Genomic DNA, 129,634 nt, shown 5'->3' with positions numbered 1-129,634 from the left:
GGATGTCTGAACTTCTTCCTTTGAGGCTCCATTTCCCTTACAGTCTCCTAATTCCATTATAAAATATATCTTATCATTCCTTAGGCTGCTGATACCACTTGCAGCCAGGGATAATGTATCTGCATTATGTATCTAGGTATAACCTGCTGGGATACACGTGTCCGTCCATTAGCTGGTGTGTGTGATCATTGGCTCGGCGTTCCTGCCACATGGAGAAGACACAACTGTTTCCCATGCAGAGGGCTCAAGTACATGCTTCTGAGGAGGAGGAGGAGGATTTCATCCCCCAGTGAGAACTCCTGGAGGTTTTGTGCTGGATCTCAAGGCGTGAGAAATGATAAGACATTGATTAGGTCTCTGAGTCAGCGGCAGACGCACCCTCACCACGCTACCGACCGGCCTATTCGCTCTCCCACTTGTTTGTTCTCTAACTTATCTCCTTGACTCATCCCAGACCCAGCTGATACCAGAGACAGGCAAACTATGCACCACAGCCCCTTCGCCAGCCTGTGGCACACCTTCTGTAGCCATAATTCTCACATCGAGAACAATAACACTGCAATGAACTTTTCTTTGCTAAGTCAGAAGAAAAAAGAGCTGAAAATATTGGGAGTATGATAAGGAGAGGGGATCCGGGCAAGGAAAAGGGAATTATGAGAGCTCCTGGGAGAGGAGGAGCTTTTTAAAAGAGAGACGTTTCCCTTTCTTGCACTTCTCCTAAAAAAGTGTAACATTGGCACCAGTCCCATGTTTCAGTGAAGGTGATGTGCTTTCCTTTGTAGCAGCGAGGGCATAACATGTTACAGTCTTTCAGCTCTCCTTCTGGATATGACAGCGTTCTGTCAATGCTTGTGTTTTTTTTGTTTTGTTTTGTTTTAATGCCAGGTTGACATTTCACAGTGCCTGATTAGAGCAAAAGGACCAGCATGGAGCCCATGGGCACCCTGGTCCTGGAGATCCACGAGCATCACCGTTGCAGCCAGTTCCTGCTCCTCACTGCTTCTGAGCTCAGCCATTTGGACCCAAAATAGACTCCTAAGCTCCTCTGCAGCACTTACGTTTTAACTAATGTGCTGTGAGGTTGGTGCGGCTGTAGTGGACACAGAGATAAAAAGGAACTTGGGGAAGATGCAGAACACTTCCCTCTTCTTCCCTGGGATCAGGTAGCCTCTACAGTCACATTTGGAAAATCAAGTAATTTCCCTCTTTCCTTGAATTTGCAAGAGGAAAACGTGAGAGTCGAGAGTAACATCAGGAGCAGATCTCACCTCCCAGCACATGCTGCAGGAGCCCAGTGGGAACCTGATCAGATCCAGGGAGGCCATGAAAGGAGACAGCATGGGCTTGGGTGGGACTTGACAGCAGATGGAGGTGGGTATAGCGTTGATCCAGGTTTGATGGGCATGAGGGAGCTGGACCTGGGACAGAAGTGTCCAAGGTCAGATGAATAGTAGAACAGGAGTTGAGGAGCTGGGATCCTGCACTGGGAATCAGGATGTGGTGGGAAGGTGGGGGTAGGGGACTGAAATATTAGTGAGGGGATGGAAGGCAAAAACATAGTAAAGGAGGGTGAGGTGGGCAGTGTGGGTGTACCTCCTCCTATGTGCACACACACTGACTTGCAGAGAGATAGCCAGAACCTCTGCTTTTGCTCCAAGGGACTCCGAGCTTTCCTTCTTACCTTGACCCGAGGACGCCTGAGGTGCAGTGGCACCCTTCATGGACCCTGGAACCCCAGGACCATGGTCACCTGGAAAGCGTGTCTATGCTGTGGTGACCTAGCTGTAATGAAGCCAGGAGAGAACTGATGTGCTCCAGGACATTGTCTCTGAGGGGAAGAGCCAGGTCATTTGCAGGCAGTGGGGCGCCAGGTGGGACCTGCACCATGGTCACTTGCCCTGCCCCACACTCGCCTGCTGGTGTCACACACACATTCTCAGCAAAATGCCTGCTGCTAATAACACCTAATCCCAAATAACCCTAATCCCAAATAATGCCTTGCAGTCACTACTTTCTAAGCTAAATCCAGTGTCTCAGCCTTGTGCTACCTCCAGCCTTCACTTGGGGTAGCATCATGCACAACCACCCAGACTTCTTCCGTCTGATGGCCTTCAGTTAGGTATGAGGGGTGAGTCTCTTCTCCAGGAGGGTGACAGGCTCTGCTGGAGTGGGCTGTAGAGGTGCATCATCTCCTAAATGAAGAGGGATTACAGCTGTGGCCTGGAGATGTAGATTATATCCACTCTGCCTGTTCAATGTCCAGGTTAGTCTTGCTGCTTGTTGTAAATTCAGCAGCTCCAGGTTTTAATTCTCAGTGCAGTGCTCCCACCTGCTTTGTGAAGCCCAGTAACCTGCCTGAGAAAGGCATCCAGTGATATCCAAAATGGCATCCCAGTGCTTCCGAGGAGCTTTGCTGGTGACTGAGGTGTTCGTTCAGCAGCACTTGCTCTCAGAAGCAAGGAGGGCTGCTAGACCAGACCTCCCTCCTCTAATTCGCAACCCCCAGCATTTTACACTAGGTGTAGCGTGGATGTCAGTCTGTTCCTTCCAGTCTTCTTTTTTCTTGCCTGGGGAGAAATGCCCATGATTCTCCTTTCATGTTTGAATTTTGACAAGGACATCCTCAGCAACGTCTCTTTAAGGCAGCTCTCCTTTCCTGCTGCTCGGGCAATGGTGGTACAGGTATGACGTGCACATGAAAAGCCCAGCCTGAGAGTATGTGCTGCTGCTATTGAAGGTAGAAAGATACCCCCTTTCATTTTTGCCTCCCACTGCTGCTCTCAGAGGTGACATGTCTTGGAGAAACATTCATCTGAGTGGTGCTGGAAGCCCCATCCCTGGAAGTTTTTAAGGCCAGGCTGGATGGGGCTCTGAGCAACCTCGTCTAGTGGGAGGTGTCCCTGCCCATGGCAGGGGGTTGGAACTAGGTGATCTTTAAGGTCCCTTCCAACCCTAACAATTCTATGATTCTATGAATCAGCTGCAGGAGGCGTAGCTGGAAGGCTGTGGAATTTCCTGCTTACCAGTTCACAAACACGGGGACAGGCTTTCATGTCACAGGCTCTGCCTGGGCTGGCAGAACCTGGTGCTGGCTGGGCACAGGTGAAATTTCAACTTCACCTTCTGTTAAGGCACATGAGCTCTGCTTTATGTTTTGTGGCTTCAAAAGATGAAGGGAAATTTCTTGTTTCTCAATGTCATTCCTGGTGCAGTCAGCAGAAGTTGAAGACCCCTGATTAAAAACTCCTGGAAGGCTATTGTAGGTGTGTGATCCTGCACCCTTGACTTTACCACCCTGGATTTACAGACTTTACCTTTTTTTTTTTTTCACTTTCTTTATCTTTCCAGCCGTATTAGAAAGCCCTCATTTTTCCACTCCCTCTACAGCTGAAGGGACATAGGAATTCCTATGCATAAATATTCAGGACATTATTTAAATAGGCAGCTATATCTTGGAGATCATTTGCTTTGCTCTATTGCGGATGTTGCATTTTGTATTGTGTAGTGTGCGTAGTGGATATGTGTTGCATGGAGTCTGGGATAGGCCTCTACTTGTCATAGATGGCAAGATATAATCGCAGTGGACCAGATTAACTTCTCCCGATTTCTCAGATGGGCTGGAGTTGTTAGTGAAAGCAGTAAATTTGCACATTATTCCCAATTACAGGGATATCTGACCTAAAGACAGAAAAGAGTGAGTTGTCAGGATAATTGCTAAAATTCAAACTCAGTCTTTATTGATAATGAGGTTGAAAGAGAAGCACTTAGTAGCTGTAGCCTACCCTATTCCTCATCACCTGCTCAGCTGTGTTGGTAAGTTAACCAGCTGGATCCAAACTATCCTACAGCCTAATGTGAAGGAATGTGCAAAACTCCAAACCCAAACTCCAAATCCAAACTCCAATCTGTTTGCAAATTACAAGTTTATTTAGTAAAATGGCTAACTAAACCCTCGTATTCAAACAACCCTTCCACATGGACATTCAAATTCCAGGTCCAAACCGAAGCTGAGTGCTGGGGCACTGAGCAGCACTGCGGTATTTCCAGAAGTTGCTCAAGGAAGCTTCCTCCAGAGAGTGAACCCATTAGGTATTTCCAGAAGCTACTCAAGGAAGCTTCCTCCAGAGAAAGAACCCATTAGGTGCCAGGAGATGCTGGGAGCCACATCTGTTTGCCCAACTCTTGGTGTGAACCCCTGCTTGTCAGGATGAATTAGGCCCTTAATGGCTACAGAAAGGCCTTGGAAAGAAAAGTTTATATTTACACAGTACATTTCATCCCAAAGGACCTTAAATCACGCTGCACAAACTTTACATAAACAACAGAACTGAAATGAAGCTGCGTCAGGAATGGAGGGTGGCAGCCAGCTGGCATACGTTAGCAGGACAAAAATAAGAGAAGTGACTATTTTTGGCCAAGGACACCAGGGCAAACCCCTCTATTGCAGAAGTGCCTTCAAAACTACAAAGTGCAGTTTTACTCTAAATAGTGATTGTGGATAAATAGATCTTTTGTAGTCAATCGATTTGTTCCCAGGCACATCTGGGGAATTCACTCACTAAAATAAGGTTTTGCTACCTTCTGTGGCTGCTAAGGCTGCAGAACTTCCTCACCCAAGATAGCACATTTCTACTCCAACTCCAGCCCCGTTCACAGACTTGTAGGCCTTTCTTGCGCAGCTCTCACTGCTGAGGGTGGGAGACCCAGAAAAAGCTGCTCTGGCTTTCGCAACTGATCTTACCTTGAACTGGCAGGTCTGGAAATGGACATTTTCCATTGTCTGCTGGGCGAATCTGTGGGTTGATTAGAAAGACAAATTTCCACCAGGCCCCCATTGAGGAAACTTTTCGGAATACATCTGGCCTTTAAATATCAGCATGGGCCAGGACATTTGAAGGTCTTGCCCAAAAGCTCCTCACAGAACAGGCTGTGCAGCATCTCTTGTGTCTCGTTGGGCTACACAAACCCTTCACAACACTGAAAGGCATGGTTCCTTACAGTGACATCACTGATGAAATGCACAATATTTTTACAGATACATATTTACTTTGGGGCCAGGTGGGTAGCTATACTTACAGAGCGCATCACATCTCAGAGGACCCTGAATAACCCTTCAGGATAAGTGGCCCTGTGGCAGCCGGTGGCTCCATGTGGGCCTCCTCCCATATCTCCATGTTGTGTTGCAGCTTGTCCTTGGCAGCTGGATGCTTGCATGTGAACCATTCCCTGCTCTGGCATCCACACTCCCAAGCCATCCCACTGCACTGTCACGCCATTTAAGTGCTACTAGAGCACTCCTTGGCATGATTTTGTCTCCAGACTACAGTCCAGCCCAGTTTGGGGGCTATGAACAATACAGGGACCATTCCCCAAGAGGCAGGATGGATGAGGAGAGTTTAGCCATGCCACTTGCCCCCTTGGGGCCAAGGAAGAAGCCCCCAGCCATTTGATTATTAACATACCTGTGGCCTTTGAGAGCAGAGCACCCCTTTGGCAGCACACTGCACATTGGATGGACAAAGAAGGAAGAAGCCGGCCAAAATACAGATGTCTTTCAAGGAGCCTTCCAAGCTGGGACACAACTCTGCTGAACGTCAATTTGACGTAATCTGGTGCTGCAGCCATCCCCTCTGTGTCCCGCCCCTGGTACCAGCACTGGCACCAGTACAACCACACGGTGACTGGGTAAGGGAGCTGGTTTGTCTGAAGACTCATCATTTTTTTCCCCGTGGTGTTAGCTTTCAGCCAGCTCAGCTCCTGGCGCTGGCTCCCTGCCAGCCCTATGTGTGCGAGGCCACGACAGCCATGGCTGGAGAGGAGGATGAACCCCATGGCAGCCCCAATTTAGATTGGTTTATGCCACTGTAGAACAACGCCACATTACAGTCTCCCTCCCTGCAAATGTGGGATGCAAGAGGAAGCCTGCCTGCCTCAGAGCCAGCTCCCCATCCTCTTCCCTGCCTCCCTCTCCTGCCACCCCATCGCCGTGCTCAATCCTCGTACAGCCCGTTTGCCTGTCGGCCAGCCCACCTTTGCCAGTGCAAAACCATGTAAAACTCAGACGAGCATTCCCTATTGCTGACAGTTTTGAAGCAGCATTTCTCTATCAGAACAAGTGGAAGTCCGAGCAGGACATACACTGCACAGTGATATTATTAAGGCTTTGATATGGTTAATTCCCCCAGTCTTCAAATTCATCACAAAGCAGCGCTAAAGGCCCCATGGGCTCAAAGCATGGCTGCAAGGGGAGGCAGATGGCATTTCAGATGCCCAAAGTGTGGAGCTCCTGGCTGCCTCCCCTGGGATCCCAAATTCATGGCTATCTCCTGCCAGCTCAGCAGAACATCAGCCAAGCCTTTCTCATGATCTAACAGAAATACGGATCTCAGTTGGTTTCCCCCAGCCTTTGTAGAAACCCGCTTTCCTTGTTCTCTCGTGATTTGTTTGTCTCGCAGCGCAGTCTGTACTGCAGCCCCGCGCAGCTGCACCGCAGCCAGCACGTCCCCTGTGGCAGAGGCGGCTGCCCCTTCCCCATGACGGCGGTGGATCCCGCTCTGAGGTCCGAAATCATGTGGGAGGAGAGGTGGGAAGGGTTCACCATTTCATGAGCCTCCCAAAAGTGGGGCAAGGCTCCAAGGGTGGCACCTGAGAGTGGGGCAGCGAGTCCTTTCCCTTAACTTGGCTGCTGTGGGGAAGGGACAAAGTCTGCTCAGGACTTCTCTGACTCTACAAGATCTGTGCCTAAAGCATCCTGAGAGGACCTGAGCGGGAAGAAAGGGAAAAACCAAGAAGGAAATGTTTGGTGACCTCATTTGAGCTCTGAGAAATGCAGAAACGTGCAGGACAGGAGCGTGATGCTCTGGGAGGAGCAGAGGTTGGGGAATGCAAGACAGCTCTCTTCCTGATCAAAGAACTGGTGGAAAAATGGTTCATGGAGGTGGATCCACCTTTGATGTTGTGAGCAGATTACAAAGCCATGCCACATCAGTTCCCAAGATTCCTAGATAGGGAAAGCTGGTCACACACACTGGAAGACGCTCCACAATGTGCCAAGAGCTCCCAGCTCTCTATTCCGAAATCTCCCTTGTCCTTTAATTTAGCGCTCTTGCCTTTGCTCTGTTTGCATAGCATTAAAGCATTGCACTTTACAGTGGGAAAAAAAGTTTTGTCTCATATTTGTCTTCATTTTAAAGCTGATTTTTTTTTTAATGCACCAGCAACATCCAACATGTAGTCCAATATATAAAATCGATTCCAACCTAGAAAAGGCCTACAAAGCTTGTGGAACGATGCTGCAGGCAGGGAGGGAAGCCCCACAGGCCAGCACTTCGGTACTCAAACTGGTTATGCACAAGTTCCACAGTTTTATACATTCCTGAGCATACTCAGGCACTCAGAAAAACTCTCGCCGAGCAATAATACAGAGCCTCCTGCTCTTCTCCACCCCCTGCCTCCCAGCACGGGGCCCTGCAAGGAAATGCACTGTGCTACTGTTGACGTTCCCCCCGAGCAGACTCACATCCATGAGGGTATGAAAAACTAATAGAGGAGTACAGAGTGCATTAACGAACGCTAACATATCTCCCACGGTTAATTGACATCCACCATTCTATTTAAAATTAATAAAGGCTTGCCAAGCATGCAGAACTCGCACCTCATAGCAAAGGAAATGTCCCACACAGCTCAGCAGGTCATGTCACCGTATCAGTGATGCTATGTACCACAAATCATGACAAATATTCCTAGTATTATGTCAGGCCTGTATCCAAGGTGTTGCTCTCAGCATCAGTGTAGGAGGGCTGCCTGACGCGTGCTCTGGAAATTGCCACTCTAATGGGTGCATGACACAGGCTGCTACGACAGCCTAGAAGTGTCTGAGCCTCTGCTCTCCAGCCAAGGTGAGTCCCTCTTTCTTTCTGGTACAGCGAGGGGGCAGCTGTAGCTGTGGACTGATTGCACTTAGCTCATGCAGCCCGACTGATGTCTCCGTACGGCTTGTGACGATGGGGGGCTGCGCTGCACTGCTGTCCTGTCGCTGCTCCTGCAGTCGCTAAATGGACTTTTCTGTGATCCAGATGTCCCACCAACATCTTAGCCATGCAGAGAGGGTGCAGACAGGACCTTCGAGAAACTAAAGGAGAAACCCTGGCACCGCTAATGACACTCTTAAGAGGGATGGCAGTCCTCTTTTTTTTCAGCAGTGGGGGCAGGTAACGACCCGGTGAATTGCATACACTGCAAAGACCAAGACCTCTGTATGCTTTTCACAAGGCCTGAAGTAGAGTAGACAACCCCTAGAAGAAATTTTACTGGAAAGCCGCAGGGATTGAGGCACCACCGGTGGCGTAGCACAAGATGGGACTGGTCCAGGTGAGCAAGAGTGATCCTGCACTTGTGTGGTCTGTCCCATTGAGGCCAGGGCTGCCTCCAGTTACGGGTACCTCGCTGTGTTCATTGACTGCAAGCCTTGGCTCAGGGATAACAACAGCAAGGGCTGTGCTGCCAGCCAAGCCAGTGAAATTAGGAACCCTCACAGGTGACACTAACAACACCCTAGGACCTGGGGACTTTCACATGCTTCCCTGATGACACCTTTCTGGATGGTGATGGCTGCCTGCTTTTGAGTGGGCAATCTGAGGCGGTGGCTCTCAGGTGAACCACATGTGGAAAAGTGCCTCTTCTTACCTTGAGGCAGGTCCTGTGGGCCAGTGGTGGCCCTCAGCGTACTCCTCTCCCAGGGGATGGAACGCGCGTGATGAGGAGGGAAGACATTTGAGAGGCAGTTCTTCCAGGAGAGCACCTTGCTCAGCCATATGGAGCTCCTTCTGCTCCTCCTCTGCATCCTTGTTCTTCTGGCACTGCTGACAGCGAGGAAGAGGAAGCCAGAAAAATGGCAGCCAAAATTGCGTGGGAGAGTTGTGCCTGGTTGGAAAACTTGCATCTGACCAGCACTGACATGCCAAATATCCCCAAACCAATTGCCACCTCTGCCCAGTGTCCAGCCCAGTTACCTCGGGGAGAGCTGCTTTGTTTGTAGTGATTTGTTGTGAACTTGAACAATGATACCACCCAAAAGGTGATTCACAGGGGTTTTCACGGTGTGCACATCTAGGTGGAAATCAGTGACTTCTGGCTATGTCTGTCACCTGCCCCACCGGGTGCCACGGGAGCCATCCTGCAGCCCAGCAGCTCCAACGGGTACTGTGGGGGCCTGGTTCACCGTCCGGGCTGAAATATCCTCCCTTCCTTTCTCCAAAGGGCAACAGTGACTCGGGAAGTAAAAGCTGTGTCTTCATTTGGAGACTGCTCCTGCATACCAGTTTATATGAAGCAATTACATTGCAACACCACACTTCAAAGTAAACTCCTTTGTGTAGCCAGCTCTGAAAAGAGAAAAGAGCTTCTCCCCATATCTCAGCTGAGATTTGGGCCCGCACTTCTGAGGGAGCTACCAACTCTTTTCATTTAGGCCGTGGAGCTGCCTCCTTGAAAAAGGTACCAAGCTCCACTTTGATTTTCAGTTTCTAGTCTCTATACAGGGGCTGAATCAAAGTAACTTAAATCGTGTCTTTGATTCACGTTCCCAGAGCTGGCTTAAGATGTAGTTTCATGGGCTTCCTGCTATTTGTTATCATCTGCTTGTTGGAGATTCATACCTCCCTGGCAGAGCTGGTGGACCTGGATGTGTGTGTGTGCATCTCTGGGCTTTGATGTTCACAGCTTCCCAAGACAGTACCGAAATGCAAGCACTTGTGATCAGGAATAATGGCGAGAGCTGATGAATTAACATATGCCTTGAAATGCTCTCATTCTGTTCTCCAGGATAACGCACTCAGTATTCCGGTTTAGCAGTGTTTACACATACCCCTCTCCAGTTGTTTACATCATACTTGGTAATTACCTTCGCAGAGCTGTTTGGTTGTTTCTGGGGATGACGTAATCTTTGCTTGCACTGCTTTGCCCACACAGTTTGCTGTACTGAAGGGCTTTGGAATACTTCCTCTGGTGATTTTATTTCGCTAGCTCTTTAGAAAAAGCTATAGCTATTTTCTCATCTAGCAGTGCCCAGAACTTTTGTCTCAGGGAAGAACACGGGGACAGCCAACTTCCTGCCATTAAAGATGCCTCTCATTGTACAACTGGAGTTGAGACAGATTAATTCAATCTACACTTGCTACAAAATAGGTTGGAGCTTCAGCTGTGCTAATGCACTACTTAGTCTGAAAAAGCAAGGGGACAAAGGTTTAAACAAGCCTTTAGGCCCCCCTTCAGCTATCTTATTTCTCAGGGGTTGTGGGAGCTTCTGTTGTAGCCCATGTGTAATGTTACATCAGCTTAACAAAAGATGCCACGTTAGCCTGGGATGGATAAACTGGTGTGTCTTGAAGCTTGGCTATGTCCCATCACACTTCTCCGGGGTGGGTGTATGGGTGTAAGCGGGGTCATAGAAGGCTCCTTGTGCATGATCCGGGTGGTGGAAGGGGTCCTAGGCAGGGATAGGATAGGTCCGGTTTGAATCTGATGCCTGGCCAGGGGATGGGAGGAAGATGCAAGCATTTAACTATGGTCTGTCTCTGCCAGAGAGGTCCTTAGTTGCAGGCACCCTCATGAAGTGTGTGGGTCACTGGAAAGGGTCTAAGGTAACATTTTTCCCCAGTTCTGTCATTTGCTTGCTAGGTGACCTTTAGCAAACCAACCACCTATGCAATGCTATTGGTGCAGCATCTATGCAATGGGCAACTATCTACCTCCAAAACCATTTTGAGATCCACCAGTAGGATATGATATCTAGGCCTTCTCTTTGCTCCTTCTGCCTGAATCTTGTTTTCTTTCTTATCAGCAGATAATAAATCACGGGATGAGACAGAGAGCGTCCCCTTCTCCTCCAGCTATCCCACAGCTGTGTGGCTCGGGCATGCTGCTGGGGTGCGGGAGAGGAGGGTTTGAAACCCCTGGGGCTGTGGAAGCAGCTGTGCTGACTGCCAAAGGCTGACAACCCTCGCTGTTACGTTTGAGGAGTCCCCACCCCAGGTGTTTACTCAGCACTTGTTCTGCTCATCATCCCGCAGTGAGCTGGCAGAACCGAACCTCCCCATGCCCCAGCCCCTCTGGGGCAAAAGTCCAGCGTGCTCCCACAAGTGGCTGATGGAGGCAGGTGCGTGGGAAACTGCCCAGTTTTTGCACAAAAGCAGCCGAGATGGGCACCCACGGCGAGGGCCACCAGCTCCGCTGGGAGGGACAGACGTCTGGCAGAGAGAGCTAGGAACTTGTGAAACCACGCCTTGAACTGGCTCTGGCAACGCAAATCAAGGCCATGATATAAGCTAAATCGGTGCAGCTTCTGCGTTCAGATGAGCCCTCTAATCCTTGAGCTGCCAAAGGCCTCAAGGGACCATTATGTTAGGTAAAGGTTACCGAAGGGCAGGTTGCTCAATCCTCTTCTTGCCCTTGGTAGGCAGGGAGAGACTGCGTGGGGATGGCAGGGATGTCTCTGGCTCCCTTGTATGAGGAGCACCTTCGGATGAATCGTGGAGGCGGCTTTCTGACCCTTTTCTTCCATCAAAATGGCACAGAGCAGCTCCATTGGGACCAAAAGCTCACCCGGGCGTTTTTTAACTTTTAGAAGGATTAACACAGATATACATTTGAGAAATCACACTAATTCCAGTCTAAACTGCAGGACAATTCCCCCCTGGCTCCCAGGAGGGTAACATCATAACCCATTATTAGCTGTGCCAGTTACAGTTATTTCCTTACCACATTTCCTTTCAGGTGCCAGACTAGCATGCAATTGCTTTTCTTCCGGAGAGCCCTATTTTTAAAACTAAAGAATTGAATGTTATTAATACAGTAGGTGTTGTACTGTGCGGCCCATTCTGTAATGGGGTGTTTATAGCGCCGATGCTCTTACCCAGTCCATTCGTAATCAGAAGTAATAGTACCACTTCACCACTTGCTCTGCTTGAGGATGCTGCAATAAATCCCGATGAGGCATAGCTTGGCTGCAGCTGGCGGGTGATGTAGAAGCTTTGTGCATTTTTACTTCTTTAATGTTTATAGCTCTTTTACATTATATGAATACTGCCAGTCCCAAGGATTCAGCCATCATGAATCAAGCCTCAAAAAATAATGAGATTTTACAAAATGTGTACATTTGAAGCGTGTTTTATGGGCCTTCAAGTGCTTCAGCCTTTGTGTCACGCTGTCAGGCTTCCCTCGTTTTCCTGCCATGAGCTTACTTTAAGAAAGGAAAAAGAAAGCTGGGATTCACATATGATTATCTGATTCCAACAGCTGGCCCCTACCACCATCACCTGATATCACGGAACTGGAGATAATGTTGTAAGAGCAGTCAGCACAGTCAAACAGATCCTCATCTGTGTGATGGGCCAACGTAGCTCAGTTCCAACAATGTCACGCAGAGCTCAAACACCCCTGGTTTTCTGTGGGAATAAAAGCTTTCATGTCCAGCTGCCTGCTGCCTTGAACTCTTCATGTGGAAGGAGGAACAAAGGGTACCTTTCTGAGGTTTTAGCAACAGAAGCCACTGGACAGCGTGTCAGGGGCTGAGCAGGGCAGAGTACATGTTTGCCACCCCTGTCCTGTTGGCAAGGCAGGGCCAGCAGCACACACTCCCCAGCCACCAGCTCATTGTCATCGCCTGCTCCACTGATGCAAGTGTCTATGAGGTTGCGTATTGAAGTGGGTAAGGGAATCAATCCAGGTTAAACTCTCTCCCCTTCTCCTCCCAATTTTAAAGCATTACTTTAAACATGGGTTGTTTTCCTGCTCCTGCTCAGCGGTCGGCACTGCAGCAGTAGTGATGACATGGCTGAAGAGGCAGAGTGGTTGCAGAGCGTTGTGAGTGGGAGACATCACTCTCAGTATTAAAGAGCTTTCTTAGGACCACTTACTAAAGGAAAGACATTGAGATTCAGGAGCAAGACCAGAGAAGGGCAACGAAGCTGGTGAGGGGTCTGGAGCACAAGTCTTCTGAGGAGCGGCTGAGGGAGCTGGGGTTGTTCAGCCTGGAGAAAAGGAGGCTGAGGGGAGACCTTATTGCTATCCACAACTACCTCAAAGGAGATTGTAGAGAGGTGGGCGTTGGTCTCTTCTCACAAGTAACAGGCGATAGGACAAGAGGAAACGGCCTCAAGTTGTGCCAGGGGAGGTTTAGATTGGATATTATGAAAAATTTCTTCACCAGAAGGATTATCAAACATTGGAACAGGCTTCCCAGGGAAGTGGTGGAGTCACCATCCCTGGAGGTATTTAAAAGACGGGTAGATGTGGTGCTGAGGGATATGGTTTAGTGGTGGTTTTGTCAGTGTTAGGTTGATGGTTGGACTCGATGATCTGAAAAGTCCCTTCCAACCTAGATGGTTCTATGATTCTATGTGCATGGGAAATGGAAAGAAGGGAGAAAAAATCAGACAAGCAGTGATGTGTCATCTCTAGTGTAAGAAGTAAGGAAGAAGCTAAGAGTCAGGAGTGGTATTTGTTGGAAAGGCAGGCTTAGCTTTCTTGCAGTGCTCAAGGGGACATGACTTTGAAGAGCTTTTTTGTAAACGAGGAAGACTGCACCTAAGAAACGCCTGCCCTAGCATCAGTTCCCCTTAAAACCCAAACATAGCCTCAAATTTAGTTTTCAGTTCACTGAAATGAAGGACAACTGCAAATGGATTTGGCTCTGTATTTTGCACATTTCTGAGCACAATGTGTGTGGGACTGCTCGGACCAAGACTGGAAGCCTTAGGAGCAACCGCTGTAAGAGCAGACCTAACAAAAGGGTGCTGACAGGGAAGCAGTGTGGGAGGGGGCGGCAGCATCCTATTCTGTCCTTGCTCTGATAGTGTCCCTGCCTCGGTCCCAGTGGCCACCGATTCCTTTCTGATGCCTCTACAGCTCCTGAGACCAACATTTACATGCTATTTTTCACTCTTCTCCTAAACTACCAATGACAGTTGTCCCTGCTTTATGCTGCTCTTCTCATAACTCTGCATCCTGTCACCTCCACTGATACGTTTTTCCATTCCTATTGCACTCACCTTCTTTCTTTCTGTTCCTTCTTTATCCCCATCTCCCTTAGTTTTCTTATCCCCTTACTGATTAGCCCTTTCCCCCCTCTCTATCATTTCTGCTCTGATGAACCTTTCCCAACTCAAAAACTGGATTTCTAAACAAAACACAACCAAGCAGGAAAGCTAAGATTAACAGTTCTGCTACAAGTGTATTTCCCTGGGTGTGATCTATAAGCATCTGCAAGAGTTCTCATCATTACCTTGGTACATGTTTGTAAGACAGAGTATTACTTTCCCCCAGGCTCCATCTCCTTTATCTTTTAAAAGTGTCCCCTAGTGACAGAGACTATATTTCCCTATCAGTATGTACAATTTCTAGCATGTCTGATCGCTCCTGCAATATAAATTCCGCGTAATCATCAAAATAATACATAAAGCCCTCATTGCCTGCAATCTTAGGATGTCTGGAGTTGTGCACTTCATAAGCATCTCTTTCTAATGATCGCCCACTTACCTAGCACTAAGGAACATGGAGCATCCTCCAGAGGTGACAAGGTGCTCATATCCTCATACCACACATGAGCAACGGTGACAGCCAAAGGACACGTAACATGTTCCCACAGACAGGGTGAGGGGAGAACCAACAACCCTTGTGCTACACTTTGAACGTTTGGCCTCAATTCTCCTTCCCACAGAGCAGTGGGAAGCAGGACATGACTTCAGAGACGAGTGGAACCAGACCCTCCATGGGCCAGATGACTTTATGAGTCCCCTGAATGCAGCCACAGCACTCGGTGGATTGGAAAGGGGAAAACGAGAAGGGAATAACATAAAGTCCGCCTCTGTTTGCTGGCATCCTTTATTTCTTTTGTAAATAATGCTTTCAGCCAGTGTTTCCCAAGAGGGGATCTGGAGGGAATCACCATCTCCACATGGACTCATGTAAGAAAGGAAGCAGCTGATCCCTGACATTTATTACTGTACTTCAGCTTGGAAACTTTGGTTGAAACACCGGACAAAACCACGTTTCTCTGGGTTATTTTCATCCTCCCTCATTTTGTTCAACTAAGTAATTAATACTTCAAGAAAAAAAATAAAATCCTCTGGGAGTTCATTTCACCCAGGATGGGGAGTGCCGGAGCATAAGCAGAGGTAAGGTCGAGGTGCTGTCGGATGCAGGTTTATTCCTGTTCTTATTTTAGCTGAACCAGTTCACCCTCCCCGGTAAATAGGTGATAAGGCAGTGTGATTATAGCGAGTAGCCTGTGCGGCACAGCTGTACGATGGATTAGGTAACGTCACTGACTCACCGCAGAGTTATTGGGCCACCTCGTCCCTTCCCTTGCCAGGGCAACAGTCTTCACCGTGTACACTCTGATGGGCTTTGCATGCACTAATTAGGATTCACCGCTTTTCGGTGAGGTTAGATGTAATTATAAGCATTTTTCAGATGTAGGGACTGAGAAACAAATCTTCTTCATAGAGACATCAAGTTGTTTCCTCTGATTTTTAATAGGACTGCTCAAAGCTCCTTTCAAAGATCCAAATCCTCACAGGTTTGAGCAGGAATTATCATTTGGTATTGGCACACCTAGGGAGTTCCTGGCCAAAACTTTGATACTGACACTGGATATTGGGCACCTAGATCCAAACCAAGCCAAAAATACGTGAGGTTTTAGTAATCCTGCCGTAAGCATGAGCTACACGCCTCAAGGGCCTGTTGTGTTAATCCCCAGGTGTTAGACCTCCTTTGATGGTTTTGGAGAGTTGTTGTTCTCCATTCTGGTTTAATGCAAGTGGGGTTTTAATGGATGTACTGACCTACCCAGATGGGCAAGTCCATGATGGGAGCCAGCGTGGGACTTTCTCTGCACAGCTGCTGAAGGGACACAAGCACGGGGTACGTGACCAAGCACGGGGAAGAGGAGGGCTGGATGCTTGCTTTCAGTGGACATGTCCCAGGCATCCAGTGGTTTTTTCCCAGCCTGTGTTCTCAGCTGAGCCGGACGCACAGGAGCCTCTATCAGACACAGATATTTTTTTCCCTTTGGTTCAGATTGAAGGGACGTACTTTCGTATCATTTTACATCGTTGCTAGTCACAGCAGAGACCAATAGCTGCTCTTGTAGAATATCCATAAACACATAAAGCTGGTGAATAAGCCAGGAAATGGGAAAAAGTTTCTGGATTGCTACCCAAATGGCCTTTTAGTACCCGCTCCAAATGCCCTCAGATGGGAGCTTCACAAATAAGATCAAAACTCAGGTGAGTTTTTTACTCTAAACACAATTCCATTGAAATCATGGGAAAAAAATGCTCACTTATTTCACTCTCATTGAGATTTGGGGTTGCAATAGGGGGACTAATTATTTTCACGGAAGCCAATGGAAAGAACTGTAATAAATTGAGCCCGTGGTCTGGTTCTGGTGTCAGTACTGCTTTGGACTGGCTAAAGCAGTTGCTGTTTCCTCTGTCCCCGCCAGCTGATCACTCGTGCCTCCCTGCAGCCTCCTGAGCTGCACCAGCCCGACTGTTTGTGTAACCATGCAGTAAACCGCCCTAGGAAATAACCCAGCGAGACGGTAGATGTTGCCTGGCGCAGTTCAGCACCTGACTGCACAAACAGCTGGGACAGCCCAACAGAGAGGTGGCTCGTCCCCAGGATGGGCAGGGAGAAGCAGCTGCTCAACGCTGCTACCAAGAAGATGTCCTCCTTGGAAGATGCTCCCAGGCCGGTCACGCAAAGGGGCTGAGCTACATCAACAGGCCCTGGAGGCTTCACTGGAGTGACTGAGCTCACTAACCTGGCAGAAAACCAGGCTGGCTGAAAAAAAAAAGAGGCTAGTTTTCTACCAGGCTGTTAGATGGCTTAGCTGTCTTGTATGATCTCAGCCACAGTCATCAGATCCTCGATCCGTGTTACTTATACAAGGACACACAGTCGTATCCGCAGCTCCCCCCATGCTTGATGAAGGCAATCCACGTTTACAATGGAAATACCAGAGAGCAGAAGTCAAGAGCATGGTGACTAATTATATTCCTTCAGCATTACTATATTGGTATTTTGTTTATTGAGCTCTTCCATTCCAGTTCAACACACAGGCCCATTCCCTGGCCTTTTCCAGGACTGCTGCCTTGTGGAGGACTTCTGCTGAGACAGCTTTGTACGTCCTCCACTTGTTAATCCAAAGCTTTTATTGGGTTGAACATACCCGTCCCATGCAACACTCCCAGCAGTTTCACTTTTATATCATTCAAAAGCAGCATAGCCAGGGGTGGTTTTCTTTTTTTTTCTACTTTCTCCCTTGTGACTCTGAATGCCGAGTTTCAGCCTGAAAAAATATTTACAGCTGTGTTATATAAACTATATGAAAAACAGTGTTTAAAATGAAAGTGCTGGCACGACTTTATGGAGAACAGCAGTGGAAATAGCCATATGGTAATAAACAGGCTACCTGATATGGTTTATTGTTTAACTCCTTGCTTGCTTTTAGAAACTTAGGCTCATGTTTTCAAATGCCTGAGTCCTCTGAGACACGTGCATGTGTTGGGTTAGTAACACAAACCTGAATCTGGGTCCCCTGGGAATACATATAGCCTTGGAGCAGCTCAGCCAGAAAGGAGCCTTCTCGAGCAGGGACTGCCTGCGTTTCCATACGCTTCACAGCACAGAACACACCATAAACAAAGCCTCAGTTTCTAAGGTAAACAACAAGTGATTTTGCTTTTAAAAAAAGGGCAAGAAAATGTCTGGACATTAGCAGGTTTTCCTTCTTGCAGCTCTCCATCAGGAAAATAAAAGAGAGTGAGAGATTTTATATTACTGCAGTGTGGCCTTTCTCATGCGTAGCTGTGATAGTTTCCTAGCCTGTGATTGTAATGGCACGATATTTATCACATGCTAGGAAAAATGTTTCCTTTTTAAAGCCCATCACGGTAGCATAATAACAAACCTCGAAATCAGTCTTTCCTATATCCCAGAATCGCTCGATGGAAATGATTTTTATATGCCGGCTGTTGGTGTGCATATTAAAGCCATTTCTAAGGAAAAGCTGTAAAACACAGATCTGTACGCCGCGCTGTGCACACATGAATGCACAACCAGATTAGGCCACACGGCAGTAAAAATGCCCCTGCCTGGTTGAACAAGGGCTTCTGCAGTTGTTACCGCAACTGCAGCCGCTCGGGTACCGGAGCAAGGGTGGGAACACTGCGAGTGCAGATAAGCCTTTACGGTAAATCAGCTATAACATGGTTTGGCTCCAGGCCCAAGTAATAACTAACCAGTTTTATGTTAATTATTTGCTATCCTTTTACGCGTAGCAATAGTTACAAGCCAGTACTAAGCATAAATGACTGCAGCGCGTAGTTGGCTTTCATGAAGTCTCTACTTTTTTGATGTCCTGCATCACTTTCTAATTGACGCTTGCAATGGATTCTGTTTTTTCTTTTTGCTCTGGCTTCCTTCTTGCAGCCTCACATGAAGTAATATTTTAGAGTGTGTTTGTAAGGATAAACAGAGGTGCTCATACGTTTGGATATTCCATTCCATTGTTCCTGTACATGTTGTATGGCAATTCACCCTTATACATCGACTGCAAAACAGTCTTTCCCTCCTGAGTGCCCCAATAAATCTGCTCCAGTCAGAATATATTTCCACATCTGGAATGTAACCACCAAGAAAATGGGCAGCAAAACCACAGAGCCCGCCTCCATCCACCCTGACCACAAGTCCCCAGTCCCAAAATCACAATGCACTGCCCCATCAGTGAAGCCAACCCAGCTCTTTGTGGGAGTGATTAAGAAACTGGTCCAGCGTTGAAAAGTCAGCACATTTTTTCCCCCAGGGTTACTTTTTTAAGCTGACATACCAAAGGGGCAGCCTGCAGCAGCACTGGCAGGGGCAGAGACAAATGTCAGAGAGAGGAATACCTGTAATTAGTAGTGCCTTAATGCTTCCCTTGGTGGAGCCATGGTCTGAGACCCGTTTCCATCACAAAAAGATCACAGTAGGAACCCACTCCCTAGATAATTCCACCAAGGGACTCTTTGTCCCCTTCGAAGTCTCAACCTAAGAAGTCCTTTATGGAGACTTACATGTGTAAACTTTTCTGAAGTGCTTGTGGAAGTGTTGCTCTAGGTCTTACCACCTTGGTCTCCACTGGTAAGAACTTTGATTCTCCCTCGTGACTTCTCTAGTCCTTCAGGGCTGGTATACGCTTGGAAGGGTCTCCAGCATAGTTGTACACTACAGGCACCCCAGTGACCCCTGCAAGTGGGACCACACCAAAAGGCATCTTTGGCCAGAAGTATGGTATTGCTGACATGACTTTTGGGTCACTGTAGGTTTTTGCAGATTAAGGCAAAATGCTACCGAATCACAAATATACACTCCTCCTAATATTTGATGTACACCTTGCGTGAGTATAAATAGCTAACAAGAAACCAAGACAGAAGACAATTAGGCCCAAGAGAGCTAAGCTTTAATAAGTCTGCAGGCTTCCCTGGGAGGTAATTTGTGCAGCTGTTAAATAAAGCAAACACTCTTGGAATTTGACAAATAACATGGATTAATAATAGGAGGAACCATTCTCCATTATCTGGGTGGGACACACATTGTTTCATTCATATTGCTATACAGTGCAGGGAGATTGAAAAAAATAGTGTTTTAATTAAAATAAAATGTAAATAATGGAAGGCAAAGGAATCACTAAGGTTCTCCCAGACTACTCCAGAAAATGCTGCTCTTGCTAACGATGGGCAGAGCTCATCGGGGAAAAACGAAAGATGGACGAGCCAGAGGACATCAAGTGAAAAACTGAATGGAAAATGCTTTGAGTCAGGCTGACAGCTTGGTTAATAGAGTTCTGTGCTAATGGATATTAGCATGCATGTGGGCCCACCTAGGCGTTGAAGTGTTTGGGCTGTGGAGGGATGGTTGACAACTTCGCTGCTATGACAATGGTGCTGGCTCCCTGCAAGCCTGGGGTCCCCATTAGCAGCAGGCACTGCTGTAGTATCAGATTGCTTGCAAAGCAGGAACAGAACGGGACTTTGGAGAAATTATTCTACAAATCAAACCCTAATGTTGGAGAAACATAGGGGCAGTGCTGAATGCTCCAAGCTCTCACAAGTTTCAATGACAGAGCAGCTCTCGGGCTCTGAAAATGAGCCCCTCAGCTCACGAATGGCAGCAGCTGGCCACTGAGGCACCCCGAATACACTCGGAGAATTGCTGTGTCCTGACCTCACCAGCCAAACTCGTGGACTCTAAGAGGATTGTACCTGAGTCTTTCAGCAAACTACATCACAAGAAGGAATAGGACAGAAAATCGAGCATGTGTGGGGCTGTGGAAAGGGCAGCGCCAAGAGCTAGAACTTGCATTACCATACAAATGAAATGATGACTTTGTAAAAAAAAAAAAAAAAAAAAAGGAAGAGTTTTTGGAAAGAGCCCAGCTCTTGCAGCCCTCATTCTTTTGAATGCGTTTATTTGTTTTATTCTATTTACGGTCTCTGGTTTTTGAGTGTGTCCAATTACGTTTCACCTTGGAGCTCCCCAGCCGACGAATGCTGGAGCCAGGCGCTGGCTGCCGCCCAGCTGGCCTCTGCCCTCCTTACTCTCCGCAACGCAGCAAGGGCTGCGGTATCGCTCCTTTTCAGGCATAAACCACGCCACCGGCTTTTGATCATTAAAGGAAACGAACTTGAAATTGCGTTAAAATAAGTAAGTAAGGCTCGTGTACAAGGGCATTAAGATCACAAAGCAGGCGGTCTCAAAGGTTGGGAGAGGCAGCGAGCAGTGCCGCTGATTCAGTAGTGTTCTTTGGCAGGAGTATAAACGACGGCAAGAGGTGTGAGGCAGCAAGGAATAAAAAACCTGAGTATTCAGCTTTCAAGGAAATTTGCAAAAGCCACTGTCTCAACAGCCAAGATTTACATGCGTCTTCCGAGAAAGAATTACTTTTCTATGGGAAAGTAATCGTCCCCTGCATGGCTGAGCTAATGATGTATAAAATAACTCTGACAAGCCCAAGTCCCATGGTGGCAGTAGCCAACAGCAAAGAGAAAAGGGAATCCAAACAAACTGCTGGTGACCAGAAAACAACTCGAAGCAGATCGCTAGCGATAAATCTTACCGTGACATTGAAGCTGGGCTCATCTTACAAAGAGTGAAGAGGAGAGAGAGAATTGCTAAGGGCAGATGGCAGTGCCTTTCCTGGTGATACAAACATAGACGAGTGCGGATCGTTTCTGAGTACTGTATACGGCCCCGCCTATCTCAGTAGCATAAATAACTGGAAAGAACATCAGCACATTTCTAGGGACCGAGTTTTAATTGTCCTGTGGTTTACAACCGTAGGCTGTGCCTCATTCTATTTAACGTGGCTACAGCTTCAAATATTCCACATTATGGAAATGATGAAGTTCAACTGGAAGCCATTTACCTGCCAAGATCAGAATTTCATGTTAGCGGTTATCCTGCAGTAGCTGGTGGCAGAACAAACCTACTGCAGCGTAACAGGAGGTTACATCCTTTACACGGTTATATTCAATCTCTTCTGATGCTTATCTGAGTTGTAGCTGAGTACAAGGAAATACAGATTCTGAAATCAAATCCTTGCAAGTACAAATAGTAATGGCAACAGCCATAAGAACAATGCGTAATTCTTGCACCTGCCTGCCCAGGAACCCAGGAGGATTTTTATATTTTACATGGAGATCATCCTTTGTTCAAATATTTTCCACAAACATTGCTGTGTGGGAAATCCACAAAAATCAGGAAATCTGCCTCATTATAAGGAGTACTGGAAGAACTGTGAGCCTGATCATACTGAACATGTGATCACATGCATAAAATGAGCAAGCTAAAAACTACAGTATATATTCTTTCTTTTATATAACTTGCTTACCACTCCTTTTGGGTTATCTGTAGTATTGAAAAAAATTTCAGATTGTAGAGTAACTTGCCAAAAAAGTATGTCCATACTGTTACACATGAATAAAACTGTCATTTTTCTATACTATTTATGGGTACATTTGTTTGCAAACCTTTTAAAAATGTTCTTTTCCACTTCTTGAGATTTACTTACACCATTTCATAGTTCTTCTGTAGAACAAAGCTGACATCTCCAGATGGCAAATATAAACATCAAAAGATGGACTGCCACTCAAAGACACGTGGGAAACATTTGCCAAAGCTAAATACAGTCTTAGAAGAATTTCAGTACTAGAGCAAAAAAGTTCTTCTGAATATGGCATTAATAGTGGTGCAATAGATCTAGCTGACACGTTGGAGGTGGTGAGCTGCACTCAAATACTTTGCTACCCACCAAATGGCACTTATTTCAGGATTGTTATATACTCAGGCAATCATACAGTACATCAAAGTGACGAATTACACAAACCGTGATATAAAATGCAGCATACATTAAGGGACATACAAGAAACATGCACATGTGCATGGCTAGGGAAGTGTATCCGGGATTCAACCTTTTTGCTGAATAAATATTTGAGAGTTTTACAGTTCTTCAGCATCTCTTTTTATATAATCAGATAACTGCATCTGCAAATTCAGCTTGAGGACCGACATTTTTACATTACAATGGCTTCTTTGTTGCTCCAAGCAGCAATATATATACAACAAATCCGTTCGGAAAGAAAATGCTTTCCATCACACTTATGTTTGCCTTATTATCATAACGAGAAACTATGTGCGGGAAGTTCTTTATAATTTTCTTACCAGCAGTATTCATCTCCTTTATATATTGGCAGGGATGGGAGGGGATCTGCCAAAATCTATTACGCATTTTGTCTTGACTGTAGTAAGAGTTCATTGTGAGCTGGACAGTTCAAACATCTAAGGATGAGAGAAAGAGTTTGTTCAAAATAGTGGAATATTAGTTTGAACTTTGCCACACTCCAAAAGAAACAGTTTTATAATTAAAATATTTTATGACGTCATCTCAGCAGGAAAGGTCGAAAAAGCTCTTTCTTCCCTTACACCAGCCTCAACAGAGATAGCTCTTTGCGGTGACCTGTCCCTTGCCTCAGACACCAGTTCTACAAGTCGTGTTGCATCAGAATCACACCTCTTTTGAGGGCTTGTCTGCACACAAACTCCCAGTGAAACACTGAGATTGCCTGTGAAGACCACACCTTCAGGCACTTTGGCAGATGTCTAAATACAGGCACTCTTAAGGTTGGTTTGTTGTTGTTTTTTTTTCCCTCTACATAAACTACGGTTTCTTGTCATCATGGAAGAGATTGGTTTTTTGTTTATTCCTAAATTATGATTAAAGCAATGGATTTTGAAGGGCTGTACATGAACTAATGAGCCTATATTGAGCAGATCTGCATGGCTCCGTTCTGCAAAGGAGACCTGTGGCAGTAGCAAGCCCCAAGAACTCTACTGCAATTGTATTAAGGGCCTCTCTGCAACACCTGTCTATGCTGCCAGACTGAATGATGTACAAACAAGGTGCCACATACAAGCCCCAAATAGATATAACGATACTGTGCCGCGATAGCTATGTGTTCATTTGTTCCCCCAGCAGAATATTTTCTGTGGAGAAAACTGAATCCACTACTGTATCTGCCACACAGAGCATTTTCTTTAATTAATAAGACAGAGGAATTGGAGGCGCTGATAAGTTCAAGGAACGTGGTCCACTGAGAACCCTCCAGCTGCAGTTTCATGAGAGACTGGCTCCAGCAACCACGTTGGTTAATGAAGTTCCTGCCCTATGACCTCTGGCTCACTCCTGGTCTTATGCCACAGCTCATCACCCCTGATGTGGTGTGAGAAGTTCTGTACCCTGAGCCACAGCCCAATTTCTAGTCCAGCCCTATGGAGGATGATCATCCAGGCCCATCGGAGGAGGCTGTGAACTTCACCACAAGGGCAGGAGCAATCGGCTGGGGATGGAGCAGGGCAGGCACTTCTCAAAAGAGCTGCACTGCCAAAGTCAGTGTCTTGGGGAAGCTCCACCTGCAGGTTTATGTTTCAGTTAAGCCAAGCTTACAGCTGGGAGAAGAAGTCCCACTCCCCCTCCTGCCTGCCAGCCATGCTTTCTGCCAGCTCAAGCGTAAATAATCCAGTGCAGGAAGCCAAACGGCTACAAAACTCATTGCTTTTTTGCGGGCTTAGTTTTCTGCTGGCTGAGCCCTCTGATCTGACCGGCTGTGGCTCCAAAGAGCACCAGGGCCAACACAAGGGATGTGTTAGAAACACAGAGAGGGGTGCAGGTGGGGAAGGGCTTTCAAAGGCTATTAGGTTGGCTTAGCCAGGTTAGGGCCATTATCAAATGGCATCTCCACGGGGAGGTGCCGGCCAGACTACCCACAAGTTACACAAGTCACCTTATAACACCCCCGCGAAAGCTGGGGTACCTCAGCACAGGAAATATCCATGTGGTCACTCCCTTGTGCTCGTCATTGTCAAGGGGTTTCTTTTTGAGCAATGCAACCATCTTCCTTTTGTGGTATCTTAGAATAGCTTTTCTTTGGGGATTTTGGGACTGCACAGTTCTTCCAGAATGATTTTATGAAGGAAGAACAATTTAGATTCACATTCTCTTCAAGAAATTTCTTCAGTTTAATATCCTACCTACCTCAATTGCAGAGGCATCAATGAGCACAGCACGGAGAGTTCAGCAGCTAAATGATGGCAGCAGTGATAATAAGAGTGCGTGTGGGGATCCCAGGAAAACCTTAATCATCATCATTAACATTTTATTTTCTGCAGTGCAATCTGTGCTCCGACGTACTACGATTTGCTGTACCAGACTATGCAATGCCCAGCGCTGGTAAGAATCTGCATCAACATGAAGAGTAGGAAAGCCGGGTGGAAGAAAGTCATCACAAAGCCGGATCTGCCACAGGAGTTTTTAATTTTGATATTTTGAAATTATTTTTGTTCTGCTATGTGGGAATGTTTCAGGTCAGGTATGATTTGGAGGTAGAAGGAAGGTAGTCTCAAGCATACAGACAGGTCATTTGTAGCTTCCCTGGTTTCTAGCTTTGGTGCTCATTTATACGTTTACTTCCTCACAAAACATGTAGCAACTTCTGGGTTTAGCACTGTTTTGCCCAATTTACTATCTTATTCAATTGAACATTAAAATGAAAGTCGTAAAACCCACCAGGCTGCAACAACAACGAATCTGGGTAAACGCGGTGGAGAATTTTCCTCTTGCAGCTTGACATTCAGTAAGAAACACAAACTTAAAGTAGGGCCCACTTTAAAATGGATCGTGTAATTAAATTTGTGAAAAGAGCAAAGGAGGGAACTTTTGAAATATATGAACTCATAATACCAATGATACATAACTTGAGTGATGACTTCCTAGCTGAAGATGGTGACTTAATGTGTATTTTATAGGAAAGTTATAATGAAAGTTAATATTATTAAAGTGCTTTATAAAATGGTTCATTAACTGAAAAGGGGTGTTTCTTCCTTGGACAAATTGCCTCAGAAATGTTGGCCTTCGGGGTCCTGTCTTCATTGCTAAAATAGAATTGTGCCAGCAGATCTACTTTATACAGTTTTAAATCAATTTTGCAATCAAGGTTTCTGTTTATAAGCTCTTTGGGCTTAATTTCACTGCAAAGCTAACCTAAGTTGTAACTTATTCCAGTTATAACTGGGATCCTTTCTACATAAAATATACGAAGTCTTGGCCTGCGGTTGCTTTTCATTTGAGGCCGTGAGTTTAACAGGAAGATATAGGCTGATATTAAAGTGCCTGTCTTGTCAGCTTCTCGGTACTGTGAGCACACTTTTGCACCACTTGCATGCTGTTGGTCTTCCAATGCTTTCCCATTCCTCCTGCCTTATTGCCCGAGGGCTCCTGCTCCCGGCTGGGCCAGAATTAATAGCACGGCCAGCTCACGGTGCTGCCAGAAACCACCGAGGTTGGCAGAAATCTCAGTCCTTGGTTTTATGGTGTGAAGTTTTGATGGGTAAAACTGACTTTCGGTGCTCCTGTCCCACCATCCTTCCTCAGCCCTGCCCTCCTCTGCCCCACAAGCATCGCCCATTTCTGCCGATCCAGCGTTTTTAAAGAGCCTTGAAAAAGAGATAGTGTTAAGGAACAGCTCGCCAGCTCCCAGCGTGGCTTCACGCACAGCCCTGCTAGCACAGCGGTGAGGGCTGCAACACGGGCACGGCAGCAGGCAGAAAACCTTACAGCAATCGTTGCTAAACATTTTGTGCTGTGAAGCTGTGGCTGCTGCAGCAGGCATGAGCGAAGGTATAAAGACACGCTCCTGGGGGCCGAGGCTGCAAGTGTCCCTTCATACACTAGCAAGGGGCTCAAGCAGCTACCGCAAGAGCACATTGATCACTGGTAAATCCCAACAAAATGCAGTCAGTGCTCAGGGAGTATTGGGGAGGGCTAGTTGTAATTTTCTTGACAAAAAAGCACTTGAATGCCCATGACTCGCCTCTCTGAAACACAGTCATGTCTTTCAGCAAAAAGGATGTAACGCAGGAATCAAAATGTCCAGTAGCAATGATCGTTGGGTTGTAACAGTCACAGGAAAGTTATTGCTATTTGCCTTTAAAGTATTGGAAAAGTTTTTTCATAATCGGCAGGAATTGTAGTTTGCTGTTCTTAATTTAAATGATGTCATCGAGAGGGAAGAGGGGGGAATTATTCCAAAATGCTGAATGTCTTCCAAGAGAGGAGAGCGCATTTATCGATAGCGACAGTGAGAGTCCAATAAGAACAATTCAGGCCATGTGAAAAGCAGTGGCTCCTGTAGGACTTCGCCTGTGAAGCTTCCTTCTCCAGCTTTCCATTCAACACAAGCACAACGCTCTGACCCCCCGGGAAGGCAAATGCTCACACTGGGACGGCTGCAAGAGCTTCTCCCACCCACTTCCCCACTGCCTGCTCTTCCCGCTGCGGGGGCAGCTCGGCCCTGCAGCTACAGGACTGACACAAAGCCCAGCCTTGCTGTAAAGGAAAATTAAAATCGTGGCTGGTTTATGTGGGTGTCCTCAGCTGTGAACCAGGGCAGCTCAGCAGGACCCTGAAGAGAGGAAAAGTGAATGAGTCAGGAACCCCTCCATGTCTCTTGCTGTAAGCCAGAGCTTTATTTTTATTTTTTTTATCCAAAAGTCTTGAGAGCCCCACATCAGAAGGACGTAAGTGACACGACCTGCGATACTTACTCTAAATTATGCATGTATAATAGCACCCAAGGATCTCGTGAAATCTATTACATTGGACATCGTACGCTGAGAGGTTTGCAACCTAAAGGGCTGGTTTTCATTATCCACTGAGGGTGAATTTAGCTCTAAACAGAATATACAGGAACACACGGTTGCTAATGTGATGGAAATTATTACTCTGTCATAATTTATGGATCTTGTTTGTTGACTTTGCTATTGGGAAAATCATTGTCTAAATATATCGGCTCGATTTAATAAGGGAAAATCAGGCTGACCTAATAGGTGGCTGGAAGAAAAAATAAGCCGACACGGTAAAAAAAAAAAAAGCTTGAAATAAGCCACTTCTTCACAAACGCATGTGGATTTTTAAAAGTTAATGGGAAAAGAAACACAAAAAAGAGGATTGCAAGCAGATCAAAAGGACTATATTAGGTAAAAAGGGGGGTGTCGCAGTGGAATCAGGCTGTCGCATGCATAACTTTCTTAGAGAGCAGAAGGGAAGGTGTCTAAAGAAGCTAGACCTACCTGTCTTGTTCTGAGGAACTAATAAGACTTTAGAAAAATGGATATGAAGTTTGTTAATTTAAAAATTGTTTGCTAATCACAGAGTCTTGCAGAGAAAAATGGCAGGGATCAAACTTCAGACTTAACTAAGTACCACTAATGGACACCATGGTGTTGTGCAGGACTGGAATAAGCAGGAAAACTGAAGAATTCATGATGAGCAACACCACAAAGAAAATAAAAAAGGGAGCAGACAGGAGGAAGTGTAACTGTATCTATAACCGTAGAAGATGCCCCAAGATGTTTCTCATCTGAGGCTTGCTCCTGTGAGGAGCCGAGTCCAGGCCCTAAATTACGCAAACACCACAGTTACGATTCAAAACAGGACGGGTTATCAGATCTCAGCTGGTGCCTGGTTTTCTTTTTTCTTTTTCAGTAACAGTCATCTTTTTCTAAGGGCTGAATGTCAAAAGTATGCTTGAAGGAGGGATTTCAACGAAGAAAGCTGGCAGTCATGCCCAGGTTCCATTGATTCAGTGGAATTGGCTCTGGTCCTTGTGGGACAAGTGGTCCCTTAATTTTAGACAAGTCTACTTCAAACACAATTAGACAAGAGGGTTTTTTTCTTTTTTTTTCTTCTTTTTTGGCCTACATGCTGAGTGAGACACATTACTCGTAATCGTTATATACTAGTTTATTGATTGTGGCTTTTCAGTATTCACTGTAGATAGGCTTGTTTTAACAGAACTGTCAAGAGACGTGTCTGGTTAACAAACAATTACTGATTGAAGGTATAAGAGCAAGCACGGGGATTTTGTTGGGACATATATAAATGTGCAAGGAATTTTGACAAAACATAAATGGGTATTTCTTTCACATCTCCGGTATTTTTCAATAGATGTTGCAGAAGTCTGTTTTCATGGGATTTTGAGGGCGGTTCAATATTTTATTTTCATCTCTGCTTCCTACAATTTAATATTTGAAAAGATCAGACACATGGAAATTATTCACAGGAATTGTATATATGGAAAATCTATAAGAGCCCACGCGACAGATTATACCGCCCCATTGCTTATAATACAATGTTGACATCAAAATGTATTCCGGTTATTAGGAAAGCTGGAAGTGAGTCAATTATTTGAATAAACAAGGACCTGGTTGCCCCGTAGTTTAGTGCATCCCCGAGACGTCTGCAGGCTCCTTTCCCACGCCTGCTGTCTCATCCCTAAACTAGCAGAGGCTGTTGTGCAAGGCACCCTGACAACCCCTAATAAACAGGTAGCTTAATGCACCCTTCTGAGGCAATCCCTGCACACTGGGGCCTTTGCACATTTGGGGCAGGCGCCCAGGGAATCTGCAGCATCTCGTGTGTATCAGAGGAGGGAGAAGAGGTTTCGCGGCTTAGGGAAAGGGAAGGAACAGCTTATCAGACCACAGGAAGGTTCCTGTGGTCCCTCCAAAGGGGACACGTGTCCTGAGCACATGGGTGAGCTGGGATGCAGCAGTCTGGTGTGTCAGACACTACAAGAATGTGAGGAGGTATAAACAGGTGCCAGCTTTAGCTTTTCCCCTAAAGACCATATTTTGTGTCTAAAAGATGTATGAAACAGTGATAACTTCAGCAAAAATAAGTAACTCGGCCTCACAACTGAGGATGTACTTCCCAGCGTGGCCAGGAAGCAGTATCCCTACCTGCAAATTCCTAGGTAATGGACTGGGGATAAACAGAAACCATGCCTGAAAGGAACAAATTCCATCCATCTGAATTCAGGTTCTTGTGTGGGGGCAAAATATGCATATTTTAATTTCTTAAGGATGAAAGCCTACATTTCCAAAAGCAACTAATGTTTCCCGTCCCCATTAGGGTCTCAGACTGGGCACCCAAAACCACGTAAAACTGTTGGCCAACAGGTTCATATTTACCCTGGGAGTCAGGGTAAAGCTCATGACATTTCTGCTTATTAATTCCCCTGTTTTAATGTGTTTGGCTTTTGCAAGTTGTGACACAGTAAATACATTTGTGTCACTTAGCAACCTCAGCTGTTTCTAAAGGAATGTCTTTTGTTCTTGGAAATCTATTATAAATGCAGGTTACAAAACGATTATTGGGGAATGTAAACTCGTCTTATTTGGATGGTGTTCTGGCCTCTCCCCATTCTGCGTTTAAAGTGTCCATAGGAAATTAATTTACTTTGCACAAGCATCCTTCATTCACGCTATTGTTACAAAGAGAAGCTCTGCATATTTAATAGACATGACAGAAGTTTCTGTTGAAAATAAAAGACGTGATAAATGCCTGGAAAAAGAAAGGACTAGGAAGGACTTCCTAGTCACTGGGTTCACCCAGTTCAAAGTCCTCTTGCTGTTTTGTAAACAACACTATAAATACTTTACCATTGTGATGCAACACTACTTAGTCCCTGTCACAAATTTATCAAGCCCATTTATTTCAATATGCAATGCTGAAGTCTGAGATCACAGATGATGCAGCTCCAGGATAAGGAAATGTAAACACCTGTGCAAATTAAATATTATTTCTCATTTCAGGTCCATTGGGTTACTGGGTTTCCGTAGCAGGTTGGAACATGTACACGATCCCGAACACATACATGTAGTGGAAGGACTGAGATTACACTGGATTGCGGACTTCAAAGGATTTAAGGGTTTTCTTTCTTTGTCCTTAATAGGTTTAAAGCTCGGAAGTCACATTCAGTTGTCTGCCTTGTCAGGATCAATATAAAAAGTAAGATATATAAATTGGCCTTTATATTCTTTATATTCGCTATAAAATTATGTCAAAATTTTATGGATGGCCACATAATTAATACAATTAGTACTTGTTTATGAAACTCAGACTTTGTACTCTGCTAGGGATATCTGAAAGTCAAGTATTACTAAAAATACCTTAAAGAATGTTTTCTAAAAATGTGAACAGATAAAAGTGAGAGTGCAGATGAACAATGATAATATAAAGGAACCAATTATTGTTTGCAACTGTAACATCTTGCTAACAGAATGACTTAGTTCTAAGTCATTCTATTAGCCCTATTCCCACAATTTGCAGTGGGAATTTTGGCAATCCCAGAACAGAAGCAGACAACACAGAGAAATGTATCAGAACAACAAAAAAAAAAAGAATCGCGGCAACGCTCATTGTCAAACTACTACACAGAAAAATGTTGTCGGTGGTCAGAAAAATCTTGTCAACGGTTTTGCAACTCTCTTCATCCTTTTATTTTTAAAAGAATCTGCCCCTATCCTTAATGGTTTGGGTTTGGGTTGGTTTTTTTTTAATGGAAATTATTGTGGTAAGCTGCTGAAGTAAACGCAGTGTTGCAGAACTCATCACCCGCAGTAGAAGACAAAGTATGACAACTGGGCTGCGATTCTCCCAATCCAAGTGGGAATACCTTGCTCCAGCTAACTCAGGACTCAGCCAGATGACCTGATGGCTACAACTGTAGCAGCCCCAGAATCTTCCTGGCAGCCAACCCGGCTGCTGACACTCACAAACTCCGCGTGTACGACAGCCACTTTACTGCTAAAGCCACTCTTGAAGTTGTTCTCATTTCTCCAGAGAGGCACTAGCAAACAACTGGCAGTTCATAAACCACTGCAGCGATTTCTGCTGGGAACATCTGGTGGTGGCTGTGGACAGTTTACGGGAACCAACCAATTGGCGTTTAAGGCCAGAAAGGCCTCTGGGTGCTGACATGCTGAGATCCTCTCCTTGGATGTGAGCACAATGTAAATTCACACTGAGAACACTGCTTTGGCGTAGTTTTTCCCACATAAACAAACCTTTGAGGGAGAACTTCAGATCTGACACAGGATATACCGTCTTCTCCAGCATGTAAGCTTTTCTCTTGTCTTTCACTCGTACTGTGAAGAAAGCAGTCAGAATACCAAAGTAATGGCTGAGGTTCCCAGTTCCTCTAGGAGAACATAATGCGAAACACCCTTCTTCTGATAACTCCTTAAGATGCGCAAATTTACAACATTCATTTTGTTCAGGTGGTAAAAAACTATTAACCCTGATTAGTAGCATTCAATGTAAATATTTTCAGTAGGTTTAGTCCTGAAATCTTCAGCAGACACTTACTCAGTTGATTGTCAATCAGTCATCACTGAAGTTTTGCATTAAAAAAGATCTGAGGACATCAGGATTCTGCTAATGACTTTGCTCTGAGCTCCCTATCTGTGGCACTGATCTGCTCTATCCTGCAAACTTTTCCCAGCGCTGCTGCTGGTTAGGGATGCAATGAAGCACGAGTTGTGATTATCATTGCTGGGCTCATGAAAGCCCCAGGTGTAGATGTAATCACAGGCAGCACTGAGCTTTTGCTGGTATAGCTTATTTTGCTTTTGTGGGAGGAGAAGAAAAGGCTGGAATAAGCTGTACTGGTTTATTGCAGTTTTGCTTGTACAGAATACCAGATTACCTACTCAGAAGTGCTCTGAATATAGATCTCCCTTGGAGTTGAAGTAGATCCATCCACTGCATCTATGTAGGCCTGCCTTTATTCCACTTGAAAAGATACTGCATAATTAGGCAACGAGGGTAGAAGTGTTTTCTTAGAAATATTTTGGCGTGGGGAAACAAGAACTCACTTTTTCATTACCTGTAGAACAATTGATCCGAGTTTTAATGGCCAGTTAACAAGAAGGTGCTGCAAATAGGAAAGTATCAGTATGTTAAATATATATATGAATAAATAATACGCAGTAAGGTAGGAAATGTTCAGTGATGGACTTGGATACCTAGGCTGGAGCGAGCACCTAACACGTTCAGGTGACAGGCACATTCACAAACACGTGCACATACACACAGGATTTTGTACAGCAAGTGAAAGTAAATCATGGACAAACCGACCAAAGGACATGCCCTCTCCTTTGCCAGCCGCTCACTGATCAATCAAGGGCACGGAGCTGATCGCAGTTACGTATGCGTGCAACTTCCATTTCATGAGCAGTTCCCCGGCAGTGGCCACCACATGCCCAGTTGTGCAAATGAGCATCTTCTGGACTATTCCCCCAGTGTTTTGACATCCAGAAAATGCCATTTACAGCTCATTGTAGAAACTTCAACACTCGCTTAAAAGGATGTGGTGGTGGATTCAAGGGAAGGAATGGGACTGGGACAGAAGGAGGCAGGACAGAGCCTTGGTCTGGGTGATGAAGTAAACCACAGGCAGGTAGAAAACCCGAGAGAGCACCCGCACAGGCTCACTTGATGTCTGCTAATTCTAGTGATGGAAAATAAGACCCCAAAGGCATTTCTATGCCAGGGAATCAAATCCCAAAATCAGCACACTGCTGGGTGCAAGGACACCAGCATACCGAGAAGAACCACGGCTGGTGGGTGCGAACAGCCATGGGATGGGATCCCGGGACTGGGCGCTGCCGTAGGAACCTGTTGCCATCCCAAAACCCAATCTCGGCGGGAGGCTGCTGCAAAGGGAATGGCAATGTGGTGGTCCGCTCTTGGAAGGCACTGGTCCGTAACGTGAGAGCTATCTGAGGAAAACGCAAGCACTGCTTCCACGGTGTTACTGGGAAAGCAGAAGCCCGTACAGGCGCCGTCGGGCCGGTACACGGAGCCCTTCGGACTGTTAACGGTTTCTCGGGGCAGTATCCGTCAGGACAGACACGCTACCGGCCGAGGGGAGGCCGGCCGGGCGCCTGGGGGAAGCCCCTTGGGGGGCGGCAGGCAGGCGGCCACCCTTCCCTCTGCGCCCGGCCGTCCTCCTCAGGGCCCCCCGCCTCGTCTCTCCTCTGGCCACTTGCCCTAAGGCGACACGACGGCAACCGGCCCTCCCCACCGCCAGCAGCCCCTTCCCGCCACCGCCCCCTTTCCTCACGGCCGGGCCGCCCGCCCCGCCCCCTCACGCCCCTCCTGCCAATCACCCGGGCCCCGCCCCGCCGGCCCGAGGTGCGGGGTTTGAAAGCGGGCCGGTCCACGCGGCGCGCCGGCGGAGGGGGGGGGGGAGCGGGAGCGGCGTGGCCGGCTCTTGCGGGGCGGCCTCGGCCGCTCGCCGGTTTCCCGCCGCCGGAGCCGCCCTCGCCCCCACCGAGAGGGTCGCTCCCATCCGCTGCGGGGGGGTGCCGGCGCCGGGAGCGGCCGCGGGCTGGTCGGTGACGGGGGCTTCCCCCCCCCATTCCCCCCCCGCCCAGCGCAGTGGGAGGCGCCCGGTCTGCCGCGTCACCCATTGTTTACAAACCAACCCCAGCGGGCCGAGCTCCAGCTTCAACCGCAGCCGCCGGAGCCGCGTGTGCTCGGGGCGGCGGGCGGCGGCCCCGGGTCCCGCTGCGGCACGGCAGGGCGCCGGCCGAGATGCCGTGCCGCCCGGGCGAGCGTTTCCTGCTGTTGGAGCGCTCGGTCGCCGTGGGGCAAGCGGGCTCCAAGGAGGTGGACGCGCTGGTGGCCAAGCTGGGCGAGGTGCTGCAGCTCAGCGCCCAGCGGGCGCCGCCGCCGTCCCGCGGACCCAAGCACCTGGGGCCGGGCAGCGCCCGCGACCGCGCCGCCCCCTACTCGCCCCGCTGCAGCGGAGGGGGCCTCCTGGTGCCGCGGGGACCGGCCCCGCCGCAAGCCCACCCGCAGCACGCCGAGCCGCCGCGGCCGGATAGGAGCGGACAGCAGCGGGTGACCAAGCAGCTGTGCGGCCGGGGCTGGCTGCGGAGCGCCGCCCGCCGGAGGAAGCAACCGCCGCCGGGTCCGGGTGACGGGCCGGCGGAGGAGGAGGACCCCCACCGGCTTCTGCAGCAGCTCATCCTCTCCGGAAACCTCATCAAAGAAGCCGTCCGGCGGCTGCAGCTAGCGGCGGCAGCGGCGGCGGCGGCAGCCTCCACGGCCTCCAGCGGCAGCGCCTCGGCGGGGAGCAGCGGCGCGGACGGCGAGGCGGCGGCGGTGCAGCCCCTGCAGTAGCCGGCGGGGACGAGCGGCGGCCGGGGCGTTGGAGCGCGGCTGGGGCGGCGGCGGCGGCGGCGCGGAGCCCCCCGCCGAGCGGACTGCGGGAGCGCGGTGCTGGCTCCGCCGCGATGTAAGTCTCCCCCCCCCCCCCGCCCGCGGCGGGGCGGCAGCGGCGGCGGGGTGTCGCCCCGTCCCCCCCCCTCCCGGTGCCGGGCGGGGTCGGTGCCGTGTCCCGTCCCCCCCCCGCACTCCCACCGCCGGCCCAAGGTCACCCCCGGCGCGGCGCCGAAGACCGGCGGGGACCGCGCACGCCGAGCCGTCGTTGTTTCCCCCCACCCCCATCTCCTCTGCCTTCCCCGGGAGCTCCTCCTCCTCCGCGGGCCCCGGGGCAGCCCGGCCGGGGCCACCGACCCCCCCCGCCGCCGGTCCCTCCGCCGCCGGGCTCTGTCTCCCAGGAGCCATTTGCAATAATTCTCGCTGACCCCGGCGGGAGGTGTTTCCCGTACCCTCCCGGGCTGGTTTGGGGTTTGTTTGGGGTTTTTTTTTTTGTTTGTTTGTTTTTTATTATTATTTTAACGTTTTTTTTTCCCCGTTGTGACTGTATGAAGCAGTTTAAAAAAAAAAAAAAAAACAGCAACAAAAAACCAACAAAATGTGAATATCAAAGCTGAAAGGCAGCTGGTCTTATAATTGTAAAAGCCTGATGAGTGAATGGAGCCTGAGACGCATTGTTCGCATAAGGTAGCCGAAACAAGTTTTTTCTACCAAAAAGAAAAAAACAAAACACAAACCCTGAATCCACCCTTCCCCGACAAACTCAATGGCTCGACTACGAGATGCAGCTGTTGATTTTAAATATATGCACTTCGTACCGGAGTGTTTGAAATGTGTTCCTGATTTACAGGACTTACTGTCTTAATTAACCTGTCTGTATTGAATAAACGTGGTCTTGTTTTTATTTTTGGTTCTGTGTCTCATTGTTAAGGGGAAGTGAATTTTTGGTTCATGAGAACAAAACTATGTGGATGATGCTCCAGTAGGCACGTTCCCCTTGATCTTCTTTCGGTTGTGAGATCTCCATTTTGCAGACACACGCACACAAGAGGAAAAAAAAAAAAATCCCCACAACAATCCGCATAGTCTGATGCAGTGGGACACCGGTTATTAATGCACGGAGATGCAACTGAGCCCCTTTGTTTGCCAGCAGTGTTCATTGGTAAGCCGTGAGACGCCCCTTCGAGCAGCCGAGAATGTGGCTGTTGGAATTTACACATCAAATCATATTGAAAGCAAAATTGGGTATCTTGTATTGGGGAAGCAACAGAGCTTGTGTTGGTTACTTGTTTGGTTTGGTTTTTTTTTTCTTTCTCCAGGGAGAGGGGGGAAAATAAAGACTCCAGAAAGGAGGGGAGAGAGGTCCAGGCAGCAATTTTTATTAAAAAAAATATATGTAAAACAGAATTTGATGCTGGTGATGATTGAGTTCTGATACCTATTCTGAATAGCTTCCTTGGTAAAATCCTATGTTAGGTTTTTAGGAGTCAAAGAATGAGCTTCAAGATCAGAACTGAACACATCAGACAGACTGGAGCATAACAATCTCCCAGCCCCCACTCAATTTGAGGTAAAAGCTGCTCCTTTGAAGAAGGTAGCAATCCCACATGAAAGAAAATGGAAGATGTTTGCCTTTGTCCAAGAGAGCAATTTGAGCAGCTACGTTTACTTGTGCGATTAGTTCTTTCAAGAATACATTAAATCCACAAAATGTTTCAGATTTCTTTCTCTGCTACCAGCTACTGATAGAAACTGATGCTGAAGGTTTTTGTAATGTCTCACTGAATTCCTCATGCGCTAGGAACAGTATGTGATGTTATTATTAGCTTTATCTTGATTAATTTATAAGTAGAATGCAGTTTTTCCATATCAAAGCATGTAAAATGCAAAGGAAGAAGTTCAACGCATTTTAGAACCTCCTTAATTACTAACATCTGAGGTCCTTTTCCTCATAACTTATGCTGCTTTTGTGGCGTTTTGCACAACTTGGAAAGGATTCGGATCTGCCATTAGTTCTTATCCTCTAATACAATAATGTAATGTGTGGGTTGTTCTTACTTCAAAGGAATTTTTATTTGAAATTTTCTCGTTTCTTTCTTAATCCAGGAAAAAAAAGTTCAATAGAATGTAAAAAGAAATCTTAGCTTCAAATATAACCGCTAGCCAACAACTAAAAATCTAGTTGTTCTCGTATTTGTCCTTTAGATGCTCAGGCAGATAGGTCTTTGCTGTGCCGGTGAGTAGTTTAATTATCTTGACTAAAAAGAGCTGGAGGAAACAAGCTAAAAACCGAGTACAGTTGATGGAGCCCGAGTTGTTACACAACCACGGTTAAAAGTGTGTGTGCGGCTGTCAGATGAAATTCTGAAAGCTGGCATGGGTGACTTGAATTTTTCACCACTGATAATTATGCATCGATTCTGCATCCCCCCTTTTCCCCCCCTCCTTCCTCCTTCCCTCCCCAAATCCTAGCCTCTGTATACTAATGAGAACAGCTAACTTTACAAGTGTCCTTTGTAGTCATTGAAAGCCTCGAGACATTCCTTTTAAGGATTTTACTAGAATAACACTTTTCAATAAACTGGCAGTTGAAGTGAGGCTTAGAAAAGATGCTAATAAATTTCACAGTGACTGGCTGGTTTTTAAGCTTCCTAAATTACTTCTAAAATAGCTTTTACTTTCTCCTTTGTGTGAGGCTGGGAGATGTATATACGAAAAGGGTTATAGCGAGCTAAGTGTTATGTAGAGTGTGTGATGATTTGGTAAAAGGGTTTTTGGCACTTCTTTCAGATAACTTGCATAACTCAGCGACGCGTCTTCATCGCTCGTAAGTGAACGTCCTAAGCTCACGCCAGCAGCCTTTATCATCGCATCTTCCTCATAGGTCTTTAAAATTCTCTTCTTCAAAATAGAGCACGCATCACTTCTTCATAAGGGAGAACGGGTCGAACGTGGCTTACTTTGGTTTTGGAAGCCAAGTTTTACAAGGTGTTGGACCAATTGGAGTATTGCCAGAAGGTTTCCATTGATTCATTGCAAATTCTCTTTTTCAAATATGGCCTTGTGCTACGCTATTGCGGGCATACAAACAGAAAGGAACTTTGCTATAAAAGTCACTGTCTACGTTGTTTCCCAAACAGGATAAAAAGGGTTGAACGGTGAAGTAAACATTTTTGTAAGCTTTAAATATCTGTGTTTTAGAGGTAGGGTTTCTTTAATACATTTAGCCAGTACTGGTCCTCAGATACTGGTTGTTGGTTTCCAGAGAAATAAAAAGCAAATTTGGCCTTCACGGTATGCTTAGACTACCTTCATTTGTAAGTGAAAATAAACTTTACTTCAAGTTTAAATTTGGAATAAAATTATATTTTCATAATAGGCATTTAGCTAGGTTTTATCTTTTTTTTCCATCTTGTAAGGAAAAAAATTGTTCAAAACACAAGGTTTGGCAGTGGATCACATAAACTAGGATCAAAAATACACCATTTAGATATTTGTAATAAGTGATATTGCAATGCATTGCAGAAGAAATTTATTTTCATTATATTCACGGGGGGCTATATGTTGGGGGTAAACTTTATTTTAAGTAATTTTGTAAACAAAGGCACAGAAGACGCACAATCTCATCTTTGAATGCGCCTCTCTGTGGTGTTGCGTTAGCATGGCACAAGGCTGCCACAGCTTTTTCATTCATAGTCTATGTCGCAGCTTAACTCCTGTTTTCTCTATAGGACTGAACAAGTGTTTTCCTGACCCCTTGCCTAAAACTCAGTTTCGTGCCCTTGTTATATTTTGATCTTTCTAGTGTCACGTTCCCCGAGCTTTTGAAAGTAACCCCAGTTTAGCCAGAAGTCTGGCAGGTAGAATGATTTTTGTCTGCTATTCCCCTCATGTCTCCTGTCTCCCTTTTAGCTTACTATTGTGTATTGCACCAGCACTTAGAGACACCTGTAAAAATTATTTTGGTATAGTACTCGGCATAATAAGCATGGTAGGAAAGTAGGGACTCTGCCCTGAGTCCTTAAAATCAGGTTTTAAAGAAGGTTTTAAAGGACATAGCAAGTGCATGTCATGGAAGGCATAAGGGAGAAGAAGGTTGTAGGCTGGTTAGTGCACAACTTAAGTTCTGGCCAGCCATCTCCATCTCCATCATCATCTCCATCTCTACCTCCTTCTCCATCATCTCCATCTCTGCCTTCATCTCCATCTCTGCCTTCATCTCCATCTCCATCTTATGAGCATCCCTCATGCCCTCCTTGTGCCTGGCCCCGCGATTTTCTTCTCACCCTGCATTCCCCCCTTACCCAGGCCATTATCTTCAGCTTGTGGTTGTAATTTTTCACTTTTACATGTCTTTTGTCCATGTCGTATTGCTTTTCCCAAGTACTAAGTAGCTTTGTTCTCCTCAGCTGTTTTTTCGTAGGTGCTTTTGACTTGTTCGTTTGTCTTCAAACATTGTAGCTCAGTCAGTTCTTGGTAGCCAAGATCTGTTTTACTTCTTATAAACCTTGCAGTGTATGAGTTGGAGGGCAAATTGCGACTTTCATCTTCAGTGTGTACAACGTAGGGCAGAAATCAGAGGTGAAATCCTAGCTGCAATGAAATGAACAGGTGAAGTTAACAGAAAAATTCCTCTCAACGTCTGTGGGAATTTCCTCATGTGTTTTTTGCCTTTTTTTTAAAGTAGCTGGAAAACACCACTTAAAGTACTACGGTAACCACATAAATGCCTTTGCAGCAACACAAAAATGACATCGGCAAGCTCATCTCCTGAGTCAATGAGGTTGGTGCACTTTTTCTGTTCCAAAAGTGATGCTTTAGCTGTGTGACTAACCCCGACCACCTTTGTCAAAGCTGCAGAACTGCTGTTCTGCAATTTCTATGTCAAAAGGCAGCCGCTAGAGAAGAAGGAATGGGTGCCCTTAGAGAGAGGAAGGCTGCAGTGTGCCCAAGGCGCACTCGTAGACGCTGTAGACTCCACAGCAGAGGAAGCTACAGGAAATCAGGCACCATAAATTCAGAGGCGTGCAGCGTTAGCTGTTCCTTATGCAATATCCTGTATCTAAATGGTATTATTTTTGCTTCCCATGATCTAATCTGGTGGTGTCTGGTAGAGTAATACAGCCAGCTAAGGGTACTCTTCATCGCTGTAGGCACTAGGACATCAGCAATCAAAAGAAATTGTAAAAACACCTTTCTCTGTGCCCCCCTGGTAATCACTGGCTTGGCAGGACTTTCATGAAGAGGTGCTAAAGAAAGGCTGTAAGCTCCTGAGCTATATGAAGCTTAATACGTTCAATTCCAACCCCAAGTACAGGTTTTATAGCAGCAACAATTGTAAAGCTAAGAAGAAAAAAAAAAATCCTGCTGGAGTTTTTACAGTTGGAAGCCAAGTGGTAAGTTAGGGAATAAATAGCCTTGCTTTCCTTTTCCTCCCATGTAGGTACTGTCAGTCCTCATCCGAGGAAATTCACTGCTCCCCAGCACGCTATGGGGCTTGTGCCATGGGCTGCCCCTCAGAAAGTGGTCCCTGACTTATTTTACAGTTCAGAGAGGTTGTGGTCTTCCAGCTCAATGGGATCACTTTTAGGAGCAGCACTGAATTAAAGAAATACATTTTTCATTTGGTGGTATGTGATGAAACAGCACCAGGATGAAAATGTTTTAATTAGAGGAAGTGGATCCTGGCTGGCTTAATACTAAATATTTGCTGCTCTAAGCATTTTACCACAAGAGGTTGAGGCTTATTCAATCTGTATCACAACAATTGTCCTAGTTTCAAGGCTTAAATCTACAGGAGCACGGGCTCCACGTTAAGGTGCAAATTTGGGTTATTAGTGTTCTTAAATCCACGTTGTGATGCCTTTTCGTTTTTACAAGACTAGTAGTTTTCCACAGGAAACCAAGCCGTGCTGAAGCAGGTGACTGAATGTGCGTATGTATATCCCCAGCTTCTCCCGAAAGATGGAAAATGAGGGGGGTATCTAATCCTCTTCCGCTGTTAGCAGGCAGCATTGGCAGTTGCTGTTCTGGCAATCCCAGGCAGTCAGTCAGTATGGCCCACTGATGCGATATCTCATCTGTACATTGTTTTGGAAGGTAAAAAAGCAGGTATTTATAATTGTCATCTTGCTGCTCTTCTCTTCTGTTAGCTTCCACTAGGCTCCTTTGAAAGCTGCGTTCCTCCAAGGCCTTCGATGAAAACTTCCTCGGCCGCTTTCAGCTCTGTCCTGAACAGTGGCTGGACGTTGGGTCACAGGACACGGAAATCTTATTCCCATAAAAAAGGAGTATGTCAGCCTGGAGCGTGCCAGACTAGCAGCAGAATGGAAAAATGGAAATAAGAGACAGAAATTCCCACTTCTGCATCTGTAGAGATCTTTTCTTCTCCCTTTTTTTTTTTTTTTTTTCCTTTTAAGAGAGGCTACAGATGCCCCATGCCCCTGAAAGTCTAATTGCCTACCTCAGCAGAGATTTGGGAGCGATCCACAGCCCCAGTTTTTGCTTTTCCCATTATTCTGCTGGAGACCCTTTCACAGCACGTTTGGTTTGTGTTGATCTTGTTCTCCAGCCTGCAGTTGGACGGAGATGCTCCGGGGCTAAAGAGCAAACACGCGTAACACGGGTGCTGTGGATGTGCACACACGAGCCTGGGATCAAGTGTGAGTCTCTGAAACAGTACAAACGCACAGGGTCAAATGTGCAGATGTGTTATTGACACTAAGAATAAAAGATAGTGGTTTTGGCAGTGCTAGGTTAACGTTTGGACTCGATGATGTTAAAGGTCCCTTCCAATCTAGATGATTCTATGATAGTCCTACACAAAGGACGTGTGCTCTTAATTAGCTTTAAAATTAATTTTTTAGGAAAAATTTTAGTATACATCAAAAATTATGGAAGAGTACGTCTGTGATTTTTGTCTCGTTGTCAAAGTTAAGGCAAATGTATTTTTAGTGCAATACTGTCTATGCCCTGTGCGTGCATTGCCTCGATAGCTGCTCCTGAACAGGTCTTACCTGAGTGAAAGCAGATCAGACCCTATCAGAACTACCAAATTATTGTAAGAAATAGAATTTCAAATGGGTTTTGGTTCACCTGCTTCTTCCTAAACAAAGCAAAAATCCTTATTGTCAGGTATATATCGATGCTGAATAACTCTTTCAAAGATGTCTTCATGCAGGAGTGACTTGGAATTTGCAGCCAGATACGGATACAGACACAGATCTTCCTTATGATTGCCATGGCTTTCACTTACTTGCAATGTTTTTTTCTCATTCACAAGAGTGGAGATTTTTCTTATATTTTCTAGAGTCAGAAAAGTTTTCCTTCGGGGTGAGGAAGAAAAAAGAAAAAGAAAAGAAAAATTCAGCTCAAAATCTAATTGTGAAAAACATTTAATGGTTTTGGATTGTATCTGCTTGAGGAAATTATGTTACAAACTGATCTTCACCTTTAAGTACAATAAGCACAGACACCTAGACGTTGAAATTGTGTTGTCCAGGAGGCACTACTTTTAAGTCCATAAACTTTGGAAAGTTTTAAATAGGAGAGGGGAAGTTAACTTGAATGTTAAAACTAAATAGAAAGAGCAAAGGTTTTCAGTGGGCAATTTCAACTTCGCAAGTAGTCCGGTCCAATTTATTTAAACTCTTGTGACTAAGCAGAGGACATTAATGGATTGACACCAAAGATGATCTTTCATAAGTGACAGTCCCGCATAATTAAATTTTTATAACTCGGGATTGTCATACTGGGTAAGACCTGAGCTTTAGGTAGCTCAATGTCTTGAATGCTGGTCAGCTGCATCATACCAGCTGCTGCATGGTGGAAGAGCCCCAGCAGTTCTTGTCCTCTGTCTGGCAGTTTGACTCCCTCTTGGTTCTGTAGCTTACTGTCCCTTCCATACTCTTGGGTTTTGGAACTCTAGTCGTTAGTCGTGGTTACAGCTGATTTTCCTGATATCTGTGCATGGTGGTATGGGTGGTCCAGTCCAGTCCAGACCAACCAGGTCCAACCTGACCTGCTGTTGTCAGTTGGCCCGTGTATGCTTGGATGCAAAGCTGGCATCTGCAGAGGGCAGTGGGAGGGTGGTTGGGGTGGTCAGGGGAGAAAGGCTGTCTTTGTGAGCAGCAGAGAGCCCTACCAGCCTGTCAGACATGCCTGGTGGCTGACTTGGCTTCTGAGTGTAATACTGAGGGCAGAGGATGAAACAGCAAGAAAGGATGTTGCCTGTGGAAGCTGCTTCTGGAGCAGGGTGTGGGACTGGAAGTCATGCTCCATAAGAAAAGACTCCTCAGGAAACATTGGAGCTGACCAGGAAGAGAAACAGAAGACGAGAAAGAGATAACGCTCCTCAAAGAGGTGAGATTTGAATCAACACAAGGATGTGAAGAACTCAGTGGAAAAAGTGGTTTCAGACACTCCAGACCAAAGGACCTACACTGAAACCCAGAGGTGTGCATAAGCCTCATTTCTCCTTGCTAGCTCCTAGAGAGGGCAATTACTAAAGCTTTGAGAGCAGACTATGGAGCCCCACCATGAGAGGGAAGACTGTTAGAGAGCCATCTGGAGAACTGTAGGTAGAAACAAGCTTCCTCATGAGGAAAAACAGTAGCATGGCAGAGAAAACTAAAGGAGCTTTTCCTGGCTGTCTACAAAAGGGTGCTGGCATGTGGACACTGACCATGGGCAGCACTGACCCAGCTCTTCCTTCTGTTCTGGCACGCTTTTGGCTTCGGCACCTGCCTGGGTCTCGCTGGGATTTTGCCCTTTTCCTGCAGGACTCTGGGTCTGCACTGGCAGGACAGATATCATTTGGGGGCTTGAGCATATTTATTTCTGCATCGGTACTCCTCGACTCCCCACCTCTTGAGATCTGAATCTTTTGTCTAATGCTGCACATAGAAGCCTCAGCCTCCTCCATCTGCCCTAGGGAGAGGGGGAAATACGGCACTGCCCCAGTCTTACTTCCATACTCATGGCTATAAAACAGAACTGGGAGATGTGTCCTGCCTGGTTATTGGTTATTGACTCCTTGGTTATTGCAAAACTCATGATTTTGAAAGCACTGAAGCATCTTCCTCTTCAAGTTACCTTTTTTTTTTTTAGTTGCTTCTGCGCTTTAACCCACATCACGGTGAGCAAAATTAAATACAAATGGTATCTGTTGTTGTCTTGCTGTTCTTCTGACTGTACATTCAGCAACAATGACAAAACTTTTGTCAATACCAAAGACCTCAGTACTTATGTTGTCAGCATAGGCTACCTTTGCAGTTCTGGAGGTGATACTGAGAGTCTCACAGCTGAGAGTTGTGGCCCTGGGTGATCCTGGCATGAACAGCTTCCCTTGAATAACTGCTCTTACTCCGTTGTTAACTCTCTCACTGTGTTTGGTGATGTTTCTGAGGCACAGAGAAGCTGATTAAATAATTTACCACACCCTTATGTCCAGGATATAAGGACAAACCTCTTCCTCATGAAGAGTGTCAGGCATTGTAAAAGGTTGCCCATAGGTCGCAGTCTCCATCCTTGGGGTTTTTTAAGATCAGACTGGATAAAAAACTGAGCAACATGGTCTGACCTCAGAGCTGTCCCTGCTTTGGACAGGTAGTTGGACTTGAGACCTCTTGAAACCCTTCTGACCTGAATTATCTTATGATCCTGTTGGCACATCCACTTGCAACAAAATATTCCATTGTAATGCAGCGCGTGGTATTCACACAGTGTTTCCCTAAATCACAGCTAGGAATAAGGAATCCAGGCTATGTGACTGTAAAGCATGCATTTCAAGACTTTTTCCTGCCGTAGCTTCATTCACCCTGATTCACCTTGAGTACTGCTCTCATTTAGGGTCCTGTGGTTGGCAAGACCGTTCTGTTTCTTCTAGATCTAGATTCTGCCCTTTCTCACTGAGATCTGTGAGGGCTCAAAAGCAGTAACAGCCTTTCCCCAGCCACCAATTGCTCATCTACTACAGGGAGGACATCCACTGCTCAGCTGATACTGCTCAGCAGACACGTGCATCTTTTCCTCCAGCACTGGATAAAGGCAGACAGAAAGGACCAGATGTCGTCCTCATGGTTCAGGCATTCTTACGTTCCCCCCATGGCTCACATCTGGATCATCTGTTGCTACTTTCAGACTCAACATTGCACAAACTATGTGCAATGTTAATGTGTGCCCAAGGGTAAGGGTTATTCCTAAGAGAGCAAGAAAAAAGCCCTTTCTCAGATTTGAAGGACCTCAGCCCTTCAGCCCTTAGGATTGTGTTCATAATGGCAGCTCTTGTCTCAGTAAGCCTAGTGCTCTGGGTCTCGACAAGAGCTGACAACACCCTCCGTATCAGGAAGCAGCTTGTTGTGAACCAGTGACTTCTCAGAAAATGTTCTAGCCCAGTGCCCATGTAGCGGGTTTCAGATCACTATGCCTGGACAACAAAAAACCTTCAGTCATCTTGATTGTTCAAACTGAAAATTGAATGTGAGGTCAAATTTCTGTTTGCTACAGATTTAAATTCACATCCTTTGCTTCAGACAAGCCACAAGCCTGGGACCGCCTCTCAGACACGTCTGTGTGCTCCGTACGCCTCTGGTCTCCAGCGCGTATCATCCTATTCTTCTTTTAGCAAGGGCATTAGGAAATTCAGATGAGAGCCCACATGTCTGATCTTAACAGGGCAGTTAAGGCATGAACAGCCCGGGCAGTTCAGCTACCCAGATCTCCTGGAGTTCGCAGCTTAATCTTCAGTAGCATGGCCAAGTTGTTCAGGCAGTCTTTCTGAACGGGAGCATCTCTGAAGCTCACCTGGAATACCAGTCGGCTGGCTTCCACAGGGACAGCTTCTTCGAAGTCAAACAAAACTCCCCCAAGCCCCAAATTATACGAGATTAATTATTTAAAGGAAAAAAAGGGGAGAGTTTTCTACGGTGGCAGAACACTATGTTATTTCTTAGCAGAGCCGGACATTTTTAACAGAGGCACGTGTGCTCCAAGAGCAGAGTGTATGTGGCCAACGCATCTCAGAGAGCCACCTCTTAGGAACTAACTGTTCTTTTCCAATTAAATATCAAAAATGGGAAATGATGGATGGTTTAATCGAGCCCCTTCACATAATTTACTCTGGGATAGAAGATCATTCACAGTTGTTTTTTTTTTCCAAATGTGTCTCGGCGTAAGGGCTTTTCTTGATCCTTAGTTCTTCTCTGTCTTACCTGAAATGCCATTATTTTCCTGTTGCTCTCTGTGGGAGGCACGACCGGTGCCTCACGCGGCAGCGCAGGCGGGGAGCACTGCTGCCTGCTGTTCACCACCGCAGTCCTCTCCATCCTCTCCATCCCTGCCTTTCAGGAATTGAAGAGCTTGTTTGGTTTTTGAACAAAACTGCTGAACTGTCTCCTGTAATGCCCTATTACCCTACCCGGCTGTAAAGCACTGCTTTTGATTTTTGCTTGGCTGGTTTGCTAGCAAAACTGTGTTTGCATGTATATGTACTGCACTGGCATGCCAGGAGGCGAGCAGAGATATGTCTATCCAGCTACGTGTTTGGCAAAAACAAACCAATCCTTTTATCGTCAAATGAGATGTCGTTATAGCCACCCTCTGCCCTCTCCCTCAGCAAAGTCAGGCTGTAAAAAAAGAGACCTGTCCTGTTAGAGTTAACGAGAAAAACCCAGTCGAAGTCAGCGGTGCAGGGGCCTTAACCTTTCTGAAATTGGCGGCACAATTTGCATGGCTGGTGGTGTGGTGAGTCAGCACGGATGGGATGGGATGAGTTGACGTGTGGTTAGCGAGCACTGCACCGCTTGGCTCCGATACCCTTATCTCCTTGCTGGGGGTGTGTTAACACCTTGCCTAATCCCTGTGCTTTCTTGGAGGGGGGTTACCCTTGCACCTCCAACAAGCGTGAAACTGTGGGAGAGCGCTTGTTGGAGCACTGTGGGAGAACTCCGTCTTTGAGTGCAGAGATTCAGGATGGGTGCCAGCCAGCAGCTCGTGTCAGCTTCGAGCCTCCGTTTCCCCGCGCCGTGGGGCTGTGACAGTGCAGACGGGCGCTTCCCATTAGATACTCACAGGCACCGAAAATAGACACTCCATTACTGTAGCACATTGGCTGATGGTAATGATAGGGCTCTGCTTACTAGTTCAGCTCCATACTGGCAATCTGGCCACTTTGCATGCTTTATTTATCAGGTATTAATTGCAACTTCCACTTATCACCCCCAGCCTAAATCGCCACATCGTCCGTTGCAGCCTTCAGACATTTATTTATTTTTGCTTTTGTTATTGGCATCAGAAAACTCAATTACAGGCGAGCAGGCATGCATACACACACAGTAGTAGGTTTGTGCTGATGTTTTTAAAGATACACATCTGCTGATACTAAAAATAGGTCCATGTCAGCAGCTTGGTAATTTTAGGCTCAATGAGAATTCATCCCCATGGTAACTGTACAGTTGTTGAATCATTTATTATTTGAGCTTCAAAATCACAACAGTGCTGGCAATTTTCCTCCTCTGAACATTTTTAAGGACCTTTTGCAGTGTTGCAGTACTCCTCGCTCCGCACCATCAATATTTATCAAGCAAACAGCGCCAGCCCTTGAACTGACTACGCGCTTCTTCTCGGCCGTCTCGGGACAGGGATATTCGATAGCGGGACGGCAGTTTAAATAGTTTTCACTTTTATGATAACGGCAGTCCCGCTGCCACGGCTGTTTGGCTGGGGATGGCACACACCAAGCCCTGCAAACTCCCGATTGGCAAAATGCAACTTTAAAGTGCGGACCTAAGCCTCAGCCTTTGTCTTGAGAGCCAGAAAATAAGATATCTCAGGTCTCGCTGCTGCAAGAGGTTTTGCAGATAAGGGGCTGGTAGTTTTTGACTGTGTAGATAGATGCGGTTGACTCCAAGCCGGTGCGGGGGACACACTGCCTGGCTTCGTGGAGATAAAAGCTGTTTGTACTTTCCCTCGCTTACAGATAACGCTCATTAGCCGTCTTGTGCTAAAACCAAGAGGTCAGAGGAGTTGGCTAGCAAAGCATAAGGTGAAACTCGGGTCCCCTGAGCCCAGGGGTTGCTCAGACTCTGCTCTCATAGAGCCTCCAGAGAGCGGGACCGGCGGAAGTTCTGCAGGATGGGGCGGGGGGGCTGTGACCACCGTCAGGCTTGAAACAACAGAAATAACTCAGCAGCAGAAACGCTTCCGCAGCATACAAATTGCATTGAAATGGGGTGCCTGAGACTGATTTCGGGATGGATTTAATCACAGGCATCAACTCCCTCACCAGCTGCCTGCATTATTTTTGTCGCACCATTGCTGGCCATTAAATTTACTCGAGTGCGCAATACGGAGGGCTGTTAACATTTTAGGTAGAAGAGGTTCAGTCCCTTTTAATCTGACAAACTGGGGTCTGAAAGACTGACCCAGAAACACAGACACTATTCCCAGGTGCCAGCAGTTGTAAAGTGATAACGCTTCACAGAGCCGATTCCTCCTGGGTTAAACATTATAGCTATTATATACTGTCATGATTGATGCCGTATTTTTAGCTCAAACGCAGTTTCACTGTGTGAGCTTTTAAGAAGCTCTTGGACAAGGTAATCTGCAAGGCGCTTTTAAATTGCCTTTCGTCTTATTAGTTCAGTTGAGTTGAACACAGCGAGGCAAGGATGTGCAAGTGCCTCGTACAGCCGCCGTGCCGCTGCCTTCCACCTTAAGCAGCTCTCTGTAAATCCGTCAGTGCCCAAAGTGTGCTGTGCATCTCCCGTGCGGGATTTGTCAGGTGATCCTGGTGTGCACCGCAGGGAGAGCCCGCCTCTGCCATCAAGGGGAGCTCGGTTTCGCCTCCCGTGCAAGTGTACGATCATCGCTGATGTCAGTCCAAGTCACCTACATCCAAAGGGACAATACAGCGCTTTCCCCAATGGCAGAAGCAGGAGAAGGTGGCCCGTCCGCCAACCAGGCCCCAGCACCAAAGTTCTCTCCTGGACAATCAGCAGCTATTCTCTATTCAAGCATCTGGTTGCTCAGTCTGTTCATTTAATTAAACCAGAAATATCCTTCCCTCCAGTTGGTTCAGCCGCTATACATTTATCCCAGAGCACACACAGAGACAGATTTGGAAGGCGCTGCCTTTTTTTTTATTTCCACCTACCAGCCTCCATCTTCCCGGACTGGAATGTTGCTCTGCGGCCGCAGGCTCAGCTGGCCGAGGCGATGCCGGGTCTCGCTGCATCGCAGCCAGAACATTTCAATAGGAGAATTACTCGCCTGTAGCATCCAGAAAGCTGGTCACAGCTCACAGGTTTTTTAACGAGTTGGGAGGGGGAAAAAAATCACCTGCACAATAGACCAGAAGCAGCGTTTATTTCCAAACCCGTTGTGGCCAAGAGTTTTTTTCCCAGAAGTTTTTTTTGACTCACCACACAGTGCTGGGCGGGCGACTCGGCTCTGCCCCGTAGCCTGCTGCCCATGGAGACGCGGTGGCTGTGCCAGAGCCCCCCCAGCTCTTCCCAAATACTGTTTTCCCCTTGTCACAGAGAGTAAAGATCTGAGTAATGATCTGAAATACGCTGTTACTGCCGTGTGGCATACAGCTAACCACAGCACCCAGTTTTACATTGTCATTATTTTTGGATTTTTACCTAGTTATACGTTTTTGATCCTGTTTTGGGACGGGGAAGACACACAGAGTGACGCTGTGTGTTGCCCCAGCAGCATTGCTGACCATGGGGCCCTGCAGCCTATGAGCTGGGTCCACAGGAGGGCCACGAAGATGATCATAGGGCTGGAGCACCTCTCCTACGAGGACAGGCTGAGAGAGCTGGGGTTGTTCAGCCTGGAGAGGAGAAGGCTCTGGAGAGACCTTATAGCGGCCTTCCAGCGACCTGGAGGGGGCCTGTGGGAGAGATGGGGAGGGGCTGTTTGCAAGGACACATAGCGATAGGACGAGGGGCAATGGTTTTAAACTAGAGCAGGGTGGGTTTAGATTAGACATTAGGATGAACTTCTTTACAATGAGGGTGGTGAGACACTGGAACAGGTTGCCCGGAGAGGTGATGGAGTCCCCATCCCTGGAGACATTCAAGGCCAGGCTTGATAAGGCTCTGAGCAATCTGGTCTAGTTGAAGATGTCCCTGCTTACTGCAGGGGCTTGGACTAGACGACCCTTGAAGGTCCCTTCCCACCCAACACATTCTACGATTCTATGAGCTCTGGGGGTGGCCATAACCCAGGGTACTGAGGTCAGAAGCCCTCCACAGGCACTAGTGAGGGTGTTATTGAACCTGCAGAGCAGCAGCAGCAATTGGTGACCACATGTGGAAAGGAGACTATCCTGCCTGAGCCTTGGAGACCAGGCTGGGTTTGAAACTTTGGGTGCAGTCTCTTCCAACATAGGATGCATTTTTATCTGAACTCAGAGGGAAACAATGAACGTGTAATTCCCTCAGACTATTTTTGCCATTGCTGTCTGAAAAAGAATCAAGTGTTAAAGCACATCTATCAGCTCTATCTTACTAGCTTTTTCCATCTGGTTGTAACCGTATGTTAGTTAGTAAAAATAGCTCATCTATGATTTGTATTAGGGTAGTGACAAGGGTCCTTTAACCGGGAACGGCTCCTGAGCAGCGGGGTGCTCTAGAAATGTTGTCACTCCATAACTTTGTGCTTACGTACAATCGCTTCTAAGAGACATTTATTCCATGTAGCATCCCTGCCCTCTCCGCCCTGCAGGCACATCTGGATGGGCTGAAACTTTTTAATAAATGGGCTACCTGTTGTTTTTTGTTTGGAGTGTATCTTGCCCCCCAGGCTACACACCAGGCTCCTAAGAAGTGCAGGCGAAGCCGTTTCAGGTGGCCAGCACGTGCCAGCCGCTGCAGCTGCCTGCCAAAAACTGGCTCAGCTGATGGCTGGGGAGCTCGCAGCACAGACACCTTCCTCTATAACCTCACGCTGCCTTTGATGTAGGGGCTGAGACTGGAAGCAAAGCAGGGCCAGGGGTGCTTCCCCTGGTTCCCAACAGCCAGAGGGACACACAGACAGCATGGACGGGGCCAGCATCCCCCGCATCACAGCAGCCCGTGCAAGTCCCTGCCTGCATGGATGGGCACAGGGCATCGGGGTTTGATGTTAGAGATCTCAGGGTGAACGCTAACAAAATCCCATTTTTGCTGCTCATGCTTCATTATACAGTGACGGATAGGTTCTCTCTACAGGCGTCAACGTGTAACAGCTCTCTAAAAGGCAAACCCGGCTTGCTGATTAATATAGGCTACTTTAATTTTCTCTGCGCTCATTTCTGTGCATTCTTATTTCATTCCCATGCTGTCAAGGAGGACTCTTGCTGCAGGCATGAGAGAGAGGACGCCCCTTCCCTCCCCATTGGGGATCCGGTTGCAGTGGGGCCAGCAAAACCTCAGCCTCTGCCCAGACCCCCCCAGACCCCAGCAGTGATTCACAGCAGGGGCTCAGCACTCCCCCACCCCCAGACCCCGTGCGCACAGTGAGGCCGGGACCACTCTTTTATCACCAGTCAGGCTCAAAAATCAGTATGAGATTAGCTGTCGATTGCTGGGGTTGACAAGGGCTGGTAGCCTTTATGGTCCAAACCACTCCTGCGCCTGGTTTCTGCAATGAGGCTGGATGCGATAAGATTCTGCCACCCATTCGCCCATCGCGGGAAGCCTTGGTTGAGTTCCTCTGTGGGTGATGCGATGTCCCCAGGCTGCGAGCCTAGTGCTGTGCCTCCAGCTGGCCTTCCCTAAAGGTCACCTCAGGTCTTTTCAGGCCATTTCATTGCCTGGGATCCTGTGACGCCCTAGTGACATCCCAGTGTTGATGGTGGTGCTACTTCAACTCCCTGCTCGTTCCTGGCTCGGCACTGGGTCTCCCCTTGGCTCTGCGGGCACCGCTGTTGATCCAGCTCCAAACTGTGATCAGTAACAGGGAGCTGTTCCAGTGGTTAAAGATCTCTATTGCCTTTCTATGCCCAAGAGGGCCCTTGGGCGTTCAGAGCTGTGCCCAGGACCCAGGGCAGCGTGCGGTGGCACAGGGCTGGCTGCAAGCATGGCTCAGGAGGAGGAACAGATATTTCATTGGGGTTGCTCTCATACTATGAGGTCGTGGCTCCAGGGGATGAATGGGGGCATACCTCGTAGGCAGAGGTGATATCTTTCATTAACTGGAGTGATAAAGTTGAAAAAAACCCAAAGTTTGGGTCTCCAGGCCCTTCCTCGGGTATGATATTTCTGTGTTTCAGACATCTCATAGGCAGAGCTAGTCAGGGTACAGTTTACTGGAGTTCATGGGGGCTCCTTGCTCAGTTAAAGCCACTAAATCAGCCCTGTCCCTTGAGCCCAGCGAGGTTGACGTGCACAGCCACATCCTTCACAGCAGTAACTGAAGTGGCGGGGTTGGTATTTAATAATTCTTTTTAGCTGTTTTCCAGCTCAGTTCTGTAGCCAGCACTTTGGCCGCGTGTCCTTTCAGCAGGGTTTGCTCCAACTCACTTCAGTTACTGAAGTGTCTCATCGCAGGAGATCCCACAGCAGACCAGGATAACACTTTCCCTGGGGAGATGCAGGTACTAAGCCAAGTAACTGCCGTGTGACATGCAAGAGCCACAGGAGAACGTTTTTTATCACCACCCTCCATTTACACCATGAAAAGATGTATTTTTTTCTTTGCTTCCAATTTAACGCATCATGACCTTCCATCGGCTCCTCAGGCCAAGCAGGGCAGAGGTGGCAAAGGCAGATGAAAGCAAGCTGGTCTCGCTTATGCTGGCTCTGACTGCCCAGACTTGTTTGCCAAGTAGCCCATTCTTTAACCTGTGATGTGTAAAAGGATCTCTTGGCTCCCTTTTCTGATGAGGATGCAGGCGAGAGCGGCTGTTTACATCTCCATTCAAGTGATTAATGATTAAACAACAAAAACAAAGTAGTCCGCATGGATCCACGAGCCGAACGTGCCCATCTGAGCACACACTGAAATAACCGCTTGCTTCGAGGTGACATCGAGCCTGGCAAACACACCGGCTCCTTCCCTGCAGCACGAGGCTGGAGGGGGACAGGGGATGGAGGGGGGATGCTGGGGAGGGTGCCATGCCCACCTCTCGCTGCCCTCTCTTCTGGGGCAGTGCTGTGGCATTTTGGGTCTTTGCATCGCATCTTTCGCCCCCTTCCCTCCCCTTCAGCACTGTCCCCTGCCAGCCCTTCTCCCCCATGAGGGGCACAGCCCAGGTCTGCCCCCTCCCCAGCTCCAGAGAGGCCAAGGGGGTGACCTTGGAGAAACAGCAAGATGGACTAGAGATCATAGAATGTGTTGTGTTGGAAGGGACCTTTAAAGGTCATCCAGTCCAACCCCCCTGCAGTAAGCATGGACAACTAGATCAAGTTGCTCAGAGCCTCATCAAGCCTGGCCTTGAACGTCTCCAGGGATGCGGCCCCCACCACCTCTCTGGGCAACCCGTTGCAGTGTCTCACCACCCTCATTGTAAAGAACTTCTTCCTAATGTCTAATCTAAACCCACCCTGCTCTAGTTTAAAACCATTGCCCCTCATCCTATCGCTACATGCCCTTGCAAACAGCCCCTCCCCATCTTTCCTGTAGGCCCCCTTCAGGTACTGGAAGGCCGCTATAAGGTCTCGCCGGAGCCTTCTCTTCTCCAGGCTGAACAACCCCAGCTCTCTCAGCCTGTCTTCATAGCAGAGGTGCTCCAGCCCTCTGATCATCTTCGTGGCCCTCCTCTGGACCCACTCCAACAGGTCCATGTCCTTCTTGTACTGAGGGTTCCAGAGCTGGATGCAGCACTTCAGGTGGGGTCTCACGAGAGCAGAGTAGAGGGGCAGGATCACCTCTCTATCAGATAGAATCAGATAGGCAGGAGCATGAAAAAAGGCAGAAAGTCCAGACTCAGGGAAGCGGGTTGCAGAGGGGAAGAGGGCATCCTCACCCTCAACCCACCCTGGAACACTTCATTACAGAGGGGGTTAGAGTCTTCTCTCTCTTCTCATTATTTTGGCCAGTTTCTACCAGCTCTGCATTTTAACAAGGTCCCTTGCTAAAACTGTTAAAGCATTAAGAAAAACAAACAAAAAAAAAAGGCGGTGCAGGCTTTTTTCATTGCAATGTGCTGCTTTCTGGCAGCATTGCTTTTAGGATGGATCTCACCACTTCTAAGATCCCGAAGTACAGCAGTCCTAGTGTTCGAGGTTCTCGGCAGGGATAAAAGCACCCCGAAAAATGACATCTCCTTAGAGAAGAGCAGTGCTGCAATCCAGACACCAGAACATACACAGCTTTGGTTGGCAAGGTACTAATCATGGGTTAAAACAGACTTCTGGTAGCGCTTTGCAAGTTACTTCAATCAGTGTATATTTATTTTCAGCTCGCAATCTTTGAAAAGAAAACAACCAAAACCCACAGACTAAAATATAATTAAGAATTTAAAGTATTCGATAGTTTAAAAATTGTTTGGTTTTGATTGCTGAGGATGCATGGTAGAAAATTTGGGATGAGAAATTTCAGACCTGTCAAAATAAGAGAGCACCGAGCCCTCTATAGCTGCACCCAGGGAGCACAGAAACCAGCCTTTCCCAACACCCACTTACAGCTTTTGCTGTTGTGAGACATTATAGTGCGATTATCCCTCATCTTGCAAAAGTGCAAGTAGAAAAATAAAAATTTAAGGGAAGTGTTCAAGGCCAGGCTGGATGGGGCTTTGAGCAGCCTGGTCTAGTGGGAGGTGTCCCTGCCCAGGGCAGGGGGGGTGGAACTAGGTAATCATTAAGGTCCCTTCTAACCTGAACCATTTTATGATTCTATGAATTTTTCAGAAGTCCTTCAGGCTTAAAAAAAATCCTACCCTAGATGTGGGACATTATTTTCATAGTCGACAAATTGTGACAGAATTCTTTTTTTTTTTTTAAATGGTTTTAAACCATGAAAAAGATTGAAGTGTTCCTAGTTAAACAGTGTAACATCATGCCATGCTGACCACAGAAAGCACCTAAGTTTTAGGAAAAAGCCTATAAAAAAAAAAATCCTTGACATTAAGATTTTATAAAAACTACATAAAGTACATAAATATTCAGGTTTAGATTTTTAATTTGGGAATTTTAAAATACAAGACAACATGCTTGCTGAGACTCGGTTAACAAAAAAAAAACAAAACAAAAACACACCACCAAAAAACCCAACAAGAACAAAAAAGAGAAACAGGATGAAGATGTAGCAGCCCAAATACTGGACATACTTTCATCATCAGGGTAAACAGGGTTGTCATTCCTGAGGCCATCCAGGCCAGTGGAAGGTATGATATGCTTCCACAGTTTAGATTTTTTTGCTTAGGCATATAAGCCCATCAGATTTTAAAACAGGTTTTACTAAGACTGTAGTTCAGAAGCTGAATTTCCTCCATGTGACACAACAGTTTTAAATACAATCGTTATAAAAGCATAATATGTTTTCACAAATTTTTTTTTCAGATTAATTCCAGTTATTACCTTCATATTACATAGTATGTACACACGTGAATACCTGAGTGGCAGATTCACATCAATCAATAGTCTTAACCTCAGAGGAAGTTACATCATGGAATTGGACTTTCATCTTTACTCATGGAATCTCAGACTTTCCTGTTTAAAATAAATAAAATTGCCTCCAGCTGAGAGCCTGTCTAACTGATGTAAATGAGATATTCAAAGATATCAAAGCTGTGAGATTTCCCAATTAATCTTGCAAAAAGAAAACCAAATATACACACGTTTTCCCCTTTTGTAGGGATCACCTCATTTCTAGTTTGTTGATTTCTAGAACATACAACCATTATAACCAGGGAATGATATATTACTCAGCTTCAGGTTAGGTGAAGTTTCATGTTGTAATTAATTAAAACAGACAGATTATTGAAAAAGAATATAAAGGATTCAGTTCTGAACTAGATAAATAGAAGCCAAAGAATCCCAAACATGAGAGAACTTGTGAAAAATAACACAAAATCCAACCCAGATCACATATATTAGGATGTGCATCTAACTACAAAATCTAAGGCCAGGGTCCTAAGGAGAAACTGGTAGCATCATAGAAAAGAAGGCTGGAGGGGACCTGAAGACGACATCTTGTCCATGCCTGTGCCCGACAGTGGGGTCAGCTATACCAGTGCCGTCTCTTGTGGGTGCTTGGCCAACCAGTCCCAAAAGATTACTGGGGTGGAGACTGATCAGCCTCCCCAGGCAGTCCAGATCAGTACTTAACTCCTGCTGGTAGGAGAAGGTTTGTTCTCATGCCTCCCTTAATCCCTGGCTGTAGCTCCGTCCCTCTCTCATGGTCCCATCCACAGTGAGAAGAATTTATTCCTTCTCTCCTCATAGTCTTTTTTTTTTTTTTTTTTTTTAATATACTGTTCTCATACCTCTCCTCAGCCTCCTTTTCACCAAACAAAGCCATCCCAATGCCTTCAGCAGGCCCCTGGGAGCTGTTTTCACATCCCATCTGTTCACTCTGCAGTTGGTCCACGTCTTTCTGCAATTTTTGTGCCAGTTGATGGCCATAACTTTTTGCTAAAATTTTACCAGCACTGTATAGAAGACTTGGAAAACTTCAAGGGCATCCCAAGCAAAAGGCCCATTTGTGCAACCCAACATGAGGTTTGCCTTTGTTTTTTTAATTATTGTTGCATTCAGTTTGTGATTTATTTTTCCAAACCCTTTCTGTCCTACTGCTTCCCATCCACTCATTCCCTACCGGTATTTGCACAGTTGAGCTATTCCTGTGAAGTTAATATGCAAAGACTCTATTCCACCGTCACTCTCCAAGCGGCTTATATAGGCTAATTTTCCCTCTGCATAACTACTAGTTTATAATTGTACTCCAAAATTAAAGGCAGAACCATCTTCTCAGGAAGAAAAGTTGGAAATACCATTTAAAAATATTTTGCATCGACTAATCCTGTTCAATATACTCATGTTTACAGAACAGTGATTTAAAAGAATGCTCTATCAAATACTTCAGACTGTAACATCATGAAGTTTGCCAGCAGAAAATATAAATCTAGATTACTATGGCTGTAGTGATTGCGGGAGGGTGGCATACAGGAAAGAGAAGAACAAAGAAATAAGGTAAAAAAAAATGAAAGGGGAAAAGAAAAATTAAATTAGATAGCCTGATTTCCATTATCCCTTGCCTTGTCTGGAAAAGTTTTTCTATTTTGCCACCCCCCTACTTCCACACCCCCCCCCCTTTTTTTTTTCTTCCCCTGTACTTACTTTCAGAGATACCAAGACACTGCTGTGGATTTGGTCTCGCTGTCACTAAATCCTGCTATAGGATGAACATAAGCACCCCATACCCAGAGTGCTTTACAGGAACTCTGTCAACTGTTGATGTTTCCCAAGTGTCTCTCAGGAACCACATCATGAGTCAGGTCCTAAAATTTTTCTATTCTTTATGCTGAGTTTGGGGAAAAATCAGGGAAGAAAAAGCAAAACAGGCTCCAAAGCTGCTGGGATCCCAAATTAGGCATCCCCTGCGCAGTCCCCACAGCCACAGAGATGAGAGGTCTCCGGCTGCAGTGTTGCAAAAGCCTGTTTTCTTCTTGAGAGAATACACCAATGATGGAACACACAGATGCAGCCCTTCAGCCACAGTTAAAAGGTACATCTGGGAGAAGAAGCAAGGCAGAACCTGACACTGAGGTCAGCCTCTCCAAACAGCACAGGTCCCAGCTCCTGGGCTCTCCACCCAGGACCATCCAGGTGTTTTAGCGAGTCTGAGGCTGAAGCACATTCCCAGCTCCAAGTGCCTGTCTCTGTGAGGGGAATCACCTTTGGGAGAGTAGCAGCCCAGCTGTGCTTTCCAGGAGAAGCTGGGCCAGCAAGGAAGAGTCCATAGGATAAATGTTTTCCCATGTCAACCTCCAGAAGTATAACCAGCACGTTTTTTTGTGGATTTGCATGGTTTTAAATAACGTGACAGGTATTCTTGCCAAAAACCCCTTATCTTGTTTGGCAGTAACTTTCTCACTTGAGTTTCTAACTTGCAGCAGAGAAGAGTTGCTTGTGGCCAATTTCAAGAACAGATGAGCTTGCAGTCCTCTGTTCTGTAATATTTATTTTAAACATGCCAGAGAACCTATCCCCTTTGCAACTTTTAGCCTCACAAGTCTATTTCAGAGTTTCTTTTCCCCCACCCTCCTTTCTTCAGTACAAATAACGAGTATAATCGCCATGGAAAGATGCTGCGCTCTAACCAAGTCCCAGAGAGAGCACGGAATGCTAAAAGACATCAGTTATTTCAGTAAGAGCATGTACATCATCCAATTTCTTTGCTCATAGTGACAGTTGTGGTGCTGGGTATATTCGCTCTAGTTCAGAGAGACCAAACTCTAACTACTGTCCCTGCCTGAGCTTCCCTTAAAGCAGACAAGGTGCTGGGCCTTACAACAGATCGTAATTCCTCCGCTTAAACACAAGATTGTTAAACACCAACCAGTGTGGGTGGAACAGGAAGTGGAAAAATGAAAACAGTATCACAGGAGAGACAGTAACTGCATTTCTCATTTTCTGACTATGCAGTGTGATCAAAGTTTGGAAATACCTACTCCTGTAAGCCATTTAAAATGTAAATATCTGAGTACATAGGGAAAGCATACAAGATAAGAATCAGAGACAAAGCGTTTAACATACCGCACTTATATTTTTTTTTTTTTACAAAGTTACAGCATTTTTCCTCAGATAATCCACTTTACATTCCTAATTTCTGCACTGTGTAAAATATGTCTGTATATAAAGTTTACAGAGGCTTCTTCCGCACAGATTAGACAAATATGTACAAGACAACAATTATTTTTTTATAAAAATGTCAAAGGCACAATTAGAGGTCTTAAAATACTTTTTTTTAAAAAAAAACAACAAACAACTTTAAACTGTGTGCAAAATCAGGTAAAAAATACTTTTTTTGCTCTGTCATAGAATGTAGTAGATCAGACTTGGTAGGTTCAGGCTAAACTATTTCTGTGTTAAGAGCAGCTTAATACTTTCTTTATCAAGAAGAAACCCTCAAGTACTTGTGTGATTTCAGTACCTGTGCTCTCAGTGAAGGGTTTAGTGGTCTGTGCGCGCGTGTCTGAAAATCGTGCATTAGCTTTAAAACAGTCAGAGGTTCGTCTGCTGATTTCCAGAGTTCTGATGAGTTTTCTTGAGCACAATTGGCTTGAGCAGTGGTAAAACAGGGAACATAATGAAAATCTCCATCTAGGCGAGCTGTGTTTGTTCAAAACATCAGAAAGGGTGGAGGAATCTGCATGAAAGAGTTGTGCAGGTCACTGAACCCCATGATAGAAGCAAGTCTTAATTTATTGATTTCCAAAATACCAAATCTTTACTGAAGGATCAACAGCTTTAGTTTTCACCTCACGCACGCAATTTCAATGACACTTTGTGTTAGAGAGAACAGTGTTTCTCTGAGAGTATGCCAGAATTTCTACACTATTACAGGACCTTCCAGCTTTCAAGGTGAAGTTTTACAGTTTCAACTCCATCACGGCAATACCATTACTATCCCCCAGTGCCTGCTTCGCTCACTTCTACCTTCCCATCTCAGACACAGGTACTCACACAGCTAAGCCGTAAAGTGGATTGGGTGAAAACAGACTGAAAGCCAAACCCAACGGGTTCTTCCAGTTGGATCAGCTCCCCCAACCAAGATCCCTGCATGGCAATGCCCACCATAGACAAGCAACAATAGCTGGATGGGAAGCAATGTAGTGTAGTTTAAGCCACGATGCTACTAACCACCTAACTGCAGCCTCAGACTGTTAGTTATAGGGATGGGATTTAGCTTTATCAACCCAGACAAAAGTCAGTTTGTTGGACAACTAGCAGATATGGTCACTTTTGTCTTTACACGTGCAGTACTTCACTTAGCAGGACTTACAGCAGATGACAGTGAGGTGATGCTGCAGGTGAAGATTTTGCCCAGAAGCGGATTACACCCTTGGCTAAGTAAGAAGGCATTTTTGGTTGTTATTTTTCAGAGGAGAAGGTGAAGAAAAGAATAGAGGAAAGAAGAGGGCATAAAAGAAATCTGTCACTTTTTTGACTACCTATTTTTAAAAGACTAGAGATTATGAGGTTTTTCATAAATATTTCTATATCTTCCTCTACGACTACTGCACATGATAAAGCACACAGTGCAGCCACCAATATACTGCTTTGCAATTCAACTTGTATTCTTCTGCACAGATGCTTTCGGGTGACTTCACCCTTTGACTGTTCCTATACAGAAGATAAAGTAAACCAAGCTTCAAAGGCTGAAGCGGCCTGATCAGAAAGCTCACAAAAGCAAGAGAGTAGCTGCCAGTTACACAAACACAGTCTACTTCATTGCTGCGATTTTACATCAGCATGAGATTTAGAAATCAGATTCTGCAGTTACCTAAGCAAGCAGCTCATTCCGCCTAACCAACACTATATCCTAGCGCATTGCTAGCAGAGTAGCACCATCTCTGCACTTTGCTCTTCAGAAAACTGACTCTGAGGAGCTTTCTGGAGCCTCTCAATACCGATATTAAAGCTTCAAGTAGCATGCATTTGGAGCCCTGGGAAGTACGCAAAGCAGCAGCCCATAATAAGTCTGGAATAGTCAAAATCCTTTAAATAATGGCTTTAGTAGCCAAGCTCCTATATATTCCAGTGTGACATTCTGGACATACCAAAGAGTAGCCATGTTCCCAGGGCAGCAAATGAAAAGTTGTGTGGAGTATGGTGGTTATCTGAAGCAAACACTATGATACCCCCAAACCCGTCTCCTGGGGTTTGTTATCCTTACCTTCTCTAAGGAAGTCTAACTGCTGGGGCCTTTAAATGCAAATCCATTCTTTGGACACTGTCCTGGCCGGATCATTTGTGTGTACAAGTCCATCCTCTGCTGCATACTACAAACAAGTCAAGATAGAAGCAATCAGAAGCCAAACTAGTGCAGAAGAGAGCCAGCAGCTACCTATGCAACCTTAACCTTTCTTAAAGCCCTGGGCAGATACCAAAGTTCAGGCCACATAGTTAGACATTTGTAATGCTCCCATCACCACGGCATCAAGAGCAATTCAAGAGAAACTACACTGGGGTAATCAACCTCCCCTAACAGCACAACCCTCAGGTACACACAGCATCTTGCTGAAGACAACTGTCTGCAGACTCTGGCAGTCACAACTGACTGGTCTCAAGAGAGTCCCCCTGGAGATCAGAGACAAACACACCTCCTGTACAGCCGGAGCCACACACAGTCTCAAAGCCTCTAAAGGAAAGTTAACAAGTTCACTACTAGATAGATCCACAGAGGCCATTTATCCTGAAGTTGTCCTAATACTGAGGGATGCCACTGGCTTCTCCTACTTAATATACAATTTTAAGATGAAAGTAAAAAAAAAAAAAAAAAAAAAAAAAGCAAATAAAGCCCCACAAAAGCCCATGCTTCTTGCTCAAAACCACCTTGATCATTTTGATTTATCTCCTGAGCATGGCTTCAAGCACCTACCATTTCCATCATCGTTTTCATGCTATTACTTATACCTAGAACATCTTCCCCAAACCACACTAGAAAGGTCATTCCCAGACCGCCTCCACTTCTGTTCTCCAAACTCATGCCTATAAAAATATCATGTGAAAGTTTCTGCTGGGGACTATCAGCCTTTCCTTTGCTTGCTTACATCTGTGTTTAAATCCTTAGCTAACATGATATTCATGAAGACTAAGTTTAGCCCAACGGCCTCTGTCCCAAGATGCCTTTGTGGAGGAGTCTTCCCTCTCAATGAGTCTGACAGTGGTAGCCTATATGCAGCTCTCTAAATTAAAGCTCATCATCTTGAGTTCCTCTGCAACTTTTAAGCCCAGTAGGCACATTTGCCTCCAAGCCCGTGTTCTCGCCAAGCATGTTTTCAGTTTTGCCCTTCCCCAGTTCCCACTATTTGCAAAGCCCTGAGACATCTTCATACGGCACAGTATGGAGGGGGGGAGCTCATTCACAGCAGATGACAAGCAAATCCAGCAGACAAGCCATTCCTGAACACAACATACAGATGTTTATGGTTTCCCTTCAGACAAAACTCTTCAAGGGGTTTCACTAAGCAAATGCAATTGGCTACTTCTACAGTGAACAGCTATCCCCGTCTAGAAGGATACCTGTTTTTTTCCATAGGAACTGCTCATAATGCTTGTTTATCCCCACAATATTGTGTTCCTGGGTATCTTTGTGAATAATTCTTCACTGGTGGCTTCACTAGGTAGCAGAGGTGGTCTAATGCCAAAGATGACACTTGCAATCATTGATAAGAATTTTGAGCCTATTGCCAGAAAAAGAGCTATGGGAAGTTAAGATTTTATGCCATAGAGTACCATCTTCATACAAATTTATCACAACACAACACTTCCCATGTATGGTCCCCTGCGTGCCTTTTTCATAATATTAATAATCTTACTAATCTCCAACAAAGTACTACCACAGTCAATATACCTATGTACTACTCAGCTTCTCAAACACAAGATCCAGGAGTCACCTTATGATATTAAGGAGGTTGAAAATAAGTCTTCCCCCCGCCAGTGCACCATTCAGCGCTGGAGCTTATTTCAACCACATGCTGTCTACAACCTCAAAGTTTTAAATGCAGCTAAAGAGTAAGGAGATGAATCCATGGAACTCATCCACAGTTCGGATGCAAGCTCAAGGTCAGTGCTCTCCATAAGCTACTTGCCAAATACATCTGAGGAAGGAGCTCCCCACAGCTGCCAGCAATGCTAGCAAGGCAGTATTTGCTTTTATTTACTTATATTTCATGGACTCTTTAGACACAGCATGGTTTGTGGTCAATGACAGGTGCCATGGGTTATAGGTTAGTGCCACAAAGGGACAGGCTTGTCTTGCTTTAAAGCAATATTAATGCCACAATAATTAATATAATTTATTCTAGAGTAATAATAATAAAAATACTCCTCTCTAACACCCAAAATACTCAGAGATTCTAGGTGTTAGAAGCTTTGATATGCTTTGTCAGGTCTTCCATAGCCTTATTCAAATTGCCACAAAATTGTAGCGAGTTAACAGACCCTTGTTTTGTTTTGATTTGGCAGTTCCAGCAAATATCTCTTTTGCTAAAGTGTCAGGTAATCCATGAGAGTTTCCAGCTACTGCTAGACACACATATATATGTATAGCATTTAATAAAAAAAAAAAAATAATTTTACTCTTTGTTTCATTGAACGAGATGCACCCCCCAGACTATTTGGAACTGCGTAGCTTTGTGGAAAGCATCGTTGACATTAGTCCATTCTGGAGCCAGCTGAAGCCACCTAAAAGGGTAATTTATGTATCTGAGAGAAGAAAGCAGAACACCACAAGAGAACTTAAGTTAAAGAATAGTTTAAATTTTTCTAGAATCCTTATGAAAACAATTCCATTACTTCCAAAACTCGTATGAAGAGCAAGGATAGAGACTTTTTCCTAGTTTTCTTTGCAGACTTGATTCTTATTAGGGGGGACAAAAAGCCCAACCCCCAAACCAGACCACGATGCAGATTTCTGAGGTAAATAATTTAGTAAGGCAAGACAGGAGTTAGCTTGTATCACTGTTAAAAAAAAAAAAAAACTAACAAGAAACCACCAGAACAGACACACAGTGAGAGACACAGCTCGGGCAGTGCAGCCTTCCTTTTGAAGCAAGGCTATGGCCCTTGTCTTTAGAAGGTAACGCTGTTAAACTGAAGCTCCTCTGTCTCCCTGGCCCTTGCCGAGAGACAGGCCACAGAACCTGCAGTGTTGAGCCATGAGAGCTTTAACTGGGTGTTCCAGAGGGCAGCTTTCCCACCATCCCAGCCACTTGGCCCTACTGCTGAGCCTCTGTGTGCTTTCGCCCTCAGCTTTGGTAGGACATTAGGTGGGGCAAAAGTGCTTCCCCTTCAGTCCTCTTCCCCCTGCACCCATCTATTTTTATTATTATTACTTCTATAGGTTCCTTATCTGTTTTAAGGAAGTCAGACACCTCTGTTTAAAACTCCGGTTATTCAAGCTAACCCTGCTGGCTTTGCACCGAGGTGCTACAAGCACTTGCTAATTCCTAACGCCACCTCAGAGATAAAGGTAAGAGACAGCATCAGCAACAGGTTAGGCTAAGGGCGCTGCCTGCTCCAATTCCCCAATACAAGATACCACACGGACTGTCCCCAGCCGTTTCTGCATTCCCCCAAACTGAGGGGTGACAACCTCCTAGGGGAACAGCAGCAAGTGACTTAGAGTGGTCACATCTCCAGATGGAAAAGCAGTAGAGAAAGAACACTAGTAATGAAATGTGTCCAGGGAGGGATACAAGACAAATAGCTATTCCAGCCTGTCTTCTTTAGTTAACAAACCCCCGGAACAAATACTTGCATGTTTTACATGGGGTCATTTCTACAGCCATTCTTAGTAGTTGCATATCACTATATAATGATGCAGTGCAAGCTCTTAACTCTTTTTATATCAATCTAGTTCTTGGAATCAAACACGATATGAAGCATTTCCCAAGGCAAACCTTTTTTCCTTATGAATTGATCCTTCTTCTTGGATCTAATCAACAGCCAGATTGGATTTTTTGTCCAATCAATATTTTAGAGATTGTGGTGTTCTCCAAAGACTTTCCAAATAAAACACAATTAAGTTTCTGAAATCAGTTTTGGACGCAAGAACAAGTTTTGACATGTTCTAAAGGTTGACGTTGGCATTCAAACAGCATTTATGCACCTCAAGGGATCCCAAACATTCATCACTAAAATATTATGTAGAAATATTGAGGATCACTGTCTCTCCTGTTTCATTTCCTAATTTATTTTTTTTTCCATTGTACATTTGCTTAACAGATACCAATATCCAGAAGGAAGCTGTGGTTTATATTAAAAGTGGGTGTGAGTTGGGAGCAGTCAGCATACATAACCAAGCAGGTTTTCAGATCTCTACCAAGTATCCTGCAGGTCAGTCAAGAGAACCACAGACATACCCCACGCTATTTGCACGTAGGAACAGATTTGTGCATAGACACCATCTACAGGTTTCAGTTCCCTGATTCTCTATCCTTATTTTTCCTATGGCTTTGTTCTCTGTAGTCCTGCAAAAATTTTTTGTTTTTAAAATTATTACTTATTTTCTGCTCTGTGACAACAGATACTGAAGATATCCTTCCATCAGGCTACTGATTGACAACTTCTATTAATTTCAGGACTGTAAGACAGGTCCTGTATTGCAGCTTAGTCTTACTACCTATTCCTCACCGTACTACTCAGGAACACTGGTAGGGAAAGTCATGGGAGAGAAAAGAAAGAGGAGGCGGCAGGGTAGAACAACTTGTCAAACTCATCCACTAGTGTTTCATGATTAAATTAGCCTCCCCCTTTGCTCACTCTAGGAAGCCCAGCAGACCCTGAGGAGCTCTACAGAACCCAAAGGCAGATCCTCTGACTGAAGCCAGCAGGAGGAGCAGCAAAAAGCAGAAGGTGCACATCACCAAGCAGCCTTCAGAAAACCTCAAGGAAATTTGACAGATCACCCCCAGCATCTGATGAGCAGTAGATTTTTTTCCAGACATCAATAGGGATTTTCAACTACTCCTTGGGCTGGCACAGGTCGCGGGTATAACGTGCACGTATACACAAGCTTGCAGCATAATGCCTATAATGTTCATTGCTGGAAAGCAGCCCAAAAGCAGGAGGAAATGCAGCTTCAGTATACAGCCTTTTTAGAAGTGATTCGTCATACAAAGTTTGAGAGAGGCAAAGCTAGTAAATTTTGTGGTGTAATTACTGAAGTTGAAAGTTTTAACATGGTACTGTGTTCACAAAAACTAACAAGACATGCTATTAGCAAAAGTATTTACATAACCCGAATAATTTTCCTTTTTGAAGACCGGAATGTTTATCCGTATTTAAAGAAAGAAAGGACATATAACTTGACAAATAGCAGAAGCACGGGCGCTAAATCATCAGGTCATCTGTTAATGAAATAGGAACGTTTAGAAGCCCATGACTGCTCTTTAGTCATGGACAACTACCACAGACCGTGTTCTCAACAGGGAAGGCTTTTTTTTTTTTTTAAATAAAATAAGTTTTCTGCTTTAAGGAGCCTTATTCCAAGACCAAATCCAACTCTACACCTGGAAACACCAAAATCTTCACGTGGTACAGATGCCATCCCCACTTTTAAACAGATAACCTGCTGCCCACTCAACACGTATTTAGCGCTTCTTCCTACTGCAATCAGCTTCCCATCTGTATAAGTTAACAGTAGCAGGACAACAAGCAGCAACAGGACAGGAGCCAGAAGCGCTTGCTGCCACAGAAGACTCCAATGGTCTGCCCTGAGTAGTGTTGGGACTTTCAACACACCCCGTGCAGGGCTGCAGCTGAGTGAAAGAGAATCATCCAGCGAGGTATTTTTGTACCTTAAATAACCTGAGATCACCTCGCCATCACTGCGAATGTTTAAAAAGCCACCTGCATGGACAATGCACATGCCTTGTGGCGCAACAGGAGGATCTTCTCTCCCACCACTGAGCTGCTATAAGCAAGCAATAGGAAAAACTGTGCTCAAACTGATCTCTGCAGCTAGCTTGCACAGTGTTGTAATATCAATTAATCCCTCATACTAATCCAAATGTTTTACTAGATAGCAGAGGAAGAGTCAGAAGATGAGAGTAAGGGCTGTTAACAGCACATCAAAACAGCCGGTATACTCAGCAAACAAAAGGAACCGGAATCTGTAAGTAGAAGAACCTCTACCAGCATCCACGGTGGCATTTTCTATGGTGGGGTGAATAAGTCTTGGACACTGCTACCACCAACAACATTTTTACAGGCTTATCAACTTTGAAGAAAGGTGGGGTTTTTTTAATTTAAATAATTTTACTATCCTGATACCCAGGTACCTATTGATCAGAGCATTACCATTCTGATGCTTTTCAGACATCATGGCAGTTTTACTAATTAAAACCTACAGGTGAAGAGATAATGACAGCCTATGGAGGCATGCAACAATTAGTCTTCCCTGCTAATGCACACCTTCTCCAATGAAATACAGTAGTAGTTAAAGGCATCCCTGCTGTTCTAATCCTTGGCAAGCTACCTTCGCTTAGAAAAGTGAACCATTAAGGTTTCCCCCCCCCCCAAAACAACCACTCTGGTGACAAGTTTGTGCCATTAACCAAAGAGCTGAGGTTATTTTGACAAGTCTGTAATGGAAACCGACTCGCCATGAGCAAGGATAGGTAATGAAGAGTCCCAAATTCCGCCACTTGATGTAAACACATGAACCCCAGTTGCTCTAGGGACTCCAGAACGGCAACTAAAAGCCACCAGTAGGCTTTTATGCTCAGTGAGCTGCAGATGTGATCTCATGCAATCCAAGCTGACACACTTATAAAAAGAAGAAAAAAAGAAAAAAACATACTACAGTCTAAAAGCTGTGGTCCAGAGTGTTGCTATGACGCTATGAGTACAACTGAACTGATGAAGAGGTTTTGTTTCTGGCTGCTGCTGTTCTCCATCTGTGACAGATCTCCCAGGCTAAATACACATATGGTTGCTTCCTAACCCAGTTCTGTCAAGTGATGCTGGTTAGCTAGACACACAGATATGCAAATAAACCCGCCGGCAGCAGCTCTGAATGATATCAATCCCAATCCAGCCCACTTGTTCCCAGTTTTGCCAGCTTAAACTGGCTGTAATTTAATTGTGCTTCAATATGCATACCATCAATGTTTAAGGTTAGAAAAAAGCCTCGTTTTTTCTCCACAATGGATCGGATCCTCCATAATGACCATCACAGAGAACAAGTGAAGCTTTCTTCTAACTTGGGTCATTTTATTTTTACACACACACACTTTTTATGTATGTATGCATACATATAACATTAATATATACATATGTCGCATATGTATATATCTAAAAATACTTTTACAAGTCGATTAGTGTATAGGTGAGAAAAAGACATACCTAATCCATAGCAGGAAGAGGCAGAAGCAGACAGATGAGAATAACAAATTACCCTGTATTTCCTTGTGCAGCAAGTATCAGAATCATGCCTTTAACTACCACATAAAAAGACCTTTTCATTCAAATCACTCCGATCGAGAGTGTAACTAGAATCATAGAATCATTTCGGTTGGAAAACACCTTTAAGATCATCAAGTCCAACCATTAACTTAACACTGCCAAGTCCCACGAAAGCATGTCCCTCAGCGCCACATCTACATGGCTTTTAAATACCTCCAGGGATGGTGACTCCACCGCTTCCCTGGGCAGCCTGTTCCAATGCTTGATAACCCTTTCAGTGTAAGAAAATTTTCCTAATATCCAATCAAAACCTCCCCTGGCACAACTTGAGACCGTTTCCTCTTGTCCTATCGCTTGTTACTTGGGAGAAGAGACCAACGCCCACCTCGCTACAACCTCCTTTCAGGTCGTTGTAGAGAGCGATAAGGTCTCCCCTCAGCCTCCTTTTCTCCAGACTAAACAACCCCAGCTCCCTCAGCCTCTCCTCAGAAGACTTGTGCTCCAGACCCCTCACCAGCTTCGTTGCCCTTCTCTGGACCCACTCCAGCACCTCAGTGTCTGTCTTGTAGTGAGGGGCCCAAAACTGGACACAGTACTGGAGGTGGGGCCTCACCAGTACCGAGTACAGGGGGATGATCACTTCCCTAGTCCTGCTGGCCACACTATTCCTGATACAAGCCAGGCTGCTGTTGGCCTTCTTGGCTACCTGGGCACACTGCTGGCTCATACTCAGCTGCCTGTCAACCAACACCCCCAGGTCCTTTTCTGCCGGGTGGCTTTCCATCCACTCTTCCCCAAGCCTGTAACACTGCATGGGGTTGTTGTGACCCAAAAGCGGGACCCGGCACTTGGCCTTGTTGAAGCCCATACCATTGGCCTTGGCCCCTGGATCCAGCCTGTCCAGGTCCCTCTATAGAGCCTTCCTACCCTCAAGCAGATCAACACTCCCACCCAACTGGGCATCATCTGAAAACTTACTGAAGTTGCACTTGATCCCCTTGTCCAGGTTGTTGATAAAGACATTAAAGAGAACTGGCCCCAATACTGAGACCTGGAGAACACCACTTGTGACCAGCCACCAACTGGATTTAACTTCATTCACCACAACCCTTTCAGCCTGGCCACCCAGCCAGTTTTTTACCCAGCAAAGAATAGACCCATCCAAGCAACAAGCAGCCAGTTTCTCCAGGAGAATGCTTGCACAATGGGGAAATAATTCAAACTTAACCTAGCCACTATTAGATTAGCATAGCTGAATACAACTACAAACACATCAGAAGAGACCCGTGCTCACAAGCTGTTCCAATATCTCTCAAGACAAATACTACTTCAAAGATGCGAACAGACAAGTTCGCCTACCCACCGTGGTTCAACAGCAGAAGAGTTTACCATAGGACACAGAACATAAGAACGCTCTTCCAGTTATTTTGAGTTCAAGGACTTCCTGAGCCAGATGCGGTTTCTGTGTATTCACAAACTCACAATGAGTTTCCTGCCCTTGAATCTGGATTGTTTGAACCCACATCAGTTTTCAGCTTCCACATCATTTTTTGGCTACAAGTCCCACCAGCACACTACCCACTGAGCAAGAAGTTTCTCTTTCCACTTCACTATTCAAAATATTGTTGAAAAAAGAACAGAGTTTAAGTGTGTTCCTACAATTATGGATTTTGACAGAAACTTTTGAGGTTTTCAAGGCACTGCTTAAAAGTGATCAAGATGGCATTAAAACTGAATAAATACAATAAGACTTAACTTTGTTTTAAAACTATGTATCCCATAGCAGTAATTTTCAAGTTTTTGTATGGTAAAAGTTTCAATAGAACACTGGCAGTTGCCACGTAGTGCAGTTATTCATTACTTTCAAGGTACATACATACAGCAACTAGTACACCTATTTATCCAGGATTAGATAAACAAAGAAACTCCTCCCTCCCGTGAATTCTATTGTTCTTTTCCCTCAGAAGCCCAGGACTAGGCAGAGACCACTGATCTGCTGTCAGAACATGTTGCCAGATATAATTACAAGCTAAACAGAGATATCAGACTGACAGATCCCGAATAACTTGCTCTCCCTCCTCCTTTTCATTAGGAGTTCACTAAAGCTGTTTTAATAGCACAGAAGGCAACCATTTCTTATACCATCGGGTTTCATCACCAAACCTACAGGAGCATTAAGAGGATCCAGAGTTTCAGGGATTTCTGATAGATACTGAAGACCAAAATAACGCCTCCCTCCCCCCCCACCATGGCTGATTACTGCATGGAGAACGGAATTGGCTATTATAAAGCAACTTGACCTTGCAAAACACAAGCGGTAGAACCTTTTGGCAGCGGGTCAAAGAACTTTCCTTATTTCCATAAGTATTCACTAGTTAGATTTATGAACCATTGTCTGATCATTAGCCACCAGCTCTGTATTGCTTTTCCATGTACATGCATTTAAATGCACCACTTAGTATAGAGGATACCCCATTCTTTCCTGCTGCACATACTTAACATTTTTTGAATTAAATTTCAGAACCAGAAAACTCCATTTAAGAGAGTTCCGATTGCTACATGAAAGGGACCCAATTACTTATGGCATCCTTTACAATGCAAAGGAATTTCCCTGAAAAGCAGTAAAGCTTAATTTTTTAGGAAAAAAGAAAAAAAAACAACACAAACCAAAATATCAGCTACAAAATATCATTAGTTCTATTGGACTATATACGATTTGTCTGTAGATCAAATGTTTACTCTGGATAGAAAAGCAATATCCAAACACCAGATCTCACAAAATGGAAAGAAGACAAATTGACTCCAGAAATGTTACTTTTTTTTTTTTAAGGGAGGTACTTGTAATTGGCACAGAAGCTACACAGGAATGGTTTCCTAAGAACAGTATACAACTGTCAGTTAAACAAGAACATAAGAAGGATGTTTTGAGACTTGGGATTGATGAGTCTGTAACCAACATGCCCACAGCCCAAGCAGCCAGTGATGGGACTCATGTGGGATCCCATGCAGATCTCTGTAGGGCCTGGCACTTAGCCTGCAATAGCCAGTCTATTATTAAAGTACAACACGTCAAAGTCACTACAAACTATTGCTGCCACTGCGTTCTCATGACATATACAACTATTATTGAGAAGCTTGTTTTATATTGCCAGTGCAAGTTTGGAGTTTTATTTTTCTTGATCTTACATTAAAGAGGCTGAGTTTGGTAACATATTATCATAACCGTAAGACAGGCATTGAAAGCATTGTAGAAATTAACTCATGAGTGAAGAAAACATTTTAATAAAAAAAAAAACAAAAATGAAACAGGCAGCTCACAGACATGCTGATTTAGTGTAAAGTAATAAGAAAACCTTTGTTACCTTACAGGTACTAGAGAGTCCATATTGCTCAACAATTTCATAAGTAGCTATTTGGACCCTTCTCCAGAGATAAAAATCACTGGTCAGAATCTAATAGAAGACTTGAGTTCTTTAGCAGGTTTCCTGACAGATGAGGAATGGTTTATGGCTTACAGGGGACGTGGCTCTTTTCAAGTCCTCGTGACTGCAGAGAGCAAGTGGTATCAAGAGTTTTTGTTCTGTAGAAGATAGCTAGTACACTCAGAAGAGCCGAAAGCCCTTCATGAGAGGTGTTCATGAGGTCAGGAAGAATACATCCCTCTATATGCTTTACATATGCATTCAATACATATATGCTTCAATGCAGTACTGTCATAAATAAGTAAACAGCGTTTTACCATAAAGGTCAAAAGTTACGTTATTACAAAAAACAAAGAGGCAGGATTTCAGAAGTTGTTAGGGCAGACCCCAATTCACCCAATGTAAAGAGGGGCCAAGGGCTTCTTTATGGACGCGAGAAGTACTGCACACACCAATTCCCACTGAGGGCACAACAATGCAAACTAACAAGTTTAAGAGGCATCTTAGGTGGAAAAAAAAAACAACAAAAAAAATTCCCACTGTAACTGTGTGACTTACGTTTAAAAAAAAAATAATAATCACTACCTGAAATACTCTAAAACTTGGGAAATCCCTAGATATCCTGAAATTGTTTCCCTGAACAAGATACCAAACAAGCTGTTCTTGGTAGCACAAGCCTTTAGCGCAGCAGACAATGTTCTTTTGTGAGCTTTGTGCATTTGCTGCAAAAAAAGAGACTCCTTTGTTCCTGCTTGGTTTCTCCTCTGCTTTACCTGGGGTAGTAAGCTGTGTAATTCATGAAGAGCTGAGCCCCAGCAGGGTAGTACGCCGTGGAGGGCTGGAGCGTTCGTGGGTTCAGGAGCATGGATGGCTGATACAGAGCAGCTTCTGTTGGCACAACCGCAGCAGGAGCCGGAAAAGAGTAGGAAGGGGGTGAAAGGCCTAAAAGGAACAAATGGAAAATAGATTAGGACCTTTTGGATTCCAGCATATATGCGGTCTTCATTAGCTGAAGAGCTCTGCAGTAAGTAAAGAGCCTTCGTGAGCTTCTCATTTTGCTCATCACAGAAAATAAATCTGAGCCACCAACATGAGCTTGACTACAAGTGTTGTGCCTGCCGCCCCCCCCGCCCCCAGTCAAAAGCAAAGTCAGTAATACACAAAAAGCCACCTCTTTCTCTGGGAATGGGGTCTCTTTCTGAAGAGGAGGCCAGTTTTTCTTGTCTAGGCTCAGATTTTAATGAAGTCTCCAATCAGGAAGAATGAGACTTCTCCACTGTAAGAAGGAAACTTCTGTGCTAAAGATCTGCCTAACATTCCCCAGAGCAGGGGACATCTTTTCATCCTGACACTCCCTATCCCCCAAACAGCTCTGTCTTTAATTAACCAACAATGGAGTGAGACAAGTCATGGCTTTGCAGCTTCAAGTGTTACCATTGAGTTTTAAAAAAACAAAACGCACTTCGCAGTGTTTCAACAAGATGTGAAGCCCTAAATGAATTCTCACTGATGAGAGTTCACCCTCCTCCTCCTCTGACACTTCTTCCCTTTTCTTTCCTCTTCCCAGTCCCATAAAAGTGAACATATAAAAGCTTTAGATAACTCAGAATAGCAAAACTAGAGGCTTATTTTAAAGCGACAGATTCATTGCGGGATGGGGCAGTGATATCTGAAAGGGCTCATCTGAGGAATAAACCACTGGCATTCATAGTTGGAAAGGGGAACACTGCCACCTAAGACTTCCCAAAGTTAGGAAACCTGTCCTAGGAGCTCTTAGGAGAAGCTTCCAACCCCTGCGTGGAACAGCTGTCACACATAGGACTACACACTGCAAATCCCTGCTCAGAAGGATACTTGCAAAGAAACCCAAAACAAGCTAGTCACTTAGAAAACTTACCTCCCAAGGGTTAGCTGAAGGTCTACTCACACTCAAAAGGAACGACACACAAGAACTTTGCTGCCATATTGGCAGCTCTGACTAGGACTTAGAGGACACTTCTTAAAAAAGCCACCAATGCATTTGCATAGAAAGACAGAGAGAAAGTTCCTATTTGACTACCTTGCCATTTATGATCTTGGAAGCAAAGTATTATTTTTCCCGTAGGCTGAGATTTATATGGCACATATACTTAGTAAATCAGCCCTTAAAGTCTTACAGCATTTCTCCCAAACATTTGTCTAGAAGTCTATATTCATCCTAGTAGCTCTGAGGAGCATAATTTAATATGAAATACAGTTTCTGCAATTCTGAGGCCAAAGCTATATGTATTTTCCTCCCACAAAGGCAATCTCAATTCTGTAGGAACAACAAAAAGCAAAGGAAGAGTTCAGTCAGTAGGGGTTCAATAGGCAGAACACTTGTGGTTAAGTCCCCAGGGAGAGTATTACCAATGGTTTCATAAATTAAGTTTTGGAAGTGAAAGGGGAAGAGCTTTTACTTGACATGTTCATCATGATGAAAAATGTAAATACAAATCAGTCTAAATGGGAAACTCTTCTTTAAGCTCTAGGCAGGGCTTACAAGTTACTTTTCAGAATCATGGCTCACCCTGGCCAAGGGAGGCAGGGGAAGTTTGCCACTGGAAAAGCAAGAATAATTTTAAAGTAGTTTTTCAGTCATAGCAATTCACAACCAAAGGGAAAAATAATGATTGCAAGCTGCTGGTGATTTAAGATGAAAAGACCTTATTTTAATACCCCCATCTGGCACTCCTTTCCAAGAACCAGAATCAGAGTCAAGAAAGCAGCTCCGACACCTACCAGCACATAGCGTAGAGTATTGGCAAGACCCATGCAAAACTTACATGGTAACTTACATGGTGGCGGGGACAAGCCATTTCGATTTAAAGTGCCCCCCATTAATACAAAGTTCATCTCCTCAGCAGAACATTGAAAGACTTCAACATATCTGTCCTTCATAGTCTTCTTATGACACTTCTGTGCAGCCAGAAAAGCTCGGTCTGCAGATTTCATCTGAATAAAAGCATCTCCTGACGGACGTCCCTACAAACAAGGCAGACAAAAAGAAACATTTTTGGAGCTCCCATGAAGTAGCAGCAAAGTAGTAATTTATGTTGTTAAAAGCTGTCTCCTCATCCATAAATATATTCATCTCCAAAGTCAAGTACAGTCAGTCATCCTTACCACCCATCAGAATGTTTAAGCTCTCCTCCCTAAAGTTTCCCCCCTTGTTGCTCGGGAATCCCACTCTGCCCGCTGCATCATATGGGCATTCTTTCAACTTGCGCTAACTTGATTGTATTTATTTACCTGTTTCAACTAAGCTACGTTGTAACTTGAGCCACATTACTTCTATATTTAAAACATAAGGACACCTATGGGAGAGACTACAATTCAGGGGCACTTTGGTAACAGTAGATCTCAAAGCACCTATTTAGTAAGAAGGCAGAACTGGAAGATCTAATCCACATTTAGTATCTGTGATTTTTAAAATACAAGGATAAATACAGTCAAGTACCAAATATTACACGATTTTTTTTTCTTTTAAGTTTTATTTTGTTAAGGACCATATGGGCTGGAATGTTTTAGGAGGGTACTAGCTGAGGCTTGGTATGAGCTTGTGGAGAAAAAAAGAAATAGCATCCTTATATACAGCTATAAATGAGTGGGGTACACCACTGAGAGGAGTCATTTTAGCCACATGCAGCTGCTGACTTGAAGCAGCCAAAACTAGAGGTAGAGATCTGAAGCCGGCTCTAACTTAAGTTCTGGGCCAGTTCTTCTAGTTTCATAGGGAAGAACAACTTTATCACCATCCTTTACACAGTTGTTCACGATCAGAGGGTTGAAACTAGGAATGGTGGGAGTAGGGAGAGCATGCAGAAAGATAAAAATCTAGTAGTCAGGGAAAAGCAGTATCTGGGGGCTGGAGGAACCCACCCAAAACATCTGCCAGCTTTGGGCAGGGGTGGCAGACAGCCCTCAGGACCGTACACACACATACCCACCCACCCCTGTTTCTTCCTCCAGGTTCTTTTATTACTGCTGGCAAGGGCTGATGCTACTGTAAACCCTTATTTGTTCCTCAACATCTACATCTTTTCTTAGCCTCTCCCAGCTTTGCACATTCCCTATAGGTTTTCAGCCTTGGCTAGGTGAAGTTCTTAGGGACACAGGAATCTCTTTAGATAGAGGGGTACTGGAATAACCATCGTCCCTTCTTCCTCCCCCGCCTCTGAAACACAAAAGCCCTACTCCAGGACAAGTAGTTTCAGTTTAGTGTTAACGAAAACAATTTTAGAACCATTTTTATACCACAATAATCAGTGTAATCAGTGCAACCAGTCAGGGAATCTCTATAGAGTTAGAGGAGCTGCCATCTCCTCCTCCTAAAGTCACAAGATTATGCTGATAAAAGCAATCACAACAATGCACAATCCTTTGTCTAAAAAGTTTTGGTAGGAACTGCTTCCAGAAAACAATGGCAAAGATGTGACTGTTTGTCCGTGTCAATGAGCTGTTAATCATGGTGCTTAGCTGTCACTGTTTAAAGACAGCAACGACACAGTTGAGGAAACCCAAAGCTTCAGTTGCTGACATGCCATAGGAAATCCTGTCTCTAAAAGGCTGCAGTCACATTTGTCCTCAAATATACCTGAGGCACACTGTTCAGCACGGCAGAGGAAAACCGCTCCTTTGAGAGCTAACATTGCCTACACTTTTGTTTTGAAGATACTCCTCGCCTGGTACAAAAGAGGTTATGCACGCTGTTGAGCGGAACTCTTCAGCTTCAAGCCTCCAACAGTGCAGGCTCACAGCTGCCGCTCTGGGAGCACCAACCCCTCCAAGATTGTAGCCTAGCTTTAGGCATACGGATCTCAGTAACAGAAACCACTCTAAAGCAAGTGTAGAAGCAGGGTTCAAATAAGCCAACTCGCCTACTGCCAGTAGGCTTTTAGAGGAGAGATGGAGGCCAATTAATGCCATTAGTGTCAATCCCAAAGGTGCTTCCCTACTGACATCATCAGAAGGACCATGTTTGCATATACAGTCAGTTGGCACAGGCTGGCTAGAAACATGGTGACTACCAACCTGGTGATTCAGTACCATGTGAACTCCATGGGTTCGAATATCAGTAGAAAACTCCCCCAAGAACTCCAGGATGTCCTCTATAGTAGCAGCATAGGGGAGACCACGCAAACGTATGCAGTCTCTGACGTTAGTGGGAGGCACAAATTGTTGAGGTAATACTGGAAGAATAGGAGGTGTCGGGAGAGGAATGAGAGGTGTGGAAGAGTACCTGTTCAGCACCTGTGTGAAACAGAAAAACAGAGAGGTTGCAGAAAGCCTCCTTACTCATTCTTCAACTCAGAGGAACTGAATGTAACACCAATGCCATCTGTTTGCACTAAGGACAGTATTTTAAGAAACAAGTGAGCAAGATCCTGGGCTTAAACCACAGCAGCAGTGCTTAGAATGCAGATGTTTCAAAGTAAGTCTTTGGATCATTCTTTCTTGAAAAAGATAATTTTGTTTTGGAGAATTTACTTGAACTGTTACACAGTTCTCAGAAGACCTCTTAGAGCACAAAACCTGTATTTCTGCAGTACTTCTATTGTTAAAATATCCCAAAACATCCTACCATTTACAGAGCCATGGTTGCACTTCTACCTAAAAAACATCTCCTCTGCAAAACTTTAGGAGATTCTGGAAACTAGAAGCATATTTCACTACCAAACAGCCCTGACTTGAGATGCAATAGCCCATCAAGTAACATAGGTGGTGTCACTGAGACACAGTATCTGTAACAGAGTCATGCTTTGAGATTTTTTGTTACTAATTTTAACAGTAAAACCCCTGCCTGGTCAAGAGTTCACTGACTATTCAATCACTACCTTGTAACTTTCTCTGAGCAAGATTAAGTTTCATTTGCATTTATACAGGTGTCAGAAGATTTTGCTAAACAATGAAGCTTGTGAGAGCACTTGAGAAAAATAGAGTGACAAGAGTGAGTGTTGCAGCTATGCCTTCTTATCCTTACTGTCACCCTTCAAACAAGGCACTGAAATATCAGTATATTTGGGGGACCAGAGCTGCACCATTGCCTGGTTACAATGTTATTGGTTAGCCATAATTTGCATCACGTCATAGAATCATGTTTAGAAGTAAGTTAGTGACCCCAACTGAAGCTCTACAAATCTTTGGAGACATACATACACAACCCTTTTAGTCCTACTTCCTTTCCCTGACAGCATAACTGCAATTAATAGTCCATCAAGCCACATTAATGCAAGATGGGGCACTCTTCAGGCCTAGTTTCAGAGTCCTACCATCCTCTGCTAGGTAGCCAGTGCTGGCAGAAGATGGCCAAGGCTTGCCTTTAGAGGCAATTCATAGGACACTTCAGATACATTGCTCTGAAGATGACAACTACATCAAAAAGCTCTGTTTTCTGTGCCAGTGACTAAAAATAAGTCTTTTAGCTCAAGAATTGTTGCTAACCCTCCTCCTGAATAGACCATCATTGGACTTAGACAAATCCAGTATCTGTAGTGTAAAGCACTAGACCCATATACACTTTCTGCTATAACTGCTCTTTGCAAGGCTATTGGAAGCCAAAACCCTGAAGGTTTGTATATAGGATGGAGAACATCTGTAAGATCTTACATTTAGAAGGAGCAAAACCTCATGGAGATTCAGACAGTACTCTTTCCGGCAACAGTCAAAGAACAGAAGCTTTCAAGTCATGGCCAAGCAGTATTTGCTTCCACTACTCTATTCCAATGTAGGAGTTTGGATTGCAAGAAGCCACTGTTTGTAAGCTTTACACCCACCTGCTGAACTTCCGCTGCAGTGCTCCTGAAGAGTTCAATGTACCTTTTCCCCAGCAATTCCTTATGCTTTTTCAGTGCATTTTGGGCATATTCCTCACAGGCAAACAACACAAAGGCATCCCCTGTTGGCCTGCTGTCAGGGTACGTGACAAACAGGACTCCCTCCTTTCCTCCTGTTACAGGGCAGTGCTGGCCAAAGAATGTCAACACTTCTTCTGTTGTTACGTTGAAAGGAAGACCTCGCATCCTCACAATCACTTGGTTTTCTTTTGACAAGAACTGCGCGACCTCGTTGGAAGTGCCTTTGACAAAAAGAAGTACAGAAGCAGTTAAGTCTAGGCAGCCACATAAAGTCATGAGCAAGTCTGGCACAGCTACCTCCTCCTCCCCACAGTCGGTTTTTGAGCAGGTAGAACAACATTTGCCTCCAACGTCAGCAAAAGATGTCCCACTTTGATAAACTAGAAATATGGTATAGGACACTTCCCATTACAGTCTAACAATGTTACTCCGTCATTTGGAAGACTCCTCTTTATTCAAAGGGAAAACAGAAAGTACTCATAATGTTCAGAGCCCAAGGAAAGTACAGTCAGTGAATCTCTTGCATGAGCAGTGTCTGTGCTACTGTGCACCTCACCTTTCTAACTTATGAATACCTTTGGCATGCTCTGAAGCCATAACTAAGTACCCAGACCATTGTGTTGGGAAAGAAAGTTGGAAGGGCATGTTGAAAACAGCTCAGGAATCTCACCCTATCCTGATAAAGTTGTCAGTCTGCCAATTCTACTTTCAGTATCTCTAGAAGACTACTGGTGTTCATACTTATAACACCACCCTAACCAAAGCTAGATGCTAACCAACTTCACATCTTAATATGGTCCTTTCACTTACAGCTAGCTCATTATGCAAAGAGGTGTGGTGGTGCCAGACATACGCCATTTTTCCCCAGTGTCAGTGTGCAATTTCTTTACTTCCAATGGTATAATTATTACCAAGCCTATCAATTAGCTATTTATTTGACAGCTTAATAGCCTCTCCCACTCTAAAACACCAACCTCAGACACCCAGTTAGTCATTTACAATCCCCAGACCAAGTCTCCATCAGGAACCAACAAGGACCTTAAGGTAGTGTTGTAGATACATAGCAGCTTATTGGATTTTAACTCAAATTCTGTACGCTTGCAGTCATACAGGGGACAAAAAGAGACCATGGGACAGTTTGTAGAGCAAGTTTTGCGGCCTTTCAATTCAAGGATGCAAATATTCCAGTATTCCCCTTAAATAAGCATTCCCCCTAAACTCTCCCTTTAGTCAGAGGCAAAGATTTGATTTGAAGAAAATCAGTTCCATAAATCCCTTGTTATTTACACTGTGATATCTCCTTGCTTTTACGTGCAAGTCTCCACAGCAACAGCAGTCATATTGTTTTGAAAAACTACTTTGGCTTTGTTTTTCAGTAATCAATAACATTTAGGTCCCTTCAGTTAAGACAACGACCTAACAAATTAAGTTCATATGCAAGATTACCTTGCCTGATCAAATCCTTATTTGACAGGCTGCTTGAAAACGGCAAGAAGAGAAAGATGGACAGATAAATCATGGAACTCCTGGGACTGCTGCTAGCAGAATACATAGTAATCAACGCACCAGCCAACTACTTCTTCAAATATAGAAAGTGAAAGGCCACATCCAACAGGAGCAGTTTACAGCCAAAAGTTACAGATGCTGATGGAACAAACCCTCCCTTCTCACTCCCTAAAAATTACCTCCTGCAATTTTAAGGAAGTCTTCACCTGTTGCCTTGTATACCTGCGGAAAGAAAAGAGAACGTGTGATTGGCGTGCTATTTGCACCCCTGTTGAGAGGAGTATTTCAAAGTCAGTGTCACACACCTCAATGTACCGATTCCCCATGTGGTGCTTGTGCCTTTGTAGTGCTAGGTCTCTATGCTCTTCACTTACAAACCTCACAAGAGCTTCCCCATTCCTTCTACCTTGGGCATTGAGACAGAGTGCAGCACCTCCCCTGCGGGATTTAAATCAAAAGAGAGAGATAAAACTCCATGACTGACACAGACAAAGTACTACAAATGTAGAGGTAAATCCCGAGCTACTAACTTGGCAATATTTAGGCCTTTGAAGAATCTTGCTATGTCCTGGTCAGATGACTGCCACGGCAATCCTCTCGCTCGGATAACAGCATTGTCATCCACGAGTTCCATCTTGCTGCTGCAGGCACAGAAAGCGGGACTAATGCAGTGACATCTGCCCGTAACATCCACCACACACCACCCTCCCTGCTTGTCACCTGTGCTCCAGAGACAGGCTTCTGTCCCCGTTCCATGTCCACGGGATGGCACTGCCAGGGCAGTGAGGGCTAAGTGCCACCACCATCCAAAGCCACTGCACACGTCTCTCCTCAGGGAACACCTGCTCTGTTAAGCTGCCCCTTTCCCAGCTCCCCTTTCCTGCTTCACCACATTTGCCCCTTGAACTCTCGTCTCTCTGAGCGTGTTTCCAATTTACTCCCCACTCCTGACATAGCAACGGTTTGTGCTTCTCCATTGTCTGAACAGTTACTGGTATAAAATTAAGCTTGCTATTCTAATCTCAGCTAAGTGGAAGCTGAAGCGGAGCAGTTAGATGTAACTGAGGTTAGTGCTTATTATCCATACTGTGACAGTGTGGAAGAGCCAGTCACAGCCCAAGACCAAATCTGTTCAAGGTTATACTCGGCACACAGAGGACTCCTGCCCAAAGACTTTAGCCTGAACATTTCTTGTTCAGGCCATCACTGTGCTTCTACAGACTAATATAGCTACAGGCTACATTGGCTGCTTAGCATGGGAATAGCTCAGCCACAAAAAGCCAGGTTTAATTGGTCATTACCGCAGTCTCTTTTGTTCTCTTACATGTTAAAAGTGCCACGTAGAACAAAACACTTACAGCTACCCAAGGCTGCCTTTCTAGCTATTGCAAGGACAGGTTTTTGCACAGAAGAGACTATGGGATTGATTAAGCAGATGAAATGTTGTTCAGCAGCAGAGGACTCCCTCGTACAAAAGGGCTGTGGTATGTCCTGTTGTAGAAAGGTCATGTTTCTTGCTTAAATTTTAATTTCTCAGGTGGCCTTTCTGTGGGTGTCTGCCCCAAACTGTTCCCGCCCACCTGCTAATTCTATACTTCTCACTATCACAAATAAGATGGGAATCTTCCACTTTGTCACAGAATTTTGTTGGTGAAAGGGAAAAAGCTTAGAATGATGCTAAAAAATAACCCTTGAACTGATCTCACTGGGTACTTTCTGCCAATATTGTTGCATTCTTTTCTTGTTCCTTCTGGCTCAGAAGTGTGAACATCATCTACCATCATGACAGTTCCTTAATCTGGAAGAGGGGAGGTAAATATTCATGCAAGATGGGAATCTAAGTAAGGTCACTTTAACACCAGCCTCTTGTGATATGCAGAGGGAGTGTCCAGCAAACCACTGAGAAAAATCTGTATTTGCACAAATAAATGCATGACTATGTTTGCCCCAATCCTTGGAAGTGTTCAAGGCCAGGCTGGATGGGGCTTTGAGCAACCTGGTCTAGCGGGAGGTGTCCCTGCCCATGGCAGGGGGGTTGGAACTGGATGATCTTTAAGGTTCCTTCCAACCCGAACCATTCTGTGATTCTAGGATTTAAAAAAAAAACAAACAACAAAACCAACAACAACACAACAAATGTAGATAAAGTGTAGATAAAGCTTTATGTTTGAAACATATTTGGAGAGAAGACAATCATCGTAGCTTAAGCAATTTACTGTAACACAGTGTCTTTATGGAAATGTTTCTTCCTCATAAAAAAAAAAGTAATCATTAAGTGTATTCAGTAACTGTGAAGCAAATTGCAGGAAAAGTATAAGAGTTAGCACCAATAGGCTTACTTCTGCAAAGTGCTTATGTTCTTTTGTTAATAGCACAGCACACTTAACACCCATTATAAGTACTTATTAGCAGAACCCAGAACTACCAGCAGCTAACAGGCAACACTGAAGCCTAGCAAGAAAACTGGCTTGCATCTGATCACAGAAGATCCGTTCCCTTTCCCACTTAAAGCATCTAATTTATTCCCACAGCAGTGGCAAGATAAATAAAAATAATGGGAACAGCTATTCGCAAATTTAGAATACAGAGAAGTACAGCTTATTTAAGCAGTCTCTTGGGCAAAAAAAAAAAAGGGGGGTCGCAGCAAGAAGAGGAAGAAGGTACTTACCAAGGCCCACTTTCAAATTTGTAGTTCACTCTTTCTGGATCTGAAAATCTGTGATCTATGAAATACAGTACGAGTTATTTTCTTTTTTCCTCAGCATAAAAGAGAGGCAGGAAAAAAACCCCAAACAAAACAAGAAAGCAATAATCACTTACTATATGGTTCAGATATTAGTGTTAAAATAATATTCCCCATATCTTCAACTTGAGAGGCTCCATAGGGAAATGCTGGACTGTTCTTGTCAAGATTTAAATCTTTATGCTGGAGTTAAGTCAATCATTACCAAACAGATTTCTAATTGGCTTCCTGCTACAGCAACAAGCTTTCATGTTATCCTTGCTGGTAAGTTGCTTCTCAGGGGAAGATTTAATCCATTTTCCTGCTGGGATACATTAGCTGTTCTGCTTGGCCTCTAACTACTGCCACCTGCGGGAGCGTGAGGTCACTCCAGAAAGTGCCTGGGGACATGAGACCCCATAATAAGAACATATATATTTAATATGCTCATGCATTATTTATGTTTGACAGATACACTTTTGCATGCAGAAGAGACTGGAGTCCTGTCCTCTTTAATTAAGATCTTCTTTAATCTCTAGGGGAAGATTTGGGGAAGGAGGAGAAGCAAACCATTAACTAGAAGCTCCAGTAGCAGGGGGTTATACCACATGCTTTTTGAACAAGTAATCCCAAAGTAGAATAAATATCTTACTCACCACTTCGACAAAATTGACAAATGTCACCTTGTCTAAACTTTGCCTATTAGAAGTTACAACCCGGGGGTTTTTTTGCTGTTACACAGAAGCATTTTGAGAATCTGGTAAGAGTGCACTACTGTATATAACCAAGAGACAAAACAGTTTGATCTGAAGGATTTTGGAAGATGATAGCAAGGATAAGCTCTCCTGCCAATGGAGGGGAGAAAGTGTTCTGTCCTGGAAAGACAGGCTATAGAATGACCACATAAAAACCCCACCTTCATAAAGGAAGTCTTATTAAACTTGTGTGAAAAAAAGATGGCACGTGCAACTTGAAACAGAGTTTACCATGGTATTTCTCCTGCTTCCCATCATATTTGTCCCTCTGTCACACCAGGCTAGAGGACTGTAAGATTACTCGCAACTCTATTCCATCATTTATAAAGCAAATTTTTAAAAAGGTCTTTTCCATTCACATCTCCTTTTCTGATGAGTTTAGGGTAAGAAAGCCCAACAAGAACAGAACAAGAAGTGAAATAAAGCAGTCTGGGAATAGGACTTGCTTTTTTGACTTCTCTTATCACTTTGCATCAAGACTTTAGAGCAAAAGTGAAAGAGTTTCTTAAACAAGACCTGTCCTGGCTGGCGGTACAGTAATGAAAGACATTCAAAACAGTCAAATGCACCAACTATTTGCCCACGTCCCAAAAAAACCCCTACAATCAGACACATTTCAAATGCTCAAAATTCTGCATTTTGGTGTTCAAAAGCTGCTTCTCTGTCTTCTCTCTTAAAAGAAAAAAAATCTTCCTCCACCTAGAGCTGAGCACATTTTGAGTTGGCAGACACCTACCTGAAGGGCAGGGAACAGAAGAGCAGCTTCTGTTAGAAACAGACTCCACACACCACCTTTGCCATATCATCTCATCAACAGGGGAGGCAGCACAAATTTCATTGTGAAATAAAGTTTTCCCTATTATTTGTGGTATGACTGCAAGTCACACCCACAAAACAGATTTTTAAATTATTTTTTTTTTACCTGTTTTTAAAATTTAACTGGTATCTTGTTGCAAGATTGTCATGTTTTAGGCTGGACTGACCACTGAAATGAACAAGGGAAAGGAGGAAGAGAGAGAAAAGAGAATTATGATTTTAGAAAAGAAACTAAGCTAATGAAATATTAATAAAATAATAAAAAGAAAATAATGAAAAATTATTACAATATATACAAAACCAGTATCGAGCAACCAGGATGACGATCTCATCACCAGCAGGCACTGGGGAAGTCCCAGACTGGAACTGGATTCATGAATGCACGGATGGGGATCAAACGCAGATGAACTGACAGAGTCCTCCTCTGACACAGCCATTGAAGAAAGGGCCTGACCACTTTGATCCCTCAGCTTTTATACTGAGCTGTATACCCCTGTTGGTCAATTTTGGGTCACCTGTCCTGTCTGCTTCTCCCTGCAGGTGGGACCCCTCTACGCTTTTCCACTTCTGACCCTCCAACGGGGCAAATAAAGTTAGCTGACCTTGGTTGTTAGAGAAATAAGTATAAGCAGGAGCCTCTCTGCATAAATTAGAACAATCGGGTCTTATCTCTCTGGGAGCAAACAGCACCTGGACAATATGCTGTTAATTTCAGAGGGTCCAGATAGTTAGAAGATGCCTGGCTGCAAAGTAAAATTACTGAGCAGAAAATCAGTTCTGTTTTACCTCAAACCAGGACAGAGATGAAAAATAATTTCAACTGAATTAATGAACTCCTCTTCCACACCAAGAAAAGGAAAGCTGCCATGCCAACACAATACACTTTGAGGCTAATTTGATTTTGAGGCTTTGTTGGTGTTAAGTATGCATTGGAGTAGAGAAGGCGAGAGGATGGCGACATGAACATTTGAAGTTTAAGTGAATTATCATAGTTTAAAAAAAAGAAAACTTCAACGAGTTATCCCTCCCCTCCAACTGCTTGACTAAATACAGTTTGCTAGCCTTTGCCATTACCCTCCCTCCTGGTATCTTTGTAGAAAACCAGTGAGAATATGAAATGGTTTTCTTAAAAACCAAGCTCAAAATCCTGAGCAAACCACATGCAAAAACCCTAAAGCACAGTTTGAGAGACTATCGGTATTTATGACAACAAGAATCTTCTTCATTGGCGTATCTCTTCCCAAGCTGTACGCTCAAGCTTATTTCCTCCCCTGCCCCCTGAGGAAGGGGGGTTGAAAGAAAAATACTCCACAGACAGACTCCCTTGCAGAGATGGGGCTTAACTAGCACCACACGGATGTTTCTGGGCACCTTGTGTACCAGAGAAGTGCTTCTCCTCCGTTTCCTGACGCCCTTCCCCCTGCAGCATCTCACAGCTCCACGCTGTGCTTGTGCCGAGTCTCCACTGCCCATCCAGGGAATCAGAAGCTGCTAAAGACACAGGTATTGGAACCCTGGTCCTGCCTGACCATTTTTTAATCTTTCCTCTGTGAAAGTCAAGAGAAATTGGGCAGGAGTTCCAATAGCTATTACAGCAGGGGCACATGCACAGAAACATGCGCTTGGCTGTTAGACTGTACTGTTAAAACTGAAGAGACACTTCAATATTTCCTTTTTGCAGAGCCAGAGATCCCTACAAGCCATCAGCCGCTGGAGAGGGGAATGCAGCAGCGTGAAGGAGCTGGGAAATTTGAAGCAAGACTATCACACAAGGGAAAACAAACAACTCCCCCACTCTACGTTCATTTTCTTCAGAAAACATTTTCATTGACAACATTGATTAACAGGAGATAGTTCCTAAAAACGCCCTAATGCTGCCAGAAGTTGGTACCAGGTGTTCAGACACGGGGAGACAGTTGTGCCAAGGAACTCTAGATTAATACAAACACAGTGGGAGGGGAGGAAGAAAATCTTCAACATTAGCAGGAGTGAGAAATAGCTCACACGTTCGCCTCCGATTAGCTAGAAGCAAGGCATTTAGGTAAGACTGAAGAAGAAAATTGATGGCTTTCTGCGTATGTAAGGAGTGCATTAATAATAACGTTAACTAAGTGAAAACCTGAATTCTAATGAATAAGAAGGACTACATACGGATGGACTCCTATGAACAAAGGTACTAGAAATTATGGAGACTTGGGAAAAAGTTTTTAATGGAATAGTCTTTATAAAACCCACCCCTTGTTCTGTGAAGGGATAGGAGATCACACGTGTTTGCGTACAGTGATATTTAAAGGTTGCCTCTCCTGGACAATTGGAAAGAGTTGATTGCAGTGGATGAATCGAAGTTCACATTTAATGATGTGTTAGAAAACAGACCTGCCTTTCTAAAGCTACTATATGCAATAGCATGCACACATATATTCTAAATGACACTCCCAAATAACAAGGCAGGATGGGAAACAAGGAACTTCTTAATCTTGCTGCGTAGCTGCAGTACCACCTCCTGCAACGCTCAGCAAGTTAGTAAGGGAGGGGGGGCATATTCTATATCAGGGGTGCCTGTATAATATGAAAGAAGTTTCTAAATCTTTTCCTCAGATTCATCACCCCAGCCTCACCCACTGCCAGTGCCCTCCAGGACTTCTTCCCTCCCATTGTCTTCCATTTCTCAGTCTCTCCACTCCTTTCTTAACTATGGCAAAAGAAATACCAAACTAACTTAGTTCTGAGATGACATGACATGAACTAGTATTGCAATTGTATTCTGCGCTGATCCTCTTCCCCCTTTGTTCTGTTTAAATCTCTCCAGACAGAAGATTATATCTTTTTAAATACTACTTTGCATAAAGGTAATCTGATATTACCCAGTTCCTGGGTACTAGCACAGGAAATACAAATAGCAATATGCAAGATTCTCAGGTATTACCCAATAATGGGCTTTTTATTGCCAGAGTTAAACACTATTGTTTATAACTGTGCGCCACATCATCGTTTTAAAGACACGCAGCTCAAAAAAAACAAAAACAAAAACAACCAAAAAAAACCTCAAACAAAACACAAAACCAAGTTTCGGTATTGCAGTATCCGGATCTTCTCCAGCACATGAAGCAGGCTGAAGTACACCTGTGTTTCTACTGACAACATCCAGCAGATACTCCTAGTAAGGAGTTATCCTCACAAAGCCAGTTCAGAAGCGAGTGGAGCAAACCCTGCACTGGAGGAAGCAAGAGCTATTTGCCATTTAATGGCTCCTGCACACCCTATCTTGAGGCAAAGGATGAGTCTTCTTCAGACCGAATGGGAATAGTCATGCAAGCTTTGTTCACTCCACCCTGAAGGCACTCACAGCGATGAAAACTGGCTCGGCAAGCTTTGCAAATCAAGAAGTGCAGCAAGTATGGGAGGTAGAGAGGGTGCAAGAGCAACCCTGCTCCTCTTGTACACTTACACATGTTTTAAAAAAAAGAGATTTCGACAGACCTGAGTTCCTTTCTCTGCCGGAACATGATCGCTTCTCAAGTTCTTTTTGTTACTCGATATTTCTCATTATTGTCCTGCTGTCAACTCTTACACAATACTGACTAAAGAAAGTCTGCCAGGAGACTGTCTCCTCCACCAAAAACTGGTCTGAGACCGTAAGTTAGGCAGTGGTAGCACTCACAGATAACAGTTACAACTAGTCTCAGTTCTTCCTCAGTCCCCCAAATTTCATGGCATTTTAAACATTTCCTTACCTTGAATTAAAAGAAATCAGTGGCTGTTCTTACATGAAAAGTGTAATTTCTTGAGTAGGGGGGAGAGGGGAGAATGTAAAGCTTTCACCTGAGCTCTTGGATTTGGAATGGCTTCACTGTACTACACAACTTCAAGTAGTTTGCTGAAACAGTAAGTCCCATAAGTGCTTTCTAAAGGAAGAATAACCCAGCCAATTATTCAGTTTAATATCTCTATTTTTTTTCCCCAAGATTTAAGTCCCATTACTGCTTTCTAGAGGAAGAATAACCCAGCCAATTATTTGGTTTAATATCTGGATTCTCTTTTTTTCAAGATTGTGCTTGCCTTGGCTGCAAGAAATACATAGCAAAGCACCAACTATCCAGTGTGTGTTATACACTGGAATATGTATCTTGAGTGATTGTGCAGTAGGAATTTATCTTCCTGACTGTTGGGAGCAATAGGGTACATTCCCCATTTGCCTACAATTTGTTGTTTAATCAAACATTACCCTTCAAAATGAAAGCTTTTAGCAGACTGTACAATAATACCCAGCTTTCCCAACTCCTTCATATCACAGGTTTCTTCTCACTAATCACAACCATCTTACATGCAGGTAAATGGAGATATAAGTACATGAAGGGATGTGCCCCCCTCCCCCTCAAAAAAAAAATAAATCATTCTGCTCCTGCCAGTTTGCAAATGTGGTTCTTCTGCATCTCTAGTCAGTACCCTACCTCTAAGCCAAAACCTTCTAGCCCCACCAAATGCTAATGAACCTGGCCCAGTATAGTTTGTATGGCACGAATCATGGAAGATTCCCCTCATGCAGCCCCTTTAGCCATGGCGTGGAAAATCTGCACTTTCTACAAGAATAGCAACAGTTGGTCAGACCCTGCACAACAATCTGCAACTTCATTTCAACCTACTCCGTTTGTTTCTGTGTCCCCCGCCACAGCATATCCACTTCTAATCCAAGTTACTTTTCACTTAGACATTTTGTTTTCTTTGCTACATAACTGTCTCAAGAGGAAAGTAGTTGTCCTGCTTCCATGGAGGAAAAAATAATAATAAAAAAAATCTCTGCACAGAAGTGTTTGAACTAGTCTTTAGACTTAGCACCTGCTTCAAGAAATTATTTTTTTTTTAATCCCAAGCACGTCCAAACTCTCCAAGTGCAATTAATTTATACAGATTCTGACACTACGGACAGATTAAGTTGGCACATTTCAGCAAGGTGAGGAGAAAGAAAGTTATCATATTTGCCAATAAAAAGAAGACAAGTTATTTTACCTTTTTGGTCTCTGCATCCTCTACCCCGAACAGTTACAAAACAAGACAAACCACAAAGGTTAATATAAAACCAGAATGAAGTTATTGATGTTTATATCCCTTAAGACTTGGATGCAGAATTCGGACTCAAGCCGAGAGCGTTTGGATAGACTGACCAAGCCTCTAGGAACTCAGAGGAAATACTGTTGGCAACTGCCAAAACCCCCCACAGATGGAACTGACTCTTTAGGGGCTTCCTGACAGCTGGGTAACGCAGGGTGGTCTGCTCCCCTCTCCCAGCAGGCGGGGAGCACACAGCCTGTCACTGTGCCTTAGCTGACCGGTGACCCTCCAGGTGGCTACAGGCGTACAACTATTCCTCAGTGACAAGACGTACCACCAGACATTCACACGAGGAGAAAGCAAAGGCATCTCTCCAAAGCAGCCGAAGTAGCTCATTGTCTTTAACTAACTTCTCCAGCTCATGTCAAAGCATTTTTGACCATAATTTTAAGAAGTCTTCATCATCCAGCTTCTAGATTATGCAACACAAGCATTTATTTCGCTTTTCTACACAAAAATTCACACTGCTGCCCTAAGCATACCGCTTTGCTTCAGAGTAGGAGGAGAAACGACTTCTGCCCCTTCACAAAGGGAGATTAATCTTAATTTGCAGATGGCAAAACAGAGCAGACAGCCTCCAGCATTCAATCTTATGAATAAACACAAACACACAAAAAAATATCCACACATACATAGACATTTTATGCTCCTCGACACAGGTACAAAGCCCAGGCAATACTAGTCTGGCAGTGAAAGGCCAAAATAATTCGGAAGCCACAGACTTTTGAGTCTGAAAAATACCAGCTCTTAATGGCAACTACTTGATGGACGCAATAAGTTAGTCAGAGGAAAAAAGTTATTAAAAACAACAGCAACCACTAGTAAAAAAAAAAAATTTAAAAAAATACTCTTAAATTCCTTTATCCCTTCTTGCTAGCTAGCTCTTGTGGTCACTGCTTCAATAGGTCAGTAGGGAAGTCAAGTGTTTTCCATGTTGGTGAGTACGTTTGAGATGAGGACTGGAGCCTGCAGCAGGAGGAAACTGCCAGGGAAGCAAGGGGGAAGGCACAGCCAAATAATTCACAGCCCCAGTTTCATCTCTGGTAATTAATTGAACATGGCACGCAAACAAAACCGAGCTAACACTAGTAAAGAGCCAGACAGGACTAGGTTATAGACCACTTAAAACTACTCAGAAAGTAATTTTAGACATCCCTATCACTAAAAATGGAAACTGACTGCATCTTATTGCCAGCCCAGCTGCACCTTGCAAGGTGTAACATGTACAGCTCCCATGAGACTGAATACCACGCGTGCCAACCGCATCCCTACCCTAGGTCTACTCCTGAATCAAAGATTCACTACAAGTTCACAGCAGGAATAACAATTCCCCCTCCTAAAAATGTAGATGGACTCCCAACATTCACTCTTACCTAAAAAAAATTAAAAACTAAATATCTTGCTGATGCAATGAGCAGCCTCACAAATTTAATGTTAGGGTTTGTGTCAGCATTTTGAACAAACGTGCCAGTTACACTAAACTGTGGTGTTTAAAGAGACAAAACTAAAAAGGTAGCAAAGAAAATGTATAAAAATCAAGAAAAAAATACAGGGTTTTTCCCATGGGAGCATGCATCCTCGTATGTTTTTATCTTTATGTTTGTGAGAAAGCTCAGTACAGCTACGAGTCACTTATTAAAGTTATACCGCCCCTACACACGTGTTGCCAGCATTACTCACGCATCTCTGTCCTAAAATTCAGCCAAAGCCGCAACAGCAGTGCACACCATCGCTGTTAAAAGGATACATTCTTTCATGGCTGCAACATCGAGTTTGCCGACTTCGGGTGAGCCAGGGCAACACTTCTTGAACTCTTTCCGCAAGTCAAAAAAGGAGTAGAAGCATTCAGGCAGTAAAATATTCTGTAAAATGACAAAGTAACTGCTGTCAGCGAGGGCGAGTTTAATCTACTTTGTCTTTAGATACCAAACTTTCTAACGATTGTCTTATAATGGGCAGGAAACACAAACAGCTTTTGCTACACAGAAACTCACATAGCTCTTTATAGCCACATAAGTATGTTTATAAACTTTTTTGCTTAAGCAGCTTCCTCTCTACATAGTTTAAAGAGAAATGTGCTTTTTCACTGCCAGAGAAACATTTACTATTATTACTAGCGCCTCAAATCCAATATATACGTAGAAGAGCAAACTTCTGCTATTGCAACATTTATCATCAATTCTTGATTCCAATTTTAACTGCAAAAAGCCAGAGGGCATTCAGTTCAGTTGATGGAGCCAAGCAAATTTTGCAAGACTAGCAGAAGACGTTTTGCTTTATAGTCAAGGCTGAGTTTTCAGAGAATAGTCACACTTTAAATATTTATTCCCTTAATAAAATAAAAAGTAAACAACAACAAAACCCACCCAACTGCATGCAGATGAGGGTTTGATATGGGGCAGAGGTTGTCAAGTCTATGCGTGGTAACGGCTTTAATTGCAGCATACGAAGCCAGGAGCAACTTATGTAGCCCACTGGAAGTCAATAAAACCCCTTTTGCCCCACCACTACATCTAGCACATGCTTTTAATTTTTTTGTGGGGTGAGAAGGAGAAGACACGGAGAAGACTTTGGGGCAGCTGTTTAAACCAACACAAACCCCTACTCTTTCAGTTAGCTCTTCATCCCAGAGCTTCCCCACAGACACAATACTTCATATTCTACTTGGCTGGCTGTTGCCTGCAGTGCCTCTCTAGAAAGTAAGGTCTTTCCATGATTTAACAACTAGTTGGCATCTTAGCATTATAACAGAATGGCAGGATGCATGAAAGCACATTTAGGGAGCCCAGAGAAAGAAGTTTAGGTTCTAAAACAAGTTCTACTTTGACAACATGAGGGTTTATCTTAGCACACGGACAGGTGCATTAGGCAAACGATACTCTTTAAAGACAAACTCATGAAAATGCGGTTGTGCTTGCCAAGATTTCCTGATCTAGTTTTAGCATGGCTATTTTTCTTCCCCAACAAGAGATCAGGTTCTGTACTTCACTGACATTCAATTGGAACAGTTGATGCCAATTCATTCTCTGAATACCAGTGAGCTGCTAGATTGATTCAGACTGGGCATCTTAAAAGAAATAAATATATTCTCAAGAGCCTAGTAATTTCTGCCTATCTGGATTTTAGTGATCCCCCACCCCAACCTCAGGATTAGGGTATTCACCAAAGAACTATTACAGGTCTCATAAGCATCTGGTTTGCTTAATCTATGGGTAGCACAGAGCAGCAAATCGATAAGCACAGAGATCAGTTGCAAGGAGAGGAGCAGAACAGCTCAGAGCAATGCATGTTCACAGCAAACCACAAAACAATATCTTATTAATATTGAAGCAGTTATTTCAGGACTAGAGACTCGGCATATGGCTGCAACACTATCACTAGTGAAAAGTAGGCCGGTCATCACAACACTTAACGATTTGGCAACTCCAAAGATATAGAAAACTGTAGACTATGGGACTAGTCATCACTCATAGCCTGCCTCAAACTACTGTTCAGCTCCTTACAAATATGAGCACCGCCCTTGAAGCGTCAACTGAATACACACAGATTGAAATTTGCTGAAGCTAAAGGTGAATGTAAAATTTCAAAAGGCACTTTATGATTAAGGTGGTTAGCTATTTGGCAACACTTCCAAATTCCCACTCATTAACCCATTAGTAGCTCCTACAGCTACTAGGAGGAGCTACAAGTACTCTGTCAATGCATTGCTCCTTTCTCAAACACTTAACTAAGAAAATGTTCCTCGTGATTTAACTTAAAAAGGCATCTCAGGGATACATTAACACAGGACACTGTCTATGCCTTCCACATGGACAAACTCTTTAGTCTGGTAAGCATATTAACATATGAGCGATGTTTGTGCTATGGTTGTGTGGAGGCATCCTCATACTAAAAACAAGTTGATCAGTTTTGCAAGAAATTATATAAAGCACGCCAAGAGTCAAACTTTAGCTACAACTACATACCTTTTTGGAAGCTTCAGGGTGCAGAACCTGCCTAATGTGCAACTGTCCATCAGTACAGAAACAGAAGGAAGTACCTACACCAATGTTCAGCTCATTGCTCACGGACTGATTAAACTGAAAGCAGGAACAACAAAAGACATACATGTAAAAGACATCAGTGGCTGTGCTAGGCAGTGTCATCAGTTGGTAACATGCTATTCCTAGGCAGTGGGAACATGGAGCGGGAATCCATTTCTGTATGAGCCTAGTCCCTTCACTTCTGTAGATTTGTTTCATGCTAGCTAAGTACACGAGCACTTTTCATGATAACTATCTTCACAAGGAAATTGCCCCTTTCCCCCACTTCTAACGAGAGGTGGCCACACAGAGAGCCCACATCGCAGAAGAAAAAAATCATTTTCCAGGAGCATTGGCAAGAGCACTGCAAGGAGTTGTAAAGCTGGTTGCAGAGCGCTGAGGCAAAGAAAGAGCCTTTCAGGCAGGGCACTCACGCGTATTGTAAAGGAGACAGGCTTTCAGCCCTGCCTTCAATGAGAATCACGAACACTTCCCTGTTTATCTAGAGGCTTCAGTACCGTCTCCTTCCCAGGACTGATGAGCCGCCACAGCCTTAACAGGGCCTGCCACCACCCAGCCTTTTCAGGAGGCACCTAAACTTGGCCTCTTCTAACACTGATTGGGGCTCACCTTCTGCTGAGGTTCAGGGTCCAGCATGGCAGGAGACCACAATAGGGGGATGTCTGACCCTGACCTTCCTCTCTTGGGGTTCAGTCCCTCCCAAGGTGAATGAGCAAAAGGCAAGGGAGTAACTCCCACAAAGCTCACCGCAGACCAAGCTGCTCGGCCCACATATCTGTGGTGCCCCATGCCAGTCTCCACTACCCCAGTGGTGGTGGTGGAAGGGATAAATGGATGATAACACTGCCTCTACCCAACCGGGAAGCCCCCAAGGGAGACCAGCGCCCAGCAGCTGGTTATGGGGTATCACCTGTCTTAATGCCTGCTCCAGCGGTGGAGCCAGTGCCAAGCTCTCCGCATCCACCTGGGTGATCTCCTGGCACTCAGCCGTCAGCTCCGGGTGGTCAGGCCGGACCAGCACGTCATGCAGGTGCCCCAGCTCCAGAGAAAACAGAGGAGGGGCAAGTCAACTCCCCAGGCTGGAGGTCCCCACCTACAGCACCGTCCCCTACCCTCCACCACAGCCTGCTCCAGCCCGGGGCACCCACCACTGGCCCAGCGCTGGGGCTGCCCCGCCGGTACCCATCAGTGCAGGGGCCAAGGGAAGCAGCAGGTCGGGGTGCTCCCCCCTCGGGGGAAAAATACCTCCTTACTCCTCAGGTCGACCACTTTCCACAAGAGCTGGAGCAGCTCTCGCTCATCGGAGCCCAGCCTTGCCCCGTTGGTGCCCGCCGTGGTCACGAAAAGGATCACCAGGTAGTCGGGAGACGCCGTCATGGTGCCACCGGGCCGGTGGAAAGGATAAAAAAAAGGGGAGAGAAAGCAAAAAAAAAAAAGGGGGGGGGGGAGGGGGAAGAAGAACTAGGGAGGAGGGGGAAGAGAAGAAGCCAGAAAGTTTCCCTGCCCGAGGCGCTTCCAAGCGAGACCCGAGCCGGCAGAGCCCCCACCTGCAGCCCCGCTCCCCGAAGACCTGGCGCCCTCTCCCACTCCCCCCACCCCGTGGTTTTTCTCCCGGGGCGGGCGGCGGCCGCTCCCACGCCGGCTGCAGCCCTGGGAAGCGCGCAATGGCTGCGGGCCCTGCTGCGCGGGGCCGCCGACCTGCCCGCCCCCGCCCCGCCCCGCCCCGCCCCACGTGGGGCAGGTAGCGCACACCTGGCGCTGACCGCCCATTGGCCCCGCCGAGCGGGACGTGGCAGGGGCGGCGGGGGGTGGTTGGCGGAGTGGGGGGCTGTGATTGCGGGCGGGGTGCCGGGGCGGCGGTGGCTGGGCCGTGCGGAGCCGCTCTGGGCCTGCGAACACCCTGCACCGGGACGGAGCCTGCCGGGCTGCGGCTCCCGCCGTCGGGGCGCACTGCCCGGGAAGGAGCGGTTCCTCATCGATGGGGCGGCGGAGGGGCCGCCCACTCCTGCCGGGACATGTGGAGGGCGGGCGGGCGGGCGAAGAGGGCACTTCGGCCCGGCGTCCGCCCGGACGGAAGGGGAGGGCAGACGGTCACACCGCCCGCAGCCACCCCTGCGGCCTCGGAGCGGGGCGAGCGCTGCCGTCGGGGGCCGCAGCGGTCGGGCCGTGCGGTGGCAGGGAGCGCGGCGGAGGGAGGCGGGCCGGGAGCAGCCGCTGCCGGGGCAGCCGGGCGGGCTGCGGACGGCGGAGCCTCGTCCTGTGCCGCGCTCCAGGCAGCGGCACGGCAGCTCCTGATCCAGTCCCTTGTTAAGTGACCGGTTTGGCTGCCGCAGCCTTCCCTCGATGCACTGCAGTGACTTTGGTGCGTGTAACTGCAACCTCCCTGCTGGTGATCATCGCTTCACTGTGAAATTTATGTTTTAAATGCGTATTGCTCAAAACCTGATTTTTTCATGACATGACTGAAAAGGTCACTGAATGTAGGGTAAAAAAGTCACGCTAACTTTCCCCAAGGAAATCCTGTAGTGCACCTAGTTCTTTAAGATCCTGGGTGTGTATTTCCAACTTCTTTCTCTAATTTTTCACTGAGACGATGGTGCACACCATGCTTTTCTCCATCGCCGTCCCTTGTGCTGGTGCAGGTTCACAGCTTGCACCACCTTTTATTAATGCATACACATTTGTTGTTTTGGTAGTGTTATGGTTTGAAGAACCCACAATAATTTATTTTCATTTAGACAATTTTTCTATCACCTGATGACCCCTCTCCACCCGGGAAGGGGAATTGGGAAAAGAAAAAGGAAACCAAAGGGTTGAAATATAAACAGATTTAATAGAATAAGAGTAGATAATTAACATTATCATAATACTAAAGAACCAATATTGATCCCGATACCAATATAAATATACGAGGATTATACTCAACCAATTCTATCAGCAGGAAGCTGTGTGGTCCCAGCAGGGGACAGCAAGTGTGGGACACTGCGAACACTACAGCTTTGGGAGGAAGCGAAGGGGCTCAGGGGTCTGGCTCAGGGGCAAGAATCAGGATCGCAGCCATCATAGAACAGGAGAAACTGCTCAGCAAACTCAGCAAGCTTTCTAATTTACTTTGAATGTGGCATTCATGGTATGAAATAATCCCGTTGGCCAGCTTGGGTCAAGTGCCCGGGTCTTGCTCCTCCTCATCCCTGCACCTGGCAAGGCTCAAAAACACTGAGACCTTGAAACCCGCATCCCATAGCTGTCTATAAAGCAAATATTTTCACAATTCAGACACCAGAGTCTTCTAAAAATGCAGTTTTCCCAAGCATTAGAAGAGACCTTTCCAAAACCGTAAAATTACTGAAAGATAAATTAATCCCATGTCGTTCACCCCAGGACAGGCAGGCAGGGAGAGGATGTGTTTCACAAGTGCTGGGGACCCAGCCAGCCATCAACTGGTCCACAAAGCACCCGGCACCCTCATCCTGCCCTGCTGCAGGTGGGTGCCGTGTGGGTCTCCTTGGAGGGACTGCCATCAAAATCCTGCTTGATAGTTTATGCGCTTGAATAGACAGCCTTTGTGTGATGGAGGGTGGCTGGAGTAATTTTTTCCCTTTTTCATATAAGATTTCAAAAATGGCATTCATTGATAGCACACACTGCAATTCGAGGGGTAAAGATGGCAAATTAATTCCTCCCATTTTTAAAAGCGTTAGCTGAAACTGGCCATGTGAATCTGGCCTCAGGAAACACCCGAGCTAATTGTGCCCCTTTTGTTGGAGGGTTAGAGCGCCTTTGTGCACTCTAACAAATTTGTGCATTTGTCTTCCAACTTTCTGATTTGTTGAGCAAAACACACATGAAGCGGAGCACTGGGATGTGTGTCCTCAGCAGTGGCTGCAGCTGATCTGCACACAGCATCCGAGGAGCAGGGTTGGTCCTCACACAGGGAATTTGCTTGGTGACCTTTGCCTAGCCTGGAGCGGAGGGATTCGAGAATTTCTTTGCACAGTTTCCCTTTCAGGTCTTAGTTTAGTGCGACTTCTCCTTAAAAAAAACCCCAACTTTATACTTCAGTTAAAAAGTCCACAAGTACACTTCTGAAATATCTTCACATTGGAGTGTGCCAGGCAGTGCTTGCTTGGTTCGCTGGTCATCTTTCAGTGAAACTTCATCATCCATTCCAGCCGGTTTCCTTCTCAGTCCCTGCTTGGCTTAGAGATGCCGCCCTTGTCTCTGTGACAACGATTTTTGGATGGGTACCTGTTCATTTACTTGTGATTTGTTATGTTCTGACTTATGCATTTCTTTATTTCTTCCCTCTTATGCTTTATTGTCCTGTCCTATCTTGTCTCTTTCCATTTGGGAGCATCAGATTCCCCACCTTATTGCTACAGCAGGCTGCCATTACGTATAGTAACCCCTTTCATAGGTCAAGGTGTACCCTAAAAGTATTTTTAATTCCCATTACGTCTTCTGCGTTCTTGATTAATCCGTGTTTTATTTAGTTATTTATTTTGGAAGCTGCTCCCTGCTAATTGCTACTGTAGTGCCATTACCTTTTATTTTTCTCTTTCTTGGGTAACACATTCCCTAAAATGCCTGTTTCCCAGTCACAGTTCCCATTCCGCCCTCTCTCTTTCATGCCTGCAGTATCTGGTCTGACAACACGCACCAGTCGTTCAGGTTCCTGTGTTGTGTTGCCCGGGCTCCTGGTGTTTGTGTACTCCTGTTGCAGCTGCTTCTCCCCGGCTGTTCCTTATCCCCGGGCCGGGTTAAGCATAGTCTTTGCATGAAGTGTCACCTTCCAGATGACATCAGTGTTGTTACCTACAGGAACATACTAGGGCACTTTGGGGCATGACGACCTCTCAAGGCTCCTCCCACCACCTTGTTGCTGTATTTCTCTCCTCTGATATTCCTTCTGTTTCCTGCCTGCTGTCCATCTGTCTAATTTCCAGCCCCTTTGCCAGTCTCAGTGTAACTGTTTCTCTCTCCTTTATTTATTAGTTCTGGTTTCCCACCACCTTTTGTGCCACTTTCTGTTTTAGGACATTTCTGAAACTACTGACACCTTCCATTATGCCAAGGAGCTGGTCTCAATACCAACCCCTGATCAACAGCAACAGACATGTGTGCCCTCTTATTTATTTCCCCCATGTTCCTGAAGCTTCCTCCTCTCGCTTATCGACCCCCTTTCTTCCAGTTTATTTTGTACAAAGCTGTGATTTTGCACACCTCACTGTCTGCAGGTTTTCCCACAGCCCTTTCAGTTCTGCATCTCCCACCCTGCTTTCGTCTTCTACAGAAGGGTCTTCAATTTACCCCAGCACCACCTGTAACTCTGTTATCTTTTTCCTGCACAGAACTTTGGTCCATGTCAGGTCTCCCATCTGTATCACTCTTCCCCATCAGTGTTCGCGTTTTCTTTCAGAATATCAAAGTTTTACAACTGGAATGGGAGAATCAGCAGAGCTGTATCATTTTGTTGGAATGCGTGAATCATTACCACCAACTGTTTTTTTTAATCTCTCTAAGATAATTGCTGCTGCTACACAAATTCTCTTTTCTCCACTTTCATCAGTTACTCTCCTGATCTCTCTCCCGATACCCAAACTGTTCCCTGAAATTGTGCAACTGGGTGTGACACTCAAACATTTCTGCTTTACCTTGCAGCAAAGAAATGCCACTGACTTGTCAGCCCAGCCATATGCTGAAATCAATGACACTGCATTCAGAGCCATCTGAATTTAATCCTGCAAAGCTGATTCCCCTCACATCCACAGCCGTAGCTGTTACCGTCAGCAACCAAGCCACTGCAGATAAAAACGCAGGGCTGGAATTCCCCTGCTAGTTACTGAAGCTGCTCGTGCTAGATGACCTGGTTGCAATACTGTTCCAGGCCATCCCAGGAGAGAAGTGACTGCATTCTGATTGGGATTGTGTTCCTCCAGCACAATGGTTTGTATAACTATGCCCATGTTTGGAGTAGATCTGCAAAGCTACTCACCTAGAAGTCTCCTAAGAGCCCATAAACATAACCGAAATAAGCCATGGCAAGTGTCACAAATAGCTGTAAGGCATTGTGCTACTTTAGCAAAACACATATAAAGTTTTTTGGTTTTCTGCATAAAAAAATTATATTTAACTCCAGGAGTTTAGATCTGTTTATCCATCAGGACAAGACAAGGTCCCAGCTCGGGGCAAGAATAAGAGCAGACAAATCTGCCAGCTTGGCCAAAGAAGACCCTTGATTCTCAAATTCTGAAATATTTCTGTGATGGGATTTGCAGTATTTTAACTACATCTGTTGAAATAGTATAAAGAGGCAGTACCACGCTTTCAGTGGATGCAAAGGCAATTCGAGTCGATGAGTCTCCCCTGCACTGCCATGCAACACCTCTTCAGGCGTGCCAATAAAACTGGTTGTAGACCTGCACGTTGTGGCTCAGCTCCCCAACACGCAGTGCGGGGGGGGGGACAGGAACTTCCTGAACTAGTTTCACCACTGAAAATGGATAAATGGAACCACACCCTTGGTTAAACCGATGCAACGTTTTCTCTTGAAGTCCAACCTAGAGGACTGCTACTCCTGGAGCAAATTAAACTCTGGAGCACTGAAAGAGCAGCAAGACTAGCTATGAAAACAAAGGAGGGACTTGCCAATTCCTGGTGTGCACACAAACCAGCTCATTTCATTAAGAAGCTGTTCTAGAAACAAGACGCTCAGAAGTTGTAATTATCACCATTAAGGAAAGCACGTATATGTGGCTGGGGCTCCAGCTGGCAGTTCAGAGACGTTACACATCCTTTTCCAGACTTCCTCTGAAGGCACATGGCACAGTTTTACTGTTATAGATGTAGAGCTTGTACACAAACTTGTGTAACCACACAACTCTTGCGCAAGATCAATTTCACATCATTCTCCTGGCCACGGGCTCACTTTGGCTTCATGGTGTCTCTAATGCATGTACAACTTAGTTGCTGTTGCAGAAGGGCACTGGATGCTAAGCAAGAACATCAGGAGCTGCGGAAAGGTTGCAAGGAATTGTTCTACATGTACTTGAGAGAAGCGGCAGTTTCTTACATCCGAAAAGAGTGAGTTTTAAACACGGAATGGCTGCAAAGGAAATTTCCCATGCAGGACCGAATTTAGTCAGCGTTGAGCCGGAGCTGAATCTTTTAAAATCAAGCAGAAGCGAGGTGTGGAGCAGACCGCAGCGGCGCCCAGCCAAGTCCACGGCAATGCCCAGCGGGCTGAGTCTCCAGAGAGCGGGGGCACCGCCGGGGGCAGCCCCCCTTCCCCCGCATCTCACAATCTCAACCTGCAGCGACCCCGCTCCCGCCGCCCACCGACCCGCAGCTTTCCCTCCGTTACGCAGGCCGCGGCTGAGGGGGGAAACCCCGCCCGGCCTCCCCAGCTCTCCTTCCCCGGGCCTTTGCTCTGGTCCGATGCGCCCAGCCTAGCCGGGGAGCCGCGGGGAAGGCAGGTCCGGGGCCTCGCCCGACGCCCGCCGGCCCCGGCTCTGCCCCGCCTCACGGCGCTGAGGGCAGCGGAGCAACGGTCGCCTTCCCGCACCGACGGTCCCCTCGCGCCGCCGCCCCGCCCACTGCCGGGCACGCACGGCGGCGTCCCGGAAGCGCTCGCGCCGCCGCCCGGAAGCCCTTCCCCCCGGGCCGCGCCAAGATGGCGGTGGACACGGCAACCGAGCTGCTGTTTTTAGATACGTTCAAGCACCCGAGCGCGGAGGTAACGTGGCGGGGGCTTTGTGGGCCGCCACTTCTCCTCATCTTCCTTCTTCTCGCCGCCTCTCCGGGCTGCGGGGCGTGGAGTGGGGCTGGGGCGAGTGGGGCTGGGGTAGGCCCCGGCGGCGGCCCTCGCCTCAGCGGGTGGTCGGGCGGGAGGGAGCAGGCCCCAGCCAGGTGCCCGCCGAGCCGGGGGGGGATCTCCGGTCCCTCCTCGCCTTGCCCCCGAAGCCTTGCTCGGGGCGCGGCGCTGGGCCCCGCGGTGCGCCCAGCCCAGTGCTGTGCTGGCGGCCCGGGGTGCCGCGGGCAGGGGGCTGAGGGAGGGCACGGCGGTGGGAGAGGGGTGAGGGTTTAGAGGTAACGGGGAGGAGAGGCTAGGAAACAAAATCGTTAAAACTCGTTCCGGAAGCCCATTAGGGAGGAAGTCAGGAAGAGAGTCATACCCAGCCGCTCGTGAGATACCTAGTGTTTTTCTATAGCTAATGAGGAGGAGGGATATTTATGCGTATGTGAGATATTCCTTTAGATTTATACAGTTGATGTGCATCATGAACAAAATTAGTATTTTTATCTTGCTTTAGCAGTGGGAGATCGTGCAAATATTTCACTTCGAGGCTGTTGTGATTCTGAGCATCCTTGAAGCTGCTTGTGTGACCGCAGGTTTGCCCAGGGCTCAACCTGTTGTATGCTGTTCAGGGAGGAAGAAGGGGACCATTGAGGGAAAGTGAAGAACGTAGTGTAACCTGAGAAAGATGTTATAGAACCATGGAGTATCTCAACTATGTTCATGGACAGGCGTTAGGGAAAGAAAATGAAGTATTCTGAGCTGATGCTGCGATTAAAAACAAACAGGAAGTTTTTCTGGAGTTGTTTCTAGCTGCAAGAATCAGGGACACCCAAATGTGTTTTTAATTCTACTATTTAAGGCATATTTGGGGACAGGAAATGCTAGCCACTGCTGTTCCCCTGAGTAGGAAACACTAGCCACTCCTTTTGTTGGGTGGAGCAGCCCTGAGGAGAAGGACTTGGGGGTGCTGGTGGGTGAGAAGCTCAACATGAGCAGGCAATGCGCACTTGCAGCCCAGAAAGCCAACCGCATCCTGGACTGCATCAGAAGAAGCATGGCCAGCAGGTCGAGGGAGATGATTCTACCCCTCTACTCTGCTCTGGTGAGACCCCACCTGGAGTACTGTGTCCAGCTCTGGAGTCCTCAACACAACAAGGACACGGGCCTGTTGGAACAGGTCCAACAGAGGGCCACAAAGATGATCAGAGGGCTGGAGCACCTCTGCTATGAGGACAGGCTGAGAGAGTTGGGGCTGTTCAGCTTGGAGAAGAGAAGGCTCTGAGCAGACCTTATAGGGGCCTTCCAGTACCTAAAGGGGGCCTACAGGAAAGATGGGGAGGGACTCTTTTATCAGGGAGTGTTATGATAGGACACGGGGTAACGGCCTCAAACTGAAAGAGGGTAGATTTAGATTGGATATCAGGAAGAAATTCTTTACTGTAAGGGTGGTGAGGCACTGGAACAGGTTGCCCAGGGCAGTTGTCAGTGCCCCATCCCTGGAAGTGTTCAAGGCCAGGCTGGATGGGGCTTTGAGCAGCCTGGTCTGGTGGGAGGTGTCCCTGCCCATGGCGGGTGGAACTAGATGATCTTTGAGGTCCCTTCCAACCTGAACTATTCTGTGATTCTGTTCCACTCCAGGACAGTATGTTCTCTTATTGAACATTTTTAATTGTGTGTAATGTTTTCTGACACTTTCATTCTCACCAGTGACATTTTCCAAACTGGAATCATATTGAATTTTTATTAAATAAAAAATCAAAATGTATTTTACATGTTGCAGAAAAGCCTTCTTTATGTTATACTAATTCTTCAGCTAAGTGGATCATGAGTCTTGCCTTGGAACTTGCAGTTCTTGAAAAGTACTTCTGAGTTTTCTAATTAAATTATTTATTTGGCTTAGCTATGCAGTTTAATGCGTTGAGCAGTTCTGATGTAGTTATTTTTTAAAATTTTTTGGAGGGAGGGTGGATTAGATTCACTTGCCATCCTGATGATGTTGATACATGGCTATCGGGACATAATCCCATATCATTTAAGCAGGAATTGGTCTTTCTTTGGACAGTGCTGCTGGGGATGCAGCCTCCTCAGCAGCAGCCCTTCCTCCAGAAATCTGAGTCTCCCACATGATGCATACACGTTTTTTAAAGGCAAAGCAAAGAGCTCCCACAGCCCTCACTCCTCTCAGGCTACAGTCACCTCATTCCTGTTAATAAAGCTGTGCTTCCTGACACAGTATGGTTCTTTTTGTTCTACCATCCTGCTCGTAAGACATCAGCCCTTAGGGTGAGATGTTATATCTGTGTGCTAAAGGATGTGTGCATAGATTTCATATTAAATTACAGTAATATGTGCCCAAAAGCATGCACTTATTCTTTTTAAAACTTTACTTGTGTCCATTTCTTTGTTTATTAGCTTTCTAAAAATCTTAGTACTTTCTTGCCTTATGCTGGTAATTTTGAGGTTTCATTTGCTTTCTGATTGTGGTCAAAGTTATATGATTTTTGACTGCAGATCAATTTGGTTTTTAATTTTCATTTTTTAATTATTTTGGGAGACATCGGTTGTTTGGTTTTGGTTTGTTTTTTTTTTTTCTTTTTGCTCATGCAGTCTTTGCTAATCCAATTTGCTAATTGGAAACATTCAGTGAGAAACGTGATTCTGAGCTTCTGTTCAAGAAAGTCTTTCTATGCTTACAGTTGGACATACAGAATCATCTAGGTTGGAAGGGACCTTTAAGATCGAATCCAACCATGAAACTAAAACTGCCAAAACCACCACTAAACCATGTCCCTAAGCACCACGTCTGCCCGTCTTTTAAATACCTCCAGAGATGGTGACCCAACTACTTCCCTGGGCAGCTTAATCCAGTGCTTGAAAACCCTTTCTGTGAAGAAATTTTTTGCTAATATCCAATCAAAACCTCCCCTGGCGCAACTTGAGACTGTTTCCTCTTGTCCTATCACTTGTTACTTGGGAGAAGAGACCAACTCCCACCTCTCTACAACCTCCTTTCAGGTAGTTGTAGAGAGCGATAAGGTCTCCCCTCAGCCTCCTTTTCTCCAGGCTAAACAACCCCAGCTCCCTCAGCTGCTCCTCAGAAGACTTGTGCTCCAGACCCCTCACCAGCTTCATTGCCCCTCTCTGGACCCACTCCAGCACCTCAATGTCTTCTTTGTAGTGAGGGGCCCAAAACTGGACACAGTACTGGAGGTGGGGCCTTACCAGTGTCGAGTACAGGGGGATGATCACTTCCCTAGTCCTGCTGGCCACACTATTCCTGATACAAGCCAGGCTGCTATTGGCCTTCTTGGCCACCTGGGCACGCTGCTGGCTCATACTCAGCTGCCTGTCAACCAACACCCCCAGGTGCTTTTCTGCCGGTTGGTTTTCCAGCCACTCTTCCCCAAGCCTGTAGCACTGCATGGGGTTGTTGTGACCCAAGTGCAAGACCCGGCACTTGGCCTTGTTGAACCTCATACCATTGGCCTCAGCCCCTGGATCCAGCCTGTCCAGATCCCTCTGCAAAGCCTTTCTACCCTCAAGCAGATCAATGCTCCCGCTCAATATAGTTGATCTATGTTTACTATTTTGTGAGTGTATATATGATAGAGATGATGTATAAATATAATAAGACCTAATATGGTGAATCTAGTGAGAGGAGACTTTCAGCATTAATTTGGTGGCTGCTACATGGGAAGTCACTGTGACTTTATGATTACTTCCTAGTTTGCTCAGACATCTTTTAGGACTGCTGGAGCATAACATTTCTTTACTTGCTATTTCTGTGTTGTAAACAGAAATGATATTTGCAAAAAGTTTTCAAATGTTGTGGCAAAATTGGAGAAATAAGCACAGAATAGAATTTTTGTACAGGTCTAGCAGAACATTTATAATATCATTATTATTTCTAATATTACATTTGAACTGTAACATTTGCCAGTATTTAAAGTTAAAACATGCGTTTTCTTTTTTCGTTAGTTATAAACTTGATATATTTCATTAAAAGGGAATTATATACTCAGTTTTTCTTAATAATTTAAGTTCCAGATTTTGCCCTTATCCAGATACATTCTGTTAGAGAAAAACTTGTTGCTGTTTAAAAAATTCTTGCAAATAAAGGGAACTAATAATGTAAATAATCTATATCTTGAGTTTAATGGTATTTAACATTTTGCATAATTGAATTTTGTAATTAGTAGGATTGCAACCTTAATTTGGTTAATAAAGAATACGAATACATTATGTTGTTTCTATTTTACATTTCTTAGACTTTCTTTATTCTTTGTTTTGTAGCAAAGTACCAATATAGATGTAGTTCGTTTTCCATGCGTGGTTTACATAAATGAAGTACGTGTCATTCCTCCAGGAGTGAGAGCTCACACAAGTTTGCCTGACAATAGGGCTTATGGGTAAGTGAAAGATATTAAGTGTCTAATTCAGGAACACCTTCCTGTCATTTTTTCTTGAACTTGTAAATCTCAATAGAACCTCCTATATAAAAAGGTAAAGTGCGTTTATGTGTCTGCTGAACTTGTAATTATTTTTAGGAATTATTTAAACACTATAATTTGAAGTGGTTTTTTTCCCTTGTTAGTCCTACTTACTCTGATAAGGAGCTCGAAGGGTTTAATTTTTACTTCTGTTCTGTTTCCAGAGAGACATCCCCACATACATTTCAACTGGACTTGTTTTTCAACAATGTCAGCAAGCCAAGTGCCCCTGTTTTTGATAGGCTGGGGAGGTAAGTACTTCCAAGATTCGTGCATGACTTCATTATCTGCCGTTTCTTCCTGAGAATTTTTTTAGTGCAGAAAATGCACAATAGAAAATCTGTATCTCCCACAATTTTTGTGTTTGGTCTGGTTTTTGCTAGTTCATGTTCTTGCCCTTTTCCTTCAATCTATGTAGGAGGACAGAAGTTCATGCTTAAAAGAGGAGAAGGTTCTGGTATTTCTAAATTTACAGAGCCCATATATATTAATGAAAAGTATTTTGTAGAAATAAGTGATTTTGCACTCTTGTTTTTAAGAGCATGTATTTATTCAGTGTTTTATTATTGGCTTATGTGTTTAGTACTGGTGTGTTTCATTGCTGTAGACATGCTTTATATTAATGGAAAAATAACTGTGTGTTTTACTTAACAGCCTTGAATATGATGAAAACACTTCAATTATTTTCAGACCCAATGCAAAGGTAATGCAATGTCATTTAAACCTCATTTTCTACATGTCTGTCATTTAGGTATAAATATGATTGTGTGTGGTGCGTTAGCATTGTGTAAAGCATTTACTGTGTAGGATCTCGTTCTAAAACCTGCCTGTAGTTCAGATGCTCATTACTTTAGAGTCTGCATTTATAATGGCATGAGTTGTAGAAGATTGCTTGACAGTTCCTGTGGAGATTACCAACAGAACTATGCACTACTTACGAGCAAAGATGAATCAGAACATTGTGGCTGCAGGCCACAGCTAAGCACGTCATTTTCAGTTCTGTTTGGGCTTATTTCATTCAGATCAGTGTTCGTGTGACCCATTTTTTTTTCATTAATAGGTGTAGTAGATTAGGCAATATATTGCAAGGAATTGAATGCTTTTAGAGAAAGATCATTTATTTGTTGCAATGATTGATATATTCAAAGTTTTCTCGGTTTTCAAAATGTGAGGTGAAGAGATACTTTAATGTTCAGTTCTCCTTTCCTGCTTTTATGCAGATACTGATACAGTGATATTAAAATAACTTTTCTGAAGTTGTCTTGTGTTGTTTTTAAGTGCTTTTTCTTTTTTAAAAAACCCAGGTCAACACGGATGGATTGGTTCTAAGAGGGTGGTACAACTGTCTGACTTTGGCGATATATGGCTCAGTCGACAGGGTAATAAGTCATGAGAGAGAGTCACCTCCTCCACCCCCACCTCCGCCACCACCTCCCCAGCAACAGCCTGGTTTGAAAAGAAACCCAAAACATGGTAAGCCTTGTGAGAAAACATACACATTTTTTTTTTAAAGAATCAACATTACAGTATCCCATCTTAAAAACAAAGAAACAAAAAATTCTTTCATGTTTCAGGTTTCAGTGGCTGTATTTTTCTAGCTTTATGTCTTTGTCCTTTAGTTTTGTATTTTGTTTTAGATTTGTATTGAATGGTTTTAAGTAGATCCTTCTCTAGTGCTTTTTTGAGGGCGGGTTACTTGCATTGATATTAAAATGGCCATGAATAGAATCCATGAGCAAGTTTCTGTTTCAGTTTTGGTTTTAGATTTAAAATTAGAACTGTCTTGTTCAAGGTACAGCTATTGGGATGCAAAATTTTAATACTCTGTGTAGTAAAAAACAATCGTAAACTGTAAAAACGAGTTGATTAAAATGTAAACTTTTTTTTTAAGGTAACTCAGATATTATTGGTAGAGTTACAGTATTGCTAGTGTCAAAGCCAAAAATGGCAATCATCCATTTTAATTTTAACCCAATATTATGTTAACAAAACATCAATGGTATTAATAAGCTTGCATATTAATGTAGTTTTTGTTTACATCAAAAGTGACTTCAGATAACTGCCTCACATACTGCAAATGCAGAATACAGATTAATTAATAGCTGGGAAATTAAGGTGTTCCGTAGTCAAAAGTAGCACACTGAAAAACTAAAATTTCCTGCTTCTATTGCTGCAATTCCATTAAATGCAAGTTTTTATTTCCACAATAAATGTAGTTGATGGAGAGAAAGAAGACCAGTTTAATGGCAGCCCTCCAAGACCACAACCTAGGGGACCAAGGACACCTCCGGGTCCTCCTCCTCCTGATGATGATGAGGATGAACCTATGCCAGTGTCAGGTATAATGAGAACAGACTGTATTTTATCTGCTGCACATCGCTGCTTAGTGGAGGCTGAATTCTGTGTTCCTGCCTGGTGTGAAGTTTTCTGTCTGCTGTTGCTCCTGCTGGACAGATTCAGTTTTAGGAAAGGGATTTGAAAGAAAATCTGTTGGCTATGTTAAATTGTATTAATTTAAAAGTTAGCAGATTTGAGAATATCAGCTGTTGACCAATACACTGCTTGAACATGCGGCTCATATTTTGTATGAATGTTCTGTTGACTCTGGTATTCGTTGCCCTTCTCCATCCCTCTGCAGCATCTGCTGAGTTCTCTGGTCTCTGTATGGGTTAAAAGTGCCAAGAACTCTACATGTTTCTTTATAGTCTTACCGAACTAAATGATTTTTGTTTGTGTTCAGTCAAATCACCTGAAGATTTTCTTCAAGATGCTTTTTTTTGTATCTCCACTGTGCGTAATGCAAAATTCTAAGATGTATTATTGAGCATTGGATTTTGGAGAAGTACTCTTATTTCTTCAACTTTGTATATATTTTTAGTGGTTGGGGAAAAAGAAGATGATGTGGACCATAGGGAGGATTACTTTGAGCCCATTTCTCCTGATCGAACATCCATTCATCAAGAAAGCCAGTATTCTGATGATGGAGAAGTGGAGGAAGATCAACCAGAAGAAGGAGAAGATGAAGATGATGTGGATGTTGAGGAGGAGGATGATGATGATGATGATGATGGGCATACGGTAGAGAGTATTGCTGATGAGGAAGAGGAAGAGGAGGAGGAAGATGAAGATGAAGAAGAGGGTGAAGAGGAGGAAGAAGGTGAAGGTAAGTGAAGTTAAGGAAAAAGATTAAGTTTATGAAATTTTGATGGCAGTACCATTACGATGACTAGGCCTGAAAAGAACTGGGTCTTTTTCCCTTGGTCATTGCATCATCGTCTGCCTCATTGATGGTTCTGCTATCTCGAGAACAGTATTTTGCTGTGTAATATTTATTCCTTTATAGTAAATCTTCCTGTTACTTTCTATAGAGGAAAATAGGTACAGCTTTTATAGGTGAGAGTGAACATTCAATCTTGTTATCTTTTTTTGCTTAAAAATGTAGGAAAGTGGTGAAAGAAATTATTTCTGAATTAAAAATCAAAGTTGTTTATGTAATAGTATCAGTAGTCATCTTCTTGCATTACTTAAAGTTCATGCTCATGCCTGTGTAAAATTTCAGGCTAGAAGTTTTATAATAGCTGAGTTAAACTTTTTGCTTTATACATTTTTTAAATGTCTGTGTTGTTATATAAAACATCTGTCAACTGGGGCTTTCTCTTTTATCTGGAGAGAGAAAGCTTTCTGTATGTTAGTGTGTGATCGTTCTCCAACCAGTAATATTTGTATTAAATAAATTATTCCTTTTTTATTTTGAGCAGATTCTTGGCAATCATGCACTGATTTATCCATAATCCACTTTATTTCATAACTGAATCGTTTTCTTTTTAGGAGATGATGGATATGAGCAAATTTCAAGTGATGAAGATGGAATTGCTGATCTGGAACGTGAAACATTTAAATATCCAAGCTTCGATATTGAATATACTCCTGAGGATCTGGCATCTGTGCCTCCTGTGACATACGAACCTTTCGAAAGGGAGCTTGGACCTCTTCTATACTTCAGCTGCCCTTACAAGACTGTATTTGAAAACGAAGTTGGTAAAATAAAGAACCAAGACCCAGAAAAAGAAAATTCAGGGGCAGTGGAAGCCTCAGTTAAATTAACTGAACTGTTGGAATTATATCAAGAAGAAAGGGGTGCAAAGTGGGTCACTGCATTAGAAGAAGTTCCGAGTTTAATAGTAAAAGGATTGAGTTACCTGCAGGTGAAAGACGCAAAGCAAGACTATATTACCCAGCTAGTAGACTGGACCCTGCAAGCTTTAAACCTTCAGGTAGCTCTCAAACAGCCCATTGCTTTGAATGTCCGACAACTCAAAGCTGGGACAAAATTGGTATCGTCGTTAGGAGAATGTGGGACTCACGGAATAACAGCACTCTTGCAGGCAGGAGTTATTAATGTGTTATTTGAACTGTTGTTTGCAGATCATGTATCATCCTCCCTTAAACTTAATGCTTTTAAAGCTTTGGATAGTGTTATTAGTATGACTGAGGGAATGGAAATGTTTCTAAGGGGTGGCGTTGATGTACATGAAAAAAGTGGTTATCAGAAACTCCTGGAACTCATACTGTTGGATCAGACTGTGAGAGTAGTAACTGCTGGTTCTGCAATTCTCCAGAAATGTCACTTCTATGAGATTTTGTCAGATATTAAAAAGGCGGTCGACCAGTTAGCAGAGAACACCCCTTCTCTTCCTAATCACACGGAGCCAGAACAGGACCAGGACATGTCAGGACTTGAAAGAACCAACCAAGAGTATGAGAATGATGTGGAGGCTCCTATGGACATGGATCATCTTTTGGAATCTTCTAATATAAGCGAAGGAGAGATGGAAAAACTTGTTAGTCTTCTTGAAGAAATCTTCCATTTGATGGAAACTGCACCTCATACAATGATTCAGCCACCTGTGAAATCGTTCCCAACCATGGCACGCATTACAGGCCCTCCAGAAAGGGATGATCCTTACCCTGTCCTGTTTAGGTATGACAATTGCAAACTCACTTTCTAGAGTGTATTTCTTCCAGCTTGATACAGATATTATTTAAGGATGTCCTTGCTGACTAACACTTTTCTAGATGTTTGACTTTGTACTTTATTGGAGGATTCTGGATTGTGCTTATAAAGTCTGAGAGAGTTTGATAGTTAATGTACCTGTTATTTTGTTGGCTTTCAATCAACCTAGCATGCACAAAACAAGACGTTAACCTCTTGTTATTACTTGTACTGTTCTAGCACTTCAATTGTATTTATAGATCCTGGCCAGTTATGCTAGGTGCTGTATAAGTGCATATTTGAAAATAGTTATAGATCTAGAGTGTTTTCCCTTTGTTGTCGTTGAACATGTCTGTGCATATGGATAAGATGAGTCTGGAATACCTCTCTCTGTATGCTGTGCTGGCCAGCCCCGGTTAGAAGTTGTGCAGACGTGTCAGCGTAGCTCACTGTTTCACAGCACAGGCAGAGGAGTTGAGGCCTGCCCGCCTTCAGCCATTTAAAGGATCTGGTGGGCTATTTCTCTCTTAGCAAGTTTCTGTCTAGAAAGTACTTCTCTAAGTGCTAACAGGTTTCTTTGATACTAGAGGTGTAGATCATGTCTGAATATAAGTATCTACATGCAAGGAGTCTTCAAATCACCACTTCAGTATGCTACGATGATTGATTTCTTGGCACATTTAAAAGATTTAATGCAGCACTGATGATTCAGATACAGCAAATTTAATAAAATATAAAGTGTCATTTTGCTTGTAGTTAAGGTAAGGGGTTTTTTTTTGTTTTGGGTTTTTTTTTTTTTGAGATTAAAACTTTGTATTTAGGGATTTGTTTCCTGTAAATATGATAGCAATTATGTTTTGTAAGATTAAAATTTTATACTACTTCATAATTAGTTATTGTTTCTCATAGTCCACAGAGCAATAAGTACTGAAGCTAGGAGGCATGTAATTTTATATAATATTATTATACATTGTTGGCTGATGATTGTAATATTACTGATTATTTTCCTGTTTTTTTTTTCCAGATATCTTCATAGTCACCATTTCTTGGAATGCATTACTTTGCTACTGTCTATTCCAGTAACAGGTGCACATCCAGGTGTGCTTCAAGCTATACGAGATATCTTGCGTTTCCTGGCACAGTCACAGAAGGGTCTTCTTTTCTTTATTTCTGAATACGAAGCAACGAACTTGTTGATTAGAGCACTTTGTCAGTTTTCTGATCCGGATCAAGAGGAAGGTCTCCAATCAGATGGTGCCAATGAGGATACTTTTGCCCTGTGGCTCCTGCATTCAACACAGACGTTACAGTGCATTTCAGAATTATTCTGCCACTTTCAGCGGTGCACAGCCAGTGAGGAGACTGATCATTCAGATCTGCTGGGAACACTTCACAACCTTTACTTGATTACCTTTAACCCCGTAGGAAGATCTGCTGTGGCTCACGTATTCAGTCTGGAGAAAAATCTTCAAAGTCTTATTACCTTAATGGAGTACTATTCCAAAGAAGCTTTAGGGTAATTTATGCATCTATTTATATCCTTTAGGTTTTTACATTTTAAAAGTATCTATCTTTTATAAATAATTCAGTAAATCTAAAATATTTTTTTTCTTTTAGATCATGATGTTTATGTTTAAAAACAAAACAAAACAACTTTTAAGTAGGAGAACATAATAGAAAATCAGGCCTGTCATTTGTAATCAAGTGCTTAATACCCAGAATCGGCATAGGTCATCCACAAAGATGTTGTAATATAGGTCAGATTTTTGGCTATATGAAAAAGTCAGTAAGTAGGCAGTTTTCATTCAAGCATAAAATTTGACTGTGAAACAAGCAAAAGATTTGACTGAGGAAACTGTACACTGCACACTTCCCTGGGGTGGGAATCTCTCAGTTCATTGTTTTCTCTGGACAGGCAGTTTTACTACTTTAGGTGGCAGTGCTTTTAAAAAAAGATCTGCAAAACGGGCAAAGTTATGGAAAAGGATTTGTGTGCTGCTTGACTCACTTTTGTGGATATGGAAATAAATATGAAAATGTGAAAGAAAGCTTTTGCTTTTCAGAAAGCATAGGAGAAAATTGTTTGGGTTTTTTTTGGTTGATAATTATATGGGGCAATCCTTGCTGAAGGTAAAAGTTCTGTAGGTAGATCTTCAGGGGTCAGAGAATTGAAATCTAGCAGATATCCAGTTGTATTAGCTGAGATCTAAAGAAAATCCTTATTGTCGTTTCAGAGACTCAAAGTCTAAGAAGTCAGTTGCTTATAATTATGCCTGCATCCTTGTTTTGCTGGTGGTTCAATCTTCCAGTGATGTCCAAATGCTGGAACAGCACTCGGCGCCTTTGCTGAAGCTTTGTAAAGCAGACGAAAATAACACCAAATTGCAAGGTACAGTATGTGTCATTATCAACTGAATTGTTTGAACGTATAGAAGAAACCTTTTATATGTGGGTAATTGGTGCTTCACAATCATCTGGTTTGGATAATGTATATAATGAAGTTCCTTTTCCAGCTGCATCTGATTAGTTGAGTCACTGAGATAATGTGTATTTTTTTTTCTTCTGTTAATAAGAGTTGAATAGGAAATTCTTTACAGTTAAATTACTTCTCAAGTAATATTAACTACCATGAATTTTGGATAATTACAGGAAGTTTGAAATTATTTCTGTGTTAGAAAATTGGAGAGCAAATTTTAGTAAAAATGGACTAACTAGTCAGTGAGCTGACTCTTATTTTTGTTGTTTCCTTTAGCGATGTAGCCTTACAGAGTCTTTATATACTAGGAAATAAACCTGGGAGTGTTTTCTGGCATCTAGGCCAACTGGCATGGAATACTCCATGTTACCTTGTTACTAAATCTTTTGACTTCCAAACTGTCTCAATGTATTCCCTGGTTTGAGTTGACTCACAGATCAGGCCCAGGTCATTCGGAAAAAGCCTGCTGGAGACGATTCTGACACCTAAATGTTGAAACTCTGATGTCCAGAATTGTGCTCTGCACTGCTTAGCTGACTCATGTAGACATACCAATAATTTCTTCCAAAACTTACATGCACTGAAAGAAATCAGAATTCTTCAAAGTTTTAGTTTAAATCTCTCCTCTGCCATACTTTAATTTCTTTGCTCCTCACCTGATCGTCAGTTTCGTGAGAAGCGGGGCTAGTTTATTTAACCAAATCATGAAATTAGTTTGAGAATAGGTGTCAATTCATATCCAGTCAACCTTTGAACCTTCCCATTCCTTTAAATATTTTCAGGAACAATAGGTTTTAAAACTTTAAATCTCCTGTCCCAAAAAATTGGGACTTCATGTTATTCTGGACAGAGAGAGACTGTTAATCTATAAGGACTTCCAGAGTGAGTATGTGTTACAGGTGCAGAAATTGGCTCCATTTGGGTGTTTAATAGGAGTTTTGTATTCAATTTGTAATAACCTGTTATGTACATTAAGAGGAATGTGCTTTGGTCCTTGCTTTTGATGGCTTTTTCTTTAGCTGGCAGTGGGACCCTTAGTGTCTTTTATAAAATATGTTTAATTACAAATAATACAGATAATAAGATGAAAATTATTTGAGTGTTTGGGTTGACTTGAGTCAAATTGTGTCTGTTTATGTGAGGTGTATTGTGTTCTGAAGTCTTATTTTTGTTGATGCTTTTCAGTTGGCTACAACTGCAATGTATGCCTCACAAATTTCACACTTGGCATTAGTACCTGTCTTGTAAATTAAGTACATTTTTATTGAAAAAAGTTTTAAGTTCATAAACGCATTGACAAGTTACTTGATTAGCTCTGTCTTTTTTTTCCCCCAGAGCTCAGCAAGTGGCTTGAACCTTTGAAAAATCTTAGGTTTGAAATAAATTGTATTCCAAATCTCATCGAATATATAAAACAGGTTAGTAAAATACAGATAGATGCTATCTTTTCATTGTGTTCTATAAGCATAGACCTTCTGTCATTTGATATTATATCTTAGGTGTGTACTAACATATGATATTTAAAAATATATACTATTATCCAAAATAGAAGTTTTTATTAAAGCTTATGATCTAGGCCAGTTCTTGCACTCAGTTATATTTATTGAAAGGTAACTACATGATGCAAAGATCCAACTGTTTGAATCTTTTAGCTTCCCATAAAACCACAAAGCAACATTGACCCTTTTTTTGCTTCTGCCATATTTGTGACTGCTTTCCAAAAGATGGAGTAATTGAATTTAAATTTTGTGGAATACTTGCAGTAACTAAATACAGAATTTGAATACTAAGTACTGGTTGTAGAATTTCTTCCTTGCAATACTTTTTTTTTTTTTTTTTTCCTAAAAGAATATTGACAGTTTGATGACCCCAGATGGAGTTGGTCTTCCTACTGCACTTCGCGTTCTTTGTCATGTTGCATGTCCACCGCCACTGGTAGAAGGTATAGTTGATGTATTTGTACTGCTTAACATAGAAAACTTAGTTTTCTGAGTCTTCTACTTAAATGTGTCTAAAGTAGTAACTGTGATTGCCCGGGAGAAATTAGACATACAGAAATGTTTTCTTTTTTGTACAGGTCAACAGAAAGACCTTAAATGGCATCTTGCAGTTATTCAGCTCTTTTCTTCTGAGGGAATGGACACCTTCATCCGGGTATTACAGAAGCTGAACAGCGTGCTTATTCAGCCTTGGCGGCTCCATGTCAACATGGGCACCACACTTCACAGAGTTACTACCATTTCTATGGCCCGCTGTACACTTACTCTCCTTAAAACAATGCTAACTGAACTCCTGAGGGGTGGATCTTTTGAATTCAAAGACATGCGTGTTCCGTCAGCACTTGTTTCTTTACACATGCTCCTGTGTTCTATTCCTCTCTCAGGCCGCTTAGATAGTGATGAACAAAAAATTCAGAATGACATTGTTGATATCCTACTGACTTTTACACAAGGTGTTAATGAAAAACTTACCATTTCTGAAGAAACTTTGGCAAACAATACTTGGTCTTTAATGCTGAAGGAAGTTCTCTCTTCAATTTTGAGAATTCCCGAAGGCTTTTTCTCTGGACTTATACTGCTTTCAGAATTGTTGCCTCTTCCGCTGCCCATGCAGACGACTCAGGTATAATTTAGATTTATTTAGTTTTTAAAGAATTTTAATTATGTGTAACACTTAGACCAGTTTTGTAGTTGTGGAAAAAATAGATATATGAGAGGATGAATTAAAATTTCTGTAAAGCATTTGTGTTCATATAGGTTCTTTGAAGATACATCTTTTTCATCAGGATCAAAATTGTTCTAATTTGGAGCATCTTTTTAAATTAGTGGTCATATGTTGTTCTTTTGTCCCTTGTGAAATTACCTAGACTCCCATTCTATTACTTAAATGATTGGCTATGAAGCCTTTTAATTTAACCCTGAATACCAAACTCGCTATATTAAGGCTCTCCTTTCTTTTGGCATGGATCTTGAATTTGTGATCATTAATAAATAAGCATAAAAGGTGTGTGACGACACGTGCTCCCAAAGGAATACCTAATTTGCTGGAATTGTGCCTTGTCATTCAGTGATAATGATGAAAATGGCATTGCGTGTTTTTGATGAGGACAGTATTTTGTTTATACCTTGTGGTAGAATTCAGGTTTTATGATAAAAGTCGAAAGGAAAAACTTGCTGTCCTTCTGTTCCTGCAGGTAATTGAGCCACATGATATTTCAGTGGCGCTCAACACCAGGAAGCTGTGGAGTATGCATCTTCATGTTCAAGCCAAACTGATACAAGAGATAGTTCGATCTTTCTCTGGTTCATCTTGCCAGCCCATTCAGCATATGTTGAGACGTATTTGTGTTCAGCTGTGTGACTTGGCTTCGCCAACTGCACTTCTTATCATGAGGACTGTATTGGATCTGATTGTAGAAGACCTACAAAGGTATCTTTGTTTTCTATTGCGAAGATTTCTTTAATGAACTATTAAATTCACCTCGGTTCTGTGTAGGAGATTTAGCAGGAGGAAAACATTTTCAGAAATGCTACTTATCCATTATGAACTGAATGAATTCTCAGTCCAGTGCTATATATTGTGTCCTGATAATGCTTAGTGTTGCCAAGGAACCATCTCATAATTTCAAGTTTTGATGTAAACAGTTTCAGATTGTATGTTTATGGTAAGTATTTTAGGAAGACTTTCTTCGGGCTGTCCCTCAAAGCCTTATCTCATCTGTGAAGTGCTTCTAAAGGACCTATCTGATAGAAAAAAGAAAAGTAGGCCAGTAAAATTTTCTGTACTGGGATTTACATAAGGAAAATGTGCAGATGTTTGTAAGCTGGTGGAAGTTGAATACTACAAATTCAGAGGGATTTGAAACAATGATTACTGTTTCTTTAAAAGCGTAATTATCCACATAGAATTAGATGCTGTTTGTACTAAAGCATATTTATCCATGTGCAAATAGTTGGCCTATAGTGTGTAAAATGCATAGTAGATTAGTTAATTTATGATGCAACCAGAGGTCATTTCGTGAAAGTTGAGCAGTTTTCACAAAGTAAATGAAACTGTAAGTTTCAGTACATAAATTACGTGTTATTTTTAAAAATGCAGAATGACATGACTCCTGTAATGGTTGTATTTATAGTTTTTTTGATTACTTTAAACCAGCTTTTTCAAAGTGCATTGATATCCTTTCAGCAACGCAGAAGAGAAAGAGAAACAGTACACTGGACAGACCACTCGGTTGCTTGCTTTATTGGATGCCCTGGCTTCACATAAAGCTTGTAAATTGGCTATTTTGCATCTTATCAGTGGAACTACTAAAGGCGATGAAAAGTATGCAGAGGTTTTCCAGGAGCTCTTGGCTTTGATGCGATCAGCTGGCGACAATGTCACTCATCAACAGTGCGCTGAATACGTGACTTCCCTTTTGCAGTCCCTCTGTGATCAGGTATTTTCTATATTTAATGCAAAATGTGTATTGATAGTTGTAGGAGACTAAATGAGGTTATTTCTTACGTGTCTGCTTTTTTCCAAAAGAAAAGAAAACACATCAAAAACACATCAACATTGTTAAAACACAAAAAGAAAAAATTCGCGTGGTTAGCTGCTTTGGCAGACTTCCTGTCATTTGCTCTCGAATGTCAATCCTTTCATTTTATGTTATCTCTTTTGCATTATGTGTACTATTATGGTAGCTCATTAGAGACCAAAACCTGAATGGCACGAAGATTGACTGTCCCCTCAGCTGAGAGAGGGATGCCATTTCTCCCTATCGGCCACTGGCAAAACTTCAGCTGTCACATCTGTGTATCTCTTAGCTGTCTAACTGAAACCTCTTAAAAATGTATTCCAAATACAAAGTTATGTATGATATACTGCTACCATGAAGCTCCGCCATTTAAAAGAAAGCATAAGTTACCAGAGCAAAGTAAGAAATGTTATCTGAAAACTGATTCATAGACTGGCCCTGGTACTTTCTCATTAGTTGCATGCATAGATTTGCATGTCATTAATTGCCTTACTAGTTGCATGTATTTATTTGCCTTAGTGGTTACCCACTTATGCAAAGGACATTTTTCCATTGTTGGTCAGTAGAGATTAATCAGCCATTTGCATATAAACAAGAGCTCTTTGCCCATGCAAATTCATTGTGAAAGTCACTCGTGTTTTATTTTACGTAAAATGCGGAGGGACCAGTAGATGTTAAACTTCCTAAGTGGTTCTGTAGCCTCTTAACCTTCATAGAACCATAGAGTCATAGAATATCGCAAGTTGGATCTATAAGAATCATTGAATCCAACTCCCTGCTCCTTGCAGGACTACCAAAAGCTAAACCATATGACTAAGTGCATCATCTAGACGCTCCCTGAACTCTGACAGGCTTGGTGCCATGACCACTGCCGTGGGGAGCATGTTCCAGTGCCCGACCACCCTCTCAGTGAAGGACCTTTTTTCCTAGTGTCCAACCTGAACTTCCCCTGATGCAGCTTCATTCCATTTCCTTGTGTCCTATTGCTGGTCACCAGAGAGTGGAGATCAGCACCTCCCTCTCCACCACCCCACTTGAGGAAGCTGTAGCAGTCGCCATGAGGGCACCCATCAGCCTTCTCTTCTCCAAGCTGAACAAGCCAAGTCACCTCAGCTGCTCCTTATATTTTGATGAATGTTTTGAGATTAAGGGGCAGTTTGACTACCTAGGCAAGCAACTGTACGCATATTATCCAGTGACTGTTTGGCTTTTAGTTGTGGCTCTGCTATCAAATTTCACCCTTCGAAGCTTTTATGTTTTTAAAAATCAATAATGGTTTGTAACCCTTAAATTAAAAAGGATATTCTGGATTAGTATTTTAATAGTAATAACTGAAACACTGGAATAAGATGATAAAGGGGTAGTGAAAGAACCGAGTGCTTCTGACTTAATGTATGTTTTATACGTATTGCTGGTATACAGAATGCATTTTTTACGATGTGTATAATAATAATTTTTTATAGGATATTGCACTCATTTTACCAAGTTCGTCGGAAGGTTCTGTGTCTGAATCAGAGCAGCTTTCCAACTCCTTACCCAGCAAAGACCTGATGCCCTTAATTTGTGACTGTCTGATGGAAACATTAACTAATTCTGAGAGCAGTTACACTTGTCTGCTGACATGTATCCGAACAATGATGTTCCTTACAGAGCATGACTATGGCTTCTATCACTTAAAGAGGTATGGTGTTTTAAGATATCGCTGACAACTTAAAATGATTTCAAGACTTATGCAGTGTGAAATCACTTCCTACTCATTCTAGTAGGAGATGTTGAGGATAATGCACCTGAACTTTCATTTCCCTTTGGAGCTTCATGCAGTGTTTTGGTCTTCCTTCACTTGAGGTTTTACCTCTGAATCATTTCCGCAGTATGCACACAGGAGCACTTTCTTCTAAGAAAAAAACAAATAATTGAAAAAAGGTTTTTACACTCCACTTCCCCACTTCAAGGCTGGAGGATTAGGATGAGATATAGTGCTTGTGTCCTTCCCTTTTGAGTCACTCGGTAGTTAGAGCTCTCATCTGGGATGTTGGAGAGCTGTCTGTCGTTCCCTCTGTTTTGAGGGGATTCAGTTTGCACTTCCCCAGAGTATTCTGACCTCCAGGCAATTAAGGCTTCTGAAATGAGGATTTTTTTTTTAACTACTTTTGTTGACTCCACTCCCTTTGGAACAGAATATATATATACAATGGACAGTATTGTGTTGTTTTGACGCTTAATTCCTTGTCCTGTATTTGAATCTGTTTCTGTTGACTGAAGGTGAGGTGGAAAGAGACAAGAAAGTTGTGAGGTTCCTGAAGAGAAAAAGGTAGTACATGGAGCCTTGTCAATAAAAGGTTGTTGAAAACACCCATCTACGCAGTGCTATAGAAATGTGCTGCTCAGACAGCAGGAAGCTCTATACAACCTGCAAATGAAAAATCAGCAGGTTAAAGATGCTGTTGTTTCTATGATCCTGTAAGTCTAGCTGACAGCTTCAGTGCCCAGCCTTGCTGTTTCTGTGTTGGTGATTACCTTTCTGGTTTGTTTCTGCAGTTAGGCATCATGGGATGCAGTGAAATTGTAACAGCAGGCATGATTCTGCTTTATACCTAAGGCCTTTCTGCAAGCAAATATTTTTGTACTCCTATCCCTTTTCCGCCAAAGATAAAAATGTAATTTTTTGCAGGTTTTAGAGGTATTACTGTAGTATGTATAGCTGTCTATGTGCAGCCTGAAATATCTGCAGACAGCACTAGTGAGAACAACAGTCTAGTACGGAGAAAATAATGAAGCTCCAGCTTCGTAATCAAAACTCAACTTGATAATTGTAAAATTTACCAAATGTATTTTGTATACGTGTTGTTTTCTTACAACAAGTTGCAGTGGAACGGTCACAATGTATGCACTAATAAAGTATTTTCTCTCTTTTCATTATGAAAACAGCTCTCTAAGAAAACACAGCAATGCTCTGTACACTGTATTAAAGCGAGTAATAACGAGTTTTAGCAAAGACACAGGTGAACTGGCCTCTTCTTTTTTGGATTTTATGCGACAGATTCTAAACTCTGAGACACTGGTAAGTGAACGTGTATCGAATACTTAGAAAAACTTAGCTGCTTTTCTTTGAAATCTGCAGTGTGAGACATGTTCAGTAACAATTCAGAAAGCAGTTGACTATGCTGATTGCTGTGTAAGGCTTTTCCATCAGTAGTGTTAGTGCCATCTTTAGTTTTTAATGAAATCTGTGAAAGCTGGGCAGAATATATGTTTAGTAAATAAGAGGGGTTTTCAGTAGGAAGAACGACATATTGATTCATATTGATTTCCTCAGTGAATAGCATGCTATTGCGTCCAGGTTTTAGATTCACAGTATCCTGTTAGAGAGTTGCTATATTGATATGTAGTATAGAAAGGAATCTAAAATATTTGTTAATTCTCTGATACAGACCTCAGCTTATGTAGGAAAGGATTGCATTCATCTTGATGCAGCATCCAGACTTGCTTATTGAAGTGTACTTTCTTAAAATATTTTGCATAATACATTTTTAAATCAGGAGATTACTCTTGCTTTGCTAGATTTGCTCTAATGTACATTTGAATTCTAAGGGGTTTGCAGTCCAGAAGCATAATGAATATTTAGGTGTACTTATTTCCCACTTGTCAAATATTTCAGGGATGCTGTGGAGATGACGGAAGCCTTATGGAAGCAGATGGATCTCATCCAGGCAGAACGCTGGGTCTCACTACTGCAGAGTTGAAGCATCTACTGCAGAACAAAGAAGAAACACCAGAAAAACTGCTGCTTGATCTGGAGAAACATGTTATGGTAAAAGAATTCAAATAATCAAGTTGATGTTTTGTCTTGTATCTGAACGTGTTTTTAAAACAATATAGACTATCCCTCCTTGATGAGAAGGATGCGCAGTTCTGTGGCATACGTTGCGGAATTGGTGATAGCTGTTGCCATTGTTGTAATACTGAAGTCCAAAATCACCTATTCTGATGCAGGGTGGATTCTGACTTCATTGTTTGTATTGTGGTAATACTAAGAAGTTTCAGGTAGGGTTGAGATCCACTTCTGCTGAGAGTCTTGCACACCATAAAAGCATAGGCAATTAACTGTGCGATGAAAGGCAGCGAATGCGTGCAACAGAGAGCACTGGATAGTGGTGAAACAGATTGTTAATCTAATAAATAACTGGAACCAGTGCTTAGCAGTGACCAGTAATAAGTGGAATACCCAGCAGTCAATACTGGGGCTGATATTGTTGGATGTTTTCATCAGAGACCTGAACGATTGATACATGTTCGGTGAATTTGTGGATGACAGTAAGCTGGGGGCGTGATTAATGTGACAAACAGCAAAAGCCTCAATCCAGAGGAACCTCAAGAAACTTTTTAGAATTGATTTAGCAGAAAACTTGTGTGGTTTGTTAGGCAAAACGCAAAGTTCTGCAGTGAGAGCAGGATAACACCATGCTTTGATGTGGGCTGGGCTGAAAAGGGCCAGGCGTTTATGGTGGATGTTAGGTTGAACGTGGGCCAAGAGTGCGTAGTCACTACAAACAAGGCAGACAGTGTTCTGAGCCATCCCTGAAGGAGCATGGTCAGCATATCAGGGGATCTTACTGTCTCCCTCCACAGGATGCAGGTGAGCTCTCATACGGAGTGCTGCATTCAGCTTTGGCCAGCTTTGTCCTTTTACAGTTCTAGAGAGATGTATGGAAACTGAAGAGGGTTCTACCAAGGCGGTCAGGGACCTAGAGCACAAATGCTGTAGAGAGAGGAGGAGGAGGAAGCTGGGCTCGTTTAGCCTGGTGGAGAGGGCTAAGGAGCTATCTCAGAGCTACTTACAGCTGTTTGGGGGATAGTAACAAAGGTGGTGGAATCAAACTCATTTTGATAATTACAGATAATAAAACAAGGGGTGATGGCCTCAGGTTGTGGATTCAGAGGATCAGGCTGACATTAGGAAAAGAAAAAATCATTGAGGGAGAAGTGTAACGCTGGAACAGGTTGCTCATTGTGGCTGTGGACTCTGTCACTGGAACATTTTTATAGACGCAGCTAGATAAAGTTATGGCTGACCTGGTCTGGCTTTGATTGATAGTCCTGCTTTGAACAGGGGTAAATTGGACTTTAGGACAGGCAGAATTCAATGCATCCAACGTTTCTGTGCTTCTGATCGCAAATTTAACTCTAATATGCAAATCTAATCCTACATAATTGATGTCAGCTGTGCAGTAGGTGGCTAATTTAGAAGTCTGTAAAACAGCTGCTCTGCAGCTTGTTGGTCACAAATGCCTTTCCAGTGCTTTACTCCCTACTGTCCCTTCCTTGGCCGCCTACATCTGTGGTAAAAGATTAAAAGCCACAACTGCACTGAAGGAGAAATAGCAGACATTTAAGATGTTGGAATGCTCTAGCAGAGAGCTTGTTAACTAAAACCTGGGGTGATGCCGCCTTTGAGACTCTGTTATTGCATCAACTGGAAATGAAGACTAGAATGTGCGTGTGGTGATATAGTTTGTTTTACAGCATCCTGAGGAGCTCTCTGCTGTTTTTTGTGTACTCGGGTGTCTCAGTTTCACTATTTGTGGAGGAATAGACTGTTTTGTGTAGCATCCCCTCTCCCCCGCTTTTTTTCTTAATTAGCAAAAGCATATTTCCTTCTCTGAGGAGGGGAAGAAGTTCTGACTTGTGCTGTGTTGACTTAGGATCGTTCTAAGGAAGATGATGGCCTTGAATCCTTACTGGACAACATCGTTGGAGTGAGGCAGATGTTGGAATCGGCAGGTGATTCTTGTCCGCTGAGTGACCAAGATGTAGAGCCTATTCTTTCTGCACCAGACTCTCTTCAGAATTTGTTTAACAACAGGTAAAATGGTTAAGTGTGTGAGCGTGCTACTTGTGGTTTACTTAAGACAATGCAATAATTTATGCATGAGTATATTACAAACAGGATCTAAACAGCACTGTTGTGACTGCCTACTAGTCCCAGTGTGTTTAATTTTCATGCAAGTGTCAAGGGTAAGCAGCAACATTCACCCCAGGTTCCGTAATACTGCATATGCTTGCAGTTGGTTGTAGTTCATAACCGAATAGGCATTTGTTTTGTTGCAGGACTACCTACGTGTTGGCAGACGTTATGGATGACCAGCTGAAGTCCATGTGGTTCTCACCCTTTCAGGCTGAAGAAATAGACACTGATCTGGATATGGTAAAAGGCTTCATTAACATAACTGAAGTGGATTTAAAAATGGGGGTTTACCTGAGCTAGTAGCATCAGAAATTCAGATGACCAAACGGTTTGTTTTCCTGAGCTCACCCTTGTAAATTGACCCAGATGTAGGGGTTGGCATTTGTCAAAGGTTGTTATCAAATGCCTTCAGGTTCGCTCAGAAGCAGGCACAAAATTGGCACCTTCCACAGTGCTCTCACGCAGAAGTCCTGTCTTTTAGAGGAACAGTCGTATCAGTCCTAACCTGCTTTTGCAATGCCGCTGGGGCTTTTCAGCAGTTTGTGTTAAAGGTAGACAAAGAATGTGATTTATTTTCTTTTCCTTGCTTGTCTTGTGTCATTGCAGTAGAGCAAAGAGCCTGATAGCTACGCTTTCTTTTTAAAAAATCTTTGCTCTGATGTGACAGAAGTGGAAAAAATGGCAGTAGTAAATGAAACTACTGGCACAAAAACTTTTCACAGTATTTGAAACTTGATTTTTATAATGTAAATTTTAAGTGTCAGTTTGAAATACATATGAAAACGTTCCCTTTTTTTTAACTAAGCAATTGGCAGTGTCTTAACTTACGTGAGAAATAATCAGTTTCTGTTGACGTCATTGCCTTCACTCTTTTTTAGTTTTAGTCTTTTTTAATTTACATGCAAACATACTTGTGTTTTAATTTCTTAAGCAAAACCAAAACTGTCGATTGCTGTATAAAAGCAGCATTAATAAATTTATAGGACTGTAGCTTAAGCAAGAGAGTGCCTCAGTGTAGGTCATTTAGTGACAAGACAGGTGTTCATACGTGAAAGCTGTGCCCTTGACTTCCTTGAGATTCAGAACCATCAAGACAATTTTGCTGCAGCTCTGCTGCTTTTTTGTTTTGTTACTGCTGCTTTTTGCTTTGGGCCACAACTACTGTGTTAAAAGGTAGAGCTTTTTTGCTCCAGTAGAAGGACCCTAGCTGAATCTCTTCCATCCTGGTGCAGCATGTTTTCTTCTTCAGAGGGTGCTAGTAATGATTGTTGTGATAAAACTAAACTCTGTCATTGCAGGTGAAAGTTGACTTAATTGAACTGTCAGAGAAGGGCTGCAGTGACTTTGACTTGCAAGCTGAACTGGAGAGGTCATTTTTGTCAGAACCATCGTCTCCTGGCCGCACAAAAACCACAAAAGGGTTCAAACTCGGCAAGCACAAGCATGAGACCTTCATAACTTCAAGGTAAGATGAGTTTAAGGAGTAAACGGTTAGTGTTTTCAGCACCGATTTGTATATTCTCAAAATGTCAAATACCTTTTGAATTGAGTCTTCAATGTAGAGAATGCCTTATTTATGTATGACTACATTTTTACATTAACCAAATAAATCATGGTTTGTCATGACAGTGGAAAATCTGAGTACATAGAACCTGCGAAGAGAGCTCATGTTGTGCCACCACCAAGAGGAAGAGGCAGGGGAGGATTTGGACAAGGAATTCGACCACATGATATCTTCCGTCAGAGGAAACAGAATACGAGCCGGCCACCCTCCATGCACGTGGATGACTTTGTTGCTGCAGAGAGCAAAGAAGTGGTTGCTCCAGATGGGATACCACCAGCCAAAAGGCCACCGAAAGTGTCACAGAAGATTTCTTCACGCGGTGGGTTCTCAGGGAATCGTGGAGGACGAGGAGCTTTTCACAGTCAGAACAGGTTCTTTACGCCACCTGCTTCAAAAGGTATGTCATTTCCTGTATTAGAATTGGAGTAAATGAATGCTAAAAATGCTTTGGTAATACTAACCCAATTTACTAGCAGTTAATCACCCTGGTGTGAGATGTTCCTGAAGGAGCATTGTTGAAATAAGTTGTTAAACACTAGAAAAGGTTCTCTGGAGTGCTGTGGAATTGAAACAAGGCTACCAGCTCCTGTGTTGCCTCTCTCTCCCCCTCTCTTTTACAAAAGGAGTTTAGCCGTTTTCTTCTAGCAGCTGTTGGAGTGCTTCAGAGATGCAGTCAGAAAAATAAAAAGCCCTCTCTACTGTTTGTGACATGGTAGTTCCTGAAATCAAGCGTCACAATACATCTCTGGGTCTAAATGAGGCTTTTAAATAAAAGGAGTGAGGATCCTGACAAGAATAAGATGCAATTTTCAGTCAACCTGGAGATTTTTATCTACAGAATGTTATCTACAGAAATTTATCTACAGAAACAGAATTTTTTTCATATATAGACGAGGTTGCATTCCTTTCTCTTCCATCCCATAATTAGGGCAAGTCTTGGCACAGTAGAAACAGAAAATACTGCCATTTAGTCAAATTATAAATACTAGGGTTTACTTTACCAAAAAAATTTAAAGTATAGTAGTCTGTCTTAATGCACCAGATAACGTGAACTCTTTTAAACTTGAGTTCATGTCTGAAAAACAGATATTTTCACCCGATTCTACGTATAATACGGCAACTTGTAGGCTTCGAATTAGAATACCAAGAGTATGTTCGTGCAGAGTAGCTTTATGTATTTGAATTATGTAAATATTATGTTTGCCACCCTGAATATTATGAAGATTGAAATGAAAAAAAAAAAAAGAAAGAAAGGTGATGTTTGCTCAAGCGTGTGCTTTCTCTCCCTATCTAGGAAATTACAGTCGTCGTGAAGGCGCTCGAGGCTCAAGTTGGAGTGCACAGAGTACGCCCAGGGGAACCTACAATGACAGTAGAGGTGGTCAAAGCAATTTTAACAGGGGTCCACTGCCACCATTGAGACCATTAAGTTCAGCAGGTACATGGTATTCATATGGGCATCGAACTATAGAGAATTCCTTGAATTTCATTTTTGCTTTACAAATGAAACCATGCAAGGATGCTGCAAACACCTTGAAATTCAGCAAATGTTTTAAGCATATATGAACAGTTGTCACTGAGACTGTCAAATACATGCTTTCGTACGAACTGCCCTGTAATCCATAGAACTTGCTGAATTGAACACTTGATCGCAGAATCTTAATTTTGCATTCAGATTTTTGCAATTCAGTTGTCTTCGAACCTACATGGTAATTAGAGAGAGCCAATCCAAGCAAAAATGCTTGCCTAAAAGAAAAAGTGAAAATTAAAAGGAGAAAACAGACCCCGTTTGTGTCTCATCTGGTTTTTGTTTCTTATGCTTTCACAGCAGCTACTACGCCTAGGGCTTTTTTTTTTTTTTTTTTTTTTTTCCAACTGAGTATACTTTTCTTTGCTTTAAGGCTACCGACCGAGTCCTCGCGATCGTGCTTCCAGAGGCCGGGGAGGAATTGGACCGTCTTGGACAAGTGCTAATAGTAGTAGCAGTGGTGGCTCGAGAGGGAAGTTTGTTAGTGGAGGCAGTGGAAGAGGTCGTCATGTACGTTCCTTCACACGATAAAATGAGGCCTAATGGAACAGCCCAACCATGGGGACTTCTGTGAAGATGACAAAGAAAAGCAGCGGCACTAAAGGACCAATTCAGAGTTCTGGTATCTGGAGGACACCAAGAGAATATTTTTGTCTGAAGAAAAGTTTTTGTTTGATACAAGACTTGAAATTTCAATAAAATTCAAGACTTTTTGTGTACAATTGTAAATTTTTTTGTTCCTTTTGAAAGAATGTTTTAATTTTTTTGTGGACTTCGGTAGACAATACTCAGTAAAGAACCTCTTTGAGTTAAGACTTGAAGGACTTCTAAAATATTCTTTGTGCCAAAAGAAAGGTACAGGTGTTTTGTGTGTGACTTATTACTGCAAGAAAATTAAAAATATATATACGTGTAAGGCAATTTTAGTTTTTTCTCTCAGGTTTAGAGCCATTAGCCCTTTTTTTTCAGCCACTCTGAGTTATTAATGAATGGAGGTCCATCCGACAGCAGTACAATTAGCAGGTGATAGAAGATTGACTGAAATGAATTAATCTGTGAACGAATACAAATGTAAATGTAATTTATGTAGGTTTTGTTGTACATCTTTGGCAATGTGATTAGATGCTTAAATAAGATACCACACCTGTCAAAATTAGTAGAAAATCTGTCATTGACTTCAGGGAGCATAAGAGAATATTCTAGCATTTACTTTACACCTCCAGCTCACGCATCGGGAGCACAAGAGTTATTTCATTGGAAAATGGAGTGTGCTTTGAAGTTAAAAGGCGAGATACCTGTACCCTTAGAGAGCCTGGAGTTAATTAGTTGTCTGCCTCTCTGCTGACGTACAGAGTTGAGGGGGGGCCGTACAGACAGGTGTATGAACTGAACAACCACGTAGTGAGGCAGTTGTGCTAAACCTTCCCTTCGAATAGACGGTTTGGATCTTTTGTTTCTGTAACCGGACTGAGGTACAGTGCAAAAAGAAAAACTTTGAGAAGTGTGAATTCATAAAGAAATGTTACCACTAGATGCAACTCTAAATTTATTTTCATATTGACTTCAGTATGATTGAAGTAAGCTTTTTACACATTTGCATTCCTTTGGGCTCCATGGGATTTCATAGGATCAACAAATTCTCAATAGCCTTTTATTGCATTTTTGGAAGGGGTGAGGAGCGGTAGCTTTTTCTAAAGGCCATATACAATTTTTACAAATGAGCTCTGCTGTCTGACTTACCTGAGCTCGATTTTCACTTGTGCTTTGGTCTCTTGACATTACGGAAGTGCTATAAAGGGGTCTTCATCTACTTAAAGAAGGCGCAGTTGTAATGTTCTCGTTTTACATAATCTTAACTTAATTTGGACAGCTCATCTGCCTTTAACGCTCTATTTTAAGTGTTTCTAAAGTATAATAATACTTTAAATTGATTTTTTTTTTTTAGCTTTATACTGCTTGGATAAATTAAGTAGGTTTTTATTTGAACCACAGAAGGCCCCTATTATGTGTACTTTCTCTGTCTGGAGACTGGGACAGCTCCCGCTGTCTGAGAGGTGGTTGGTTTGCACAAAGTCAATTGACGTAACCTATGAAAGTGGTAAACTTCTGTTAATTGACTGGGTGCAGTTAAAGGGAATAGTATGGGTTTGCAAAGGTATGCGTTTTAACATTGTTTAAAATGACCTGAACAAAGATTTGGATTGGAAGTCAAAACAGTTTTATGAATGGTAAAATAAGAGGAGGATGTAATTTTACTAATAATGCAATTGTAATGACTAAAATGGGTGGAGATCTCGCAGGCATTACAGGTATTAATGCTATTTTTTTAAGTAGCACTGCATAAATATTTTTAAAGCTGACTAGCTCCTTTAGACCACGTGTTTAAGGTTGTTTTATTTTTTTAGAAACTTTACTGTGTTGGAAACTAGCAGGGATATGAATAATTTGCTTTCTGTCAGGGAATTTGAAATGAAAAGTAAAGAAAAGTGTCAAGCATGGAATCGATATGTAAATATTCAGTACTGGTTCTTGAAAGTTTAAAATATATGGCATGTCACACTAGTCATTTTCAAACTAGGAGGAAATAAAGGGTTGGTTAAATTGTTTGATGTATGGAAGCACTGTAAATCTAGTTAAACTTGAAAAAGAAGTATATGTCTATCATGTTCGGTTTTTTTAAAAAAAGAATTTAGTTCTGTGACCCTTCAATGCAAAGTGGTTCCTTTCCTGGATATATTCAAGTTGAAATAATGCTGTTTAAAACTTGGAGTTATTTGGTTTGCTCTTTTAAACTGGCTTCCTACCGTAGTAAATAACACTTTAAGCATTGAATTTTGCTTTTTATACTCTGCCCAAAAAGACATTTCTGAGTTTTGTATCCTGACTGGAGCACCAGGAGGCAGGTGTCGAAGTACTGCTTGGTGAATTGTGAGCTGACCTGATGAGCAAACACTTACTTGGGAGGAGTGAGCGGGGCAGAACAGATCCACAGTGCAATGGTTCTCCCTCCTCGGGTCCCGCAGCTGAGCACATGCACCGTGTGTGTGAGAAAAGGAGACACGCTTAACAAAGGCTGCGCCTCTGGCTGAAATGTGGAAGAATTGCCCTGGTTCAGCACGGAGTTAACGGAGTAGTTTGTGTCTGGGATAAGGGTGAGGGAAGTTGTGGGCACTTTTTTCTTTTAACTTCTAAAATCTTTAGCAGCTTTCGCTGCAGTTACTGCTCTCTGCGACTACCAGAAAGGAGGTTGTGGCGAGGTGGGGGTCAGTCTCCTGGGTGACAAGGGATAGAACAAAAGGAAATGGCCTCAAGTTGC

The 129,634-nt window shown here is 44.0% G+C and overlaps 3 protein-coding genes across 6 annotated transcripts; 2 read left to right on the top strand and 1 right to left on the bottom strand.

The window, feature by feature from the left end:
* Nucleotides 1–33,743: 33,743 nt before the first annotated feature.
* On the top strand, nt 33,744–35,573 carry LOC141738445 (GSK-3-binding protein-like). Its single transcript, XM_074573646.1, has one exon. The coding sequence runs from the start codon at nt 34,040–34,042 to the stop codon at nt 34,628–34,630; it is 591 nt and encodes a 196-aa protein (XP_074429747.1). The 5' UTR covers nt 33,744–34,039; the 3' UTR covers nt 34,631–35,573.
* A 22,547-nt stretch (nt 35,574–58,120) lies between these two features.
* On the bottom strand, nt 58,121–94,904 carry ESRP1 (epithelial splicing regulatory protein 1). Of its 4 annotated transcripts, none has more exons than XM_074577440.1 (15): nt 94,231–94,904; nt 93,896–94,024; nt 92,908–93,021; nt 90,690–90,804; nt 82,361–82,459; nt 82,209–82,263; nt 80,071–80,181; nt 79,846–79,978; nt 79,720–79,762; nt 77,954–78,255; nt 76,212–76,430; nt 73,964–74,162; nt 71,933–72,101; nt 60,500–60,605; nt 58,121–58,969 (listed from the first exon to the last, which is right to left on the bottom strand). In XM_074577440.1, the coding sequence occupies exons 1-14, from the start codon at nt 94,360–94,362 to the stop codon at nt 60,515–60,517; spliced, it is 1,911 nt and encodes a 636-aa protein (XP_074433541.1). In that variant the 5' UTR covers nt 94,363–94,904; the 3' UTR covers nt 58,121–58,969; nt 60,500–60,514. The 4 variants fall into 4 exon arrangements, with proteins under 4 accessions (XP_074433541.1, XP_074433542.1, XP_074433543.1 ...); XM_074577441.1 differs by having other exon boundaries at nt 73,976–74,162; XM_074577442.1 differs by having other exon boundaries at nt 82,361–82,432.
* Nucleotides 94,905–100,596: 5,692 nt separating this feature from the next.
* Nucleotides 100,597–129,027, top strand: VIRMA (vir like m6A methyltransferase associated). The gene is made up of 24 exons (XM_074577438.1): nt 100,597–100,720; nt 105,077–105,192; nt 105,438–105,524; nt 105,928–105,976; nt 106,578–106,746; nt 107,490–107,612; nt 108,152–108,436; nt 109,102–110,254; nt 111,291–111,782; nt 112,501–112,655; nt 114,078–114,160; nt 114,591–114,684; nt 114,820–115,364; nt 115,936–116,171; nt 116,928–117,180; nt 118,725–118,942; nt 120,190–120,322; nt 120,920–121,072; nt 122,964–123,124; nt 123,370–123,466; nt 124,525–124,691; nt 124,856–125,187; nt 126,085–126,228; nt 126,692–129,027. Exons 1-24 carry the CDS (start codon nt 100,658–100,660, stop codon nt 126,847–126,849), a joined length of 5,466 nt encoding a protein of 1,821 aa, XP_074433539.1. The 5' UTR covers nt 100,597–100,657; the 3' UTR covers nt 126,850–129,027.
* Nucleotides 129,028–129,634: the final 607 nt, after the last annotated feature.

The sequence above is a fragment of the Larus michahellis genome, chromosome 2, assembly GCF_964199755.1.
Source record: "Larus michahellis chromosome 2, bLarMic1.1, whole genome shotgun sequence".
NCBI classification, from domain to species: Eukaryota; Metazoa; Chordata; class Aves; order Charadriiformes; family Laridae; genus Larus; species Larus michahellis.
This window is presented reverse-complemented; position numbering and strand designations above follow the sequence as displayed.

Coding starts and splice junctions, on each gene's coding strand:
- LOC141738445 (XM_074573646.1), top strand. CDS start 34,040: ATGCCGTGCCGCCCGGGCGAGCGTTTCCTGCTGTTGGAGCGCTCGGTC.
- VIRMA (XM_074577438.1), top strand. CDS start 100,658: ATGGCGGTGGACACGGCAACCGAGCTGCTGTTTTTAGATACGTTCAAG. Junction 105,193..105,437: donor CCTGACAATAGGGCTTATGG/GTAAGTGAAAGA, acceptor TTCTGTTTCCAG/AGAGACATCCCCACATACAT. Junction 126,229..126,691: donor GAGACCATTAAGTTCAGCAG/GTACATGGTATT, acceptor CTTTGCTTTAAG/GCTACCGACCGAGTCCTCGC.
- ESRP1 (XM_074577440.1), bottom strand. CDS start 94,362: ATGACGGCGTCTCCCGACTACCTGGTGATCCTTTTCGTGACCACGGCG. Junction 76,431..77,953: donor CTGCAGCGGAAGTTCAGCAG/GTGGGTGTAAAG, acceptor TGTTTCACACAG/GTGCTGAACAGGTACTCTTC. Junction 72,102..73,963: donor GCCACCATGTAAGTTACCAT/GTAAGTTTTGCA, acceptor TGTTCCTTTTAG/GCCTTTCACCCCCTTCCTAC.